The 144,179-nt window shown below is 45.4% G+C and overlaps 1 protein-coding gene across 1 annotated transcript; it reads left to right on the forward strand.

Annotated features, from left to right (window-relative positions):
• Positions 1-137,032: 137,032 nt before the first annotated feature.
• Positions 137,033-140,091, forward strand: LOC123411763 (pentatricopeptide repeat-containing protein At1g71490-like). Its single transcript, XM_045104729.1, has 2 exons — positions 137,033-139,395; positions 139,554-140,091. The coding sequence occupies exon 1, from the start codon at positions 137,048-137,050 to the stop codon at positions 139,124-139,126; it is 2,079 nt and encodes a 692-aa protein (XP_044960664.1). The 5' UTR covers positions 137,033-137,047; the 3' UTR covers positions 139,127-139,395; positions 139,554-140,091.
• The last annotated feature ends 4,088 nt before the right edge of the window (positions 140,092-144,179 follow it).

A 144,179-nucleotide genomic window follows, 5' to 3' on the forward strand; every position in this document is an offset into this window, starting at 1 on the left:
GCTTCAATCACTGAAAACCCATGATTGCCATATCCTCCTCCAAAGACTTATACCAGTGGGTATCCGTGGAATCATGGATAAGGAGATATATGAAGCTATCGCTGATTTGGGAAAATTTTTTAGAGAACTGTGTTGCAAAACTTTGAAGCTAGATGTTCTACAGAGACTTAAGGAAGAAATCCCAGTTATTCTTTGCAAACTAGAGAAGATTTTTCCTCCAGCTTTCTTTGATGTCATGGTGCATCTAGCCGTTCATTTACGAGATGAGGCAATTCTTAGAGGCCCGGTGCAGTACGGATGGATGTACCCAATTGAGAGAAGGATACTTACTTGTAAGCGTTATGTGAGGAACATGGCCAGACCTGAAGGATCAATTGCAGAAGCATATGTTGTTGATGAGTGCCTAACATTTTGCTCCAGGTACTTGGATGATGTGGAAACAAGATTTAATCGGGAGGGCAGAAATAGAGAGTGAAATGTCGGTTTTCAACCACGGTGTGAATTTACTTGGAGGCCCAAGAAAGAAATATGCTGGGGTTGATTATGACAAGATGGCTTGGTATGTTCTCAATAATTGTACCGAGGTTCAGCCATATCTCCAGTATGTGATCTCTTCTAAACATGTAAAATTTATTTTGGATTGATCCATTTGTTTAGGTAGGATTTTTAAACTCGCTCTCTTTTGCATTGCAGACTATGCAAGGAAGAATTGCGACAGGAAGATAGTCAGAATGTTGATGAAAGGCTTGAGAAAGGATTTGCCAGATGGTTACAGAATCATGTGACTTCTTTGCGTGTGGAGAAGAGAGAAGAGGTAAGTGACGATCTCTATGCTTTGGCATGTGGACCAGCTTCTGGAGTCATATCATATTCAACATGTGTTGTTGAGGGTGTTCGGTACCACACAACGGACCGTGAGAAGAATAATAAGGCGCAAAACAGCGGAGTCATGGTTGAGGGAACCAATGATTGTGAAGTCAAGGATGATGGAGAAGAGGAGATCATTGACTTTTATGGTCAACTGAAAGAAATCATCAAGTTACAGTATAACTCTACCATGGGTGTCAATCGTTCGATTGTCTTATTTCGTTGTGATTGGTTTGATCTGGATGCCAAGAAAACAGGACTTAAAGATGATGGACATTTCAAAAGCATCAATATTGGAAAATGCTGGTATAAAAATGATCCTTTTATTTTGGCAACACAGTCAACAAAGGTGTTCTATTTACAAGACACAAAGTACGGTGGAAATTGGAGAGTTGTGCAGATATTTTAGCATAGGCATTTGTGGAGTGTGACTGAAACTTCCATGGAGCAAGGTCCCAATGGTACTGGACTAACTTACCAGGATGATAATTCAGAGGAAGTTCCGGTGAGAGCTAATGAATCTACTGTGCCCAATCTGCTGCGCAAAGACCAAGAACACTCTGTGATTGATCCTGTTGTAGCAGCAAAACTTGTCAAACAACATAATGAATTATTGGATGAAAGCGAGGATGATGATGACGACGATGATACTATGATGCAATATTGCAGTGACAATGAAGATCACACTGGTCACGGTATTTCTTTTGTTGGTGATGATGATGAGTAGTTCCAGGTCTGTGAGTTTTATCTTCTTTGTTCACGTTTCTTTGAATTTTATCTCCTGTGAATTTTATCTCCTGCTATAACTAGTTGTGTTGCCTGAACGCCTGTTTTTTCACTGGTTAGATATTTGCCTCATATCTGTAGTACTACTTGTGTTGCCTGAACGCCTGTTTTTTCACTGGTTAGTTTAGGCATCTATCTAGAGGTTGGTTTCTGTAGAACAAGGAAGTAATTGGCGCATATCTTTCCTCATACTAATCATACCAGCCACCATCTCGAGGAATAATCTGATAGATGGGTTTGCTGTAACTAGTTTGGGCATCTGTCGAGAGGTTGGGTCCTGTAGAACAAGGAACCAATTTGTGATTTTCTCCTGATCTGCCACAAGGGTCCTGTAGAACAAGGAACCAATTTAGCCAATTGTTCTCTCTGCGTCACCAATTTAGTAGAGTTTATTTACATGAGTTTCTTTAACAAGAAAAAGGCAAGTAACATATCCTGCAGTTGTGTTGTCTGAATGGGCAGTGTGTTCCTTTTTATTTGCAGGAAACTCATCGTATGATCTGGGCAAGTAGCAAAAGTAGGGAAGTGCACACCTTGGTTATGGAGCAGCAGCAGCAGCAGATCCAATGCTTTGAGAGAAGAGTGATCAGGATGTGGTCTATCAAAAGAAGAGTAGAGAGGCTGTGGTGTTGATGTAAACTATTTTTTTGTTCCTGTTCTTGTTGCTTTGTTTCCAGCGTCAGACATGGTGATTGCTTTGTTTCCACTTGATGGTTTTGATCAGATTTTTCTGAGAATAGTTCATTGTACTTCATATCATTACAACAATCAGATATTTCTGTGGTTATCTTGGTTCAAAATTGTATTTGTTGGTGCCTAGTTGGTCGGATGAGATCAATATTATGATATTGTCGCAAATGTGATCTTTGGGATTGTTAGACAGGATCAAATGATATATCTCAGTATCATATTCATAAGATATCTTTGAATATTAGTCTCTAAGGAAATTCACCTCATGCCATTTTTTTAGGATCAAATGATATATCTCAGGATCAAATGATATATTTCAGGAGCATTTGTACATTGATTTGCCATGTTTCATAAGATTTCGGGAGCAACTATATTTCAGGAGCATTTGTACATTGATCCTTTTACATTTCTTCTAAAAGGATGGTGAACCCTTGTCACGGCTGTGACCAGGGGTGGCGCCACCACAAGCGGTGCCTGGAGGAGGCTCCACCTCATCGTGATGTCTTGCTCGCCGTCATCTCGCTGGCCCGTTGAGATGCCATGGGCTTGCCGGGACTCGACGACATGGTCCGTTCGACGTGCTGATGGAGGCACGACGTTCGACGAGTCATCATGACCCATCGCAACTATAGAAGCAGACTCGATATCACCGTCGACACTCTGTGTCGGCATTGAACGCCTATCGGTGCACGACACATCTGTCGCCGGTCATGCGCAACCCCCGGCGCGGCCTTCACGCAAGGCGACGATGTACCACCACCATCGAGTTCATCGGTAACACCATCCTGTCGGGACTGGCGACATCGGTCGTTCGCCACGGCGCCACCTAGCGCGAAGCTCCTTATACCTACGCCATGGGCTCGTCGAGACTCGGCGACACGGTCCGCTCGACGTGTAGACGAGCCGCGACGCTCGACGAGTCACGACGACTCATTGTAACTTCAGTGGCAAACACATTATCCGACAACGGCTGGCACACGCTTAGGCCTATCTTCAGGCCTCCCTCTTCTTCGGCACGAACACGTGTCACACGTGTTGGGATTCGCTCTTGTCGAGCGACACCCACTCCGGGCGTGATCCCCGACGCACCCTCCACCGTCGAGTCCTTCGGCAACACCATCATGCTGGGACTCGTGACGTTCGTCGCTCGACCCGGCGCTATCTAGTGCGCCATCTCTTCTACCTCCACCACAAGGGGTGCCTGGACGAGGCTCCACCTCATCGTGATGTCTCACTCGCCGTCATCTCGCTGGCCCGTTGAGACGCCATGGGCTTGCCGGGACTCGACAACAAGGTCCGTTCGACGTGCTGACGGAGGCACGACGTTCGACGAGTCATCATGACCCATCGCAACTATAGAAGCAGACTCGATATCATCGTCGGCACTCTGTGTCGGCATTGAGCGCCTATCGGTGCACGACACATCTGTCGCCGGTCACGCGCAACCCCCGGCACGGCCTTCACGCAAGGCGACGATGTACCACCACCATCGAGTTCGTCGGTAACACCATCCTGTCGGTAGTAGCAGAATCGAAGGACGATTGCAGCAAAATCATCTCGTCGTCGTCACCGGTCTCACCTCCACCATGATGAATGTAGCAAAAAAATTGCCGGTAGTTTTGCTCATTTTTTAGGGATATAGTTTCGCATTTGAATTTTATGAGTTTTGATTGAACGGACTTGTATTTGTAGATTAAAAAAATAGGCCAGTTGGCAGTGTGCAAATAATATGTGCAACGATTTTTAGCTCTCAATTTGTTCCCGCCACATCTAAAATCTTTCCCGCTCACACCTAAAATATTTCCCGCTCCACACATGAGGACATTTTCGTCACCTCAGAACACAGCCACACACATCAACAGTCCACACCACATGATATGAGGGTATTTTTGTAACTAACTCAGCCGCCCCGCGCCATACAGCTGCTCCCGACTAACATTTTCCCCAAAATCCCCTCAAACCCTAGCCTACCCTGCCCTCCCCTCGAACCCTAGCCGCCCCTTCCCTCTCGTGGAGCGCGAGCAGCGGCCGGTCCGGCCACCAACCACCGGCGGGGCGACGCGAGCAGCAACAGACGCGAGCCGCAGCAGACGCGAGCAGCAACCACCAAAGCACCTTCTCACTCCAAACTGCTCACGGTGGTGCCCCAAGTACAAGCAGGAAACAACCAATCCTCTTCATCCTCTCCCAGGTAATTTCATCGTCATCCCACATCCAAGTAGTGAAGAGGGGAGATGGAAGTGAGAGGAATATTGTTCTGCCGTTCTGTGTCTATGTGTGTGTGCGCACATGAGAAAGAGAAAGAGAGGAAATTGCGTATTTATGCAAATATTAGATCTCAAGCCATCATGGACACTGAATTGTTTGAAGGTTACTAGTTCTGCAAATACATTGTATGAATGTGTTCTTTTTCAGCAAATGGACACTGAATTGTTTGAAGGTTACTAGTTCTGCAAATACATTTGTTTGCTTTTTTTAAGATACGATGACAAGGAACTGCTGCTGCTGAGTATTTCTGCAAATATAATTAACTGAACTAAGTATTGATTGACAAGTCACCACATAACTATGATGGTTCAGAGACTGAAATTAATTGTGTTTCTGCAAATATAATTAACTGAATTGAGTATTGCAGGTTGCAGCTATTGTGTTTCTTCTTAGTTTTTAGCGTGTTGCTTGTTATGAATATATATGCACATGGTTTTATATTCCAGTACTATGATTTATTGGTTGATGACAAGTAGTGAAGTGCTTGTGTCTAGATAAGTAGTGAAGTGACAGTGTGACTGATGTTGAGTATTGTAGGCTGCAACTTGTTTGTTTCTGTGTGTGACAGTGTGACTATAGTGAAGTGCTTGTGTCTAGCTACTATTATATGTGCAACTTGAGTTCTTATCTACATTTCAAAGCATCCGCCCCACTTTATTTTTTTAAATCATAACTGCTATGCTGCTCCTAGGCCATCAACTCGTCAAGCAAGCAAGGCAAGTAAACCCGACAACTCAGCATCACCAAGCTGACTAGCACAGATCCAACTCCCTTGAGATCCACTATGACAAATATGACAAAGAGAAAGAAAATCGCAGGTATACAATTTGTTTGTTGAGTGTGTTGTTTGGTTTTCTATGGACGTGACTTGTGGTTTGTATAGTTTCGTGCATGATTTGTACTCTATGCAAAGTAACTAAAATAAAATAAATACATAGTAGGACAACTTGCTTGAATCACATGTAGACAACAAATTAGCTTCATAACTGCTAAGTTAAGCATTGCATGATGCTTTGGTCTACAACTGAATTTCTGTTTGTGCATGCATGGTTTTAAATATGCAGCTCAGTTGTTTGTGTTGTCTTGCTTCTCCTATGCATTTCAACCATTCAATCTTACAGTTATATTTATAAGGATATCTCATGTTTTCCTTTGCTACTGAAGTGTTACATTCATTTGTTTCCTTATTGTACCATTGTTTTGTGAACAATTTCAGAAAGAGGCTCGTAAGGGTGAAGAGTTGACTGCAATTGATCTATTTAAGGAGTGCCACAATGGCAAGAAGACTGGTTTCTCTGAGCCCGTTAAGAAGGCGATAGTAAGTTCTTAGTATTCTTCACTATGTTGATATGGCTTGTTTACCTCATCCTTGTTACACTTGATTGCATTGGTGAACTGCTAGTACTGTAGTCGTGTTGGATTAGTAGTCAGTTTGCTTTTAAATGCTGCTACATGGACAAGTGCTAGTGAGATTAAAATGATGACTCCATCATACTTTATTTTTGCTCGGGTGTAGCACTATTGAATTTATATTTGTTACTGTTACTATTGTTATATTCACTTGAGATCTAACTTCTCAACCTGGTTGTTACATCCTATTGATTTAAGTACTTGCTGTCATGTCTTTGCTAAATATTTAATTGAATATCGATATCCTGGTTGTAGTTGAGTTACTATATTCAATAGTACATAATTATGTAGCGAGTCCCGTGCATGCTTTAAATAAGAGGATGCCCTTCTCTTTTTTATTTTCAAATCTCTTTGGTTGCGTTCTTGACTTCAGTATTGGATGAAATTATGGTAAAAGTATCATGTGCAATTTGTAGGCTTCATTATTAGTAAAATTCATGGCTGAATATATTGATGGGCTTAGTACTCCGCTCATGTGTACATATTTCTTTAAATGTCAGGCTGACATGGAAAGTGCTATGGAACAAGAGGTGCTAGAAAATGAAGAACCAAAGAGTGTTGCTGCTGTTGTTGCTGGCATTCTCACTAAAGAATGTCCCTCCAGCAGATTCCTTCAAAATGTTGGTCTCCAGTCAACCTCCAAGAAGAAATTCAACAGATCCGCGTCTGCTTTGGATGCTCATGTACAAGAACTGGAGTACAGGCTTGAGAAGGAGAGGCAAGCCGCTGAGTTGATGCGGGAGGAGCTTGTTGAGGCCAAGAAGAAATCAGAGGAGGCTGATGCTGCACGCGCCGCAGAATATCAGTTGTTATTGAAACGAGTTGAGGACACCGATGCCAGGGCTAAAGCAAGTGATGCTAAATTTGCTCGCCTCATAGATCTGTTCGAAGGTAAAATAGCTTAGAATGGTATGTTTGATGTTGGCCTGAGGCAAGTGATGCTAGTTAATTTTGATGCTTGGTTGTTTGGACCTGGTATTTCTTTATGTTGGCCTGGCGTTGGATGTGTGGTTTGATGATGTTGGCCTGGGTTGGACCTGGTAATTTTGATGGCCTGGGGTTGGACCTGGTAACTTTGATATTGGCCTGGGGTTGGATGTGTGGTTTGATGATGTTGCACTGGTTGGTACTATTGGGACAAAGTTGATGAAATCCTATGTTTGTGTTATTTTGAGATCCTGTGGTGTAATGACAATGATGTGTTATTTTAGAATTATATTACTGTTATCATTATATTCTCATGTGCTTTTGGCTGATAACGAATAAGGGTGGACTGGAACCTTTTGAGGCCCATTTAGCTTTTGTTAACACAAATAATGGTCTGAATAAAAGGGCTGGCTCAATTAATAATGGAATGAATAATTGGGTTGCACATTGCCTTGGCCCAACAATAATATTAACATGCTGATTTGTTGGGCTTGGCCCATGCTCTGGCCCAAAAGTAGATCATGCTGAATTATTGGGCTGACCCATAGTTGTGGCCCAAAAGAAAATGGGCTAAATTATTGGGCTTGGTCCATTAAAAAACAGATATTGACCGATCCTACGTGGCGTCCACATCATTGATTTTACCACGTCATCAGACATGCCACGTGGATATTGCCACATTGGCTTGGCCACATCAGATCCTATGTGTTTTAGACTCATTAGTATTGACCATAATTTTGGTCATAGATGTTATGACCAAAATTTTGGTCAAGGACAACCTTGACCAAAATTATATAAAAGGTCATCTTTGTTCATTCTTGACGGCCAACTGTTGACGTTGTAAATTTGGTCAAAAAAGGTCAATAAACGATAACAATGACGAATCAATGACCAATATAGGGAGTCATAATTGACCTTATTTCTTGTAGTGGCGGAAGACACTCCTCTCTCCTCTACTACAACAATAGTATCTATGAAATCCTCCAAGTCCCGTGGATGAGGTTCATGAATATCCCCAACATAAGGTAATTTGCAAACATTGCAAAAATCCTGGAGTGACATGCGCTGGGGGATATCATAAAGTTTGAACTCAACCCTAGGAGGATTCTTCCTCGGATAGAAGGTAAAGCTTTGTATGAAGATATTAGTGAGGAGGAGGTATTGCAGACACTTATCTTCAACGAAGGCGGTAAGGCCTGCGTTTTCCACCAAGTGATAAAAGTCCTCATAAATTCCAGCGACGCGTAAGAACACGTCGCTTGGCCACTCGCACGCTTGAACTTCTGCGACTCGAGGGACCAGATACTTGGGCTTCTTCTCACTTCCATCATCCTTGGGGTCACGACTTGAAGAGCCTCTTAAGAACCTCCTCATCTTTTCCCTTTTCTATCTGTGAAAATTTCTGAAATTTTTAGTGACTCTAAGGAAAAGTGAACAAGGCTCAACAAAACTTGTAGCAACTACTCCCACAAGTGCCTAGAGGCCATATTACGCATCAAAACTACTTGGGACCAGCTAAAATTAGCATGCAAAGCTCAAGAACATGGTCACCAAGGCAGCAAAAATACGTGAAGTATAAGGCACTAGAGCAAAAACTAATTGGACCAATGGAGGAGTCACTTACCAAGGAGTAATTTCCCCAAAACAGTTCGGAGAATGGTGATTTGAGCAAAGATATCGAAAATCTCAGCAAGAGGAGCAAGAACACGTGTTTGAGCTGCGAAACGATTTTTTCTGGAGGTAGGAGAACCAGATGAGAGCAAGAATGAGTGGAGGGGGTGCACGTGGGCCCCACAAGCCTGGGTGGCGCGGGTAGGGGGTGCCCGCGCCTCCAGGGCTTGTGGCCCACTGGTGCAGCCCCCAGACAAGCTCTTTGTCTCAGATTTTTTCAAAAATTCCAGAAAAAATCATACTTGATTTTCAGGACGTTCGAAGAACTTTTATTTTCGGGGTACTTTTCCATGGGACGCTAAGACAGAAAATAGGGAAAACTAAACTAAACCTATCATTTTTCTTCTAAGCAACTGAAGGTGAAAGCTTAAAACAGAGGTTTGTGACTCCTTGATCCATCCATCTCATGGTCATCGAAAGAAAATCCGTCAATGAGGTTGATCAAGTCTCCTTGACAAACCTTTTCGAATTGCAAAAGAGAACGAAGAATTTTCGAATAGTCACTAGGTCACCTCAATGGGGATGTGTATCTCCTCAACAAGAAAATCATACTTCATCTTGACAGGAGGAATATGGCATTCAAAGCTCCCAATAAGAATCGATGAAGTCTTTTCGATAGCATTGATGCAATGTCCTCGATATTGTTTCTTTGGAAAGTGCACCGTATGCTCATTACCGTTGACATGGAAAGTGACATTGCCTTTATTGCAATATATAACAACCCCTGTAGTGTTTGAAAAGGGTCTTCTGAGGATGACTGCCATGGCATCGTCCTCAGGAATATCCAAGATAACAAAGTCTGTTAAGATAGTGACATTAGCAGCCACAACATGCACATCCTCGCAAATGCCGATAGGGAAAGCAGTTGATTTGTCGGCCATTTGCAAAGAGATTTCAGTGGGTGTCAACTTATCCAGTTCAAGTCTACGATCAAGAGAGAGAGGCATAACACTAACACCGGCTCCAAGGTCGCATAAAGCAGTTCTCACGTAGTTACCTTTAATGGAGCAAGGTATAGTGGGCACACCGGGATCACCTAGTTTCTTAGGAGTTCCACCCTTGAAGGTATAGCTAGCAAGCATGGTGGAAATCTCAACCTCAGGTATCCTCCTCTTATTAGTCACAATATCCTTCATGTACTTAGCATACAGAGACATTTTGAGCATATCTGTCAAACGCATTTGCAGAAAGACAGGTCTGATCATTTCAACAAAGCGCTCAAAATCCTCATCATCCTTTTTCTTGGATGGTTTGGTAGGAAAGGGCATGGGTTTCTGAACCCATGGTTCCCTTTCTTTACCATGCTTCCTAGCAGCGAAGTCATTCTTATCGTATCTCCTATTCTTAGGCTATGGGTTATCAAGGTCAACAGGTTCAATCTCCACATCCTTATCGTTGCTAGGTTGAGCATCTTCATGAACATAACTATTGATATTATCATTAGGCTCATGTTCGTCACCAGATTGTGTTTCAGCATTAGAGACAGAGACATCGTTTGGACTCTCAGGGGTAGCAGCAACAGGGTTGCTAGCGTGCAGGTTCCTATCATCTTTCTTCTTCTTTCTAGGATGACTAGGTGCATCAGTGCTAACTCCTGAGTCATTCTACTGCCTCTAGTGACGACTCTGACGGAATTGTCATTCAACTCATTGAGCAAGTCATTTTGAGCTTTAAGTACTTGTTCTACCTGAGTAGTAACCATAGAGGCATGTTTACTCAGAAGCTTAAGATCATTGACATTTCTGTCCACACAAGCACTTAAATGACTAAGCATACGAGCATTCTGTTCCAGTTGTCTGCTAACATAATCATTGAAACTCTGTTGTTTGGCAACAAAGTTATCAAATTCATCGAGGCATAGGCTAGCAGGTTTATCAAAAGGAATATCACTCTCATCAAACCTACGCAGAGAATTTACTTCTACTACCTGTATCGGGTTATCGAGACCATGGATCTCTTCGATAGGTGGTAGATTTTTGACATCTTCAGATTTAATGCCTTTCTCTCGCATAGATTTCTTGGCTTCTTGCATATCTTTAGGACCGAGGAATAGAATACCTCTTTTCTTCGGAGTTGGCTTAGGAGGTGGTTCGGGAATAGTCCAAGCATTCTCATTGCACAAGATGTTATTCAGTAGAATCTCAGCTTGTTCTACAGTTCGTTCCCTAAAAACACAACTGACACAACTATCTAGGTGGTCTTTGGAAGCATCGGCAAGTCCATTATAGAAGATATCAAGTATTTCATTCTTCTCAAGAGGGTGATCAGGCAAAGCATTCAGTAGCTGGATGAGCTTCCCCCAAGCTTGTGGGAGACTCTCTTCTTCAGCTTGAGCAAATTTGTATATTTCCTGCAAGGCAGCTTGCTTCTTATGGGCAGGGAAATATTTTTCAGAGAAGTAGTAGACCATATCCTGGGGGCTACGCACACAACCAGGAGCAAGAGAAGTGAACCAAGTCTTAGCATCATCCTTTAGCGAGAAAGGAAACGACTTGAGGATATAGTAGTGGCGGATCTTTTCCTCACTAGTGAATAGGGTGGCTATATCGTGCAATTTGGTAAGATGGGCTACAACCGTTTCAGACTCATAACCGTGAAAAGGATCAGATTCGACCAGAGTGATTAGCTCAGGGTCGACAGAGAATTCATAATCCTTATCGGTCACAAAGATAGGCGAAGTAGCAAACTTCGGGTCGTATTTCATCCTAGCATTCAGAGATTTTTCTTTCCACTTGCGCAGTAAATTCTCAACATCATAGCTATCCTTACACGCAAGAAAGTCCTCAGCTATCTCTCCCTCTATAACATAACGCTCAGGCATAACAAGAAATTCAGGCATAATAGCAGGTTCTACTTCAATAGTATCAGCAGTTTCAGAAGTATCATCACATCTAGCAGCAACTCTAGCAATTCGTGCATCAAGGAATGCACCTAGTGGCAAAGCAGTATCAAGCATAGCATCATCAAGCAAAGCAGTATCAAGCATAGCATCATGAGGCAAAGTAGTATCAAGCATAGCATCATGGGCAGCAGAAGTAGCATCATCAAGCATATGCGACATATCAAGATTTCTAGCAGGAGGTGATGTCGCAAACTTACTCATAACTGAAGGTGAATCAAGTGCAGAGCTAGATGGCAGTTCCTTACTTGTCCTCGTAGTGGAAGGCAAGATTTCAGTTCTTGGATCTTTCAGATTCCTCATAGTGACCAGCACACATAAATCCCAAGTGACTCAGAGAATATAGCTGTGCTTCCCCGGCAACGGCGCCAGAAAAATGTCTTGATAACCCACAAGTATAGGGGATCGTAACAGTTTTCGAGGGTAGAGTATTCAACCCAAATTTATTGATTCGACTCAAGGGGAAGTGAAAGAATATTCTCAAGTATTAGCAGTTGAGTTGTCAATTCAACCACACCTGAAAGATTTAGTGTCTGCAGCAAAGTATCAGTAGCAAGATAGTATGATAGTAGCAGTAGCAACAGTAACCAGTAGCAGCAAAGTAACAACAGTAGCAACAGAGTAACAACAGCAGCAGTGACAGCAGTAGCGGCAAAGTAACGTAGCAAGGACCAGTAGTAGAAGACTCGTAGGCATTGGATCGGTGATGGATGATTATGCCGGATGTGATTCATCATGTAACAGCTATAACATGGAGAGACATGTAACTAGCTCCCGTTCGTCAATCTAATGTAGGCATGTATTCCGTATGTAGTCATACATGCTTAGGGAAAAGAACTTGCATGACATCTATTGTCCATCCCTCCCGTGGCAGCGGGGTCCTCATGGAAACTACGGGATATTAAGGTTCTCCTTTTAATAAAGAACCGGACCAACGCATTAACAATTGGTGAATACATGAACTCCTCATACTATGGTCATCTTCGGGAGTGGTTCCGGATATTGTCACTCCGGGGTTGCCGGATCATAACACATAGTAGGTGACTACAACTTGCGAGATAAGATCTAAAACACACATATATTGGTGACAACATAATATGTTCAGATCTGATATCATGGCACTTGGGCCCTAGTGACAAGCATTAAGCATGGCAAAGTAGTAGCAACATCAATCTCAGAACATAGTGGATACTAGGGAACAATCCCCGTCAAAACAAACTCGATTACATGATAGATCTCATCCAACTCATCACCGTCCAGCAAGCCTACGATGAGATTACTCACGAACGGTGAAGAGCATCATGGAATTGGCGATGGAGGAAGGTTGATGATGACGATGGCGACGATTTCCCCTCTCCGGAGCTCAGAACGGACTCCAGATCTGCCCTTGATACGTCTCAAACGTATCTATAATTTTTGATGGTTTCACGCTGTTATCTTGCCTTCTTTGTATGTTTTATGTACATTTTTATAACTTTTTGGGACTAACTTATTAATTCAGTGCCAAGTGCCAGTTCATGTTTTTTCCGCGTTTTTGACTCTTTTCAGATCGGATTTTGGAATGGAGTCCAAACGGAAGAAAAACCCCGAAATGATTTTTTCCCGGACGGAAGAAGTCCAGGGGGCTTTTGGGCCAAGCCAGGTGGGCTCCAGGGAGCCCACAAGCCCCCACTCCGCCACCAGGGGGGAGGCGGCGATGGGCAGGCTTGTGGCCTCCCTGGCCGCCCCCTTACCTAGGTCTTGCGCCTATGTATTCCCAAATATTCCGCAAAAAATCACGGGAGCCTCGAAAATACTTTTCCGCCGCCGCAAGCTTCCGTTTCCGCGAGATCTCATCTGGAGACCCTTCCCGGCACCCTGCCGGAGGGGACTTTGGAGTTGGAGGGCTTCTTCATCATCATCATCGCCCCTCAAATGACTCGTGAGTAGTTCACTTCAGACCTACGGGTCCGTAGTTAGTAGCTAGATGGCTTCTTCTCTCTCTTGGATCTTCAATACAAATTTCTCCATGATCTTCATGGAGATCTATCCGGTGTAATGTTCTTTGGCGGTGTGTTTGTCGAGATCCGATGAATTGTGGACTTGTGATCAGATTATCTATGATATATATTTGAGTCTTTGCTGATTTCTTATATGCATGATTTGATATCCTTGTAAGTCTCTCCGAGTCTTGGGTTTTGTTTGGCCAACTAGATCTATGATTCTTGCAATGGGAGAAGTGCTTGGTTTTGGGTTCTGCCATGTGGTGACCTTTCCCAGTGACAGTAGGGGCAGCAAGGCACACATCAAGCAGTTGCCATCAAGGGTAAAAAGATGGGGTTTTTATCATTGGTTTGAGATTATCCCTCTACATCATGTCATCTTGCTTAAGGCGTTACTCTATTCTTATGGACTTAATACACTAGATGCATGCTGGATAGCGGTCGATGTGTGGAGTAATAGTAGTAGATGCAGAAAGTATCGGTCTACTTGTTTCAGACGTGATGCCTATAGAAATAATCATTGCATAGATATCGTCACGACTCTGCACAGTTCTGTCAATTGCTCGAGAGTAATTTGTTCACCCACCGTCTACTTGCTTTCATGAGAGAAGCCACTAGTAAACACTACGGCCCCCGGGTCTATTCACATCCATCGTTTACATCTCTGCTTTTACTTTGCTTTGTTATTTTGTTGCTTTCAGTTCTCACTTGGCAAACAATCTATAAGGGATTGACAAACCCTTCATAGCGTTGGGTGCAAGCTTTTGTGTTTGTGCAGGATCTTGAGATACTCTTCTGCCGGATTGATACCTTGGTTCTCAAACTGAGGGAAATACTTACCGTCGTTGTGCTACATCACCCTTTCCGCTTCGAGGGAACACCAACGCAAGGCTCCAAGGCCACGGGGGAAATCCTTTGCATACTTGCCTAGGAAGTCCCTTAAGGCGTAGCCGTAGCTGAAGGATTCCTGGTGCCCTCGACACAACTACTTCTAGCGCCGTTGCAAGGATACACAGCAAAACAATCAGAAGTATTTCTGGCGCCGTTGCCGGGGATCCTTTTGAAACATGAGAAGTATTTCTGGCGCCGTTGCTGGGGAGGAGAAATCAAGATCTATCCAAGTAGGTCTCACAAACTCTTCTCTTGCATTTACTTTTGTTGCCAGTTGCCTCTCGTTTTCCTCTCCCCCACTTCACATTTGACATTTTCATTTGCCTTTCTCGTTTGCCTTTTCGTTCGCCCTTTTCTCTCGCTTGCCTTTTGTTCTCTTGTGTGCCATGTGCCTTCATTATGCTTGCATCTTCGCTTGCTGAAAATCTAGTAATATGGATCCTCATCCACTTGCTAGTCTCTTTAAGAGACCCACTCGTGTGGAACAAATTGCTAGTGAGTTGAGGGCAATTGACTACTTCTTTGGAGTTTTGTGTAAGATGCGTGAATCTGAAAATTGTGAGGAAGAAATTCATGAAGTGATTCACGAGGGCTCCTTGAATGAAAAGCATAATTGCAATGGTTTCAATCCCACTATTAGTGACTATCATGCTAAAAATATGCAAAACCCTAAGCTTGGGGATGCTAGTTTTGCTTTGTGCACTACTTGTTGCAATAATCATGATTGGGGTGATGATCTTTCCTATGATCTTGAAAATTTGTTCAAACCTCGTGATGAATATGATATTTGCAACAATACTGAAAGTGGGATTGGAGAAGTCATGACTTTATTTGATGATAATCCCACTATTTTTGAAGAGCGTCAACTTTGCATGCATGTGGATCATGAAAAGAATATCCAATGGGATAGCTATATTGTTGAATTTGAATATGATCCCACATGTAATTGCTATGAGAGAGGAAAATATTTTGGTAGAAACTTTCATGTTACCAAATCACCTCTCGTGATGTTGAGATTGCTCTTGTCTCTTTCTTCTTCCTTGCATATGGCAACTATTGGTTGTCTTGACAATGTGTTTTCCTATAAAATGCCTATGCATAGGAAGTATGTTAGACTTAGATGTGATTTTCACATGCTTTATGATGCTCTCGTTGTGCTTCAATTCTTGTCTTTTGTGTGAGCATCATTGAATCAATGCCTAGCTAAGGGCGTTAAACAAAAGCGCTTGTTGGGAGGCAACCCAACGAATCTATCCTTTTTCTTTCTGTTTTTTGTTTTCCACACTTTCATAATTCTGTTATGATTGTGTTTTTTGTGTTTCTTTTTGCGTTTGTGCCAAGCAAAACCGTTATGATTAGTCTTGGGGATGATCGTTTGGTCATGCTGGAAAAGACAGAAACTTTCTGCTCACGAAAAGAATTTTCGTTTTTTTTCTGTAAAATATTTTGAGTTGATTCTTTTTGCTGCTGATTTCTATGAAAATTCTTCAGACCGTCGTAAATTGTAAGAATTTTGGAAGTACCAGAGGTATACGAAACATGCAGATGGCTACAGACTGGTCTGCTGTTAACAGATTCTGTTTTTGTTGTGTTGGTTGCTTATTTTGATGAAACTATGGATAGTATCGGGGGGGGGGGGTATTAGCCATGGAAGATTGAAAGTACAGTAACCCAACATCAGCACAAGTAGAATTTAAGTTTGCTACAGTACCTAAGGAAGTGGTAGTTTGCTTTCTTGTACTAATGTTATCACGAGTTTCTGTTTATGTTCCGTGTTGTGAAGTTTTCAAGTTTTGGGTGAAGTTCTTATGGACAAAAAGATAAAGAGTGGCAAGAGCTCAAGCTTGGGGATTCCCAAGGCACCCCAAGAGATTCAAGGATGCCGTAAAAGCCTAAGCTTGGGGATGCCCCGGGAAGGCATCCCCTCTCTCGTCTTCAATCCATCAGTAACGTTACTTGGGGCTATATTTTTATTCACCACATGTTATGTGTTTTTGCTTGGAGCGTCTTGTATCGTAGGAGTCTTTTATTTTTGTTGTGTCACAATCATCCTTGCTGCACACCTAGAGAGATAGACATGCACACACCATGATTTTGTCGAGCTTCACTTATATCTTTTGGTAGACAATTCAGCTCACATGTGCTTCACTTATATCTTTTGAGCTAGATACTTTTGATCTATGTGCTTCACTTATATCTTTTAAAGCGCAGCGGTGCGTGGCTTGGTAGTTGTTCTATGCTTTAAAAGTAGTCTCAAAAGGGGTAGTTATCCAAAGGGATACGAAAACTTCCACCTTCATGTGCATTGAATAGTTAGAGAAGTATGATTCATCTCAATAAGTTTTGAGTTGTGGTTATGGTAATATTGAAGTCATGCTATTAAGGTGTTGTGGATCTAGAAATACTTGTGTTGAAGTTAGTGATTCCCGTAGCATGCACGTATGGTGAACCGCTATGTGATGAAATCTGAGCATGATTAGTATATTGATTGTCATCCTTTGCGTGGCGGTCGGGATCGCGCGATGGTTTATACCTACCAACCCTTCCCCTAGGAGTATGCGTTGAATGCTTTGTTTCGATTACTAATAAAACTATTGCAACAAGTATATGAGTTCTTCATGAGTAATGTTGAGTCCATGGTTTAGATGCACTTTCACCTTCCACCATCACTATCTTCTTAGTGCCGCGCAACTTTCGCCGGTGCACAAAACCCACCATTAGCCTCCCTCAAAACAGCCACCATACCTACCCATTATGGCTTTTTCAAAGTCATTCCGAGATATACTTCCATGCAACTACCACCATGATATGTGCCACCACATCTATATTGCCTTTGCACGATCGTAAGATAGCTAGCATGATGTTTCCATTGATGTCTATGCCATGCTAGATCATTGCCACGGTATACTACCGAAGGCATTCGATATAGAGTCATAATTGCTCTAAGTTTTGAGTTGAAAGTGTGATGATCATCATTATGGGAGCATTGTCCCATGTGAGTAAATAAAAGAGGCCAAAGAAGCCCATAAAAAAAGAGAGGCCAAAGAGCCCACCAAAAAAATGAGAGAAAAAGAGAGAAGGGACAATGCTACCACTTTTTCCACACTTGTGCATATTGAGCACCATGATCTTCATGATTGAGAGTCTCTCGTTTTGTCACCACCATATAGCTAGTGGGAAATCTCATTATATAACTTGGCTTGTATATTCCAATGATAGGCTTCCTCAAAATTGCCTTAGGTCTTCCTGAGCAAGCAAGTTGGATGCACACCCACTAGTTTTCTTTAAGAGCTTTCACATACTTGTAGCTCTAGTGCATCATTTGTATGGCAATCCCTACTCATTCACATTGATATCTATTGATGAGCATCTCCACAGCTCATTGATATGCCTAGTTAATGTGACTATCTTCTCCTTCTTTTGTCTTGCAACCTCCACCACATTCCACACCATCTATAGTGCTATAACCATGGCTCACGCTCATGTATTGCGTGAGAGTTGAAAATGTTTGAGAAAGTAAAGGTGTGAAACAATTACTTGGCCAATACCGGGGTTGTGCATGATTTAAATTCGTTGTGCAATGATGATAGAGCATAGCCAGACTATATGCTTTTGTAGGGATAATTTTCTTTTGGCCTTGTTATTTTGAAAGTTCATGATTACTTTGCTAGTTTGCTTGAATTATTATTGTTTCCACGTCAATAGCAAACTATTGTTTTGAATCTAATGGATCTGAACATTCACGTCACATAAGAGGAATTACAAAGGACACCTATGCTAGGTAGCATGAAAGCATCAAGAATTCATTCTTATCACTTCCCTACTCGAGGACGAGCAGGAGTTAAGCTTGGGGATGCTTGATACGTCTCAAACGTATCTATAATTTTTGATGGTTTCACGCTATTATCTTGCCTTCTTTGTATGTTTTATGTACGTTTTTATATCTTTTTGGGACTAAATTATTAATTCAGTGCCAAGTGCCAGTTCCTATTTTTTCCATGTTTTTGACTCTTTTCAGATCTGATTTTGGAACGGAGTCCAAACGGAAGAAAAACCCCGAAATGATTTTTTCCCGAACGGAAGAAGTCCAGGGGGCTTTTGGGCCAAGCCAGGTGGGCTCCAGGGAGCCCACAAGCCCCCACTCCGCCACCAGGGGGAGGCGGCGGTGGGCAGGCTTGTGGCCTCCCTGGCCGCCCCCCTGACCTAGGTCTTGCGCCTATATATTCCCAAATATTCCGCAAAAAATCAAGGGAGCCTCGAAAATGCTTTTCCGCCGCCGCAAGCTTCCGTTTCCGCGAGATCTCATCTGGAGACCCTTCCCGGCACCCTGCCGGGGGGGGACTTTGGAGTTGGAGGGCTTCTTCATCATCATCATCGCCCCTCCAATGACTCGTGAGTAGTTCACTTCAGACCTACGGGTCCGTAGTTAGTAGCTAGATGGCTTCTTCTCTCTCTTGGATCTTCAATACAAAGTTCTCCATGATCTTCATGGAGATCTATCCGATGTAATCTTCTTTAGCAGTGTGTTTGTCGAGATCCGATGAATTGTGGACTTGTGATCAAATTATCTATGATATATATTTGAGTCTTTGCTGATTTCTTATATGCATGATTTGATATCCTTGTAAGTCTCTCCGAGTCTTAGGTTTTGTTTGGCCAACTAGATCTATGATTCTTGCAATGGGAGAAGTGCTTGGTTTTGGGTTCTGCCATGTGGTGACCTTTCCCAGTGACAGTAGGGGCAACAAGGCACACATCAAGCAGTTGCCACCAAGGGTAAAAAGATGGGTTTTTTTATCATTGGTTTGAGATTATCCCTCTACATCATGTCATCTTGCTTAAGGCGTTACTCTGTTCTTATGGACTTAATACACTAGATGCATGCTGGATAGCGGTCGATGTGTGGAGTCATAGTAGTAGATGCAGAAAGTATCGGTCTACTTGTTTCGGACGTGATGCCTATAGAAATAATCATTGCATAGATATCGCCACGACTCTGCACAGTTTTTTCAATTGCTCGACAGTAATTTGTTCACCCACCGTCTACTTGCTTTCATGAGAGAAGCCACTAGTAAACACTACGGCCCCTGGGTCTATTCACATCCATCGTTTACATCTGTGCTTTTACTTTGCTTTGTTACTTTGTTGCTTTCAGTTCTCACTTGGCAAACAATCTATAAGGGATTGACAACCCCTTCATAGCGTTGGGTGCAAGCTTTTGTGTTTGTGCAGGATCTTGAGATACTCTTCCGCCGGATTGATATCTTGGTTCTCAAACTGCGGGAAATACTTACCGTCGCTGTGCTACATCACCCTATCCGCTTCGAGGGAACACCAACGCAAGGCTCCAAGGCCACGGGGGAAATCCTTTGCGTACTTGCCTAGGAAGTCCCTTAAGGCGTAGCTGTAGCTGAAGGATTCCTGGTGCTGTCGACACAACTACTTCTGGCGCCATTGCAAGGGATACGCAACAAAACAATCAGCCCTCCAGATGAAGAACAGGAGGTGGCGGCGCCTCTGTATCGTAAAACGCGATGAATCCTTCTCCTGATTTTTTTCTGGGCGAAACGGAATATATAGAGCTGAGATTGGAGGCGGTGGTGCCTCGTGGGCCCCACAAGCCTGCCAGGCGCGGCTAGGGGGTGGCCGCGCCTGGTGGGCTTGTGGCCCACTGGCTCACCTCCTCCGGTGGATCTTTGCACAGGTATTTTTCATTAATTTCAGAAAAATTCTCCGTAAATTTTCAGGTCATTCCGAGAACTTTTATTTGTGCACAAAAACAACACCATGGCAATTCTGCTGAAAACAACGTTAATCCGGGTTAGTTCCATTGAAATCATGCAAGTTAGAGTCCAAAACAAGGGCAAAAGAGTTCAGAAAAGTAGATACGACGGAGACGTATCACCCCTCCTGGTGAAACCCTAGACCCCATTTGTCACTCCCGATACTTTACCGGTAATGCCCGCAATCTTTCCGGAAGCCAAATGCAACTTTCCTATGTGTAAATCTTTACCTCCAAACCATTCCGGAGCTCCTCGTGACGTCCAGGATCTCATCCGGGACTCCGAACAACTTTCGGTCACCAACATACATAACTCAACTATACCGAAACGTCATAGAACCTTAAGTGTGCACACTTTGCGGGTTCAAGAACTATGTAGACATGACCGAGACACTCTCCGGTCAATAACCAATAGCGGGACCTGGATGCCCACATTGGCTCCTACATATTCTATGAAGATCTTTATCGGTCGAACCTCTATGTCAAGGATTCAGTTAATCCCGTATACTATTCCCTTTGTCCATCGATATGTTACTTGCCTGAGATTCGATCTTCGGTATCTCCTAATGATGTGATCCCATTATCAAATAATAAATCATGTCTATGGCCAGGAAACCTTGACTATGTTTGATCAACGAGCTAGTCCTTAAAGGCTCACTAGGGACAGTGTGTTGTCTATGTATCCACACATGTATTTGAGTTTCGAATCAATACAATTATAGCATGGATAATAAACGATTATCATGAACAAGGAAATATAATAATAACTTATTTATTATTGCCTCTAGGGCATATTTCCAACAGTCTCCCACTTGCACTAGAGTTAATAATCTAGTTCACATCACTATGTGATTCACACCCAATAAGTTATGGGGTTTAATCATGTTTGCTTGTGAGAGAGGTTTTAGTCAACGGGTCTGAACCTTTCAAATCCGTGTGTGCTTTACAAGTATCTATGTCATCCTATAGATGATGCTACCACATGCCATTTGGAACCATTGCAAATGACTGCTCCACTATACGAATCCGGTTTGCTACAAAGAGTCATCCGGATTGGTTTCAAAGCTAGCATCAACGTAATCCTTTATGGCGAACTCTTTTATCACCTCCATTATCGAGAAACATTTCCTTAGTCTTCAAGTTACTAAGGATAACTGTGATTGCTGTCCAGTAATCCATCCCTGGATCACTCTTGTACCCCTTGACAAATTCATGGTAGGGCACACATCAGGTGTGGTACACATCATAACATACTATGCAGCCTACGGCTAAGGCATAGGGGACGACCATCATCCTTTCTCTTTCTTCTGCCATGGTTGGGCTTTGAGTCTTACTCAAATTCACACCTTACAATACAATCAAGAACTCCTTCTTTGACTGATCCATTTTGATCTCCTTCAAACAATTTGTCAAGGCATGTCTTTATTGAAAGTTCTATCAAGCATCTTGATCTATCTCCATAGATCTTAATGCTAAATGTTCAAGTAGCGTACTCCAGGTTTTCCTTTGAAAAACACCTTTCAAACAACCCTATATGTTTTACAGAAATTCTACATCATTTTTGATAATATGTGAACTACATATACTTATCAGAAATTCTATAGTGCTCCCACTCACTTTCTTGTAAATACAAGTTTCTCATAAACTTTGTATATACCCCAAAACTTTGATCATCTCCTCAAAACGTACATTCCAACTCCGAGATGCTTGCTCTAGTCCATAGAAGGATCGTTGGAGTTGAGGATTGAAAAACCTTCTGGTACAACCTTTCCTCAAGGAAACCGCCGAGGAAACAATGTTTTGACATCCATCTGCAAGATTTCATAATTGAAAAATGCAGCAACTACTAACATAATTCCAACAGACTTTTAGCATCGCTACGAGTGAGAAAGTCGTCATAGTCAGCTCTTTGAACTTCTTTGAAACCTCTTTGCGACGAGTCAAGCTTTCTAAATGGGGACATTCACCATCATCGTCTGTCTTCCTTTTAAAGATCCACTTCTACTTAATAGCCTTACGACCATCAAGTAGTTCCTCCAAAGTCTACACTTTGTTTTCATACATGGATCCTATCTCGGATTTCATGGCGTCCAGCCATTCGTCGAAATGCAGGCCCACCATCGCTTCTTCATAGCTCGTAGGTTCATTGTTGTCCAACAACATGACCTCCAAGACAGGATTACAATACCACTCTCGAGTAGTGCGTGTCCTTGTCGACCTATGAGGTTTTGGATGTAACTTGATCTGAAGCTTCATGATCATCATCATTGGCCTCCTCTTCAATTTGGTGTAGGCGCCACGGGAACAACTTCCCGCGCCCTGCTACACTCTGTTTGAAGTGACGGTTCAACAACCTCATCAAGTTCCACCATCATCCCACTCAATTCTTTCGAGAGAAACTCTTTCTCAAGAAAGGGCTCGTTTCCAGCAACAAACACTTTGCTTTCGGATCTGAGATAGGAGGTGTACCCAACTGTTTTGGGTATCCTATGAAGAAGCATTTATCCGCTTTGGGTTCGAGCTTATCAGGCTAAAGCCTTTTGACATAAGCATCGTAGCCCCAAACTTTAAGAAACGATGACTTAGGTTTCTCCACACCATAGTCCATACGGTGTAATCTCAACGGAACTACCTGGTGCCCTATTAAAGTGAATGCGGTTGTCTTTAATGCCTAACCCAAAACGATAGTGGTAATTTGATAAGAGACATCATAGTATGCACCATATCCAATAGGGCGCGGCTACGATGTTCAGACACACCATCACACTATGGTGTTCTAGGTGGCATGAGTTGTGAAACAATTTCCACATTGTCTAAAATATATACCAAACTTGCAACTCAGATATTCATCTCTACGACCACATCGTAGATATTTCATCCTCTTGTCACGATGATCTTCAACTGCATTCTGAAATTACTTGAATTTTTTAATAGTTCATACTGATGATTCATCAAGTAAATACACGTGTATATACTCAAATTATCTGTGAAGTAAGATCATAACAATATTCACTGCATGCTTTAGCACTCATTGGACTACATACATCAAAATGTATTATTCCCAATAAGTTACTTGCTCGTTCCATTACTGGAAAACGAGGCCTTCAGTCATCTTGCCCATGTGGCATGATTTGCATGTCTAAGTGATTGAAAATCAAGTGAGTCCAAATGATCCATCTGCATGGAGTTTTTTCATGCGTTTACACCAATAGGCATGGTTTGCGTGTCTCCAACGATTCAAAAATGAGTGAGTCCAAAGATCCATCAGCATGGAGCTTCTTCATGCGTTTTATACCATTATGATTCAAGCGGTAGTGCCACAAGTAAGTGGTACTATCATTGCTACTTTGTATCTTTTGGCATCAATATTATGAACATGTGTATCACTACGATCGAGATTGAGTAAACCATTCATATTAGGTGCATGACCATTGAAGGTTTTATTCAAGTAAACAGAGTAACCATTAGTCTCTTTAAATGAATAACCGTATTGAAATAAACATGATCCAATCATGTTCATGCTCAACACAAACACCTAATTTGAAGGTAGAGGGAGTGTGCGATGGTGATCACATCAATCTTGGAAACACTTCCAACACACATCATCACCTTGCCTTTAGCTAGTCTATGTTTATTTCATAGCTTTTATTTCGAGTTACTAGCATTTAGCAACTGAACCGGTATCTAATACACATGTACTACTAGGAGTACTAGTAAAGTACACATCAACAACATGTATATCCAATATACTTTTGTCGACGTTGCCAACCTTCTTATCTACCAAGTGTCTAGGGCACTTCCGCCTGAGTGACCATTCCCCTCATTATAAAGCACTTAGTCTCGGGTTTGGGTTCAACCTTGGGTTTCTTCATTGGAGTGATAACTGACTTGTCATTCTCGAAGTTTCCCTTCATTCCCTTTGCCCTTCTTGAAACTAGTGGTTTTACTAACCATCAACACTTGATGCTCCTGCTTGATTTCTACCTTCACGGTGTCAAACATCGTGAATCTCCCAGGGATCATCATCTCTATCCCTCATATGTTATAGTTCATCACGAAGCTCGGTAGCTTTGTGGCAGTGACTTTGGAGAACTATGTCAATCACTATCTTATCTGGAAAATCAACTCCCACTCGATTCGAGCGATTGTAGCACCTAGACAATCTGAGCACATGATCAACGATTGAGATTTTCTCCCTTACTTTGCAGGCAAAGAATCTTGTCAGAGGTCTCATACCTATCAACACGGGCACGAGCCTGAAATCCTAATTTCACCTCTTGGAGCATCTCATATGTTCTGCGACGTTCAAAACGTCTTGGGCGCCTCAATTCTAAGCCATGACGCACTGAACTATCACGTAGTCATAAAAAACGTGGATGTCAGATGTTCGCAACATCCACAGACGACGCTCGGGGGGTAGCACAGTGAGCGGTGAATTAAGGACATAAGACTTATATGCAGCGATGAGGACAATCCTGAGTTTATGGACCCAGTCCGCATAATTGCTACTATCATCTTTCAACTTAGTTTTCTCTAGGAACATAAAAAAACTAGGGGAGCTGCAACGCAAGCTAATCATCTACAACATAATTTGCAAAGATATTTTGACTATGTTCATGGTAATGAGTTCAGTAAATCATATTACTTCAGAACTCCCACTCAAATTGACATCCCTCTCGTCATTCTAGTGGTACATGATCCAAATCCACCAACCCAAGTCCGATCATCACGTGAGATGAGTTGGCTTCAATGGTGAACATCACTATGTTGATCATATCTACTATAGGACTCATGTTCGACCTTTTGGTCTCTTGTGTTCCGAGGCCATGTCGGTACATGCTAGACTCGTCAAGTTTACCCCGAGTGTTCCGCATGTGCAAAACTGTCTTATACCCGTTGTATGTGAACGTAGAGTCTATCACACCAGATCATCACATGGTTGTCGGTGAATACTAACAACATATGCCATAGGTAGGCTAAAGTCGGTGAGAACCTAAGGGACAAAGGTGGACGCTGGGATGAGGTTGGTACACGCATGGAACGCACGATGTACCCAGGTTCAGGGATCTCCGTAGAGATAACACCCCTAATCCTGCCGGAGTGTTTGATGTAGATGAACATAGTACAATGTTGCTCCTGGAGCTGTGTTGGGAGGAAGAGGGGAGCAGCCGGCTCGTCTCTGCCTCTCTCTCTGAGGTTGGTGAGCGTGCAATGTTGTGTGGCTGTGGAATGATCGGCCCCCTGCATGGAGGGATACCGGGGGGTCTTATAGACGAACCCGCCGGCCTGCAATATGTATAAAGGGTACAAGTGTGGGACCCGGCTGGCAGCCTCGCCGGCTGGCCAGGGGCCCACGAGAGTCTTGTCTTGTCGCTTGAGGGGCCCGCTGGCTGCATGGTCTCGATTGGCAGTGGGACCCACCGGCTAGCCAATGAGGCTCTCGCGTAAGGTTGACGCCGAGCACGCATTGTACATCAAGTGTCGCCCCGCGAGATTCGTCATGGGTAGGTAGTACGGCCGCCTCCAGTGTTCCCCACGCCGAGTGCAGTAATGGAGTGGGAGTGTGACGGTCCGACACTATGCTAGGTGATGGATCAGAGCCGGGGTAGGTCAGCGGCGTGGCCGCCGACGCTCGTACCTGTCGGGCGCCCCGATCCGGTACCTTTGCTGACGCGTAGCTACCTTTAATCGTAAGGTCTTATCCTGACCTACGATCTGATGTGACTTGTGATCTTCGGCCGGCTAGCCTGCTTGGCTAGCCGGCTTGTGTGCGGTCGCCTCCTTCCTAGCCGGGCTGGCGGGACCAGGCCGGCTCAGAAAGAGGTAGCCGCCTCGACTCTAGCCGATGGGGGTTGCCTCGCCGGCCAGAGGGATGGTCGCCTCGTCCTCTAACCGGTAGGTGCTGCCCAGCCGGCCAGAAGACTTGGGCCTTGGGAATCTGTATACGTTCATGTCCTTTGGGCCAGAAATGAAGGAACAGGCTTGATGAGCCTACCACGGGGTTATCCCCCCGACAGTAGTCCGTCTTGACATTTTTGCCGCTACTCGCGACAAAGGGCGCCGACTTCGAAACCGATTGGCTTCGAAGCGACGCCTCGGCCTCGTCGCAATTCGCTCGGAGAACGCCACGTGCCACGCCCCACCTGGCATAATGATGGTGATTACAGATGACGGGACCGGGCCTGGGCCCTGGGTCCCGCCACGACGCCCCCTCGGCCTCCGCGCGAGAGATCCTGTGCGGATTTACTCCGCGGCGGTTGGGCTTAGGGAAGCGTTACTGCCCGTAATACACGGGATTAATGGGGGTCCGGAGCACACCGGATCCCCTCCCCACGACGCTTCGTGGGGGTTTAAATGGGATGCGGGGGTTCCGAGGAGGCCATTCACCCCCTTCTTGCCCCGCATCCGCACTCTCTTCCTCCCTACACCGAGAGAGAAAGAGCTCGCATCCTTCGTCTTCTTCGTCTTCTTCGCCGACCCCTTTGGGTTCCCGTCATCCGCAGTCATGGCCGACAGTTCTTCCTCGAAGAGGCCCTCGGCGCAGAAGGCGTCCTTGCAGGGAGCCTGGCTGGGCAGTGACGTCGGCGAGGGGGCACATCGAAGCTCTCCATCACCACCGACTATTGCCCCCGGCCTCCCAAGTGTTGGTGCGCCTTCCTGGCGCCGAGACCGCTCCTGCACCCGCTGTGGGAGAGGTTTAGTTCTTCATCGAGCATTTCTACCGGGGCTTCGGGCTCCCGGCCAGCGCTTTCTTCACCGAATGGCTCCACTTCTTCGGCCTGCAGCCGCATCACTTGGCGCCGAACGCCATTCTGTAGCTGTCGGCCTTCGTGGTCCTCTGCGAGGGCTTCGTGGGGATCGAGCCCCGTGTCGACCTGTGGCGCAACCTGTTTTTCTTCAAGCAGCAGTCTATCGCCATGGAGAAATCCGAGGTGGAGAAGCTCCAGGGGCCGCGCCCGATGACGCCGTGCGGGGCCACGTTGGTGCACCACCGCTCGAAGTCGGGCTTCCCCCAGATGCCTCTGCAAGAATCCATCAAGCATTGGCAGAAGGGTTTCTTCTATGTGAAGAGCGCCGACCCGACCCATGATGCCCTCAACATGCCCCCGTTCAACATCGCTCCGCCGACGAGGCGGAACTGGGATGCGAAGACCCCCAAGCCGATTCCCGAGGTGGCGCTGATCTGTGCCCACCTTGACATTTTGGAGAAGAGCGGCCTCCTCGGCCGCGACCTTTTCACCACCATGGTGGCCCGCCGGATCCTGCCCTTGCAGAGGCGGTCGCATCTGGTCTGCCAGATGAGCGGTCGGCATGATCCATGCCGGCTATCCACCAAGAGGTTCACCCCCGGCGCTGTGGCGCGAAGGGTGAACCTGATCTCCATCGCCCGCATGGATGAGAGCGGGGAATGGACGTGGGGGATGTCCCCCTTCAACAGGGCCCATATGCCTCCAATGGTAGGTGGCTTCTTTCTTCTTTGTTGTTTACCTTGAAGCCGGTCGTGTTGCTGAGCCGACGATTGAATCCCTTTCTGCAGTTGTTCGACAATCTGCAGGGATCCCTCCGTTCGCCCGCTCCTGATGTGGATGTGTCCGACGCCTCGGAGATTGAGGACGAGGGCATGATTGAATCCTGCTCGGACTCCTCCGCTGGCTCGGAGAATCCCCTGGAGTCGGAAGGGACAGAGCCGTCCAGTGAGTACGCACGGCCCTACATTGCGGACTGGAGGGATGACGACGAGATTCCCTCATTCATTTCTATTGCAGCCTTCGAGGAGGACACTGATGGGGTGGAAGAGGTCACCAGTCCACCACTGACGCGCGGCAGGCGCCAAAGGGGCGGAGAGATCGCAGCTGACGAGGCAGCCGGGAAAAAGGGCAAGGGTGCCACAGCTTCCCGACCGGCTCCTAAGCGGCCGGCGCCGGGTCCTCCAGCCGGACAGTGAGCAGGCGGCACGAAGAGACGACGCGGTGTTGGTCGGAGGCAGGTCCCTGTGGTAGCAGGGTAAGATTTCCTCCCCCTTTCCTTCGTCTATCTTGCGAGGAGCTTTGTTCCTTAGGAGTTTTGCTTGGCAGGGAGGCGGAGGATGTGGATGAAGACACCGCCTCCGCAGCCGAGCGGGCTGGCTGGGCAGCAGCCGATGCTGCCCAGAGGGAGCTTGAGACGGAGTCCAAGCGCCGGTGGGACATGGCTGTGGGGAAGGCCGCCATGGGCCAGCCTCGCCCTAGCCGGGTCGAGAGGCTGGTGGAGAAGTGTGCGAAGGCTAGACATGACCCCTCCGCACATGCTCGTGCGGAGGGGCCAGCTAACGAGGCCGCCTCAAGGCCGGCCCCAAGGGCTGAGGGGGCCCAGCCTTCAGGGCCGGAAGCCTCGGCGCAGGTGGACCTGGAGATGGTCCCTGACTCCCCCAGGGCCGAGGCGGCACCCGACGCGCCGGAGCTGGACCTAGCTGCGCCGGACACGGCCCCTGATGCCCCAGGAGTGACCATGGATGCGCTGGACGCGGCCCATCCGCCTCCCGCGGAGGAGGCAACGTCAGCCGGGATGGCGCGAGAGCCGGCTGCCGAGTCGGCTCCAGGAGCCGGTGCCATCGTCATTCCCTAGCACGGCCCTGTTGCGCCGGGAGCCGGCCTATGAAGACATGGCGGGCAGCAAACCTGACCCGCCTGCGACTGCCTGCTGGCACCGCGCTTTCCAGCGTCCCGGAGCTGGTGACGATGTTTACCAGCAGCCGGTACAAGGTGGCGCAGTCGGCCCGCGTGGTGTGCGGCGACATGGAGCGCCTGGAGGCCCGCACCCAGGTAGGTGTTTCCTCTTTGGCTTTTTGAACCTTTTTCTCTTCCTCTTGCGTTAGTGGGGGCGCGACAGCGCACCCACTGGGTGTAACCCCCGAGAATTGGGCCGGTCGATCGTCGACCGGTCCGAATCTCTTGGAGGCCCTTTTCCCTGTATTGTTTCTTCAGTGGGGGCGCGCTAGCGCACCCACTGGGTGTAGCCCACGAGAATCGGGCTGGTTAGGGCTTTAACCAGGCCAAATCTTAATCCTGTTCCTTTTTCCTTTTTTGGCAGGAGCTTTATGACGCTCAGGCGCAGGCTTATAATGAGCTGCGGACCCAGCACCTGGGGGCTGATAGTCGGATCGCCGAGCTCGAAGTCTGGCTGGGCGAAGCTGCCACGGAGCGGGGCGCCCTGCAAAACGCCGGCAACCAGCTCCAGGAGCAGCTGGTCCTTCTTCAGACGGAGAAGAAGGAGCTCGAGGCGGCCAGCCGGGTCGAGCTAGAGCGACTGCGCGCTACGCTGCAGGAGAAGGAGGCCTCCTACTCCGCCGACGTAGATCGCCTCGCGTCGCTTCATCTCAAGGAGATGGACCTCAAGGACGCCGCCTTAAGGGAGAAGGAGGAGGCCCTTGTCCAGAAGCAAATGCAGCTGGCCAAGGCCTTGGAGTCTGCGGCGACTCTCCAGGAGGAGGTTGCCCGCCTTGCTCATGCTCCCATGAGGCCGATGGCGCCTTCCATCGTGAGTCTCTCTTCCTTGTCTTGTTTTTGGTCTTTTTGGTCGTCTCCTCTTTTTCTGCTGTGTTCTTACGTCCTGGCTGCTGCCATTCCGGGTCTCTTTCCTGAGACCCAGATCACGGCCGACACCGCCGTCAAGGTAAGCCACGAGGAGTGCCGCCTGGCCGGGCAGGAGGTAGACGCTACCTCCAGCTGGAGCGTGGAGGATATCGGGGTGGGCCTTCGGGCCCGCCTGCGCGCCCTAGGCGAGTATGTGGCTCAGCTCCAGATCGTAGGCTCGTCGATGGTGGCGGCCCTGTGGCCGGAAGGCGTGGAGCCGGCGTCAATGAGCCGGCTCGCCCGCTGGCTTGCAGCAGGCGGAGAACGCCTGGATGCCTGGCACGCCTCTGCCGCGCAGGCTGGGGCTTACATGGCCCAACGCTTGGCCAAGTCCTGGTATCGGAACCTGGACTTGGGCAAGCTTGCCGCCCAGCGTGATGGCTCGGAGGCGGAGCTACGAGGCATGGAGGAGGCGCTTCGTGTGAGGTCCAGCGACGTCACCGAGTACGCCGCCTGGGACGACTTCGTTTTGGAGCGGGGTGAAGATGGCGGTGTGATCGCTGAAGATCTGCACGGCCTCCAGCCCTATGACTCTGACGGCAGCTCCGACGAGGCGGCCCGAGCTATGGAATCTGCTGCCGCCTCCAGCGGTGCGGCGTACGCCGACTCCGGTGCGGACGGAGCCGGGAGCCCTTGCGAGGGAGACGGCGCAACCGCCTTGGGAGCAGCCGGAGATGGTGATGCTACCACATCAGGAGCAGCGGCCGGGGCGACCGATGAGGCCGCAGCCCCATAGCCGGTGTCCTTTTGTGTTTTGTTCTACCCCCGGAGGGATGTAATGAACGTGGGCTGTGGGCCAATGCTTTTGTGAATGTATATATTCAACATTATATTCGTATTGCCAAGCGTGTTGTCTTATGGTCCTGTCTTTTGATTCCTGGTTGACTCCTTTTTCTCCAACCCGCGTATTCCTAATCTTCCACCCCGCCAACCTGACAGCCGGGAGCCGGTCTATGGCTGGGTCGAGGTTTCTGATTTTAGAATACGAGACTCAAATCTTTCGATGCCATCAAGACTTAAAGAACAAGACATAAACCAACAGAGGCCGGCTTGAATGAGATCGTATATATGATCGAGCCAGCCCGAGCCGGCGACCCTTTGTAGCTGAACTTTGCATGTATCCGACCTGACATGGCATCACCTTGCAAACCAGGTGGCCGGAATCAGCCCGCAGGCTCGTACGAGGTGACCAGGGATCAGCCGGTTACACTATGTGTTCTTTTACAATAGGGAAGGCGTCTGAGCTGCTAGCGAGCCCCCGAGCTTGTTAAAGCCAGCAAGGGGCGTGCGCTGCGTAGCCTCCGAGCTTGATAAAGCCAGCAAGAGGTGTACGCGGTGTAGCCCCCGAGCTTATTGAAGCCAGTCAGAGGGCGTACACCGAGTAAAAACTCTCAATAAAAAGAAACATGAAGCATGCTCTTTTTATTGCATTTGTTGTTGTTCCCTAAAGAGGGAGAAAGATACATGTGCATACTCTTTCCCTTGCTTGATTCTTGCCTTTTAGCAATAGAACGGGCGAAGCAACGTCGCGTTCCATGGACGTTTCTTGACCGGAGTTGTCCCTCTTGCGCTTCCTTGGCTTTTGGGCGTCGATCAAGTAGTAAGCGTTGTTGTGCAACACCCTACTGATGATGAAGGGTCCCTCCCATGGGGATGAGAGCTTGTGCTGGCCGGCAGTGCGCTGGATTCTTCTGAGGACCAAGTCTCCCTCCCTGAAAGAGAGAGGCTTGATCTTTTTGCTATGGTAGTATCTCAACTTTTGTTGATAGATGGCCGCCCGGCTCAAGGCCAAGTCCCTTGCTTCTTCGAGGAGATCCACACCATCTTCTCTTGCCTCCTTCGCCTCTGTTTCTGTGTATCGGGTGACCCGAGGCGAGTCGAACTCGACATTCGTGGGAATAATAGCCTCGGACCCGTATACCAGAAAGAATGGAGTGAAGCCGGTCGACCGGTTGGGCGTGGTGCGGAGGCTCCATAGCACAACCGGCAATTCTTTGATCCAGCAGCCGGCTGATCTGAACAGTGGTGCCACCAGTCTTGGCTTGATGCCGGCCAGAATCAGGCCATTGGCCCTTTCTGCTTGGCCGTTCGACTGAGGGTGTGCCACTGATGTCAAATCGAGCCGGATGCCTACCTTGGAACAGTAGAGCACTAGAGCGCCCTTGGTGAAATTGGTGCCGTTGTCGGTGATGATGCTGTGGGGAACGCCATATCGGACAGAGATGTCTGTGATGAACTTGACAACGGTGGGGCCGTCAAGATTTTTGATAGGTCTGGGTTCGATCCACTTGGTGAACTTGTCGACGGCCACCAAAAGATGTGTCATCCCACCGCGAGCCGTCTTGAAGGGCCCTACCATGTCCAGTCCCAAGACGGCAAATGGCCATGACAGGGGGATGGTTTTGAGGGCCGAAGGCGGCATGTGGCTCTGTGTGCTGAAGCGTTGGCAACCTTCGCACTTGTCGACCAGATCCACGGCCTCCTCGAGGGCCGTGGGCCAGTAGAATCCATGGCGGAATGCTTTGGCCACCAGGGTTCTGGAGGCGGCGTGATGCCCACACTCCCCCTGGTGGATGTCTCTGAGGATCTCCTGTCCCCTTTCTGATTCGACGCAGCGTTGGAACACGCTGGTCACCCTACATCGTACCAGTTCGTGATTGATGATGGCGTAGGTGGCGGACCTGCGCTGGGTCTGTCTCGCCTCCGCCTTGTTCTGAGGAAGTTCGCCGCGAAGAAGGAAGGCCAGAATAGTTTGAGCCCATGATGGAGCCGACACAAGGGTCGCCTCCGCTTCGTCTTGACTGTTGGGGGCTTCTGCAGCCCCCAAGCTTGATGGTGCCGCGGTTGTAGGCTCGAGACAAGGTGTCTCTGGTGCTGACGTGGCAGCCGGCACACCGTCTACCTCCATGACGTCCAACCACTGGGAGGATTCGAGTCCAGGCAGAGCCGGGGTTGTTGTCGTAGCCGGTGCCGCCATTGGAGTTGGTGGGATCAATAGAGCCGGCGTAGTTGGTGGAGCCGACGGTGCTTGCACCGTGGATTCAGCCGGTGCCGCTTTTGGAGTCGGCGTAGTCAGCGCAGCGGCGTGGGAACCACAGCCGGCGTAGCTGACGAAGCCGACGACGCTTGCACCGTAGAGTCAGCCGGCACAAAGATCGACGCCGACTCGGGAGACGGCTTGATAGACGGATTATGGAGTTGCTCGAGGGAGACGCCGGCTGGAATGGCCTGTCTCGTGGAGCCGATCTTCGCCAGTGTATCGGCTGCCTCATTTTCTGCCCTGGGAATGTGGTGAAACTCATAGCCCTCAAAAGGCCGCTCAACTGCTGAATGAGGAAGCGGTAGCTTTCCATGTTGGCGTCCGTGGCGTCCCATTCGCTAGAGACCTGCTGCACCACTAGGTCTGAATCGCCGAAGCATATGAGCCGCCGGATGCCGATCTCCTTGGCGAGCCGGAGGCCATGAGCCAGTGCTTCATACTCGGCGACGTTGTTGGAGGCGGCGAAATGGATCTGGAGAGCGTACTTGAGCTGGTCCCGTTTCGAAGACGTCAGGACGATGCCGGCTCCCAGTCCTGTCCGCATCTTCGAGCCGTCGAAGTGCATCCGCCAATGCATGGAGTCTGGAGGCGGTGGCTCAAACTGGGTCTCGGCCCAGTCGACTAAGAAGTCGGCCACCACCTGAGATTTGATGGCAGTGCGAGGCTCGTACCGAATATCATGGTCCGCCATGGCGATGGACCATTTGGCAATCCTGCCAGTGGCATCACGGTTGCCCATGATCTCTGAAAGTGGAGCGGTGCTCACCACAGTGATGGCATGCTCTTGGAAGTATTGCTTCAACTTCTTTGCAGCAAGGTAAACACCATAACACATTTTTTGATAATGTGGATAGTTCTGCTTAGAGGCGGACAAGACCTCGCTAAGGTAATAGACAGGGCGCTGCACTGGCAGGGCCTTTCCCTCCTCTTTACGCTGAACTACCAACACTACGCTAACCACGCGAGTGGTCACCGCAATGTATATGAGTATGGGTTCCCTTTCAGACGGCGCTGCCAAGATCGGCAGGCTCGAGATTATCCGCTTGAGGTCACGGAAGGCTTCGTCCGCCTGGTCGTTCCACTGGAACTTCGTTGTCTTCTTCATGAGCTGGTAGAGTGGAAGGGCCTTCTCGCCAAGCCGGCTAACGAACCGGCTAAGGGACGCCAAGCAGCCGACGAACTTCTAGACGTTGAGGATTCGAGCCGGCCGCACCATCCGCTCGATGGTGCCGATCTTCTCGGGGTTCGCCTCGATACCGCGGGCGGACACGAAGAACCCCAAGAGTTTGCCGCCTGGAACCCCCAAGACGCACTTCTCCAGGTTGAGCCGGATCTTGTACTCGCGCAGATTGGCGAACATCTCCCGCAAGTCGTCGAGGAGGCTGAAGTGTTGCTTCGTCTTGACGACAATGTCATCCACATAGACGTGGATGTTTCTGCCAATCTGTGGCAGTAGAGCACTGCTGCATGCAACGTTGGAATGTCGCACCTGCGTTCTTCAGACCGAATGTCATGGTGGTGTAGCAGTTGGCCCCAAAGGGCGTGATGAAGGAGTTCTTCAGGCGATCAGCTGGATCCAGCTTGATTTGATGGTAGCCTGAATAAGCATCCAGAAACGACAACAGTTCGCAGCCTGCAGTGGAGTCGATCACTTGATCTATCCTAGGCAACGCGAAAGGGTCTTTCGGACAGGCCTTATTTAGGCTAGTGTAGTCAATACACATTCGCCATGTGTTGTTCTTCTTCAGCACCATGACTGGATTAGCCAGCCAGTTCGGGTGGAAAACCTCCATGATGAAGCCGGCTGCAAGGAGCCGGGTGATTTCTTCTCCGATCGTGCGCCGCTTCCCCTCGACGAAGCGGCGGAAGGGTTGTTTCACCGGCTTTGCATTCGGTCGTACGTGAAGTTTCTGCTCGGCCTACTTCCTTGGAACACCCGGCATGTCCTTGGGGGACCATGCGAAGATGTCCCGATTCTCTTGGAGGAAGTCGACGAGCTCGCCTTCCTATTTGGGGCTGAGGCCAGCCCCGATGGTGACGCACTGCTTTGGGTTGGCAGGGTCGAGTGGGACCTGCTTGGTCTCTTTAGCCGGCTTGGAAGAGCCATCGCCGGCCGATTGGGACGGAGGAGAAGGAATCACCGGCTGCTCGGTAGCCTGGGCCACGAGCCGGTCGATCTGCCGCTTCTCCTCGGCGATAACCAAGGCGTCAGCAAGGCGGCTGCTATCTTGGGCACACTCGAGCGACTTCTTGTAGTCACCAACAACAGTGATGATGCCCTTGGGACCCGACATCTTTATCTTCGGGTAGGCGTAATGCGGAATAGCCATGAACTTGGCCAGAGCGGTCTTCCCAGCAGTGCGTGGTACGGGCTACTGAGATCCACTACCTCGGACCATATGGACTCTCGGCAGAAGTGGGTTTGTCACCGAAGAGGACGTCCAGCTGGATCTTGCCGATGGGAGAGCAGGACTGCCCAGGCACGATGCCATGGAAGACAGTACTTGTCGGTAGGACGTCCGTCTCCTTGAGTCCGAGCTTGAGGAGAGTGTCGAGGTAGAGGATGTTGATGCTGCTGCCGCCGTCGACCAATACCCGGGAGAATCGGCAGGTGAGCCTCTTGGAGGCGAAGGTGGGGTCGAGGACGAGTGCGTATGATCCCGGGTTGGGCATCACCACAGGATGGTCCACCCGGCTCCATGTGATTGGTTTGTCGGACCAATGCATGTACTCGGGAACCGGGGGGACAGTGGCGTTTACCTCGCGCCGCCTCTGGCGCAGACTGTGCTTGTCGTCGCCTTCATTGGTGAAGACGACGAACGCTCCGTCTTGATGAGGGTAGTCGTCTTGGTGATGGCCGTCATCGCGAGGCGGCGGCGGCGGAGCCGGAGCGTGGTTGGGAGCCGGTGCACGAGGGGCCGCGTGCACACCTGGAGGAGCCGGCAGGCCATCCCCTTGCAACAGCCGGCGCGCAAAGCTGCACTGTCGAATGGTGTGGGAAGACGGCTGCACCCAGAATGTATCTTGCAGGGGACGTCGAGCAGCTGCTCGAAGGACTGCTTGGGCAGCCAGTTGGTGTTGCTTCTGTTGGGATGCTTTCGTGGAGGGCCGGCTTGAGGAGCCGATGTTTCGCCCTCCACGCTGGCCACCAACTTGCTGTTGGAGCGGGGATCCATCTGATCTGCCTTGCGCTTGTAGTTGTTCTGGCTGCCTCGGTTGTCCCCAGCTGGCTTGGGAGTAGCCAGCGTAGGCACAACCTTGTCCGAGGCGGTAACCTTGACGCGCATCGCTGAGTCGGCCGTGGCGTATTTGTCCGCCTTGGCCATGAGCACCGCCAGAGAGGTGTGCTCGGTGCACATGAGCTTGTGCTTGAGGAGGGTGCCATCCCGGCAACCGTCGATGAAGTACTGGATGGCTTGTACCTCATGCACCCCCTCGCAGGAATTACGGAGCTCAGTCCACCGGGTGACGTAGTCGCGAAGGGGTTCGTCGGCCTTCTAGACGCACATGGCCAGCTCGCGGGGCCGGCCAGGGCGCTTGTAGGTGCCAGTGAAGTTGCGGATGAACGCCTCCTCGAAGTCCACCCAGGAGTTGACACTGCCGGCCGAGAGGCTGTTAAGCCAAGTCCGGGCCGAGCCGATCAACATGAGTTGCACGTAGCGGACTGCTATGCGCTTGTTGCCCCTGGCAATGCCGACGGCCGTGGTGTAGTCAATCAGCCAGTATTCCAGCTTGGCCGTGCCATTGTATTTTGGCGTGTCCTGAGGCAAGGTGAAACCTTGGGGGAACGACTCCCCTCGGATCCGGGGGCCGAAGCAGGTCGGACCGACAGGACCGTCTTCCTCTAGCAGGGCTGACTGGGCCAGGACGATGAGACGTCTGCGAGCGTCCCGGTCATCCTGGGTGGCGTGAGCACCAGCCCGAGTGGCGAGAGGGGAGGTGCCTCGTGAACGAGAGACGTGAATTCTATGCGGGGGAAGAATCTCACACTCCGAATCGCCCTCGTCGCCTCCGCAATGCAAGCCCGAAGTGTGCTCGCTCTGGCACTGAGAGCGCCGGTCTTGGCTTCCCTCGCATCTCCGGCCGGAAGGGCGATGCGAGGAAGATCCTTCTGCATGATGCTGACCGCTAGGGTTGCGGCATCCCCCGGAGTTGGGTCCCGGGGACTCCGATTGAGCCTGACTAGGGTCAAGCCGAGCGTGTTGCTGGTTGGCGGCGTCAAGGAGGTCCTTGACCCGCTTCTCCTGGGAAGCGATCTCCTCGCCTTCCAGGCTCGCCATCTCCTCCATGGCTGCCTGCGCTGCTCGCATGTTGGCCGCAGGAGTCTCGTAGGTGGGCAGATCGCCGCCTAGGACTTCGGCGATGAACCGGCCGCGGCTGCGGACCGATCCAAGCCGGCTAGGGGCCTCGGAAATCGGAGTAAGGCCGTATGCGGAGTTATACTCGCGCTGTGTAGCCTCCAACCGACGTTTCGCCGAAGCTACAACGACGCCCTCCTCCAGGATACGCTTGCGAGCCTCCTCCAGCGAGGCCGGAGCATCAGCAGGGTTTGCGGAAGCGGTGACGGGTGTCTTCAGGATGGCGATGGCGTCCCGAAGAGTATCGGCGGTGGCAGTGGCGGGCTCGCCAGCGCCTGCTGAGGCCTTGCCGGGAGCTGTGCTGGTGCCGGCGCCGATAACCATCATTTCCACAGTGTTGGAGACGACAGCAACGTGGCATGGGGTGAAGAACCCCACCGACGGCGGTGGGCCGTCAAAGATGAGGACGTTGCTGGGATATACGTCGTGGACATGCATCTCAGCGATAGAGAGCCTACTGAAGTTGGCACAGAGCGCCTCAACATCGAAGTCCTCGTCGAAGTAGCGCAGACCGTCGTTGAGACGAAGGTCGTTGAAGAGAACGTTGAGGTTCTCCATAGTGGCGATGACGACGCTAGGGAGCGCCTCGTCATCAGAATCTTCGTCCGAATCCGCATGGCGGACGGGGACGTCGATCATCATGGGTGTTGCCTCGTCGAAAACGGGCTCCACGGGCATGCAAACTGATCCGGCGCGATGCATCCGGTGGTGTAGGTGCGGGGCCCCGCCCAGCGCGTAAAGCCAGCCGATGCCGCGATCGGCCCCACGGTGGGCGCCAAATGTCGGTGAATACTCACAACATATGCCATAGGTAGGCTAAAGTCGGTGAGAACCGAAGGGACAAAGGTGGACGCTGGGAACGAGGTTGGTACACGCATGGGACGCACGATGTAACCAGGTTCAGGGCTCTCCGTAGAGATAACACCCCTAATCCTGCCGGAGTGTTTGATGTAGATGAACATAGTACAATGTTGCTCCTGGAGCTGTGTTGGGAGGAAGAGGGGAGCAGCCGGCTCGTCTCTGCCTCTCTCTCTGAGGTTGGTGAGCGTGCAATGTTGTGTGGCTGTGGAATGATCGGCCCCCTGCATGGAGGGATACCGGGGGGTCTTATAGACGAACCCGCCGGCCTGCAATATGTATAAAGGGTACAAGTGTGGGACCCGGCTGGCAGCCTCGCCGGCTGGCCAGGGGCCCACGAGAGTCTTGTCTTGTCGCTTGAGGGGCCCGCTGGCTGCATGGTCTCGATTGGCAGTGGGACCCACCGGCTAGCCAATGAGGCTCTCGCGTAAGGTTGACGCCGAGCACGCATTGTACATCAAGTGTCGCCCCGCGAGATTCGTCATGGGTAGGTAGTACGGCCGCCTCCAGTGTTCCCCACGCCGAGTGCAGTAATGGAGTGGGAGTGTGACGGTCCGACACTATGCTAGGTGATGGATCAGAGCCGGGGTAGGTCAGCGGCGTGGCCGCCGACGCTCGTACCTGCTGGGCGCCCCGATCTGGTACCTTTGCTGACGCGTAGCTACCCTTAATCGTAAGGTCTTATCCTGACCTACGATCTGATGTGACTTGTGATCTTCGGCCGGCTAGCCTGCTTGGCTAGCCGGCTTGTGTGCGGCCGCCTCCTTCCTAGCCGGGCTGGCGGGACCAGGCCGGCTCACAAGAGGTAGCCGCCTCGACTCTAGCTGGTGGGGGTTGCCTGGCCGGCCAGAGGGATGACCGCCTCGTCCTCTAGCCGGTAGGTGCTGCCCAGCCGGCCAGAAGACTTGGGCCTTCGGAATCTGTATACGTTCATGTCCTTTGGGCCGGAAATGAAGGAACAGGCTTGATGAGCCTACCCCGGGGTTATCCCCCCGACAGTGGTGTCTCAAAACGACGAACTTTCGCAATGGTGCACACTCGGGGAGAACACAACTTTATCTTGAAATTTTAGTGAAGGGTCGCCTTATAATGCTACCGTTATCCTAAGCAAAACAAGGTGCATGAAAAGGATTACCATCACATGCAAATCATAAGTGGCATGATATGGCCATGATCTTGTGCTTTTGATCTCGACCTCCAAAGCACCGGTACGATCTCCATCGTCACTGGCACAACACCATGATCTCCATCATCGTGCTGCCATTGAGGTTGTTGTGCCAAATATGCTTGTACTACTATTGCTACCTCTTAGCGATAAAGTAAAGCATCACCAAACGCAAAATAATTAAAGACAACCCTATGGCTCCTGCCGATTGCCGTAGCATCGACACGCAAGTCGATATTTAACTATTACAAGATGATCATCTCATACATCAAATATATAACATGACGTTGTTGGCCACATCACATCACATCATACCCTGCAAAAACAAGTTAGACGTCCTCTAATTTGTTGTTGCATGTTTTACGTGGCTGCTATGGGTATCTAGCAAGAATGATTCTTACCTACGCAAAACCACAACGGTGATACACAAGTTGCTATTTAACCTTCTCAAAGGACCGCCTCTGTCAAATCCGATTCAACTAGAGTAGGCGAAACAGACACCCGCCAGCCATCTTTATGCAACAAGTTGCATGTTAATTGATGGAACTGGTCTCTCGTAAGCGTATGAGTAAGGTTGGTCCGGGCCGCTTCATCCAACAATACCGCCGAATCAAGGAAAAACCAAGGAGGGAAGCAATCTGAATATCAACGCCCACAAACTCCTTTGTGTTCTACTCGAGATGTCATCTACGCATAGACCTAGCTCTGATACCACTTTCGGGGAACATTGCATGGGGAACAAAAAATTTCCTACGCACACACAAGATCTATCCATGGTGATGACCATCTACGAGAGGAGATATTGTATCTACATACCCTTGTAGATCGCTAAGCGGAAGAGTATATAACACGGTTGATTTGTTGAACATCTTCGTGATCCAAATTGCAGTCAGTCCCGCGATCCCATCACGATCCATCCCAATCTAGTGCCAAACGGACGACACCTCCGTGTTCAGCACATGTACGGATCGATTACGATCTCCGCCTTCTTGATCCAGCAAGAGGGCGGAGAGGTAGATGAGTTCTCCGGGAGCACAACAGCATGGTGGTGGTGGTGGTGAACTAATCCAGCAGGGATTTGCCAAGCTATGCCGGACTAATCTAGACAAAGGAGACAATATATGGAGGAGAGGGCAGCACATGGCTTTTCAGGTGTGTGTTGCCCTCAAAACCTCCACTATATATAGGAGGAAGAGGTGGGAAGGATGCCTTGCCTCCTCCTCCAAGGAGGATAGGTTCGGTCGAGCTAGGGAGGAGAGTCCTCCTCCAATTCGGTTTCGTGGAGGACTCCCTTCCTAGTTGGTCTCCTCCTTCCCTTTTTTTCCTTTTTCCTTTTCTTTTTACACTTGGCTGAAATAGGTTTTATTGGTCTGGACGCACCAGCCCACTAGGGGCTGGTGCACCACCTTTAGGCCTACTAGGTCCCCTCCCGGGTGGGTGGCCCCTCCCGGTGAAACCCTAGAACCCATTCGTCACTCCCGGTACTTTACCGGTTATGCCCGAAATCTTTTCGGAAGCCAAATGCAACTTTCCTATATATCAATCTTTAACTTCGGAGCTTCTCGGGACATCCGGGATCTCATCCAGGATTCCGAACAACTTTTGGTCACGAACATAATAACTCAACTATACCGAAACGTCACCAAACCTTAAGTGTGCAGAGCCCGCGGGCTCGAGAATAATGTAAACATGACCAAGACACTCTCGTGTCAATAACCAATAGCGGGACCTAGATGCCCATATTGGCTCCTACGAAGATCTTTATCATTCGAACCTCTATGTCAAGGATTCAGTTAATCCCGTATACTATTCCCTTTGTCCATCGATATGTTACTTGCGTGAGATTCGATCGTCGGTATCTCCATACCTAGTTCAATCTCATTACCGTCAAGTCTCTTTACTCGTTTCGTAATACAAAATCCCGTGACTAACTCTTTAGTCACACTGCTTGCAAGGCTTGTTGTGATGTTGTATTTTGAGTGGGCCCTAGAGATACCTCTCCGTCGTATGAAGTGACAAATCCCATTCTCGATTCATGCCAACCCAACAGACACCTCCGGAGATACCTATAGAGCACCTTTATAGTCACCCAGTTATGGTGTGACGTTTGATACACACAAGGCATTCCTCCGGTGCCTGGGAGTTGCATGATCTCATGGTGATAGAAACAGATACTTGACATAGAGAAAACAATAGCAATATATTGACACGATCATATGCTACATTCATAGTTTGGGTCTTGTCCATCACATCATTCTCCTAATGATGTGATCCCGTTATCAAATGATAACTCATGTCTATGGCCAGGAAACCTTGACCATCTTTGATCAACGAGCTAGTCCTTAAAGGCTCACTAGGGACAGTGTGTTGTCTATGTACCCACACATGTATTTTAGTTTCCAATCAATACAATTATAGCATGGATAATAAACGATTATCATGAATAAGGAAATATAATAATAACTTATTTATTATTGCCTCTAGGGCATATTTCCAACACTTGATATTAGAAAATGAACGAATGTTGCCGATATAGTGCGATAATGATTGAAATTACCTCTAGAGCATTTGCTGCATGTCCGCCCACGTCTCCATGTTTTTTGGTTTCTAGTCCATGACAAGGACACTTCCTACGTCCAACTGAATGACTAGCCGAATAAAGTGGAATCTACGCACGCATAACTCATTAATTACAGTTAACATCGAGTAATTAGCGAAAACAGAATGTGTTCAAGACAGTATAACACTCGCTTGAAGTCGCAAGGAAAAAGTATTTCCCTTTTGGTTTGTTGTTCAATTAACGCCCTTAGCAAGATATTATTTATTTCCTTGGGGTTCAATTATACCGTCACTTCATGAACAGTATTTGGGTTAATGAACCCAGTGTCATAGATTCGTCCTCTTCTGCACTGGAGGATCTTCATTCTGTAGAATATATATAGTGAGGATAATTATACATGCAATGAACGAGCTGAGGTAGAGAATTAATTACAAAAATGGTACTTACAGAAAATAGCAACTAACGATAGCTTTGTCGATGACTTCTTGATTGAATAACTGGAAAAATTCCTCAAATTCAATGTAAATCAACTCGTCACCATTGAAGAAATGCTTGTCTTTAACTCCCGCAATGAGATAGTTGGTCACATCCTTGCAGGCTTTCATGTACCACTCATGCAAGTTGTGCATTCGTATTGGTAGAAGCGGTACATTCTGAGGTTTGATGAGAGGCTTCCCGTAATGGTATGTGTATATTGTTGGAAATATGCCCTAGAGGCAATAATAAAATGGTTATTATCATATTTCCTTGTTCATGATAATCGTCTATTGTTCATGCTATAATTGTATTAACAGGAAACACTAATACATGTGTGAATAAATAGATCACAATGTGTCCCTAGCAAGCCTCTAGGTGGCTAGCTCGTTGATCAATAGATGATCATGGTTTCGTGATCATGGACATTGGATGTCATTGATAACAGGATCACATCATTAGGAGAATGATGTGATGGACAAGACCCAATCCTAAGCATAACACTAGATCGTGTTGTTCGTATGCTAAAGCTTTTCTAATGTCAAGTATCTTTTCCTTCGACCGTGAGATTGTGCAACTCCTGGATACCGTAGGAGTGCTTTGGGTGTATCAAACGTCACAACGTAACTGGGTGACTATAAAGGTGCACTACGGGTATCTCCGAAAGTATCTGTTGGTTGGTACGAATCGAGATCGGGATTTGTCACTCTGTGTGACGGAGAGGTATCTCCGGGCCCACTCGGTAGAACATCATCATAATGAGCTCAGTGTGACTAAGGATTTAGTCATGGGATTATGTGCTACGGAACGAGTAAAGAGACTTGCCGACAACGAGATTGAACAAGGGATGGGGATACCGACGATCGAATCTCGGGCAAGTTCTATACCGGTAGACAAAGGGAATTGTATACGGGATTGATTGAATCCTTGACATCATGGTTCATACGATGAGATCATCGTGGAACATGCGGGAGCCACCATGGGTATCCACACCCCGCTGATGGTTATTGGCCGGATAGGTGTCTCGGTCATGTCTGCATGCCTCCCGAACCCGTAGGGTCTACACGCTTAAGGTTTGATGATGCTAGGGTTATAGGGAATTGTTATACGAGGTTACCGAAGGTTGTTCGGAGTCCCGGATGAGATCCCGGACGTCACGAGGAGCTCTGGAATAGTCCGGAGGTAAAGAATTATATATAGGAAGTGAGGATTTGGTCGCTGGAATTGTTTCGGGCGACACCGGTAATGTACCGGGACCACCGAAAGGGTTTCGGGGGTCCACCGGGAGGGGCCACCAGCCCCAAAGGCTAGTATGGGCCAAAAGGTGGAAGGGAACGAGCCCAGAGTGGGTTGGTGCGCCTCCCACCTAGTCCCAAGGCGCCTCAAGAGATGGAAGGGGGGAAACCCTAGTGCAGATGGGCCTAAGGCCCATTTGGGGTGCGCCACCCCCTCTCTCTTGCCGTGGCCGCCACCAGCAGCCCTAGATGGGACTGCCGCACCCTTTGGGGGTGGGAACCCTAAAGGGGGCACCCCCTCCCTCTCCCCCTATATATAGTGGAGGTTTTGGCTGATATGAGACACACGAAATCTCTCTCTCGGCGCAACCCTGCTTCTCCTCTTTCTCCTCTCCCGCAGTGCTTGGCGAAGCCCTGCCGGGAGACCTCGTAGCTCCACTGCCACCATGCCGTCGTGATGCCGGAGCTCTCCCTCAACCTCTCCCTCCTCCTTGCTGGATCAAGGCGTGGGAGACGTCACCAGACAGTACGTGTGTTGAACACGGAGGTGCCGTGATTCAGCATATAGATCGGAACCGACCGCGATCTGAATCGCTGTGAGTACAACTCCATCGACCGCGTTCATAGTACCGCTTCTGCTTAGTGATCTTCAAAGGTAGGAAGATGCTCTACAACCTCTCTCGTTGATGGTCTCTCCATAGATAGATCCTTGTATTGCGTAGGAAAATTCGAATTTACTACGTTCCCTAACATATACTATCTCAGCCGGGGGGAACTCCCGCTCGCCTAAGTATTGACCAAGAGTGAAACAAATACCATGGCCCGCTGCCTCCGCATCATAATCGGTACCGGTAAATAGAGGGGGGATCGATTGCTTTTTTTGTTCATCGAGCTAGGGAATTGTTTTCCCACTTGCACTATGCTACCTTTTGAGCTTGCGTTGGTTTTTTTCCCTTGAAGAGGAAAGGATGATGCAACACAGTAGCAGTAAGTATTTCCCTCAGTTTGAGAACCAAGGTGTCAATCCAGTAGGAGTATCGAGCCAAGTCTCCAAAGTACCTGTGCAAAAGCAGCAAACTTGCACCCAACGCTACAAAGGGGTTGTCAATCCCTACACGATTGATTGCAAGGTGAGATCTGAAGGTGGAAAGTGCAACAAAGTAAAAGTGTGGAGCTGAAAATATGATGTGAAGTAGACCCCGGGGCCATTGTGTTCACTAGAGGCTTCTCTCATGATAGCAAATATTACGATGGGTGAACGAATTACTGTCAAGCAATTGATAGAACCGCGCAAAGTCATGATGATATCTAAGGCAATGATCATACATATAGGCATCACGTCCGAGACAAGTAGACCGATACTTTCTGCATCTACTACTATTACTCCACACATCGACCGCTATCGAGCATGCATCTAGTGTATTGAGTTCATAACAAACAGAGTAACGCCTTAAACAAGATGACATGATGTAGAGGGATAAATTCATGCAATAGATATAAACCCCATCTTTTTACCCTTGATGGCAACAAGACGATGCGTGCCTCGCTACCCCTTCTGTCACTGGGTGAGGTCACCGCACATTATGAACCCAAAACCAAGCACTTATCCCATTGCAAGAATTATAGATCAAGATGGCCAAACGAAACCCACAACTCGAAGAGAATTACAAGGATATGAAATCATGCATATAAGAGATTAGAGGAAACTCAAATAAGATTCATAGATAATCTGATCATAAATCCACAATTCATCGGATCTTGACAAACACACCGCAAAAGAAGATTACATCGGATAGATCTCCATGAAGATCATGGAGAACTTTTTATTGAAGATCCAAGAGAGAGAAGAAGCCATCTAGATACTAGCTATGGACCCGAAGGTCTGTGGTAACTACTCACGCATCATCGGAGAGGCAATGGTGTTGATGAAGAAGCCCTCCGTGTCTGAATCCCCCCTCCGACAGGGCACCATAACGTGCCCCATATGGGATCTTGAGGAGACAGAAGCTTGCGGCGGCGGAAAAGTATTTTCGTGGCTCCCCTCTGTGGTTTCAGATTTTTCGGGGATTATAGGCGGAAGAAGTAGGGCAAAGGAGCCACGGGGGCCCCACAAGCCTGCTAGGCACGCCCCCAGGCCGCGGCTAGGGGGCTTGTGGCCTCCCCAGGTGCCCTTTGCCTTGGTTCTCAAGCTCCCTGCGTATCTACTGTTCCGGAAAAAAAATTCTTTTCGAAGGTTTTATATTCCGTTTGGACTCTGTTTGATATTCTCCTCTGAAAAAGGTCAAAAACACGGAAAAAACAGGAACTGGCACTTGGCACTGAGCTAATAGGTTAGTCCCAAAAAAGATATAAAAATGAATACAAAGCATCCAAAGTTGATATGATAATAGCATGGAACCATAAAAAATTATAGATACGTTGGAGACTTATCAAGCATCCCCAAGCTTAACTCCTGCTTGTCCTCGAGTAGGGAAGTGATAAAGACTGAATTTTTTATGTGGAATGCTACCTAACATATTTGTCCTTTGCAACTTCTTTCATGTGACATGAATTTTCAGATCCGTAAGATTCAAAACAATAGTTTGCTATTGACAGGAAAACAATAATACTTTAAGCAAACTAGCAAGGTAATCATGAACTTTCGAAATAACAAGGCCAAAGAAAGTTATCCCTACAAAATCATATAGTCTCGCTATGCTCCATCATCCCCACACAACGAATTTTAATCATGCAGAACACCGGTATTGGCCAAGTAATTGTTTTCGCACTCTTAGTTTCTCAAACCTTTTTCAACTCTCACACAATGTATGAGCGTGAGGCATGGATATATCACTATAGGTGGAACAGAGTGTGGTGGAGGTTGTGAGGCAAAAAGGAGGAGATGGTCACATTGACTCGGCGTATCAAAGGGCTATGGAGAGGCCCATTAATAGATATCAATGTGAGTGAGTAGGGATTACCATGCAACAGATGCACTTAGAGCTATAAGTGCGTGAACGCTCAAAAGGAGAACTAGTGGGTGTGCATCCAACTTGCTTGCTCACAAAGACCTAGGGCAATTTTGAGGAAGCCCATCATTGGAATATACAAGCCAGGTTATATAATGAAAATTCCCACTAGTATAAGGAAGTGTCAAAACAAGATACTCTCTATCATGAAGAACATGGTGCTTATTGTTGAAGCACATGTTGGAATTATGCCCTAGAGGCAATAATAATATAGTTATTATTATAATTCCTGTATCAAGATAATCGTTTATTATCCATGCTATAATTGTATTGAATGGAGACTTATATACATGTGTGGATACATAGACAAAACACTGTCCCTAGCAACCCTCTAGTTGGCTAGCCAGTTGATCAAAGATAGTCAGTGTCTTCTGATTATAAACAAGGTGTTCTTGCTTGATAACTCGATCACGTCATTAGGAGAATCACGTGATGGACTAGACCCAAACTAATAGACGTAGCATGTTGATCGTGTCATTTTGTTGCTACTGTTTTCTACGTGTCAAGTATTTGTTCCTATGACCATGAGATCATATAACTCACTGACACCGGAGGAATACTTTGTGTGTATCAAACGTCGCAACGTAACTGGGTGACTATAAAGATGCTCTACAGGTATCTCCTAAGGTGTTCCTTGAGTTAGTATGGATCGAGACTGGGATTTGTCACTCCGTGTGACGGAGAGGTATCTCGGGGCCCACTCGGTAATACAACATCACACACAAGCCTTGCAAGCAATGTGACTTAGTGTAAGTTGCGGGATCTTGTATTACGAAACGAGTAAATAGACTTGCCGGTAAACGAGATTGAAATAGGTATACGGATACTCACGATCGAATCTCGGGCAAGTAACATACCGAAGGACAAAGGGAATGACATACGGGATTATATGAATCCTTGGCACTGAGGTTCAAACGATAAGATCTTCGTAGAATATGTAGGATCCAATATGGGCATCCAGGTCCCGCTATTGGATATTGACCGAGGAGTCTCTCGGGTCATGTCTACATAGTTCTCGAACCCGCAGGGTCTGCACACTTAAGGTTCGACGTTGTTTTATGCGTATTTGAGTTATATGGTTGGTTACCGAATGTTGTTCAGAGTCCCGGATGAGATCACGGACGTCACGAGGGTTTCCGGAATGGTCCGGAAACGAAGATTGATATATAGGATGACCTCATTTGATTACCGGAAGGTTTTCGGAGTTACCGGGAATGTACCGGGAATGACGAATGGGTTCCGAGAGTTCACCGGGGGGGGGGGGGGGGGCAACCCACCCCGGGGAAGCCCATAGGCCTTGGGGGTGGCACACCAGCCCTTAGTGGGCTGGTGGGACAGCCCAAGAAGGCCCTATGCGCCATAGGAAGAAAATCAAAGAGAAAAGAAAAAAAAGAGGAGGTGGGAAAAGGGGGAAGGATTCCTCCTTCCAAACCTAGTTGAACTCGGTTTGGAAGGGGAGGGCTGCCCCCCTTGGCTCGGCCGAAACCCTTAGGGGTCCTTGGACCCCAAGGCAAGGCTCCCCCTCTTCCCCCTATATATACAGAGGTTTTAGGGCTGATTTGAGACGACTTTCCAACGGCAGCCCGACCACATACCTCCACGGTTTTTCCTCTAGATCGCGTTTCTGCGGAGCTCGGGCGGAGCCCTGCTGAGATAAGATCACCACCAACCTCCGGAGCACCGTCACGCTGTCGGAGAACTCTTCTACCTCTTCGTCTCTCTTGCTGGATCAAGAAGGCCGAGATCATCGTCGAGCTGTACGTGTGCTGAACTCGGAGGTGCCGTCCGTTCGGCACTAGATCGTGGGACTGATCGCGGGACGGTTCGCGGGGCGGATCGAGGGACGTGAGGACGTTCCACTATATCAACCGCGTTCACTAACGCTTCTGGTGTACGCTCTACAAGGGTACGCAGATCACACATCCCCTCTTGTAGATGGACATCACCATGATAGGTCTTCGTGCGCGTAGGAAATTTTTTGTTTCCCATGCGACGTTCCCCAACAGTGGCATCATGAGCTAGGTTCATGCGTAGACGTCTTCTCGAGTAGAACACAAAAGTTTTTGTGCGCGGTGATGTGCGTTTTGCTGCCCTCCTTAGTCTTTTCTTGATTCCGCGGTATTGTTGGATCGAAGCGGCTCGGACCGACATTACTCGTACGCTTACGAGAGACTGGTTTCATCGCTACGAGTAACTCCGTTGCTCAAAGATGACTGGCGGGTGTCAGTTTCTCCAACTTTAGTTGAATCGGATTTGACCGAGGAGGTCCTTGGATGAGGTTAAATAGCAACTCAAATATCTCCATTGTGGTGTTTGCGTAAGTAAGATGCGATCCTACTAGATACCCATGGTAACCACGTAAAACATGCAACAACAAAATTAGAGGACGTCTAACTTGTTTTTGCAGGGTATGCTTGTGATGTGATATGGCCAACGATGTGATGTGATATATTGAATGTATCAGATGATCATGTTGTAATAGATAATATCGACTTGCACGTCGATGGTACGGCAACCATCAGGAGCCATAGGGTTGTCTTTATACTAACGTTTGTGCTTGCAGATGCGTTTACTATTTTGCTAGGATGTAGCTTTAGTAGTAATAGCATGAGTAGCACGACAACCCCGATGGCGACACGTTGATGGAGATCATGGTGTGACGCCGGTGACAAGAAGATCGTGCCGGTGCTTGGTGATGGAGATAAAGGAGCACGTGATGATGGCCATATCATGTCACTTATGAATTGCATGTGATGTTAATCCTTTTATGCACCTTATTTTGCCTAGAACGACGGTAGCATTATGAGGTGATCTCTCACTAAAATTTCAAGACGAAATTGTGTTCTCCCCGACTGTGCACCGTTGCTACAGTTCGTCGTTTCGAGACACCACGTGATGATCGGGTGTGATAGACTCAACGTTCACATACAACGGGTGCAAAACAGTTGCGCACGCGGAACACTCAGGTTAAGCTTGACGAGCCTAGCATGTGCAGACATGGCCTCGGAACACATGAGACCGAAAGGTTGATCATGAATCATATAGATGATATGATTAGCATGGGGATGCTTACCACTGAAACTATGCTCAACTCACGTGATGATCGGACTTGAGCTAGTGTAAGTGGATCATGAACCACTCAAATGACTAGAGAGATGTACTTTTTGAGTGGGAGTTTAGCGAGTAATTTGATTAAGTTAAACTCTAATTATCTTGAACATAGTCTAAGTCCACTTTGAATATATTTGTGTTGTAGATCATGGCTCACGCGACAGTCACCCTGAATTTTAATACGTTCCTAGAGAAAGCTAAGTTGAAAGATGATGGAAGCAACTTTGTATACAGGGCTCGTAATCTTAAGCTAATCTTACAAGCTGGGAAGAAGGATTATGTCCTTAATGCTGCGCTAGGAGATGAACCACCCGCTACGGCTGATCAGGATGTTAAGAACGCTTGGTTAGCACGTAAGGAGGACTACTCAGTAGTTCAATGTGCAGTCTTGTATGGCTTAGAACCGGGACTTCAACGTCGCTTTGAGCGTCATGGAGCATTTTAGATGTTCCAAGAGTTGAAGTTTATCTTTCAGAAGAACACCTGGATCGAGAGGTATGAGACCTCCGATAAATTCTATGCTTGCAAGATGGAGGAGAACTCGTCTGTCAGTGAACATGTGCTCAAAATGTCTGGGTACTCAAACCGTCTAGCTGAGCTGGGGATTGAACTCCCGCAAGAGGCTATCGCTGACAGAATCCTTCAATCACTGCCGCCAAGCTATAAAGGCTTTGTGTTGAACTACAACATTCAAGGGATGAACAAGTCACCCGACGAGTTGTTTGCGATGCTGAAAGTCGTAGAGTCTGAACTCCGTAAAGAACATCAAGTGTTGATGGTGAATAAGACCACTAGTTTCAAGAGAAACGGCAAAGGCAAGAAGGGTAAATCAAAGAAGATCGGCAAGCCTGTTGCCAATCCGACGAAGAAACCCAAAGCTGGACCTAAGCCTGAAACAGAGTGTTACTATTGCAAGGGTATGGGTCACTGGAAGCGCAATTGCCCCAAGTATCTGGCTGATAAGAAGGCGGCCAAAGAAAAATCAGGTATATTTGATATACATGTTATTGATGTGTACTTAACCGACTCTCGTAGTAGTGCGTGGGTATTCGATACCGGTTCTGTTTCTCATATTTGCAACTCGAAATAGGAACTGCGGAATAGACGAAGGCTGGCGAAAGATGAAGTGACGATGCATGTAGGAAATGGTTCCAAGGTTGATGCAATCACCGCCGGCACAGTTTTACTTCAGTTACCATCAGGATTAGTTATGAACTTGAATCATTGTTATTTAGTGCCTGCGTTGAGCATGAACATTATATCTGGATCTTGTTTATTGCAAGGCGGTTACTCTTTTAAGTCAAAGAATAATGGTTGTTCTATTTCTATGAGTAACATCTTTTATGGTCATGCACCCAATGTGAGAGGATTGTTCATATTGAATCTTGATAGCGATACACACATACATAACATTGAGACCAAAAGAGTTAGAGTTAACAATGATAGCGCCATATTTTTGTGGCACTGCCGCTTAGGTCATATTGGTGTAAAGCGCATGAAGAAACTCCATGCCGATGGACTTTTGGAGTCACTTGACTTTGATTCACTTGACACGTGCGAACCATGCCTCATGGGCAAGATGACTAAAACTCCGTTCTCCGGAACAATGGAGCGTGCAAGTGACTTGTTGGAAATCATACATACCGATGTGTGTGGTCCGATGAGCGTAGAGGCACGCGGCGGATATCGTTATTTTCTCACCTTCACTAACGATTTGAGTAGATATGCTTATGTCTACTTAATGAAGCACAAGTCTGAAACATTTGAAAAGTTCAAGCAATTTCAGAGTGAAGTTGAAAATCATCGTAACAAGAAGATCAAGTTCCTACGGTCTGATCGTGGGCGTGAATATCTGAGTTTCGAGTTTGGTGCTCACTTAAGACAATGTGGAATTGTTTCACACTTGACACCACCTGGAACACCACAGCGTAATGGTGTGTCCGAACGTCGTAATCGTACTTTATTAGAGATGGTGCGATCTATGATGTCTCTTACCGATTTGCCGTTATCGTTTTGGGGTTATGCATTAGAAACAGCTGCATTCACTTTAAATAGGGCACCATCAAAATCCGTTGAGACGACACCATACGAACTGTGGTATGGCAAAAGGCCAAAGTTGTCGTTTCTTAAAGTTTGGGGATGTGATGCTTATGTCAAAAAGCTTCAGCCTGAAAAGCTGGAACCCAAAGCGGAAAAGTGCATCTTCATAGGTTACCCAAAAGAGACAGTTGGGTACACCTTCTATCTCAAATCTGAGGGCAAAGTGTTTGTTGCTAAAAATGGAGCTTTTCTCGAGAAGGAGTTTCTCTCGAAAGAATTGAGTGGGAGGAAGATAGAACTTGATGAGGTTGTCGAACCTCTCATCCCTCTGGATGGTGGCGCAGGGCAAGGGAAAACCTCTGTCGTTGCGACGCCGGTTGAGGAGGAAGTTAATGATGATGATCATGAAACTCCGGTTCAAGTTTCTGTCGAACCACGCAGGTCGACGAGACCACGTGCTGCTCCAGAGTGGTACGGTAATCCCGTCTTGTCAATCATGTTGTTAGACAACAATGAACCTGCAAATTATGAAGAAGCAATGGTGGGACCAGATTCCAACAAATGGCTAGAAGCCATGAAGTCCGAGATAGGATCCATGTATGAGAACAAAGTGTGGACTTTGGAAGTACCGCCTGAGGGCCGTAAGGCTATTCAGAACAAATGGATCTTTAAGAGGAAGACGGACGCTGACGGCAATGTGACCGTTATAAAGCTCGACTTGTGGCAAAGGGTTTTTCACAAGTTCAAGGAGTTGACTACGATGAGACATTCTCACCCGTAGCGATGCTTAAGTCCGTCAGAATCATGTTAGCAATAGCTGCATTTTTCGATTATGAAATCTGGCAGATGGATGTAAAAATGGCGTTCCTTAACGGTTTCCTTAAGGAAGAGTTGTATATGATGCAACCCGAAGGTTTTGTCGATCCTAAGAATGCTAACAAGGTGTGCAAGCTCCAGCGATCCATTTATGGACTGGTGCAAGCATCTCGGAGTTGGAACAAACGCTTTGATGAGGTGATCAAAGCATTTGGGTTGATACAAGTGGTTGGAGAATCTTGTATTTACAAGAAAGTGAGTGGGAGCTCTGTGGCGTTTCTAATATTATATGTGGATGACATATTGCTGATTGGAAACAACGTAGAGTTTTTGGAGAGCATAAAGGATTACTTGAATAAAAGTTTCTCTATGAAGGACCTAGGAGAAGCTGCTTACATTCTAGTCATTAAGATCTACAGGGATAGATCAAAACGCCTCATAGGACTTTCACAAAGCACATACCTTGATAAAGTTTTTAAGAAGTTCAAAATGGAACAGTCCAAGAAAGGGTTCTTGCCAGTTTTACAAGGTACGAGATTGAGTAAGACTCAGTGCCCAGCAACTGATGAGGATAGAGAGCATATGAGCACCGTCCCCTATGCTTCAGCCATATGTTTTGTCATGTATGCAATGCTGTGCACTAGACCGGACGTTAGCCTGGACATAAGTATGGCAGGTAGGTTCCAGAGTAATCCAGGAGTGGATCACTGGACGGCGGTCAAGAATATCCTGAAGTACCTGAAAAGGACTAAGGAGATGTTTCTCGTGTATGGAGGTAACGAAGAGCTCGCCGTAAAAGGTTACGTCGATGCAAGCTTCGACACAGATCCGGACGACTCTAAGTCGCAGACCGGATACGTATTTATTCTTAATGGGGGTGCGGTAAGCTGGTGCAGTTCCAAGCAAAGCGTCTTAGCAGATTCTACATGTGAAGCGGAGTACATGGCTGCCTCGGAGGCAGCTAAGGAGGGTGTCTGGATGAAGCAGTTCATGACGGGTCTTGGACTGGTGCCAAGTGCACTGAATCCAATAACCTTGTTCTGTGACAACACGGGTGCCATTGCCTTAGCAAAGGAACCACGGTTTCACAAGAAGTCCAGACACATCAAACGACGCTTCAACCTCATCCGCGACTACGTCGAAGGGGAGGACGTGAAGATATGCAAAGTGCACACGGATCTGAATGTAGCAGACCCGCTGACTAAACCTCTTCCACGGGCAAAGCATGATCAACACCAGAACTGTATGGGTGTTAGATTTATTACAATATAATTCACATGATGATGTGAGGGCTAGATTATTGACTCTAGTGCAAGTGGGACACTGTTGGAATTATGCCCTAGAGGCAATAATAATATAGTTATTATTATAATTCCTGTATCAAGATAATCGTTTATTATCCATGCTATAAGTGTATTGAATGAAGACTTATATACATGTGTCGATACATAGACAAAACACTGTCCCTAGCAAGCCTCTAGTTGGCTAGCCAGTTGATCAAAGATAGTCAGTGTCTTCTGACTATAAACAAGGTGTTGTTGCTTGATAACTGGATCATGTCATTAGGAGAATCACGTGATGGACTAGACCCAAACTAATAGACGTAGCATGTTGATCGTGTCATTTTGTTGCTACTGTTTTCTACGTGTCAAGTATTTGTTCCTATGACCATGAGATCATATAACTCACTGACACCGGAGGAATACTTTGTGTGTATCAAACGTCGCAACGTAACTGGGTGACTATAAAGATGCTCTACAGGTATCTCCGAAGGTGTTCGTTGAGTTAGTATGGATCGAGACTGGGATTTGTCACTCCGTGTGACGGAGAGGTATCTCAGGGCCCACTCGGTAATACAACATCACACACAAGCCTTGCAAGCAATGTGACTTAGTGTAAGTTGCGGGATCTTGTATTACGGAACAAGTAAAGAGACTTGCCGGTAAACGAGATTGAAATAGGTATACGGATACTGACGATCGAATCTCGGGCAAGTAACATACCGAAGGACAAAGGGAATGACATACGAGATTATATGAATCCTTGGCACTGAGGTTCAAACGATAAGATCTTCGTAGAATATGTAGGATCCAATCTGGGCATCGAGGTTCCGCTATTGGATATTGACCGAGGAGTCTCTCGGGTCATGTCTACATAGTTCTCGAACCCGCAGGGTCTGCACACTTAAGGTTCGACGTTGCTTTATGCGTATTTGAGTTATATGGTTGGTTACCGAATGTTGTTCGGAGTCCCAGATGAGATCAAGGACGTCACGAGGGTTTCCGGAATGGTCTGGAAATGAAGATTGATATATAGGATGACCTCATTTGATTACCGGAAGGTTTTCGGAGTTACCGGGAATGACGAATGGGTTCCGGGATTTCACCGGGGGGGGGGGGGGGGCAACCCACCCCGGGGAGGCCCATAAGCCTTGGGGTGGCACACCAGCCCTTTGTGGGCTGGTGGGACAGCCCAAGAAGGCCCTATGCGCCATAGGAAGAAAATCAAAGAGAAAAAAAGAGGAGGTGGGAAAAGGGGGAATGACTCCTCCTTCCAAACCTAGTTGAACTCGGTTTGGAAGGGGAGGGCTGCCCCCCTTGGCTCAGCCGAAACCCTTAGGGGTCCTTGGACCCCAAGTCAAGGCTCCCCCTCTTCCCCCTATATATACAGAGGTTTTAGGGCTGATTTGAGACGACTTTCCCACGGCAGCCCGACCACATACCTCCACGGTTTTTCCTCTAGATCACGTTTCTGCGGAGCTCGCGCGGAGCCCTGCTGAGATAAGATCACCACCAACCTCCGGAGCGCTGTCACGCTGTCGGAGAACTCTTCTACCTCTCCGTCTCTCTTGCTGGATCAAGAAGGCCGAGATCATCGTCGAGCTGTACGTGTGCTGAACGAGGAGGTGCCGTCCATTCGGCACTAGATCGTGGGACTGATCGCGGGACGGGACGGTTCGCGGGGCGGATCGAGGGACGTGAGGACGTTCCACTACATCAACCGTGTTCACTAACGCTTCTGCTGTACGGTCTACAAGGGTACGTAGATCACACATCCCCTCTCGTAGATGGACATCACCATGATAGGTCTTCGTGCGCGTAGGAAAATTTTTGTTTCCCATGCGACGTTCCCCAACAGCACAAGTGTGGAAAAGGATAGTAGCATTGTCCCTTCTCTCTTTCTCTCTCTCTCTCTTTTGTTTGGGCTCTTTGGCCTCTTTCCATTTTTTTGTGGGCATCTTTGGCCTCTTTTTTTTATTCCTCACATGGGACAATGCTCTAATAATGATGATCATCACACTTTTAATTACTCACAGCTCAATGCTTTTGAAAAATGATGACTCTTATAGGAAATGCCTCCGGCAGTGTACCGGGATGTGCAACGATCATGAAATGGCAATATGAAAGTGACGGCACAAGTCATGAGACGGAACGGTGGGAGTTGCATGGCAATACATCTCGTAATGGCTATGAAAATGCCATAATAGGTAGGTATGGTGGCTGTTTTGAGGAAGGCATATGGTGGATTTGTGCACCGGTGAAAGTTGCGCGACACTAGAGAGGCTAGCAATGGTGGAAGGTGAAAGTGCATCTATACCATGGACTCACATTAGTCATAAAGAACTCATATACTTATTGTGAAAGTTTTTATTAGTAATCGAAACAAGGTGCTAAACGCATACTCCTAGGGGAAGGGTTGGTAGGTGTTAACCATCACGCGATCCCGACCGCAACACAAAGGATGACAATCAATAAATCAATTATGCTCCGACTTCCTAACATAGCGGTTCACCATACGTGCATGTTACGGGAATCACTCACTTCGACACAAGTATTTCTAGATTCACAACACCCTACTCACATAACTCTAATATTACCATATCCATGTCTCAAAACTAATTGAGAGGAATCAAACTTCTCTTTACTAATCAATGCACGTGAATATGGAAGTTTTTATATCCTCTTTGGATGCCTATCATCTTTAGGACTACTTTCATAGCACAAGCCAACTACCAAGTTACTCAGAGAGAGCACTCTCAAAAAGATATACGTGAAGATTGAGAGTTCTTATTTCTCCAAAATATGACACCGCTGTGCTCTAAACAGATCTAAGTGAAGCACTTAGAGCAAAGTTATCTAGCTTAAAAGATATAAGTGAAGCACATGCGAGCTAAATTGCCTAACTCAAAAGATATAAGCGAAGCTCAATGAGTATTCTAGCAAACCCATGATGAGTGCATGCCTCTCTCAAAAGGGTGTGCAGCAAGGATGATTGTGACACAACAAAAAGAAAAGACTCCTATAATACAAGACGCTCCAAGCAAAACACATATGATGTGATGAATAAAAATATAGCTCCAAGTAACGTTACCGATGGATTGAAGACGAAAGAGGGGATGCCTTCCCGGGGCATCCCCAAGCTTAGGCTTTTTGGTGTCCTTGAATTTGGATTGGATGCCTTGGGCATCCCCAAGCTTGAGCTCTTTCCACTCTTTATCCCATTGTCCATGAGAATATCACCCAAAACTTGAAAACTTCACAACACAAAACTTAAACAGAAACTCGTGATATCATTAGTACAAGAAAACAAACTACCAACTCTTTAGGTACTGTAGAAAACTTGATTTCTATTTATATTGGTGTTATATTACTGTATTCTCACTTTTTCATGTCTAGTACCCCCCGATACTATCCATAGTTTCATCAAAACAAGCAATCAACACAACAAAAACAGAATCTGTCAAAAGCAGACCAGTCTGTAGCAATCTTTATACTAAGTATATTTATGGTGTCTCAAAAATTCTGAACAATTACAACAATTTGATCAATTGGCATGTAAACCATCAGAAAAAAGAATCAACTCAAAATCTATTTCTGGATAAAAATGAAAAATAATTTCGTGAGCGAAAAGTTTCTGTCTTTTTCAGCACGATCAAACAACCATCACCAAAACTAGTCATAAAGGTTTTACTTGGCTCAAACACAAAAAGAAACACAAAAAACACAATCATAACAGAATTATGATGGTGTGGACGCAACAAAACAGAAATCAAAAATCAAAGATAAATTCATTGGGTTGCCTCCCAACAAGCGCTATCGTTTAACGCCCTTAGCTAGGCATTGATAATTCAATGATGCTCACATAAAAGATAGCAATCGGACACGAAGAGAGCATCATAAAGCATGTGAAAATCACATCTAAGTCTAACATACTTCCTATGCATAGGAATTTTATGGGAAAACAAATTATCAAGACAAGCAATAACTACCATATGCAAGGAAGAAGAAAGAGACAATAGCAATCTCAACATAACGAGAGGTAAATTAGTAACATGAAAGTTTCTACCACAATATTTTCCTGTCTCATAACAATTGCATGTGGGGTCATAATCAAATTCAACAATATAGCTATCACATAGGATATTATTTTCATGATCCACATGCATGCAAAGTTGACACTCTTCAAAAATAGTGGGATTATCATCAACTAAAGGCATGACTTCTCCAAACCCACTTTCAATATTATTGCAAATATAATATTCATCATGAGGCTTAAACAAATTTTCAAGATCATAAGGAAAATAATAGCCCCAATCATGATCATTGCAACAAGTAGTGCACATAGAAAAACTAGCATCCCCAAGCTTAGGGTTTTGCATATTTTTAGCATGATTGTCATTAATAGAATTTGTAATGAAATCATTGCAATCATGCTTTTCATTCAAGCAGCCCTCGTGAATCACTTCATAAATTTCTTCATCACGATTTTCAAATTCACGCATCTCAAGCAAAACTCCATAGAAAAAGTCAAGTGCACTCAACTCACTAGCAAATGGTTCAACATAATTGGATCTCTTAAAGGGATTAGCAAGTGGCTCAGGATCCATATCAATTGATTTTCAGCAAGCGAAGATGCAAGCATAATGAAGGCACATAGCACACAAGCAAAGGAAAGGCAAACGAAAAAGGCAAATATTTTTGTAAATTTTTGTTTTTCAGAAGTGGGGCAGAGGAAAACGAGAGGCAAAAAGGTAAATGCAAGAGATGAGTTTGTGACACTTACTTGGATAAGCTTCACTTAGAACAGTCCCCGGTGCCAGAAATTGACACGTTGGAGGAAGACTATTCTTGACTTGATGCTCCCCGGCAACGGCGCCAGAAATTGGCACGTTGACGGGAGACTATTCTTGACTTGATCCTCCTCCCCGGCAAAGGCACTAGAAATTCTTCTTGCTACCTCTTGAGCTTGCGTTGCTTTTCCCTTGAAGAGGAAAGGGTGATGCAGCACAGTAGCAGTAAGTATTTCCCTCAGTTTGAGAACCAATGTATCAATCCAGTAGGAGTATCAAGCCAAGTCTCCAAAGCACCTGCGCAAAAACAGCAAACTTGCACCCAACGCTACAAAGGGGTTGTCAATCCCTTCACGATTGATTGCAAGGTGAGATCTGAAGGTGAAAAGTGCAACAAAGTAAAAGTGTGGAGCTGAAAAAATATGATGTGAAGTAGACCCCGGGGCCATAGTGTTCACTAGAGGCTTCTCTCATGATAGCAAATATTACGGTGGGTGAACGAATTACCATCGAGCAATTGATAGAACCGTGCAAAGTCATGATGATATCTAAGGCAATGATCCTACATATAGGCATCACGTCCGAGACAAGTAGACCGATACTTTCTGCATCTACTACTATTACTCCACACATCGACCGCTATCCAACATGCATCTAGTGTATTGAGTTCATAACAAACAGAGTAACACCTTAAGAAAGATGACATGATGTAGAGGGATAAATTCATGCAATAGATATAAACCCGATCTTTTTACCCTTGATGGCAACAACATGATGCGTGCCTTGCTACCCCTTCTGTCACTGGGTGAGGTCACCACACGGTATGAACCCAAAACCAAGCACTTATCCCATTGCAAGAATTATAGTTCAAGATGGCCAAACAAAACCCACAACTCAAAGAGAATTACAAGGATATGAAATCATGCATATAAGAGATCAGAGGAAACTCAAATAATATTCATAGATAATCTCATCATAAATCCACAATTCATCGGATCTCGACAAACACACCACAAAAGAAGATTAGATCAGATAGATCTCCATGAAGATCATGAAGAACTTTGTATTGAAGATCCTATAGAGAGAAGAAGCCATCTAGCTACTAGCTATGGACCCGAAGGTCTGTGGTGAACTACTCACGCATCATCAGAGAGGCAATGGTGTTGATGAAGAAGCCCTCCGTGTCCGAATCCCCCCTCCGACAGGGCACCAGAACGTGCCCAGATGGGATCTTGCGGAGACAAAAGCTTGCGGCGGCGAAAAAGTATTTTCATGGCTCCCCTCTGTGGTTTCAGATTTTTCGGGGATTTATAGGCGGAAGAAGTAGGGCAAAGGAGCCACGGGGGGCCCACAAGCCTGCTAGGCGCGGCCCCCCAGGCCACGGCTAGGGGGCCTGTGGCCTTCCCTGGTGCCCTTTGCCTTGGTTCTCAAGCTCCTTGCGTATCTTCTGTTCCGGAAAAAAAAAATCTTTCAGAGGTTTTATTGTGTTTGGACTCCGTTTAATATTCTCCTGTGAAAAAGGTCAAAAACACGGAAAAAATAGGAACTGGCACTTGGCACTGAGTTAATAGGTTAGTCCCCAAAAAGATATAAAAATGAATACAAAGCATCCAAAGTTGACAAGATAATAGCATGGAACCATCAAAAATTATAGATACGTTGGAGACGTATCACACTACTACTTCCAGACCGCTTCTGTTCTCTATGTGACTTAAACAATAGAGAGGTCATAGTCTGCTAGGGGCGGAGGCGGCGGTGGTCGCGTAAGGTTTTTTCAGATAGCACTTCGTTTTTTTTCTGATCTATTTTCTCCGGTTCCTCGCGCTATTTCGGTGCAAGTTGGCTTCTCACATCATCCTGCACGACCTTATTGGTTTCCTCATCATTCAACTCGTATGGTAACTTGGCAGGAGCCTTCCTGACGCGTATAACTGCTCTGGGTTTCTTCGCAGTTGTACTACCAACCACCGGAGCGACGCTTCTCTTCCGCGCATGGGGCTGAGGTGGCGGAGGAGGCATAGTCTGCTTATGCGGTGGAGTCAGTTCACGCGGAGGATACTGATAATCCCCAAGTGCAAGGAATCATCATAGCAATTTCCAAAGGTGGAAGTGATAAGTATGGAGTGTCGAACCCAGAAGGAGCTAAAGGTAAGAGCAATATTCTCTCAAGCCCTATGTGCCACTGATACAACTCTACGTACGCTGAACGTTTGCTTCCAACTAGGAACGAGAAATAAAACTATGTTGTGGGTATGAAGAGAATAGCTTTGCATGACATTGCAGAACTAAAATATAAAATAGGTGTTGTTATCATAAAGTTAGAATATGCTACAATATATTACAAATAGTGAGTGTGGAATAATGATGGGTCGGTGTGCGGAATTGTCCTAGGCAATTGTCGGTAATCATTATTGCAATTTTATATGAGGGAGAGACATAATCTAACATATTTTCTCTACTTGGATCATATGCACTTATGATTGGAACTCTAGCAAGCATCCACAATTACTAAAGATCATTAAGGTAAAACCCAACCATAGCATTAAAGCATCAAGTCCCCTTTATCCCATACGCAACAACCCACCTACTCGAGTGTATGCTTCTGTCACTCAAGCAACCCACTATAAGTGAATCATGAACGTATTGCAACACCCTACAATGGGAATCCCTCACGCTTGCGCGACATGGAGAGCAACACAGGACAACACCAATAATAAAGCATGCAACTCAAACCAATCTAGATCATCAATCAACCCATAAGACAAAGGGAATCTACTCAAAACATCATAGGATGGCAACACATCATTGGATCATAATATGTGGCATAAAACACCATGTTCAGGTAGGGGATTACAGCGGGGTGCGGGAGACTGGACCGCTAAAAGAAGATGAGGATGGTGAAGAAGAAGGTGATGTTGACGAAGACGATCACCGCGGTGATGGTTCCCCCGATGGCACTCCGGCACCACCAGGAGAGAGGGGAGAGGGTCTCCCCCTTGTGCCTCCTCCTCCATGGTCTCCCCCTAAGGTGGGGAGAGCTTCTCCCTCTGGTACTTGGCCTCCATGGTGATGATGGCCCCTCCGTCTTCCTCCTCCGTGGTCTCCGATGATGGTGACCCCCTCCGGCAGGGTGCCAGAGAGGGCCAAGATTGGTTTTTCGTGGCTCTGGAGGCTTGCGGCGGTGGATATCTAGTTCTAGTTTTCTTTTCGGGGGTTTCTGTATTTATAAGAATATTTGGCGTTGGAATCACGTCAGGGGAGTTCTCGAGGGGACCACAAGCCAGGGGGCGCGCCCTGGTGGCTTGTGGCTGCCTCGGAACTCCTCTCTGGTATCTTTTAGCTCCATTATTTTCATATTTTCTAAAAATATTCTCCGTAAATTTCCAGCCCATTCCAAGAACTTTTATTTCTGCGCAAAAACAACACCACGGCAGCTCTGCTGAAAACAACGTCAAACCGGGTTATTCTAATAAAATCATACCAAAATCATATAGAATTATTGTAAACATGGCATGAATACTTCATAAACTATAGATACGTTGGAGACGTATGATACGTCTCAAACGTATCTATAATTTTTGATGGTTTCACACTGTTATCTTGTCAGCTTTGGATGTTTTATATACCTTTTATATCTTTTTTGGGACTAACTTATTAATTCAGTGCCAAGTGCCAGTTCGTGTTTTTCTGTGTTTTTGACTCTTTTCCGATATGATTTTGGAACGGAGTCCAAACGGAATAAAATCCACGAAATAAATTTTTTCCAGAACAGAAGAAGATCGGGGGACGTGAGGGCCAAGGCAGGGGGCCATAGGGAGTCCACAAGCCCTGTTGCCGCGGCCAGGGGGGCCCGCGGCAAACAGGCTTGTGGCCTCCCTGGCGCTCCCCTGCCCTAGCTCTTTGGCCTATAAATTCCCTAAAATCGCAGAAAAAATCAGGGCATCCACGAAAACACTTTTCTGCCGCCGCAAGCTTCCGTTTCCGCGAGATCTCATCTGGAGACCCTTCCCAGTGCCCTGCCGGAGGGGACTTTCGAGTTTGAGGGCTTCTACATCAACATCATCGCCTCTCCAATGACTCGTGAGTAGTCCACTTCAGACCTACAGGTCCGTAGTTAGTAGCTAGATGGCTTATTCTCTCTCTTGGATCTTCAATACAAAGTTCTCCATGATCTTCATGGAGATCTATCCGATGTAATCCTCTTTGGCCGTGTGTTTGTCGAGATCCGATGAATTGTGGATTTGTGATCAGATTATCTATGAATTATATTTGAGTCTTTGCTGATTTCTTATATGCATGATTTGATATCCTTGTAAGTCTCTCCGAGTCTTGGGTTTTGTTTGGCCAACTAGATCTACGATTCTTGCAATGGGAGAAGTGCTTGGTTTTGGGTTCATACCGTGTGGTGATCTTTCCTAGTGACAGAAGGGGCAGCAAGGCACGCATCATGTTGTTGCCATCAAGGGTTATAAGATGGGATTTCATCATAGATTTGAGATTGTCCATCTACATCATGTCATCTTGCTTAAGGCGTTACTCTGTTCTTTTGAACTTAATACAGTAGATGCATGCTGGATAGTAGATGCAGAAAGTATCGTTCTACTTGTTTTGGACGTGATGCCTATAGATATAATCATTGCCTTAGATAACGTCACGACTTTCCGCGGTTCTATCAATTGCTCGACAGTAATTCGTTCGCCCACCGTCTACTTGCTTTCATGAGAGAAGCCACTAGTGAACACTACGGCCCCCGGGTGTATTCACAACTATCGTTTCCACTTTCACTTTTACTTTGCTTTGTTTACTCTTTGCTTTCAGTTCTCACTTTGCAAACAATCTATAAGTGATTGACAACCCCTTCATAGTGTTGGGTGCAAGCTCTTTGTGTCTGCGCAAGTACTTGTGACTTGAACGCTCCTCCTACTGGATAGATACCTTGGTTCTCAAACTGAGGGAAATACTTACCGCCGCTGTGCTACATCACCCTTTCCTCTTCAAGGGAACACCAAAGCAAGGCTCCAAGGATACGGGGAAATCCTTTGCATATTTGCCAAGGAAGTCCCTATAGGTGTAGCTGTAGCAGCAGGATTCCTGCTGCCGTTGCCAGGGAAGGTCTGTTGTCGCAGTAGCAGAAGGATTTCTGGCACCGTTGCCGGGGAGGAGAGATCAAGTCAAGATCTATCCAAGTAGGTGTCACAAACTCATCTCTTGCATTTACCTTTTTTCCAGTTGCCTCTCGTTTTCCTCTCCCCCACTTCACATTTGCCGTTTTCATTTGCCTTTCTCCCTTGCCGTTTTCATTTGCCCTTTTTGCCTTTCTCCTTTGCCGTTTTCTTTTGCCTTTTTGTCGTTCTCTTCTGCCCGTTTCACTCGCTTACCTCCTGCTCGTTTGTGTGTGGGATAGTCCATCAATGGCTAGACCCACCACTCCAAACGATACCCCTGAGAACGAAGTTCTCAATTTCAAGCAGATTGAGGAAGAAAATTTAAAGGACGCTTGGTACAGGATTTGCAATGCTCAAAGTAGATCTACTCGTAAGCAATCCACTACCGTTCTTCTTCGCGGTTTTTATGTTGGAATCTCTCCTTGGAATAGGTATATTCTTGATACCATCGTAGGCGGGAATTTTTTGGGGAGCCATACTGTTGACTCCTATGGAGCTATCATGAATTTGGTAGGCTCACCCCCGCTCATGGTTAATGGAACTACCTTGACCTTGGAACACGTGATGCAAAAGCTTGACGCTATTGAAAACAAAATTGCCACAATTGAACTTATTGAGGGTTTGGATAGAAAGATCCACAATCAAATTACTCAGTACGGATCCAAAATGGGAATGGTTTTGAAAAATTTAAGGGAGAAGGAACCTATAGTTAATGATTCCTCTAGAATTGGCAAACTAGAAGATGTCATAACAAACTTGGGTTCCGCCTTTGCCGCTGTGCAAAATACTCCGAATCTGACTCTCAAAAAGACCGTCAAGTCTTTTTTGTTCCTAAAGCTAGTGGTGAGTCATCCAATAAAGAAGAAAAATCTTAAGATGATAAATGATCACGCTACTTATGGTTCGAGCACCAAGGATGACTATACGTGATTCGATCACCTTATGCCTAGCTAAGGGCGTTAAACAATAGCGCTTGTTGGGAGGCAACCCAACGTATCTATCCTTTTTCTTTCTGTTTTGTGTTTTCCACACTTTCATAATTCTGTTATGAATGTTTTTTTGTGTTTCTTTTTGCGTTTGTGCCAAGCAAAACCGTTATGATTAGTCTTGGGGATGATCGTTTGGTCATGCTGGAAAAGACAGAAACTTTCTGCTCACGAAAATAATTTTCATTTTTTTTCTGTAAGATATTTTGAGTTGATTCTTTTTTCTGCTGATTTCTACACAAATTCTTCAGACTTCCGTAATTGTTCAGAATTTTTGAAGTACCAGAAGTATAGGAAGTATACAGATTTCTACAGACTGGTCAGCTGTTATCAGATTCTATTTTTGTTGAGTTGGTTGCTTATTTTGATGAAACTATGGATAGTATCGGGGGGGGGGGTATTAGCCATGGAAGATTGAAAATACAGTAACCCAACATCAACATAAGTAGAATTTAAGTTTGCTACAGTACCTATGGAAGTGGTGGTTTGCTTTCTTATACTAATGTTATCACAAGTTTCTGTTTAAGTTTCGTGTTGTGAAGTTTTCAAGTTTTGGGTGAAGTTCTTATGGACAAAGAGATAAAGAGTGGCAAGAGCTCAAGCTTGGGGATTCCCAAGGCACCCCAAGTTGATTCATGGATGCCGTAAAAGCCTAAGCTTGGGGATGCCCCGGGAAGGCATCCCCTCTTTCGTCTTCAATCCATCGGTAACGTTACTTGGGGCTATATTTTTATTCACCACATGTTATGTGTGTTGCTTGGAGCGTCTTGTATCATAGGAGTCTTTTATTTTTTTTGTCACAATCTTCCTTGCTGCACGCCTAGAGAGAGAGAGACATGCACTCACCGTGATTTTGTCGAGCTTCACTTATATCCTTTGGTTAGACAGTTCAGCTCACATGTGCTTCACTTATATCTTTTGAGCTAGTTGATTTGGCTCTATGTGCTTCACTTATATCTTTTAGAGCACGGAAGCGCGTGGCTTGGTAGTTGATCTATGCCATGAAAGTAGTCTCAAAAGGGGTAGTTATCCAAAGGGATATGAAAACTTCCACCTTCACGTGCATTGAATAGTTAGAGAAGTTTGATTCATCTCAATTAGTTTTGAGTTGTGGTTGTGGTAATATTGAAGTTATATTAGTAAGGTGTTGTGGATCTAGAAATACTTGTGTTGAAGTTAGTGATTCCCGTAGCATGCACGTATGGTGAATCGCTATGTGATGAAGTCTGAGCATGATTAGTATATTGATTGTCATCCTTTGTGTGGCGGTCGGGATCGCGCGATGGTTTATACCTACCGACCCTTCCCCTAGGAGTATGCGTTGAATGCTTTGTTTCGATTACTACTAAAACTTTTGCAACAAGTATATGAGTTCTTCATGACTAATGATGAGTCCATGGTTTAGATGCACTTTCACCTTCCACCATCACTATCTTCTTTAGTGCCGTGCAAATTTCGCTGGTGCACAAAACCCACCATTAGCCTCCCTCAAAATAGCCACCATACCTACCTACTATGGCTTTTTCAAAGCCATTCGGAGATATATTGCCATGCAACTACCACCATGACATGTGCCACCACTTCTACATTTCCATTGCATGATCATAAGATAGCTAGCATGATGTTCCCATTAATGTCTATGCCATGCTAGATCATTGTCACGGTACACTACCGAAGGCATTCCATATAGAGTCATCATTGCTCTAAGTTTTGAGTTGTAAGTTTGATGATCATCATTGATGGAGCATTGTCCCATGTGAGGAAATAAAAGAGGCCAAAGATGCCCACCAAAAAAATAAAATAAAAAAGATAGGCCAAAGAGCCCACAAAAAAAATGAGAGAAAAAGAGAGAAGGGATAATGCTACCACCTTTCCACACTTGTGCATATTAAGCACCATGATCTTCATGATTGAGAGTCTCTCGTTTTGTCACCACCATATAGCTAGTGGGAAATTTTCATTATATAACTTGGCTTGTATATTCCAATGATAGGCTTCCTCAAAATTGCCTTAGGTCTTCGTGAGCAAGCAAGTTGGATGCGCACCCACTAGTTTTCTTTAAGAGATTTCACATACTCTTAGCTCTAGTGCATCATTTGTATGGCAATCCCTACTCATTCACGTTGATATATATTGATGAGCATCTCCATAGCTCATTGATATGCATAGTCAATGTAACCATCTTCTCCTTGTTTGTCTTGCAACCTCCACCACACTCCACACCACTTATAGTGCTAAAACCATGGCTCATGTATTGCGTGAGAGTTGAAAAGGTTTGAGAAAGTAAAGGTGTGAAAACAATTACTTGGCCAATACCGGGGTTGTGCATGATTTAAATTCGTTGTGCAAGGATGATAGAGCATAGCCAGACTATATGATTTTGTAGGGATAACTTCCTTTTGGCCTTGTTATTTTGAAAGTTCATGATTACCTTGCTAGTTTGCTTGAAGTATTATTGTCTCCACGTCAATAGCAAACTATTGTTTTGAATCTAATGGATCTGAACATTCACGTCACATAAGAGGAGTTACAAAGGACATCTATGCTAGGTAGCATGAAAGCATCAAAAATTAATTCTTTATCACTTCCCTACTCGAGGACGAGTAGGAGTTAAGCTTGGGGATGCTTGATACGTCTCAAACGTATCTATATTTTTGATGGTTTCACGCTGTTATCATGTCAACTTTGGATGTTTTATATACCTTTTATATCTTTTCTGGGACTAACTCATTAATTCAGTGCCAAGTGCCAGTTCCTGTTTTTTCTGTGTTTTTGACTCTTTTCAGATCTGATTTTGGAACGTATTCCAAATGGAATAAAATCCCCGAAATAAATTTTTCCAGAACAGAAGAAGATCGGGGGACGTGAGGGCCAAGGCAGGGGGCCCACAGGGAGCCCACAAGCCCCGTAGCCGCGGCCAGGGGGCCCGCGGCAACCAGGCTTGTGGCCTCGCTGGCGCTCCCCTGCCCTAGCTATTTGGCCTATAAATTCCCTAAAATCGCAGAAAAAAATCAGGGCATCCACGAAAACACTTTTCCGCCGCCGCAAGCTTCTGTTTCTGCGGGAACATCTGGAGACCCTTCTCGGTGCCCTGCTGGAGGGGACTTTGGAGTTGGAGGGCTTCTACATCAACATCATCGCCTCTCCAATGACTCATGAGTAGTCCACTTCAGACCTACGGGTCCGTAGTTAGTAGCTAGATGGCTTCTTCTCTCTCTTGGATCTTCAATACAAAGTTCTCCATGATCTTCATGGAGATCTATCCGATGTAATCATCTTTGGCGGTGTGTTTGTCGAGATCCGATGAATTGTGGATTTGTGATCAGATTATCTATGAATTATATTTGAGTCTTGCTGATTTCTTATATGCATGATTTGATATCCTTGTAAGTCTCTCCGAGTCTTGGGTTTTGTTTGGCCAACTAGATCTATGATTCTTGCAATGGGAGAAGTGCTTGGTTTTGGGTTCATACCGTGTGGTGACCTTTCCCAGTGACAGAAGGGGCAGCAATGCACGCATCGTGTTGTTGCCATCATGGGTAACAAGATGGGCTTTCATCATAGATTTGAGATTGTCCATCTACATCATGTCATCTTGCTTAAGGCGTTACTCTGTTCTTTTGAACTTAATACACTAGATGCATGCTGGATAGCGGTCGACGTGTGGAGTAATAGTAGTAGATGCAGAAAGTATCGGTCTACTTGTTTTGGGCGTGGTGCCTATAGATATAATCATTGCCTTAGATAACGCCATGACTTTGCGCGGTTCTATCAATTGGTTGACAGTAATTCGTTCACCCACCGTCTACTTGCTTTCATGAGAGAAGCCACTAGTGAACACTACGGCCCTGGGTCTATTCACAACTATCGTTTCCACTTTCACTTTTACTTTGCGTTGTTTACTCTTTGCTTTCAGTTCTCACTTTGCAAACAATCTATAAGGGATTGACAACCCCTTCATAGCGTTGGGTGCAAGCACTTTGTGTTTGTGCAGGTACTTCTGACTTGAACGCTCCTCCTACTGGATTGATACCTTGGTTCTCAAACTGAGGGAAATACTTACCGCCGCTGTGCTACATCACCCTTTCCTCTTCAAGGGAACACCAACGCAAGGCTCCAAGGTCGCGGGGAAATCCTTTGCATATTTGCCAAGGAAGTCCCTATAGGCGTAGCCGTAGCAGCAAGGTTCCTGGCGCCGTTGCCAGGGAAGGTCTGTTGTCGCAGTAGCAACGTATCAGCATCCCCAAGCTTAATTCCTGCTCGTCCTCAAGTGCACAAGTTTTTATGAAGTGTGAATGATAAAATAAATATTTTATGAAGTGTGAATGCTAGCAAGTGCACAAGTTTGATCAATGATACTTCCAAACTATTTTTCTAGCATCATTATATATCATAAATAGTAGCTCATCTCATAAAACTTCTCATGATGAAGTAACAAGCTATTCATGTGTTAAAGTGTAGACCATAAAGTTTCTTGAAAACTAACAAACTATGCTTTCAGTCAACAAACAATTGCAATTCATCTTATTTTCAGGAAGGGTCTATGTAAGAGCTTTGATTTAGCAAATTCCACATACTCAACTATCATATAGTCTTACATGATTATTGACACCCAAAGCATATTTTTAGAACAAATAGCATCCATCAAACACAGAGAAAGATAAGGGCTTAAAGTTTTGCCTCCCAACTTCTTTATCATATAGATAATTGTCAACAATAATAATTCATGATCAAATATATTTGTATCGAGATCTTGGTATCTTCCATGCTAGATACATTATAGGCGGTTCCCAAACAGAATGGTAAAGTTTTTACTCCCCCTCGACCAATCAATCACACTCCACGGTGAGCCGATTCCACGAGTACCATCCATACAAACAACAATCTTGGGGGAGTTTTGTTTCATTATATTTTGATTCGATTTTTGAGCATGGAACTGGGCATACCGAATACCAACCACTTTCTCGTGAATGATAGTGAATCAACACATATCGTGAGACTAACCCACCTAGCATGGAAGATACTGACAGCCCATAGTCACTACATGAGCGATTCAGGCATACAAAATAGAATATTATTTGAAGGTTTAGAGTTTGGCACATGCAAATTTACTTGGAACGACAGGTAAATACCGCATATAGGTAGATATAGTGGACTCTCATGGAAAGAAACTGGGTTTAAGGGTTTTTGGATGCACAAGTAGTATCTCTACTTAGTATGAAGTGTTGGCTAGCAAAAGGTTCTAAACAAGCACCACATGTTGGAGGATCCATAACAATATAACTTCTCTGCAAATATACCCAAACATAACTCATTAAGTTGTCTTCCTTGTCCAACTTCAACTAATTTGCTCAAGTTTGAAAATAATTAATGGGGCTCACAATCATATAAGATGTCCAAGATAGTATATTTGTATGTGGAATCTCTCTTCCTTCAATATTCTTTCATGAATTGTTCAAGTGACCAATGCGGTGTTTGCTAACTTTCAATAAATTTTAGCACCTATACTTCTTATATGTGAAGTCATTACTCCCGATGGGATAAGCTTTAAAACATATATAATTTCAGATTTATGATATTCAATTCATTCAACTATTTACTCATAGGATATAAGTGAAGCACGACAGTAAATGACAAAACTACTCCAAAACATATAAGTGAAGATCAATGAGTAGTCAAACAATTAAGTAGCTATTGAGGACTTTCTCCCTATCTTGCAATAAAGATTTTCAAATCTGAGTATTTTATTTAAACAACAAGCAAAAGAAAATAGCACTCCAAAAATAGGACGCGTCATGTGAACGAATAAAAATTTAGGCTCAACATAGGCTAACCGATAGTTGACGAAGAGAGGTGGGATGCGTAGCTTCCCCAAGCTTAGATGCTTGAGAGTTCTTGAAATATTTACTTGGGGTGACTTGGGCATCCCCAAGCTTGAGATTGTGTATCTAGTTCAATCCTCTCATATCATGGTTTCACCTATTCTCAAAAACTTCATCCACAGAACTCGAAAAGAACTCGTGAGATAGTTTAGTACACACAATAATAAATCAACTCTTCATGTACTGCCAAGACAAGTTCTATAATAATTTTCAAACATCATATACTGTTTACTATCGTTTCCACAATTTATATCTACCAATATAGGCTATGGAAACTATAGGATAAGTAGATAACAAAATTATGACAACAATCTGTCCAAATAGAACACTTTGTAGCAATTTACGAAAACAGTGTACTTTTGTAACTCAAAAAATTATGAAAATTTAGGACATGCTATAAAATTTATATGACAACACTGTGTAAAACTTTCATAAACTTTCCACGTTAAAATAAAATATGAAAATTCAAACACTACAACAAGAGTTTCTGTTTTTACACAACACACATCAAACCATGCAATGCAAGCATCATAATGCAATTCTTGGAACTTTTTTATTGAAAAAAATTTTATAAATAACACCTAAAAGAAAACAAAATAAAATTATGCTTCAACAAAAACTCATATTATGTGACGAATAAAAATATAGCTCTAAGTAAGATTACCGATATTGTTTGAGACGAAAGAGGGGATGCCTCCGGGGCATCCTCAGGCTTAGGCACTTGAGTCTTCCATGAATATTACCTTGGGGGTGCCTTGTGAATCCCCAAGCTTATGTTCTTGTCACTCCTTGTTCTCCTCATATCGGTGTCTCACCCAAAACTGGAAAACTTCAATCACACAAAACTTAACGGAACTTCGTGAGAAGGGTTAGTGTAATAAAGATAGAGCATTCACTTAGGTACTGTCAAGACAAGATTCATAATTATTCCCACATGATACCTACTGTATTCTATCATTCCCATAATTTATATTACTGAATATAAGCTATGGGAACTCTAAAATAAGAAAACTATGCATGCAAAACAGAATCTGTCAAAAACAGAAAGTGTGTGAAGATCTGTAGTATAGCCATACTTCCCTGTCTCTAAAAATTCTGAAACATTAGGAAAACGAGAATAATTTGTATATCAACACTGTGTAAAAATTTCAGATCATTATCAGGCTCCAATAAAAAAATGAAAATTCATGTACTAGTGTCGGGACCCCGATCCTAAGCCATAGGAATCCAGCCTGTAACACATCGCATCCCTTTGCGGTCTCACGCACGGTTAACTCCACGGCTGCAGCCTTACCTTAGCCGGGACCGTTTGCGTCTTTTGACTCGCGTATGCAATAGTGTCGCTAGCATTCCAATGTCAAAGAACCCGGATCGACATGTCTAGTCATAAACCAAAGTGGCAGTACCGCACAAGGACAGGCATACATGACCCAACAAAGCAGGTGTTGGTCACCAGCGAGTGTAGACGAGTCATAGCAAGCTACAAGGACTCCATTACATCGCGTGACATTTCCCCAAAGAGGACAGACACAGCAGCTAAGAAGGACACATCCCGGTCAACCAATGTGCCCGGAGCAGTAGCGAACTACCAAGGCTCGTTGGATCACAAAGGGGCATTTCCTTGTAAGGAATGCTACTAAAGCTCACGACTAGGTAATCGAACCCCATACATATCAAGTACGACACACGTACGCATGGCATACCTATATGTATAGATACATCGATGGCATCACAACATAACCATAAACATACAACCTTTATTCAAGAGGCTCGGAAGAGCCACACACATAATATTACACATTAAGGGTCTCACGACCCATAATAGCAGTCATTCAGTTACAAGCCAGCGGAAGAGTTTAAAACTGTCTGAGTACAGACAGGGCAACTAGACGGCACATGGCCTGACTATACTACAGATCCAACGTAGGGCCAGATCGTAGCTGGGACACCAGCTACTCGTCGTCGTCGATGTCTACGAAGAACCCTCCATTAGGGTCATTAGCAACCTCTGCAACATTTATTAAGCAAACATGAGTACGAAGGTACTCACCAAGACTTTAGGATAACTAACTACTCATGCAAGGTATCAAAAGGGTAATGTGGGGTTTCATGCGGAAAGCCAGCATTTGACTCGTGGCTAGGCAACTTGCATTTTTAAATAATTTTGACAACTTGATTTCTCGCACACGAGTCCACTAACACCACAACAATACACTATCGTGGAATCATTCCGTCTCCATACGGAAATGCCGTCCACGACACTCACGCTTATCTTCACAATTTTTATGAGTAGCCATTGAAGTTATCTATGAACAACATATGTCTCCAAGTAGTCCATATCCGCGGACGCGGCTATTCGAATAGATCATAACCCTGCAGGGGTGTACTTCGTCACACACGCTCTCGCCACTTATCGCCATGTGCACGTCATGCACCTCAGCAACCTTCAAGCGGAAGCCCAACGAGGGAGTCGGCCACGACCGTTAACCACACTAGTAACCCGTACGGAAGTCCGGCCGAGGTTTCCTCCACGGCCTCAAACGATGTGCGCAGGGTTCCCAAGCCCACCATCCGGGTGCCACTTGGTACACCGTGCCACTGCCTACCGCATCACGGCCCAACTCTCAGGTCAGCACCATGCACGGCCTCCAGCATTACTATAAACACCAGAAACTACTTGCAACTCCTGGACCGAGTACTAAGCGATTAATAAGTCGAGAGGGTCAATTACGTATCCCAATGTGTGGTAGTATCTAGTCTTGGATTACATACACAGAACTCAGTTCCTAAGGACGGTTCCAATGAAACAACCCGCCATGTACTCCTACACAGCCTTTCACCGGTACCTTTACCAAATCAGGTTCACACACAACCTTTGCTTACCGAGAACATTCTCACAATTCTGTTCATCTCCCAGATGACAGACCATATACAACTCTAAGCATAGCATGCATAGCAGGATAAGGCACATCAAGGATCAAGCAACTACCAGGTATGCTAGGTTGCAAGGTTCGGCTATTTACTGTGACAAGGTTAGGTCATACAAAGGAAGTGGCTTCAACTAATCGTGGCAAAAGCAGTTGAAGCATTTGATCCTAATGCAATAAATAAGTGCAGGAGCAAGAACATGGGATTTATCAGGATGATCAAAAATGGTTGCTTGCCTTGTTGCTCAGAGGAGGGACAATATCCGTCACACGGATATTCGGTGGAATCCGGGGGTGCGGAGCCTACCGAAATGAATGGCAACAATCAATAACAATCATATGGAAACAAGATGATGCATGAGCATGGCATGAGAATGCAAGGTGACAAACTATTATAATCAACATGTGTTAGGTTTGAAGTTGATTTGAATCACATTCAAATATCAATTCAAACGAGGTATTCTCGAATACCGATTTAATTGATTCGACCTGATGCTCAGATCAACTTGATGTTAACATGCATGAGATGTCATGTTACGGTACTGATTTGTAATTAGGACAGTGTGTGATCATGTCATTCATAATGAAATTTGAATATTTTTCCAAATTCCATTTGAAAAGTATTTATAACAATTGGCTTATTCATTAATCTACATGTTTGGGTTCTGTAACTTTTTCAAACATGAATTAAAATAGCATATTCATATTCCTTGAATTTTTCTGATACTTTTTCATATATAAATTATTTTCATTGGATTTACAGATTAATTTCTATGAATTTTTGAAGTTTTAAACATTTCTGGAATTATTTTTATACTGGAAAATACTTTTATTGCATCAGCATGACATCAGCAGGTCCATCTGGCCGTTGAAAGTCAAACCTGACCAGTGGGACCCACTGGTCAGTCTCTCTGGTTAATTTTAGATTAAGTTTAAACTTAATTAACTGATTAACCTTACTGGACCCACATGTCAGTGACTGATTAACTTATTTGAGTTATTTTTATTAACTTTAAACTTGCCAGAGGCTGGCCCCACCAGTTAGTGGCTCAGGCCAGCCGAGATCCACCGGCGGCGAGGTTGTCCTCGCCGGCGGGGAGCCTCCGGCGAGCACCAGAACCTCGGGGGGGCTCGGAAATGGCGCACAGAGGGCCAATCGCACGGCTGAGACCATGGAAGGAACGACCACTCGATGGCGCGCATGATGGGACAAGCCCCAGGGGCTGGGGTGGCCGGGATCAACGCCGGCGACGAGCTTGGCGGAGACCAAGTTCGGCCATCGTCAAAGCCATCGGATACGGGGTCAAAACGCTCGGGGCTGGGCACCTAACGCATCTACACGACGTCCTGAGGCTGTTGGTAGCCTCAGACGGACCAGCACTTCACCGGAGGGCTACCGTCGACGAGTTGCAGCGGCGGTCCTCGTCGGGCTCCAGTGAAACTAGGGCTAGAGGAGGGGATCGACGGGGAAAACTTAGGGGAAGTGACCGCATGCTCACGGGGAGTGCAGAGCAGGGCTTAGACGGCTCGGGGAAGGCCTGGGGGCGACGAATCGAGCAGAGCTCGCCGGCGGCCGAAGGTTGAAGACGACGGTGCCGTGGGCGTTGCACGGCTCGGGGTGGCTTCGGCTTCTGCAAGGAGGACCAGACCGACGAGGCGGAGCTAACGGCGCGCTCTGAGAGGGGATCCTATGGCTAGGGGCATGGGCTGCTCGAGCTTTGCTCGGCTCCAATGGCGGCAGAAGGGGGAGGAGAGATTCGAGAGGAGGGGGAAGAACCGACGCTGGGAATGGATAGGGGTGGCCTCGGGGAGCTTATCCCCGGCCTTGCCAGCGCGAGGCGGCGGCCAGGAAGGCGCACAGGTGCGTGGCCGCGCCGGAGAAGGCGGCGGCCACCTCCTGCTCCTACTGGCGCGAGGGAGGAGACGACTGAGGGAGATGGGCCGGGCCAGGCTAGGCGACAGGTAAGAGTTTCCCATTTTTTTCTGTTTTTGTTTCTGTTTTAGCTACTTCAATATTTTGCTATTTATTTTAGCTCCAAAATGGTTGTAAAAACTATTTTAAACACACCTGAATATTTGTTGTAATATTCCCCACCATTTCCAAACTTTTCAACATTTTTGAAAATTTAAAGTTTCTGATTTCAAATTTAAAACTTGAAACCAGTAGTTTTTTTCATTTATTTAAAATGCTTAAAGTGTCAAGAAAATAGTTTTCTCCAATGCTCATTTACTTTCATGATTTATCAGAAAGTTTGAACTTTTCTTGAGGCCATTTTGGATTCATTGATTTTGACTAGTTTGAGATTTCCTTTATTTAAAGTAATGGCTAGGGTTTTGAGTTTTTTCCTTTGCCACTTTCTTGTTCTTGTTGACAATTTCTTAGATACAATGCAAAGAAGATATGAGCACAAGACTAACTTTCTTAAGGGGTCAGGGATGTGACAACTCACCCCCGCTCAAAAGGAATCTCGTCCCGAGATTTAGAAGTCGTCGGGAATAACGCAGGATATTCAAGTCGGAGACAATCCTCTCTTTCCCAAGTTGCCTCCTTTTCAGAATGATTTGACCATTGAACTTTAAGAAACTTGAGGTTTCGACGTCGAGTGGTACCCTCAGCTTGATCAAGAATACGCACGGGGTATTCTCGGTATGAAAGGTTATCTTGGAGATCAAGCGTTTCGTGGTCCACTTCACGGATAGGATCCGAAAAGCAACGCCTGAGTTGCGAGACGTGGAAAACAACATGAACCTTGGAAAGATGCGGAGGAAGTTCCAACTGGTAGGCAACTTCTCCTCGTTTGGCAAGAATGCGAAAAGGACCAATGTAACGAGGAGCCAATTTGCCCTTGATACCGAAACGATGGGTACCCTTCAAAGGTGTAACCCGAAGGTAAGCCTTCTCGTCAACTTCAAAGGTCACAGCCTTATGATGACGATCATATTGGCTCTTTTGACGAGACTGGGCTGTTTTCAACTTTTCACGAATGATGCGAACCTGCTCTTCTGCATCCTGGATCATATCCGGGCCAAAGAGTTGCCTCTCTCCGGTTTCTGACCAATTAAGAGGTGTTCGACATCTTCGTCCATAGAGAACTTCAAAACGAGCTTTGCCCAAGCTTGATTGATAACTATTGTTATAAGCGAATTCGGCGAATGGAAGGCACTTCTCCCAATTCATACCGAACGAAATAACACAAGCTCGGAGCATATCTTCTAGGATTTGATTCACTCTTTCTACTTGACCACTTGATTGGGGATGGAAAGCAGTGCTAAAAGATAAGTGAGTCCCCATGGCATTCTGAAAACTTTCCCAGAAGCGAGAAGTAAAGATACTCCCACGGTCCGAGTTAATCTCCAGGGGAACACCATGAAGAGACACTATTCGGGAGATATATAACTCTGCTAGCTGGCTAGTTGTTATACTCTCACGAACAGGAAGAAAATGAGCCACTTTGGAAAGACGGTCAATGACCACAAAGATAGCATTATTTCCTTTCTTGGTCTTGGGAAATCCGGTAATAAAATCCATGCTAACTTTATCCCATTTCCATTCAGGAATAGCTAGAGGTTGAAGGGTGCCAGCAGGCCTTTGATGTTCTGCCTTAACTCGACGACAAACGTCGCAGTTTGCAACGAACTCAGCAATTTCTCTCTTCATCCTAGTCCACCAGAACCTCTGGCGTAGATCCTGATACATCTTAGTACTATCGGGATGAATGGTGAGAGGAGAATCATGAGCCTCCTTAAGGATCAATTGCCGCAGACGTTTGCTCTTGGGAACCACTAAACGGTTCTGAAAGAACACAACACCTTTCTCATTGATGGAGAAATCCCTAGCGTTACCGCTAGCAATATTCTCCTTGATCCGGGATATACCCTTATCATAGGCCTGCACGGCTATGATTTGATCCCTAAGAGTAGGCTTCGCCACCAGGGTAGAAAGGAATCCTTGAGGAACAATATGAAGATTCAACTTCCGAAAGTCCTCATAGAGATGTGGTTGACCTTGTTGTAGCATCAAATTGTTACAATAAGATTTACGACTCAGTGCATCGGCCATAACATTGGCCTTCCCCGGGGTGTAAGTTATCCCTAAGTCGTAATCCGAGATCAACTCAACCCACCGTCTTTGCCTGAGATTCAAATCCGGTTGGGTGAAGATATATTTCAGACTTTGGTGATCAGTGAATATTTCGCAACGATTACCCAGAAGGTAATGTCGCCAGGTTTTTAGTGCATGGACCACAGCTGCAAGCTCAAGGTCATGTGTGGGATAATTATCCTCATGTGGACGCAACTGACGAGATGCGTATGCGATCACATGACGATCTTGCATGAGAATGCAACCTAATCCTTGTCGCGAGGCGTCGCAATAGATAACAAAGTCCTTAGAAAAATCTGGTGGTAGCAACACAGGTGCGGAAGTGAGGCGTCTTTTCAGTTCCTGAAAACTATGCTCACGCTGTGGTGTCCACTCGAACTTTTTATCTTTCTTGAGGAGTTCAGTTAGAGGCTTTGCAACCTTGGAGAAATTCTCGACAAAGCGGCGACAATAGCTCGCTACACCAAGAAAACTCCTAACTTGCTTAACCGATTCAGGTTGAGTCCAATCAAGGACAGCTTGAACTCTCTCGGGATTGACAGCAATACCCTTACCAGAGATTACGTGACCCAGATAGGTCACTTCTGGTAACCAAAATTCACATTTTAAAAACTTGGCATAAAGGCGATGCTCTCGAAGTTTCATCAATACCAGCCTTAGATGCTCGGATGTTCTTGTTCGTTCTTCGAGTAGATGAGAATATCATCGAGGTATACCACGACGAATTTATCCAAATACTCCATGAAGATTGAATTCATCAGCCGAGAGAAGGTGCCTGGGGCATTCATTAAACCGAAGGACATGACGGTGTACTCATATTGGCCATAACGAGTAACAAAAGCCGTTTTTGGAATGTCCCCGTTCTTGATCTTGATTTGATGGTATCCCAACCTCAAATCCATTTTGGAGAAGATCGAGGATCCAGCGAGCTGATCGTACAGATCGTTGATCCTGGGGAGCGGATACTTGTTCTTTATGGTGACCAGATTAACTGGTCGGTAATCTACAACCATCCGATCCGTTCCGTCTTTCTTCTTGACGAAGAGGACGGGACAAGCCCAAGGAGAAGAGCTAGTACGAATGAAACCTTTGTTTAAGGCCTCATCTAGTTGCTTCTTAAGTTCGGCTAGCTCCAGGGGTGCCATCTTATATGGTCTTCTTGCTATTGGGACAGTTCCCGGAACAAGATCTATCACAAACTCTACATCTCTGTCAGGTGGAATTCCTAGCAGTTCCTCTGGAAAAACATCCGGGAAGTCACGGACTACTGGAATGTCTTCAAGTTCCGGAAGAGGGTTGGCATTCAAGGAATAGAGTTGGCATTTGGCAACTCGAGTAGAGACATTTACTATCTCACCCGAGGGATGGGTAAGCTGGACATATCTAGAATGAGTATCAATCTTGGCATAGTGAGCTGACATCCAGTCCATGCCCAAGATGATATTAATATCCGAAGATTTCAATGCTATCAATGAGGCTAGAAAAACTAGCCTGTCTACTAGAATTTCATTGTCATAGGTTATCCTAGAAGTTTGCCATTTACTACCAGGGGTTTGGACAACCAATGGAATTGGCATATCACAAAAAGACATGTTATGCAACTGTGCATAACTTTCTGAAATGAAGGAATGAGAGGACCTAGTGTCAAAGAGAACGGACGCTGGGTGATGATTGACAAGAAGCGTACCCAGCATGACGTCGGGATCCTCTGCAGCTTCTTCTGCTGACACATAGTTCACACGGCCACGTGCAGGAGTTGGCTTCACATAGTAAGCTTTGCCCGACTTGGCTTGCCCGACGGACTTTCCGGGTTGCTTGGCACCCACATTCTGAGGACACTCACGGGAATAGTGCCCTGGTTCTCCACACTTATAGCATATCACTTGGTTGGCACGTGGTGTAGCATTGCTAGCTGGACCACCATAAGCTTTTGCTGGAGGGTTGGCCTGATTCGTCTGAGGCGCCACGTAGGATGGCCTCGGAGTGTATCTTGGCGGTAGAGAACTGTTTGGAATCCACAGCCTGCGTTTTGGAAACGCGGAACCAGAAGACGAGCCGAAGTCACGGGGGTGCTTCCTTGTGGCTTCGAAGTCAGTATGACCAGTCTCAGCACTGATCGCCTTGTTGACTAGGGCTTGAAAGCTTGCACACTCATGGAGGCGCAGATCACGACGGAGCTCAGTGCTCAGGCCCTTACGGAATCTTGCTTGCTTCTTGGCGTCAGTAGACACCTCCTCTGTTGCATAGCGGGCGAGGTTACCAAACTCGCGACTATAGGCATCCACAGACAACTTGCCCTGTGTGAAGGCACATAACTCCTTTCTCTTTCTGTCCATCAGGCCCTCTGGAATATGGTGCAGACGAAAAGCTGCACTGAAGTCTGCCCATGTGGCTACTGGTTCAGCGGGACGCATAGCTTCAAAGTTCTCCCACCATAGATTGGCGGGTCCCTCCAGGAAATATGCCGCAAAGGTCACCTTGTCGGCCTCAGACACATTCGCAGAGCGAATCTTGCGTGAGATGCTGCACAGCCAGTCATCAGCATCGAGGGGATCGACGGAATGATGAAACTTTGGAGGATTCAACTTCACAAAGTCATTAAGGGACACTGCAGCATTCCTAGGCTGACGAGCCGTATTCTGCTCAATACGCTCTAGCAGTCGGTTGGTCTCCCTTTTATTTCTCTCTGCCTCAAGCATCACTTCCACCACAGAAGGCGGGTGAGGCAGGTCTTCCTGCGACGCTTGACTACCCTCGCCTTGCTCATGAGCAGGGGCACGGTTCAACCTGGTGAACACCATCCTGACAAACAAACTCATAGCTTAGACCAATATCATATCAATACTAGCTATGGATTAAGAATGTACTGAACACAAGGAATGCGGAAATGAATATCCGAACAGCATGGTAACAAGCAACTGCTATATATACACCATGGTTCATACACACCCTTACATAGTTCAGTACAAACTTACTCGAAGAGCAAACTACTGAAATTGTGAAACTACTCATCAGAGGCTTACAAGCTTCCTATACATTATTTATCTAGGCCTCCGGAATTCATTTCACATCACCGGCATACTTCACAAGTCACGCAGGACTGTGAACGTACGGCTACTACCATCCTATCCTTCCGCTCACAGCTCAGGCATCCGCATAAAACATCTCATGGAGATTACCTCCATGACCTGGAAGCTCAACCTGCGGATCAGGAAACACTCTAGCCTGAGATCCCTGGGATCCATAAGGACACGGATGTGGCCTTGGTCCTCTGACTGGTGGTAAGAGGGGTCCTCGAAGAGATGTGACTCCTCCTATAGCTGGCCAGTTAACGTGAGCCGGAAGATGGGTCCTAACAGGGTTCAGCATCTCCATCTCTCCATACCCTGTCTGGACTACCGGTGCCAGCTGCGTCAAAGCCGTCCACAGACGGGCACGGGTAGCATAAAGCTCCATGCGGAGAGCACGAGCATCCCTATCTCTGTTCTCTAGCATCTCAACAGTGGACTGCAGTAGTGGATCCTCCATAGAAGAATCAAAATAGACTCCACTGAGGTATCCCTCTTCACCAGGCTGAGAGGCCGAAACATAGCAGAACTCTGAATTCTGCAGCAGTGCATGTCTCGCTCTCATAATGGTCAGCATTGAATAGGCAGCATCCTGTACTGCCATGTCAACGGTGACCCCCAACCCATAGGACCAATGGATTGGCTTCTCAGCTCCAGGGTAGTCTGGAAATACCCTAACAGTGCTGATGTACTGGCTCTGGTTGAAGTCTCGGTACTGTTCCTCCACTGTGTACTTGGGGTACCAGCGGTAACCGCACACCGACATCACCCTGACCAGCATGGCCGTATGACCCGGTACATCAATGCACCAGGTTAGACGTACCACCTGACGAGAAGGACGGCCAGGCATCTGTAAATAGAGAGTAATGCACAAGCATTAGAGCTCTAAATGCAATATTGGGCAGCATAATGGCTGTAAATGCTCAAAACAAATTTTGAGACAACCCAAAATGGAATAGCGTAACCACTCAACTATCAAGTTCAACTCTCTGATCATCGAACTTACTTCCTTTTTCCTAGGAATGACAGAAACCCAATATCTCGTGACCCGTAATCCTATAATCTACCGATCAGAAACACGAGCCTAGAAGAAGATGAGTAACCTAGTCCTTAATTCCCGCAGAAAAGACGAGGATGTCCATAATAGAGTAACTTGAGAAGAGAACAACAGTCTTACCTTCCCTTCCACAAAAAATTCCATTACATATAACTAAAGCAATTCTAGACTCAACTTCGACCAGTTTGGCTTAGTAATCCTACAGTCAGTCAGGCTCTGATACCAACGCTGTCGGGACCCCGATCCTAAGCCATAGGAATCCAGCCTGTAACACATCGCATCCCTTTGCGGTCTCACGCACGGTTAACTCCACGGCTGCAGCCTTACCTTAGCCGGGACCGTTTGCGTCTTTTGACTCGCGTATGCAATAGTGTCGCTAGCATTCCAATGTCAAAGAACCCGGATCGACATGTCTAGTCATAAACCAAAGTGGCAGTACCGCACAAGGACAGGCATACATGACCCAACAAAGCAGGTGTTGGTCACCAGCGAGTGTAGATGAGTCGTAGCAAGCTACAAGGACTCCATTACATCGCGTGCCATTTCCCCAAAGAGGACAGACACATCAGCTAAGAAGGACACATGCCGGTCAACCAATGTGTCCGGAGCAGTAGCGAACTACCAAGGCTCGTTGGATCACAAAGGGGCATTTCCTCGTAAGGAATGCTATTAAAGCTCATGACTAGGTAATCGAACCCCATACATATCAAGTATGACACACGTACGCATGGCATACCGATATGTATAGATACATCGATGGCATCACAACATAACCATAAACATACAACCTTTATTCAAGAGGCTCGGAAGAGCCACACACATAATATTACACATTAAGGGTCTCACGACCCATAATAGCAGTCATTCATTTACAAGCCAGCGGAAGAGTTTAAAACTGTCTGAGTACAGACAGGGCAACTAGACGGCACATGGCCTGACTATACTACAGATCCAACGTAGGGCCAGATCGTAGCTGGGACACCAGCTACTCGTCGTCGTCGATGTCTACGAAGAACCCTCCATTAGGGTCATTAGCAACCTCTGCAACATTTATTAAGCAAACATGAGTACGAAGGTACTCAGCAAGACTTTAGGATAACTAACTACTCATGCAAGGTATCAAAAGGGTATTGTGGGGTTTCATGCGGAAAGCCAGCATTTGACTCGTGGCTAGGCAACTTGCATTTTTAAATAATTTTGGCAACTTGATTTCTCGCACACGAGTCCACTGACACCACAACAATACACTATCGTGGAATCATTTCGTCTCCATACGGAAATGCCGTCCACGACACTCACGCTTATCTTGACAATTTTTATGAGTAGCCATTGAAGTTATCTATGAAAAACATATGTCTCCAAGTAGTCCATATCCGCGGACGCGGCTATTCGAATAGATCATAACCCTGCAGGGGTGTACTTCGTCACACACGCTCTCGCCACTTATCACCATGTGCACGTCATGCACCTCGGCAACCTTCAAGCGGAAGCCCAGCGAGGGAGTCGGCCACGACCGTTAACCACACTAGTACCTAGTCCAGGTTTATCGCATATCTGAGAGTAACCCGTACGGAAGTCCGGCCGAGGTTTCCGCCACGGCCTCAAACGATGTGCGCAGGGTTCCCAAGCCCACCATCCGGGTGCCACTTGGTACACCGTGCCACTGCCTACCGCATCACGGCCCACCTCTCAGGTCAGCACCATGCACGGCCTCCAGCATTACTATAAACACCAGAAACTACTTGCAACTCCTGGACCGAGTACTAAGCGATTAATAAGTCGAGAGGGTCAATTAAGTATCCCAACGTGTGGTAGTATCTAGTCTTGGATTACATACACGGAACTCAGTTCCTAAGGACGGTTCCAATGAAACAACCCGCCATGTACTCCTACACAGCCTTTCACCGGTACCTTTACCAAATCAGGTTCACACACAACCTTTGCTTACCGAAGACATTCTCACAATTCTGGTCATCTCCCAGATGACAGACCATACACAACTCTAAGCATAGCATGCATAGCAGGATAAGGCACATCAAGGATCAAGCAACTACCAGGTATACTAGGTTGCAAGGTTCGGCTATTAACTGTGACAAGGTTAGGTCATGCAAAGGAAGTGGGTTCAACTAATCATGGCAAAAGCAGTTGAAGCATTTGATCCTAATGCAATAAATAAGTGCAGGAGCAAGAACATGGGATTTATCGAGATGATCAAAAATGGATGCTTGCCTTATTCCTCAGAGGAGGGACAATATCCGTCACACGGATATTCGGTGGAATCCGGGGGTGCGGAGCCTACCGAAATGAATGGCAACAATCAATAACAATCATATGGAAACAAGATGATGCATGAGCATGGCATGAGAATGCAAGGTGACAAACTATTATAATCAACATGTGTTAGGTTTGAAGTTGATTTGAATCACATTCAAATATCAATTCAAACGAGGTATTCTCGAATACCGATTTAATTGATTCGACCTGATGCTCAGATCAACTTGATGTTAACATGCATGAGATGTCATGTTAGGGTACTGATTTTTAATTAGGACAGTGTGTGATCATGTCATTCATAATGAAATTTGAATATTTTTCCAAATTCCATTTGAAAAGTATTTATAACAATTGGCTTATTCATTAATCTACATGTTTGGGTTCTGTAACTTTTTCAAACTTGAATGAAAATAGCATATTCAGATTCCTTGAATTTTTCTCATACTTTTACATACATAAATTATTTTCATTGGAGTTACAGATTAATTTCTATGAATTTTTGAAGTTTTAAACATTTCTGGAATTATTTTTATACTGGAAAATACTTTTATTGCATCAGCATGACATCAGCAGGTCCATCTGGCCGTTGAAAGTCAAACCTGACCAGTGGGACCCACTGGTCAGTCTCTCTGGTTAATTTTAGATTAAGTTTAAACTTAATTAACTGATTAACCTTACTGGACCCACATGTCAGTGACTGATTAACTTATTTGATTTATTTTTATTAACTTTAAACTTGCCAGAGGCTGGCCCCACCAGTCAGTGGCTCAGGCCAGCCGAGATCCACCGGCAGCGAGGTCGTCCTCGCCGGCGGGGAGCCTCCGGCGAGCACCAGAACCTCGGGGGGGCTCGGAAATGGCGCACAGAGGGACAATCGCACGGCTGAGACCATGGAAGGAACGGCCACTCGATGGCGCGCACGATGGGACAAGCCCTAGGGGCTGGGGTGGCCGGGATCAACGCCGGCGACGCGCTTGGCGGCGACCAAGTTCGGCCATCGTCGAAGCCATCGGATACGGGGTCAAAACGCTCGGGGCTGGGCACCTAACGCATCTACATGACGTCCTGAGGCTGTTGGTAGCCTCAGACGGACCAGCACTTGACCGGAGGGCTACCGGCGACGAGTTGCAGCGGCGGTCCTCGTCGGGCTCCGGTGAAACTAGGGCTAGAGGAGGGGATCGACGGGGAAAACTTAGGGGAAATGACCGCATGCTCACGGGGAGTGCAGAGCAGGGCTTAGACGGCTCGGGGAAGGCCTGGGGGCGACGAATCGAGCAGAGCTCGCCGGCGGCCGAAGGTTGAAGACGACGGTGCCGTGGGCGTTGCACGGCTCGGGGTGGCTTCGGCTTCTGCAGGGAGGACCAGACCGACGAGGCGGAGCTAACGGCGCGCTCTGAGAGGGGATCCTATGGCTAGGGGCACGGGCAGCTCGAGCTTTGCTCGGCTCCAATGGCGGCAGAAGGGGGAGGAGAGATTAGAGAGGAGGGGGAACAACCGACGCTGGGAATGGATAGGGGTGGCCTCGGGGAGCTTATCCCCGGCCTTGCCAGTGCGAGGCGGCGGCCAGGCAGGCGCACAGGTGCGTGGCCGCGCCGGAGAAGGCGGCGGCCACCTCCTGCTCCTAGTGGCGCGAGGGAGGAGACGACTGAGGGAGATGGGCCGGGCCAGGCTAGGCGACAGGTAAGAGTTTCCCATTTTTTTCTGTTTTTGTTTCTGTTTTAGCTACTTCAATATTTTGCTATTTATTTCAGCTCCAAAATGGTTGTAAAAACTATTTTAAACACACCTGAATATTTGTTGTAATATTCTCCACCATTTCCAAACTTTTCAACATTTTTGAAAATTTTAAGTTTCTCATTTCAAATTTAAAACTTGAAACCAGTAGTTTTTTCATTTATTTAAAATGCTTAAAGTGTCAAGAAAATAGTTTTCTCCAATGCTCATTTACTTTCATGATTTATCAGAAAGTTTGAACTTTTCTTGAGGCCATTTTGGATTCATTGATTTTGACTAGTTTGAGATTTCCTTTATTTAAAGTAATGGCTAGGGTTTTGAGTTTTTTCCTTTGCCACTTTCTTGTTCATGTTGACAATTTCTTAGATACAATGCAAAGAAGATATGAGCACAAGACTAACTTGCTTAAGGGGTCAGGGATGTGACAACTAGAGTCAAAAGTTTCTGTTTTGGTTCAGCATCAATTCTACTCATCTTGGGAGTCATCCCAAAGGCTTTACTTGGCACTTTATTTAAATAAAAGACACAAAACATGATTAATACAATAGCTTAATCATGTGAACTTATAAAAACAGAAGGTAAAAGTGTTGGGTTGTCTCCCAACAAGCGGTTTTCTTTAATGCCTTTTAGCTAGGCATGGTTATTTCAATGATGCTCTTCCAAGCCTAATTCTGATGATGATTTTGTTCATAGTCTAAAAGATATAAGTGAAGTTCGTAGATCATTATACAATTTATATAGATCAACCAATATCCAAGCTCAAAATATATAAGTGAAGCACACGGAACATTCTATAAGGCCATACTCAGAAGATTTAAGTGAAGCACAAAGAGCATTCTACAAAGCCATACTCAAAAGATTTAAGTGAAGCACATGAAGCATTCTATAAATCAATGAAGGACAATATCATACTAGAAGGGTGCAGAAAAGGAGAATAAAAACATTAAAGACGCATATCATGTGAACAAAACAAAAACCGAGGTATACCGATAATTGTTGAAGAATAAAGATGGGATGCCCCGGATGCTTAGATGCTTGAGCCTCCTTGAAATATTTACCGAGGGTGCCTTGGGCATCCCCAAGTTTGAAGACTTTTCTCTTTGTATTCTTCTTTTATCGACACCTCCTCGATCTTTGAACACTTCATTCACACAAAAACTTAACAAAACCCTCGTGAGATCCGTTAGTATAATAAAGCAAAATAGTACTCTAAGTATTGTTGTGAACTCATTCCAAATTCATATTAGCATTATATCTACTGTAGTACAACTTTACCATGGTTCATACCCCCCCCCCCCAGTACTACCCATAGATTCATCAAAATAAGAGAACAATGCATAGAAAACATAATATGTCAAAATCAGGACAGTCTGTAGCAATCTGGAAACTTCGTATACTTCTGTAACTCCAAAAATTCTGATAAATTAGGACGAAATAAAAAATTTGCATATCAGTATTGTGTTAAAATTTATGAAACTTTTGACATTCGAGTAAAAAACGTAAATTCACGCACTACAGCCAAATTTCTGTTTTTGCACTGCACACACCAAACAAGCAATCTAATCATCCTAAAGGCAAATCTTGGCGCATTATTTTTATAATACAATGGATATATACAAGGGGATAATTATTTTTGAGAAATTTACATGAAAAATTCTACATTGCTTCAATGAGCATGAACACAAGTGTTCAAGGTCGACCCTCACTTCTCCAATGCACAACCTTCTAATCACTTCTCTTTTTGAAAACTTCTTAGGCATAAGAGGCAAGATTTTTTTTTTGTATTTTTCATTATTATTTTTGTTTAACCCGCAACTAAATAAAGCAAAAAGGGAAAAATCAATTTAGTGAAGAAAGCAAACAAGCACACACGAGAATATCAACCCCACACTATTGCTCCCCGGCAACGTCGCCAGAAAGGAGCTTGATAATCCCCAAGTGCAAGGAATTATCGTAGCAATTTCCAAAGGTGGAAGTGATAAGTATGGAGTGTTGAACCCAGAAGGACCTAAAGGTAAGACCAATACTCTCTCAAGTCCTATCTGTTGGGGGAACGTTGCATGGGAAACAAAAAATTTCCTACGCACACGAAGACCTATCATGCTGATTGTCATCTACGAGAGGGAGATCGGATCTACATACCCTTCTAGATCGCTTAGCGGGAAGCGTTAAGAAACGCGGTTGATGTAGTGGAACGTCTTCGCGATCCAAATCGCTGCCGTCCCACAACCCGTTCTGATCCAGCACCAAACGGACGACACATCCGCGTTCAGCACACGTACAACTCGATGACGATCTCCGCCTTCTTGATGCAGCAAGAGAGACGAAGAGGTAGCTGAATTCTCCGGCAGCACGACAGTGTGGTGGTGATGATGGTGGGGCTACTCCGGCAGGGCTTCGCCGTGTCGTATCGATCTAGCTATGATGTGTCACGACGTAGTGGAGGGATAGAGGTTTGCACAAGGGCTTGAGGTGCAAAACCCTCTCAAACCTCCACTATATATAGGAGAAACAAGAGGGAGGCTGCCTTGCCTCCTACTCCAAGTAGGAGGGCTCGGCCGAGCCAAGGAGGAAGGTCTCCTCCTCCAATTCGGTTTGGTGGAGGAGTCCTTTCCTTCTTGTCCACCTCCTTCCTTTATTTTTGCTTTGGCCAAAATAGGCTTATTGGGCTGGCCCCACCAGCCCATTAAGGGCTGATGCACCACCCATGGGCCTATTAGGTCCTCTCCCGGGTGGGTGGCCCCTCCCGGTAAAACCCCTGAACCCATTCGTCATTCCCGGTACTTTACCAGTAATGCCCGAAATCTTTCCGGAAGCCAAATGCAACAATCCTATATATCAATCTTTGTTTTCGGACCATTTCGGAGACACTCATGATGTCAGGGATCTCATACGGGACTCCGAACAACATTCGGTTACTAACATCAATAATTCAACTATACCGAAAACGTCACCGAACCTTAAGTGTGCAGACCGTGCGGGTTCGAGAACTATGTAGACATGACCAAGACACTCTCCGGCCAATATCCAATAGCGGGACCTGGACGTCCATATTGGATCCTACATATTCTACGAAGATGTTATCGGTTGAACCTGTATGTCAAGGATTCACACAATCCCGTATATCATTCCCTTTGTCCTTCGGTATGTTACTTGCCCGAGATTCGATCATCGGTATCTCCATACCTATTTCAATCTCGTTACTGGCAAGTCTCTTTACTCGTTCCGTAATAGAAGATCTCGCCGCTAACTCTTTAGTCACATTGCTTGCAAGGCTTGTTTGTGATGTATTACCGAGTGGGACCCGAGATACCTCTCCTTCACACGGAGTGACAAATCCCAGTCTCGATCCATGTTAACTCAACGGACACCTTCAGAGATACCTGTAGACCATCTTTATAGTCACCCAGTAACGTTGCGACGTTTTATATACACAAGGCATTCCTCCGGTGTGAGTGAGTTACATGATCTCATGGTCATAGGAATGTATACTTGACATGCAGAAAACAATAGCAACAAAATGACACAATCAAATGCTACGTTTATAGTTTGGGTCTTGTCCATCACATCACTCCTAATGATGTGATCCCGTCATCAAGTGACAACACTTGTCTATGGCTAGGAAACCTTAACCATCATTGACCAACAAGCTAGTCAACTAGAGGCCCACTAGGGACATTGTTTTGTCTATATATCCACACATGCATTTATGTTTCCATTCAATACAGTTATAGCATGGATAATAAATGATTATCTTGAAATACAAAATATAATAATAACTATTTTATTATTGCCTCTAGGGCATATTTCCAACAATATCCCACTTGCACTAGAGTCAATAATCTAGCCTCACATCTCTGTGTGATTTACAATGTAATGAATCTAACACCCATACCGTTCTGGTGTTGATCACGCTTTGCTCGTGGAAGAGGTTTAGTGAGCGGATCTGCAACATTCAGATCCATGTGCAATTTGCAAATATTTATGTCCTCCTCCTTGATGTAATCGCGGATGGCATTGAAGCGTCGCTTTATGTGTCTGGTCCTCTTGTGAAACCTTGGTTCCTTGGCTAGAGGAATGGCACCAGTGTTGTCACAGAACATATTGATTGGATCCAATGCACTAGGCACTAATCCAAGATCTGACATGAATTGCTTCGTCCAGACACCCTCCTTAGCCGCCTCTGAGGCAGCTATGTACTCCGCTTCGCATGTAGAATCAGCTACGACGCTTTGCTTGGAACTGCACCAGCTTACCGCACCCCCATTAAGAATAAATATGTATCTGGTTTGAGACTTAGAGTCATCCGGATAAGTGTCAAAGCTTGCATCGACGTAACCCTTTACGACAAGCTCTTCGTCACCTCCATAAACGATAAACATTTCCTTAGTCCTTTTCAGGTACTTCAAAATATTCTTGACCGCCGCCAAGTGTTCCACTCCTCGATCTCTTTGAAACCTGTCTGCCATACTTATGGCCAGGCTGACATCTGGTCTTGTGCACAACATTGCATACATGATAGACCCTATGGCTGAAGCATAGAGGACGACACTCATCTTTTCTCTATCTTTTGGAGTTACTGGACATTGAGTCTTACTCAACTTTATACCTTGTAACGCAGCCGAGAACCCCTTCTTGGATTGTTCCATTTTGAACTTCTTCAAAACTTTATCAAGGTATGTGCTTTGTGAAAGAGATATTAAGAGCCTTGACCTATCTCTATAGATCTTTATGCCCAATATGTAAGTAGCTTCTCCTAGGTCTTTCATTGAAAAACTTTTATTCAAGTAATCCTTTACGCTTTCCAAAAACTCTACATTGTTTCCAATGAGCAATATGTCGTCCACATATAATATTAGAAACGCTATATAGCTCCCAGTCACTTTCTTGTAAATACAAGCTTCTCCAAAAACTTGTATAAACTCAAATGCCTTGATCACCTCATCAAAGCGCCAATTCCAACTCCGAGATGCTTGCACCAGTCCATAAATGGAACGCTGGAGCTTGCACACTTTGTCAACATTCTCTGGATCAACAAAACCTTCGGGTTGCATCATATACAACTCTTCCTTAAGAAACCCGTTAAGGAACGCCGTTTTGACATCCATCTGCCATATTTCATAATCGAAAAATACAGCTATTGCTAACATGATTCGTATGGACTTAAGCATCGCTACGGGTAAGAATGTCTCATCGTAGTCAACTCCATGAACTTGTGAAAAACCCTTTGACACAAGTCGAGCTTTGTAAACGGTCACATTACCGTCTGCGTCCGTCTTCTTCTTAAAGATCCATTTGTTCTGAATAGCCTTGCGACCTTCAGGTAATACTTCCAAAGTCCATACTTTGTTCTCATACATAGAACCTATCTTGAATTTTAGGGCTTCTAACCATCTGTTGGAATCTGGGCCCACCATTGCTTCTCCATAACTCACAGGCTCATTGTTGTCCAACAACATGATTGACAAGACATGATCCCGTACCACTCTGGAGCAGTATGTGCTCTTGTCGACCCGCAGGTCCGACAACAACTTGATCTGAAGCTTCATGATCATTATCATTAGCTTCCTCTTCAACTTGTGTTGCCTCGACATAAATTTCTTTCTGCCCTGCGCCACCATCTTCTTGAAGCAGAGGTTCCGCAACCTCATCAACTTCTATCTTCCTCCCACTCAATTCTTTTGAGAGAAACTCTTTATCAAGAAATGCTTCATTCTTAGCGACAAACACTTTGCCCTCGGAACTGAGGTAGAAGGTATACCCAACTGTCTCTTTTGGGTAACCTATGAAGACGCACTTTTCCTCTTTGGGTTCCAGCTTTTCAGGTTGAAGCTTTTTGACATAAGCATCACATCCCCAAACTTTAAGAAACGACAACTTTGGCTTCTTGCCATACCATAGCTCATATGGTGTCGTCTCAACGGATTTCGATGGTGCCCTATTTAAAGTGAATGCAGTTGTCTCCAATGCATATCCCCAAAATGATAATGGCAAATCGGTAAGAGACATCATAGAACACACCATATCTAATAAAGTACGATTACGACGTTCGGACACACCATTACGCTGTGGTGTTCCAGGCGGTGTCAACTATGAAACAATTCCACATTGTCTTAAGTGTGCACCAAACTCGTAACTCAGATATTCACCTCCTCGATCAGATCATAGGAACTTGATCTTCTTGCTATGATGATTTTCAACTTCACTCTGAAATTATTTGAACTTTTCAAACGTTTCAGACTTGTGCTTCATCAAGTAGATATAGCCACACCTACTCAAATCATTAGTGAAGTTGAGAAAATAACGATATCCGCCGTGTGCCTCTATGCTCATTGGTCCGCACACATCAGTATGTATGATCTCCAACAAGTCACTTGCATGCTCCATTGTTCCAGAGAACGGAGTCTTAGTCATCTTGCCCATAAGACATGGTTCACATGTATCAAGTGATTCAAAATCAAGTGACTCCAAAAGTCCATCATCATGGAGTTTCTTCATGCGCTTAAGACCAATATGACCTAAGCGGCAGTGCCACAAGATAGTGGCGCTATCATTGTTAACTCTACATCTTTTGGTTGCAATGTTATGGATATATGAGTGTCATCACAATCAAGATTCAATATGAACAAACCCCTCACATTGGGTGCATGATACGTCTCCAAGGTATCTATAATTTTTTATGGTTTCCTGCTATTATCTTGTCAAACTTTGGATGTTTTGCATGCCTTTTATATATTTTTTGGGACTAACTTATTAACTCAGTGCCAAGTGCCAGTTCCTGTTTTTCCATGTTTTGACCCCTTTCAGAGGAGATTTTGAAACGGAGTCCAAACGGAATAAAATCCCCGAAAAGATATTTTCCAAAACGGAAGAAGATCAGGAGACTTGAGAGCCAAGGCAAGGGTCCCTAGGGGCCCCACAAGCCCCCACCCCGTGGCCAGGGGGAGGCCGCGTCCCACAGGCTTGTGGGCCCCCTGGACATCCTCTGCCCTAGAGGTTGCGCCTATATATTCCCTAAAAATCCCAAAAAAATTAGGAGATCATCGAAAGTACTTTTCCGCCGCAAGCTTTTGTCTCCGCAAGATCCCATCTGGGGCACGTTCTGGTGCCCTGCCAGAGGGGGATTCGGATACGGAGGGCTTCTTCATCAACACCATGACCTCTCCGATGATGCGTGAGCAGTTCACCATAGACCTATGGGTCCATAGCTAGAAACTAGATGGCTTCTTCTCTCTCTTCGATCTTCAATACAAAGTTCTCCATGATCTTCATGGAGATCTATCCGATGTAATCTTCTTTTGCAGTGTCTTTGTCGAGATCTGATGAATTGTGGATTTATGATGAGATTATCTATGAATCTTATTTGAGTTTCTTTTGATCTCTCTTATGCATAATTTCATATCCTTGTAATTCTCTTCGAGTTGTGGGTTTTGTTTGGCCAACTAGATCTATGATTCTTGCAATGGGAGAAGTGCTTGGTTTTGGGTTCATACCGTGCGGTGACCTCACCCAGTGACAGAAGGGGTAGCGAGGCACGCATCGTGTTGTTGCCATCAAGGGTAAAAAGATGTGGTTTTCATCATTGGTTTGAGATTATCCCTTTACATCATGTCATCTTGCTTAAGGCGTTAGTCTGTTCGTCATGAACTCAATACACTAGATGCATGCTGGATAGCGGTCGATGTGTGGAGTAATAGTAGTAGATACAGAAAGTATCGGTCTACTTGTCTCGTACGTGATGCCTATATGTATGATCATTGCCTTAGATATCGTCATGACTTTGCGCGGTTCTATCAATTGCTTGACAGTAATTTGTTCACCCACCGTGATATTTGCTATTTTGAGAGAAGCCTCTAGTGAACACTATGGCCCCCGGGTCTACTCCACACCATATTTTTAGCCTTACACTTTTTACTTCGTTGCACTTTCCGCCTTCAGATCTCAATTTGCAAACAATCTTGAAGGGATTGACAACCCCTTTGAAGCGTTGGGTGCAAGCTTGTTTGTGTTTGCGCAGGTACTCTGGACTTGACGAGACCCTCCTACTGGATCGATACCTTGGTTCTCAAACTGAGGGAAATACTTACTGCTCCTGTGCTGCATCACCCTTTCCTCTTCAAGGGAAAAACCGACGCAAAACAAGAGAAGTAGCAAGAAGAATTCCTGGCATTGCTAGGGAAGGACTTTTGTTGCCATAGCAGTGCATGACCATACAAGATATTACTCATATAAATAGAACAACCATTATTCTATGACTTAAATGAGTAACCATCTCGCAATAAACAAGATCCAGATATAATGTTCATGCTCAACGCAGACACTAAATAACAATTATTTAAGTTCATCACTAATCCTGATGGTAACTGAAGTGAGCCCGTGCTGACGACGATCGCATCAACCTTGGAACCATTTCCCATGTGCAACGTCACTTCATCCTTCGTCAGCCTTCGTTTATTCCGCAGTTCCTGTTTCGAGTTGCAAATGTGAGCAACAGAACCGGTATCTTTTGAGTTGATTTTTTTGCTGCTGGTTGATATGCCTTTTGCCCAGGCCGTCGGAAATTTTCAGATTTTTGAGGTACCAGAAGTATACGAAGTATACAGATTGCTACACACTAGTCTGTTTTTAACAGATTCTGTTTTTGTTGAGTTGGTTGCTTGTTTTGATGAAACTATGGTTAGTATCGGGGGTTACTAACCATGGAAAAGTGAGAATACAGTAGCCCAACACCAATATAGATGGAATTCAAGTTTTCTACAGTACCAAAAGAAGTGGTAGTTTGTTTTCTTGTGCTAATGTTATCACGAGTTTGTGTTTAAGTTTTGTGTTGTGAAGTTTTCAAGTTTTGGGTGATGTTCTCATGGACGATGAGATAAGGAGTGGAAAGAGCTCAAGCTTGGGGATGCCCAAGGCATCCCAAGCCAAATTCAAGGACAACAAAAAGCCTAAGCTTGGGGATGCCCCGAGAAGGCATCGCCTCTTTCGTCTTCAATCCGTCGGTAACATTACTTGGAGCTATATTTTTATTTACCACATGATATGTGTTTTGCTTGGAGCGTCTTGTATCGTAGGAGTCTTTTCTTTTTGTTGTGTCACAATCATCCTTGCTGCACACCTTTTTGAGAGAGAGAGAGACATGCACTCATCGTGATTTTGCTAGAATGCTCATAGTGCTTCACTTATATCTTTTGAGCTAGATACTTTTGCTCATAGTGCTTCACTTATATCTTTTGAGCTAGATACTTTTGCTCAATGTGCTTCACTTATATATTTTAGAGCACGGTGGTGCGTGACTTGGTAGTTGGCTTATGCTATGAAAGTAGTCCCAAATATGATAGGTACCCAAAGAGGATGCAAAAACCTCCATCTGCATGTGCATTGAGTAGAAAGAGAAGTTTTGATTCCTCTCAGTTAGTTTTGAGACATGGATTCGGTAATATTAAGGGCTATGTTAGTAGGGTGTTGTGAATCTAGAAATACTTGTGTTGAAGTTAGTGATTCCCGTAGCATGCACGTGTGGTGAACCGCTATGTTAGGAAGTCGGAGCATAATTGATCTATTGATTGTCATCCTTTGTGTTGAGGTCGGGATCGCGCGATGGTTAACACCTACCAACCCTTCCCCTCGGAGTATGCGTTTAGCACTTTGTTTCAGTTACTAATAAAAACTTTCGCAACAAGTATGTGAGTTCTTCATGACTCATGTGAGTCCATGGTATAGATGCACTTTCACCTTCCACCATTTCTAGCCTCTCTAGTGCCGCGCAATTCTCGCCGGTACACAAATCCACCATATGCCTTCCACAAAACAGCCACCATACCTACCTACTATGGCATTTTCATAGCCATTTCGAGATATCTTGCCATGCGACTCCCACCGTTCCGTCTCATGACTTGTGCCGTCACTTTCATATTGCCATTTCATGATCGTAAGATAGGTAGCGAGATGTTTCTGTTGGGGAACGTCGCATGGCAAACAAAAAATTTCCTACGCGCACGAAGACCTATCATGGTGATGTCCATCTACGAGAGGGGATGTGTGATCTACGTACCCTTGTAGACCGTACAGAAGAAGCATTAGTGAACGCGGTTGATGTAGTGGAACGTCCTCACGTCCCTCGATACGCCCCGCGAACCGTCCCGCGATCAGTCCCACGATCTAGTGTCGAACGGACGGCACCTCCGCGTTCAGCACACGTACAGCTCGTCGATGATCTCGGCCTTCTTGATCCAGCAAGAGAGATGGAGAGGTAGAAGAGTTCTCCGGCAGCGTGACGGCGCTCCGGAGGTTGGTGATGATCTTGTCTCAGCAGGGCTCCGCCCGAGCTCCGCAGAAACGCGATCTAGAGGAAAAACCGTGGAGGTATGTGGTTGGGCTGCCGTGAAAAAGTCGTCTCAAATAAGCCCTAAAACCTCCGTATATATAGGTGGGAGAGGGGGAGCCTTGCCTTGGGGCTCAAGGAGCCCCAAGGGGGTCGGCCGAGCCAAGGGGGGAAGGTCTCCCCCCCAAACCGAGTCCTACTTGGTTTGGTGGGTGGAGTCCTTCTTTCCTTTCCGACCTCCTCCTTTTTTTTCTTTTCTCTTTGATTTTCTTCCTATGGCGTATAGGGCCTTCTTGGGCTGTCCCACCAGCCCACTAAGGGCTGGTGTGCCACCCCCAAGGCCTATGGGCTTCCCCGGGATGGGTTGTCCCCCCCGGTGAACTCCCGGAACCCATTCGTCATTCCTGGTACATTCCCGGTAACTCCGAAAACCTTCCGGTAATCAAATGAGGTCATCCTATATATCAATCTTCGTTTCCGGACCATTCCGGAAACCCTCGTGACGTCCGTGATCTCATCCGGGACTCCGAACAACATTCGGTAACCAACCATATAACTCAAATACGCATAAAACAACATCGAACCTTAAGTGTGCAGACCCTGCGGGTTCGAGAACTATGTAGACATGACCTGAGAGACTCCTCGGTCAATATCCAATAGCGGGACCTGGATGCCCATATTGGATCCTACATATTCTACGAAGATCTTATCGTTTGAACCTCAGTGCCAAGGATTCATATAATCCCGTATGTCATTCCCTTTGTCCTTCGGTATGTTACTTGCCCGAGATTCGATCGTCAGTATCCGCATACCTATTTCAATCTCGTTTACCGGCAAGTCTCTTTACTCGTTCCGTAGTACAAGATCCCGCAACTTACACTAAGTCACATTGCTTGCAAGGCTTGTGTGTGATGTTGTATTACCGAGTGGGCCCCGAGATACCTCTCCGTCACACGGAGTGACAAATCCCAGTCTTGATCCATACTAACTCAACGAACACCTTCGGAGATACCTGTAGAGCATATTTATAGTCACCCAGTTACGTTGCGACGTTTGATACACACAAAGTATTCCTCCGGTGTTAGTGAGTTATATGATCTCATGGTCATAGGAACAAATACTTGACACGCAGAAAACAGTAGCAACAAAATGACACGATCAACATGCTACGTCTATTAGTTTGGGTCTAGTCCATCACGTGATTCTCCTAATGACGTGATCCAGTTATCAAGCAACAACACCTTGTTCATAATCAGAAGACACTGACTATCTTTGATCAACTGGCTAGCCAACTAGAGGCTTGCTAGGGACAGTGTTTTCTCTATGTATCCACACATGTAAATGAGTCTTCATTCAATACAGTTATAGCATGGATAATAAACGATTATCTTGATACATGAATTATAATAATAACTATATTTATCATTGCCTCTAGGGCATAATTCCAACAGTCTCCCACTTGCACTAGAGTCAATAATCTAGTCCTCACATCATCATGCGAATTACATTGTAATAAATCTAACACCCATACAGTTCTGGTGTTGATCATGCTTTGCCCGTGGAAGAGGTTTAGTCAGCGGGTCTGCTACATTCAGATCCGTGTGCACTTTGCATATATTTACGTCCTCCCCTTCGACGTAGTCGCGGATGAGGTTGAAGCGTCGTTTGATGTGCCTGGACTTCTTGTGAAACCGTGGTTCCTTTGCTAAGGCAATGGCACCCGTGTTGTCACAGAACAAGGTTATTGGATTCAGTGCGCTTGGCACCACTCCAAGATCCGTCATGAATTGCTTCATCCAGACACTCCAAGATCCGTCATGAATTGCTCCACTCCGAGATGCTTGCACCAGTCCATAAATGGATCGCTGGAGCTTGCACACCTTGTTAGCATTCTTAGGATCGACAAAACCTTCGGGTTGCATCATATACAACTCTTCCTTAAGGAAACCATTAAGGAACGCCGTTTTGACATCCATCTGCCAGATTTCATAATCGAAAAATGCACCTATTGCTAACATGATTCTGACGGACTTAAGCATCGCTACGGGTGAGAATGTCTCATTGTAGTCAGCTCCTTGAACTTGTGAAAAACCCTTTGCCACAAGTCGAGCTTTATAAACGGTCACATTGCCGTCAGCGTCCGTCTTACTCTTAAAGATCCATTTGTTCTGAATAGCCTTACGGCCCTCAGGCAGTACCTCCAAAGTCCACACTTTGTTCTCATACATGGATCCTATCTCGGACTTCATGGCTTCTAGCCATTTGTTGGAATCTGGGCCCACCATTGCTTCTTCATAATTTGCAGGTTCATTGTTGTCCAACAACATGATTGATCGTCGACCTGCGTGGTTCGACAGAAACTTGAACCGGAGTTTCACGATCATCATCATTAACTTCCTCCTCAACCGGCGTCGCAACGACAGAGGTTTCCCCTTGCCCTGCGCCACCATCCAGAGGGATGAGAGGTTCGACAACCTCGTCAAGTTCTATCTTCCTCCCACTCAATTCTCTCGAGAGAAACTCCTTCTCGAGAAAATCTCCGTTTTTAGCAAGAAACACTTTGCCCTCGGATTTGAGATAGAAGGTGTACCCAACTGTCTCTTTTGGGTAACCTATGAAGATGCACTTTTCCGCTTTGGGTTCCAGCTTTTCAGGCTGAAGCTTTTGGACATAAGCATCACATCCCCAAACTTTAAGAAACGACAACTTTGGCCTTTTTCCATACCACAGTTCGTATGGTGTCGTCTCAACGGATTTTGACGGTGCCCTATTTAAAGTGAATGCAGTTGTTTCTAATGCATAACCCCAAAACGATAACGGCAAATCGGTAAGAAACATCATAGATCGCACCATCTCTAATAAAGTACGATTATGACGTTCGGACACACCATTACGTTGTGGTGTTCCAGGCGGTGTCAACTGTGAAACAATTCCACGTTGTCTTAAGTGAGCACCAAACTCGAAACTCAGATATTCACCCCCACGATCAGACCGTAGGAACTTGATCTTCTTGTTACGATGATTTTCAACTTCACTCTGAAATTGCTTGAACTTTTCAAATGTTTCAGACTTGTGCTTCATTAAGTAGACATAACCATATCTACTCAAATCGTCAGTGAAGGTGAGAAAATAACGATATCCGCCGCGTGCCTCTACGCTCATCGGACCACACACATCGGTATGTATGATTTCCAACAAGTCACTTGCACGCTCCATTGTTCCGGAGAACGGAGTTTTAGTCATCTTGCCCATGAGGCATGGTTCGCACGTGTCAAGTGAATCAAAGTCAAGTGACTCCAAAAGTCCATCGGCATGGAGTTTCTTCATGCGCTTTACACCAATATGACCTAAGCGGCAGTGCCACAAAAATATGGCGCTATCATTGTTAACTCTAACTCTTTTGGTCTCAATGTTATGTATGTGTGTATCCCTATCAAGATTCAATATGAACAATCCTCTCACATTGGGTGCATGACCATAAAAGATGTTACTCATAGAAATAGAACAACCATTATTCTCTGACTTAAAAGAGTAACCGTCTCGCAATAAACAAGATCCAGATATAATGTTCATGCTCAACGCAGGCACTAAATAACAATGATTCAAGTTCATAACTAATCCTGATGGTAACTGAAGTGAAACTGTGCCGACGGCGATTGCATCACCCTTGGAACCATTTCCTACGCGCATCGTCACTTCATCTTTCGCCACCCTTCGTCTATTCCGCAGTTCCTGTTTCGAGTTACAAATATGAGCAACAGAACCGGTATCGAATACCCAGGCACTACTACGAGAGCCGGTTAAGTACACATAAATAACATGTATATCAAATATACCTGATTTTTCTTTGGCCGCCTTCTTATCTGCCAGATACTTGGGGCAATTGCGCTTCCAGTGACCCATACCCTTGCAATAGTGACACTCTGTTTCAGGCTTAGGTCCAGCTTTGGGTTTCTTCGTCGGATTGGCAACAGGCTTGCCGCTCTTCTTTGAATTAACCTTCTTGCCTTTGTCGTTTCTCTTGAAACTAGTGGTCCTATTCACCATCAACACTTGATGTTCTTTACGGAGTTCAGACTCTGCGACTTTCAGCATCGCAAACAACTCGCCGGGTGACTTGTTCATCCCTTGCATGTTGTAGTTCAACACAAAGCCTTTATAGCTTGGCGGCAGTGATTGAAGGATTCTGTCAGTGATAGCCTCTTGCGGGAGTTCAATCCCCAGCTCAGCTAGACGGTTTGAGTACCCAGACATTTTGAGCACATGTTCGCTGACAGACGAGTTCTCCTCCATCTTGCAAGCATAGAATTTATCGGAGGTCTCATACGTCTTGATCCGGGCTTTCTTCTGAAAGATAAACTTCAACTCTTGGAACATCTCAAATGCTCCATGACGCTCAAAGCGACGTTGAAGTCCTGGTTCTAAGCCATACAAGACTGCACATTGAACTACTGAGTAGACCTCCTTACGTGCTAACCAAGCGTTTTTAACATCCTGATCAGCCGTAGCGGGTGGTTCATCTTCTAGCGCAGCATTAAGGACATAATCCTTCTTCCCAGCTTGAAAGATTAGCTTAAGATTACGAGCCCAGTCTACAAACTTGCTTCCATCATCTTTCAACTTAGCTTTCTCTATTAACGTATTAAAATTCAGGGTGACTGTCGCGTGAGCCATGATCTACAACACAAATATATTCAAAGTGGTCTTAGACTATGTTCAAGATAATTAGAGTTTAACTTAATCAAATTACTCGCTAAACTCCCACTCAAAAGGTACATCTCTCTAGTCATTTGAGTGGTTCATGATCCACTTACACTAGCTCAAGTCCGATCATCACGTGAGTTGAGCATAGTTTCAGTGGTAAGCATCCCCATGCTAATCATATCATCTATATGATTCATGATCGACCTTTCGGTCTCATGTGTTCCGAGGCCATGTCTGCACATGCTAGGCTCGTCAAGCTTAACCCGAGTGTTCCGCGTGCGCAACTGTTTTGCACCCGTTGTATGTGAACGTTGAGTCTATCACACCCGATCATCACGTGGTGTCTCAAAACGACGAACTGTAGCAACGGTGCACACTCGGGGAGAACACAATTTCGTCTTGAAATTTTAGTGAGAGATCACCTCATAATGCTACCGTCGTTCTAGGCAAAATAAGGTGCATAAAAGGATTAACATCACATGCAATTCATAAGTGACATGATATGGCCATCATCACGTGCTCCTTGATCTCCATCACCAAGCACCTACACGATCTTCTTGTCACCGGCGCCACACCATGATCTCCATCAACGTGTCGCCATCGGGGTTGTCGTGCTACTCATGCTATTACTACTAAAGCTACATCCTAGCAAATAGTAAACGCATCTGCAAGCACAAACGTTAGTATAAAGACAACCCTATGGCTCCTGCCGGTTGCCGTACCATCGACGTGCAAGTCGATATTATCTATTACAACATGATCATCTCATACATCCAATATATCACATCACATCATTGGTCATATCACATCACAAGCATACCCTGCAAAAACAAGTTAGACGTCCTCTAATTTTGTTGTCGCATGTTTTACGTGGTGACCATGGGTATCTAGTAGGATCGCATCTTACTTACGCAACCACCACAACGGAGATATATGAGTTGCTATTTAACCTCATCCAAGGACCTCCTCGGTCAAAACCGATTCAACTAAAGTTGGAGAAACTGACACTCGCCAGTCATCTTTGAGCAATGGAGTTACTCGTAGCGATGAAACCAGTCTCTCGTAAGCGTACGAGTAATGTCGGTCCGAGCCGCTTCGATCCAACAATATCGCGGAATCAAGAAAAGACTAAGGAGGGCAACAAAACGCACATCACCGTCCACAAAAACTTTTGTGTTCTACTTGGGAAGACATCTACGCATGAACCTAGCTCTTGATGCCACTGTTGGGGAACGTCACATGGGAAACAAAAATTTTCCTACGCGCACGAAGACCTATCATGGTGATGTCCATCTACGAGAGGGGATGTGTGATCTACGTACCCTTGTAGACCGTACAACAGAAGCGTTAGTGAACGCGGTTGATGTAGTGGAACGTCCTCACGTCCCTCGATCCGCCCCGCGAACCATCCCGCGATCAGTCCCACGATCTAGTGCCGAACGGACGGCACCTCCGCGTTCAGCACACGTACAGCTCGACGATGATCTCGGCCTTCTTGATCCAGCAAGCGAGACGGAGAGCTAGAAGAGTTCTCCGGAAGCGTGACGGTGCTCCAGAGGTTGGTGGTGATCTTATCTCAGCAGGGCTCCTCCCGAGCTCCGCAGAAATACGATCTAGAGGAAAAACCATGGAGGTATGTGGTCGGGCTGCCGTGGAAAAGTCGTCTCAAATCAGCCCTAAAACCTCTGTATATATGGGGGGAAGAGGGGGAGCCTTGCCTTGGGGTCCAAGGACCCCTAAGGGTTTCGGTCGAACCAAGGGGGGCAGCCCTCCCCTTCCAAACCGAGTCCAACTAGGTTTGGAAGGAGGAGTCCTTCCCCCTTTTCCCACCTCCTCTTTTTTTTCTTTTCCCTTTGATTTTTCTTCCTATGGCGCATAGGGCTCTTTTGGGCTGTCCCACCAGCCCAGTAAGGGCAGGTGCGCCACCCCCAATGCCTATGGGCTTCCCCGGGGTGGGTTTCCCCCCCCCCCCCCCCGGTGAACTCCCAGAACCCATTCGTCATTCCCGGTACATTCCCGGTAACTCCGAAAACCTTCCGGTAATCAAATGAGGTCATCCTATATATCAATCTTCGTTTCCGGACCATTCTGGAAACCCTCGTGACGTCCGTGATCTCATCCGAGACTCCGAACAACATTCGGTAACCAACCATATAACTCAATTCGCATAAAACAACGTCGAACCTTAAGTGTGCACACCCTGCGGGTTCGAGAACTATGTAGACATGACCCGAGAGACTCCTCGGTCAATATCCAATAGCGGGACCTAGATGCCCATATTGGATCCTACATATTCTACGAAGATCTTATCGTTTGAACCTCAGTGCCAAGGATTCATATAATCCCGTATATCATTCCCTTCGTCCTTCGGTATGTTACTTGTCCGAGATTCGATCGTCAGTATCCGCATACCTATTTCAATCTCGTTTACCGGCAAGTCTCTTTACTCGTTCCGTAATAAAAGATCCCGCAACTTACACTGAGTCACATTGCTTGCAAGGCTTGTGTGTGATGTTATATTACCGAGTGGGCCCCGAGATACCTCTCCGTCACACGGAGTGACAAATCCCAGTCTCGATCCATACTAACTCAACGAACACCTTCGGAGATACCTATAGAGCATCTTTATAGTCACCCAGTTACGTTGCGACGTTTGATACACACAAAGTATTCCTCCGGTGTTAGTGAGTTATATGATCTCATGGTCGTAGGAACAAATACTTGACACGCAGAAAACAGTAGCAACAAAATGACACGATCAACATGCTACGTCTATTAGTTTGGGTCTAGTCCATCACGTGATTCTCCTAATGACGTGATCCAGTTATCAAGCAACAACACCTTGTTTATAATCAGAAGACACTGACTATCTTTGATCAACTGGCTAGCCAACTAGAGGCTTGCTAGGGACAGTGTTTTGTCTATGTATCCACACATGTATATAAGTCTTCATTCAATACAATTATAGCATGGATAATAAACGATTATCTTGATACAGGAATTATAATAAGAACTATATTATTATTGCCTCTAGGGAATAATTCGAACAACTAGATCTATGATTCTTGCAATGGGAGAAGTGCTTGGGTTTCGGTTCATACCGTGCGGTGACCTCACCCAGTGACAGAAGGGGTAGCGAGGCACGCATCATGTTGTTGCCATCAAGGGTAAAAAGATGGGGTTTTCATCATTGGTTTGAGATATCCCTCTACATCATGTCATGTTGCTTAAGGCATTACTCTGTTCGTCATGAACTCAATACACTAGATGGATGCTGCATAGCGGTCGATGTGTGGAGTAATAGTAGTAGATGCAGAAAGTATCGGTCTACTTGTCTCGGACGTGATGCCTATATGTATGATCATTGCCTTAGATATCGTCATGACTTTGCGCGGTTCTATCAATTGCTCGACAGTAATTTGTTCACCCACCGTGATATTTGCTATTTTGAGAGAAGCCTCTAGTGAACACTATGGCCCCCAGGTCTACTCCACACCATATTTTCAGCCTTACACTTTTTACTTCGTTGCACTTTCCGCCTTCAGATCTCACTTTGCAAACAATCTTGAAGGGATTGACAACCCCTTTGAAGCGTTGGGTGCAAGCTTGTTTGTGTTTGCGCAGGTACTCTGGACTTGACGAGACCCTCCTAATGGATCAATACCTTGGTTCTCAAACTGAGGGAAATACTTACTACTCCTCTGCTGCATCACCCTTTCCTATTCAAGGGAAAAACCGACGCAAAACAAGAGAAGTAGCAAGAAGAATTCCTGGCGTTGCTAGGGAAAGACTTTTGTTGCCATAGCACTGCATGACCATAAAAGATATTACTCATATAAATAGAACAACCATTATTCTCTGACTTAAATGAGTAACTGTCTCGCAATAAACAAGATCCAGATATAATGTTCATGCTCAATGCAGGCACTAAATAACAATTATTTAAGTTCATCACTAATCCCGATGGTAACTGAAGTGAGACCGTGCCGACGACGACCACATCAACCTTGGAACCATTTCCCATGCGCATCGTCACTTCATCCTTCGCTAGCCTTCGTTTATTCCGCAGTTCCTGTTTCAAGTTGCAAATGTGAGCAACAGAACCGGTATCAAAGACCCAGGCACTACTACAAGAGCTGGTGAGGTACACATCAATAACATGTATATCATATATACCTTGTTTGTCGTTGGCCGCCTTCTTATCGGCCAGATACTTGGGGCAGTTGTGCTTCCAATGACCAGTCCCCTTGCAATAATAGCACTCAGTTTCCGGATTAGGCCCAACCTTTGGTTTCTTCGTCGGAGGGGCAATAGCTTTGCCACTCTTCTTGGAGTTACCCTTCTTGCCTTTGCCGTTCTTCGTGAAACTAGTGGTCTTATTGACCATCAACACTTTATGTTCTTTCTGGATTTCTGACTCAGCGACTTTCAGCATCGCAACTAACTCGTCGAGTAACTTATTCATTCCTTGCATGTTATAGTTCAACACGAAGGTCTTATAGCTAGGTGGCAGTGACTGGAGAATTCTGTCAGTGATAGCTTCTTGCGGGAGTGCAATTCCCAGCTCAGCTAGACGGTTAGAGTACCCAAACATTTTGAGCACGTGTTTATTGACAGACGAATTCTCCTCCATTTTGCAAGCATAGAACTTATCGTAGGTCTCATACCTCTCGATCCAGGAATTCTTCTCAAAGATAAACTTCAACTCCTCGAACATCTCATATGCTCCATGACTTTCAAAACTCTTTGAAGTCCCGGTTCTAAGCCATCCAAAACTGCACATTGAACTAGTGAGTAGTCATCCTTACGTGCTTCCCAAGCGTTCAAAACATCTTGGTCTGCCGTAGCGGGTGGTGCATTGCCTAGCGGAGCATCAAGCACATATTGCTTTTGGCTAGCTATGAGGATAAGCCTCATATTTCGAGCCTAGTCAACAAAGTTGCTTCCATCATCTTTTAGCCTAGCCTTCTCTAGGAACATATTAAAATTCAGAGTTGCTACTGCGCGAGCCATTGATCTACAACATAAAATTTTGCAAAGATTACTTAGACTATGTTCAAGACAATTGAGTTTAGCGAATCATATTACTAATGAACTCCCACTCAAATAGACATCCCTCTAGTAATTCGAGTGTCGCATGATCCAAATTCACTAACTCAAGTCTGATCATCACGTGAGTTGAGTATAGTTTTAGTGGTGAACATCTCCATGTTGATCATATCAACTATATGATTCATGCTCGACCTTTCGGTGTCTTGTGTTTCAAGGCCATGTTTGTACATGCTAAGCCGCAAAGCTCCGTCGTTGACCCCGTCATGGTCGCGTTTCCTGTTGTCCATGCGGGAGAACGGGGATGCGTCGTGGCCTCGTTCGGCTACCCTGTCCCGTGGGGCGTCGTGCGTCCCGTGGGCCAGATCGGCCAACTTCGCCTTCGCGTGAGCCGGCCCAGCGACCAGCCAGATCCGGCCCAGTTGGCCCGAGGTAAGCAGATCACTTATTCCTCGCCCTGAGGGGCGTTTAACTAAGTTGCGCCGCTCTGTTCAGCCCATAGTGCCACATTAGGCCCGTAGTTGTTTTTATTTAAGTCCTGCGATTTAATTCTTTTTCAAAAAACAAGCATATTTTCAAACGTCCGTAGTTTTTAAACCATGCGTCGGATCGGAATAAGTTAGATATGTAAAACGTGTAGAATTTCGCGTAGAATAATATTTTCCAACTCTCATACATAATTAAAGTTGATTAGCCTGATGTTTGCATTCGTTTGCATGTTGACGTGATAGAAACGGTTTAATTCATAGCTAGTGATTCGTAGCTCTCTTGGAGATGATCCATATATATAAATGGACTAGAACAATGAGTAGAATCACGTGAACCACTTTGTTTTGCCATTTAATAAGCATAAAATGTGATTAGGACAAATCTGGACAGATTTAAAATTTAACGTGTGGGGTCAGTTCGGATATGCTATATGTCGTTTCCGGCCTCATTTAAAATGTCTAGATAGGTAGATTATTTGTGCTTCACCCCTTGCCATGTTTACTAAAATTTAATATTGTCGTGTACCTAAACAGGAGTGAACTTAATGTGTAGTGTTTGATTATTGTGAATTGTCGTGCCGTGCCTTGCATATTTTAAAACCGATCATGCATCATATTAGGGTGTGCATCATGTAGTGCATGTGCCGTGGTGAATATCGTGTGTTGATTCTTGTTCCTCGTTTGCTTCATCTCAATAGAGTTCTGCAAGCGTGTCGGAATGTGAGGATCCATTCGAGTACGCCGGTTCGTCTGCTTCACGTAGTAATTCAGCTTCGAAGCGGGATCACGGGCAAGATGAACATTTCCCTAAATACCATTACTATCAATGGCATGCTAGTTGTCTTGTTTCTTTCGTTATGTCTCGTTGCCTACCACCTGTTATATGTCAGCCTCTCAACATTGTCATGAAACCTTCAACATGTTCACAACCTAGCAAACCACTGATTAGCTATGTTACCACCTGTTTTTTTATTTCTTGATCCTCCGAAGGCCATCATTTCAGAAGATTTCTTCGTTCTTAGCTTTCAACTTTCAGTCTCAAATTCTTCTCATTTGTTGTCTCTTCGTTCGTCTCTCAATTATTCCGGTGCCTTGTTGAAGTTTTCTGTTAGGAGGATTATTATCTCTTCATTCTCAAGGTGTTCTTCAAGATTCTTGTGGTAATACATCAACTATTCTATCTCTTGCATTCCAAGTGCAATTCTTCTCCCTTATTCATTGAGGTGGTGTAATAGCATTCTTCTTAGTGGAGGAGTCTCGAAGAGAAGTTGTTTCAAGAATTAAATATGTAAACCCACCAACTCCTTTGATCATGAGATATTTTGACCCATGGTTTCTTCATTGAGTTATCTTGGATTAGATTTCACCTTAAGCTTTCCTAAGGATTGTTGCTATTATGGTGATTATCGTTGATCCAAGTTCTCGATGTATATATCCTCTTAGTGTAAGAATTTTTTCCTTCCTTGTTGCATCCAATCAATCCTTGTTTCTCTTAGTGGCTGGTTGTCACCTCATTATTTTGGGATGGTTTCCATAAGTCCACTACAAGCTTGTTCTTTTCGTTGTTGGTTTTCCAACAACTCTGTTCGGTTCTTCTTGCAAGGATGCTTGCCAAATTCTATTATGGTAGTAGTTGTCATTTCTTATCCGTCTTTTCTTCCCAATGATCTAGTTTCTATTCTCTTGTTCCGGAGTTGTTGTGATGTTGCTCTCTTCAATCTATCATCTTGTTATTAGTTGGTTTGTTGTGAATCTTGTCAAGATCTTTCCATCTTATCAAAAAATTCCCTCTTTCCTACCGAAGTGCTGCCAAAATTTTGTGTGAATTCTTGCTTGTTTCTCATGTCATTCTTCATCTCTTTGCAACATTCTAGGATCGTTGGTGTAACGACCAAGATGCGGTCCTTTCTGATCTGGGGGTCGAGGCCCCCGAATAGGGAAGAAGCGCATCTAAGCGTTTCGCAAGCAAGTAACATAGCACCAATAATAATAAAAGTAGACAATTCAGGATTCAACTATCTTCTTATTAATAACTCAGAGTACATCACAGATACAATCAAGCTAGTTCCGCTACGGACTACAAAACATGGAAATGCTATGCTACCCTGCCTGCAGGCCCACGATCACGACCACGCCTCAGTCCTCTGGATAGTTCACGTAGAGGTGGTCTGTCTCCTCGTCGTACTGCCACGCCAGCTGGGTGCCATCGGGATCATCTGTCTCTGTGGTACCTGTACCTGCTGGGAGTTTCGGAGGAATCCGTGAGCCACGGGGACTCAGCAATCTAAGACTTGGTGCCAGAACTAGTCATGTTATTAGGTAGGGTAAGGGTGAAGTGTATAAGGCTGCGACATCCTAAGCTTTATTAAGTGGCTAACTTACGCAAAGTAAATGTGAAGGTGGTCTACTCTAGCGGTAGGAATTACTTGATCACTAAGTGATCCTGAACACCTACCTACGACATTCATAACCCCACCGTGTTCCCGATCGAAGAGAGATCTTCGAAGGGACAGTCACGGTTACACACACAGTTGGCAATTTATTAGCTTATGTTTAAGTTCTCTAATACCGGATGTTAACAAAATATTCCAAGTTGCCACATAACCGCGGGCACGGCTTTCCGAAAGATTAAACCCTGCATGGGTGCTCCAACTAGTCCATCACAAACGAACACAGGCCGCAAAGGCATCCTCTATCACGAATCTCGTGATCTCGTCGGATTCCTTAGAGGAAAACCTCAACTCTGGGGAGAACCAAAGATTCACTGGGATTCCTATACGCAAGATATACTGCTAAGGTAAGACAAGGCTAGCAGGACCTCCCGGTGTGTCGACGACCCGATAAGAGCCGCGTATCTCAGTCTCAGGACAACATCGTCTATGCAAAGTGGACAAGGACCAAACCTCAAGTTTCCCCGGGGTGGTCTTGCCAACTGCTAGGTGGTTGGACCAACACTCATGAGCAGCACTGGCTCGGGTTGTTGATTAAAATCCTCGGGGTAGCTATTCCCTATGCAGGTTATTAGGTGATTAGCAGATTAAAACCAAAGTTGGATCCTGCCGGACAAGTCTTAGCACTACGCGATTTATCAAGGGGGTCCCCATAACAACCCCGAACGTGTTAGGAGCGATCATTATGGAATCAAACACTGGTAACCGGTAACTAAGGCGGCAATAACGGAACAAAGCACCCGGCAAAAGGCTAGGCCTCCCGTCATTCACCAAGTATATAGGTGCATTAATTAAATAACAGAATTTAAGATAATGATATCAAGCTCATGTTATCACATGAGACAAAGCACCTGCATCTAGCAACGCTAATATTAGTAGCTGAGCAAAGCCTACTTAGCCATACAAGTTATGCTGGGAAGGGATCAGTGTAATGGGCTCATGGCATTTGAAGAGGCAATTTAATTCGGTGGTAGGCAGCGAGCAATATGACATGGAAACGGAACTAGCATAACAAGTCTAGAGATGGAATCAAGGTCATATCATCTTGCCTGTGATATCCTCAGCTTGGAATGGTTCTGGTTCGTCCTGCACGTACTCTCCTAACTCCACGTATTCGTTCTCCGATCCCGGTGCTACCCAACATGAGAATAACAGCCAATGAACAGCAGCACCACAAGATGCAACAATCACATGATGCATGAGATGAAAGATGAGCATGCACCACTATTTCTATCACTAGCACAAGCAAAATAAACTACTGCAAGTTTCTGGACAGAACTGTACACTAAGCTATTTTGACATGCATGAGGATGGCATGAACAGATGCGGCTCGTGAAAACGATGCAAAACCATATAAAGAACATTGCAAACGGAGCTACGGATCAACAGGAATCAACGAAACAAGATATGAAGCTCTACGTGGAAGAATCAACACCACACCCACAATTGGCACAAATCTGGTATTCCCAGGTTGCCAAGACATATAACAACCCAACATGAATGGATTGGAGCAAGGAAGATCGCCACAACATCAACTAAGCACACACATTGATCAAAAAGACTATACTACATGATCTGCCATGATCTGCATCTTAGCTCTTTGGGAGCTACATGCAACATAGCTACAGACCTCCAAACATGACAAATAATATATGTGGCTGTTGCCAACCAATAACACTACCAACACCAGCAAGAATCACAGCAAAAGGAATTAAACTCTAGAAGATACAAGGCCACAAACTTTCCCAAAACCATCAGATCTCAGGGACTTAGTGAAAATTCCTGCACCTGAGTTTCTCTCTTTGTTCTGAAGCTTTTTGACAGCAATTAAAACACGACCAACTGGACTCCAAATGATTTGAAACTTGACAGGGAGCTTCCAAAAAATATTTCAGGTTCAAAATCCTAGCACTGAACTAAGGCTAGTTCTCAACACAATGACCAGCACATCCTCATCTATAAGAGAAGAAAATGTTTCCAGAATCCCAGACTTAGTGAAATTCCAGATTTCACTAAACTGGAATTTCCAGTCACATGCCCACTTTGTCTAGGCATAGTTTGCACACACATAACACCAAGTGATAAATGACACCACTATGGTGTAGAGCAAAACCCCTACTACTATCACACAAAAACTCACGCCCTTGGGCTCCACCTATTCCATGGAAACCAAGATCAAACTTGCAACAAATCTGAATATGTCAACTCCATAAAGTATCCTAATGGCAAAACAAACTTCACCACTGGATTCCTTGGGAGATTCTACCCCAAAATCATATATAATATGTGGGCACTTACTTGGAACAAGTGACCACAAATTAAGGGAGAGTAAACTACTCCAAATCATGCCTAGGGAATGGGCATCATTTCATGTAGTTCCTACTAAGACAAAAACTACAAAGGTTGAGCTCATGTGCACAATGATAAAGTGACATGGGGGTTTGAACCCCATGTTTGTGTCATGCACATCAACAACACAAATACTTCTCACTAAGTCACCCCCCCCCCCACACACACATCATGCTCTCTCTCATATTAAACATGAGGAGGTGCACAACTTGCACATGGGGCTGGTTTACCACCTACAAATCACACCACAATCTCATCATAAGCTCTAAGACTCCAAGATCAATATAAGGGAAGCTATCAAGCAAATGATAGTAAGGCTACACTAACCTGCACACCTACACAAGCAACACCTCATGTGTGTGCAACACACACACACATGCACATCATCTACTGCCATCCAACTAGTCACACAAGAAAAGAACATAAGCCACCTACATATCATCATATACTAGGGTAGCATCTCCACACACACACACACACATGATCATCACCATGTGTATGCACACACACCTAAGCTCACATAGATCACCTACATACACTAACAATCTGCAGGAAGACATACATGGTGCACAAAAGGAAAAAAATGCTAAGATGCTGCCAAGACATGTGCACAGGAAAAATAAATAGCAAGATCTTGCAACAGTAAAAAAATAAAAGAAATAAAAAGGGGCAGGGTGTGGAATCGAACTCCACACCTGCTGCCGGTTCTACTACAACGAAACCACTCTACTACGGCCCATGCACTCGACAGAACAGGGGCACCTATCAGGTTAAGGTGTCCTGTTGCTACGACTACTGTGCCGAAGAAATCAACAAAAAAGGGGAGGTTTTCTCCCTAGGATCGAACCCACGACCTGCTGAGAGCAAGCCCAAGGTTCCGACCACTGCGCTACGAATTGGTAACTGCTAGAACACAGGGGTACCGCAGACTAAGCTAACACGAGCACCTGAACCTGTGCTCTGCACGCCGGTGACAGGGAGGACATCGGGCAGAACCGCTGCTGCTGCTGCCCACGAAGGGAGCCACCACTACATCCAGCGATGCACTATAAGGGGGAGGAACCTCTGCTACACAACACACACACACACATCATCCAACTACTGCACCACACACAACGAGCACGAACTACTGCTCTCCTGCTGACTACTACGAACAGAGAGGCATGAGGAGAGTTACGGCGGATCTAGGCCGAGGGAAGGAGGAAGAAGGAAGGGGAAGACGTTCCTCACCTTGGGGAAGGAAGGAGAGGACCCAACGGCGACGAGGCAATGGAGAGGAAGAAGGACAGCGACGGGGATCTCCTGGAAGCAGTACGAGGCAGCAGGAAGAAGGGCTTCGGGTCCGCGGCGAAGACGTCGTCCTTGCCGTCGGTGAGGAGGCTCCTCGACCTCACCGAGGGCAAAAATGGAGCGTGGGGGAGTCCCCCATGCTCCTGGACATGGTCGCGGCACCGGAGGGCGACGAGGGGACGGCGATCGACGGCGGAGACTGCTCTGGCTATCTACTGTACTTACCAGAGGAGAAGGAAGAAGAAGAGATGGGGATGGGGAGAGGTGGCGGCGGCGGCTGAGGAGGAAGAGGAACCCTAGGAGAGGGAGGCACGGACACCGAGATTAGATAGGGGGTCCCCTCGACGTTGGTGCACACGGCGGCAACTCTCTCTCTCTCTCTCTCAGCTACTGACGGAAAGGAGCAGAGGATGCGGACGGCGTTAAGAAGGAGAAGGAGGCGCGGGGTGGGCTGCTGTTGCGAGGGAGAGGAGGAGCTGGGCCTCTCTGAGTGGGAGGAAGCCCACCAGAGCAACAAATAGAGAAAACAAACCCTAGTGCTATTATCTAATTAGAATATTTACAGAGAAAGGAAAAGGCCCACAGGACTAACTACTGAATATTAAATCAAAACAAAAATGCCCCTGGACCTGAAAATACATAAGCTATTTAAATAAAATGCAAAAGGAATTTTATGGGGCAATTAAATAAATTCAAAACAGCAATTATAATAACTGTTTTGTAATTTATTGCACCTTTAGAACACCTAACAAAACACCAAATCTTGCACAACATAATACCCACAATATTCAGTAAACAGAGGACATTTTAAAACCAGGTAAAGAGCAAGTGAAATTTTGAGCTTAGGAATAAAAGAGAGAAAAAGTTTAAAACTAACAAGGGGGTTTGAAAATAATGCCAAGCACCACACCCCACTACTTCACACCACATCATCAGATGTGCATCAACACATGAAATCACAAAATCACAAAATCACACCTAGCAAGATCACATGCAATCATAACATGACATAGAATCATAAGGTATGGCAAGGATGGCATGGCATGGATGCATGCATGCAAAAGAACAATACAAGGTGACACATGAAATCATACATGCATAGATAGCTCTCATGACAATGCCAAGGTGGTCCCACATGGAAGGGTGCTCTTGAGAAGATTCCCCTTTTATTCCATTGCCGCCGTCTGAATATTTGCTTGTCGCATTAATCATCGCATCATTCACATCATCTGCATTGCATCAGCACTCTGTTGCCGCCAGTTTTCAAAACTTGCATCCATTAGTAGTTGCTGGTTCTCTCCGTTTTCGTCGTTGACCGTTTCGAGACCAACCACACACGCACGTGCCCGCATCATCAATAAAATATTGTTTTTAAAGGTGTCTGGAAAATGTTCTCGGATTGGGTTGAAACTTGGCGAGTGGTCTTGTTTCAGTGTAGGTAGGCTTCCTGCCAAATTTCATCACAATCAGAGTTTGTTTGATACCCGAACGGTCTACCGTAGCGGCACTGTCATCGGTTTATCGTCGGACGTTTTTCACTGTTTAAAACTTTGTTACCATGCTGAAAACCTCCCTATCTTCCCCACTTATTCTATTCTACACAGCCGAGTAGCCTATCCAATCCTAGGGCGCAACTGGAGCCATCCGATCGAGATCGGAGGGTCCGAAAACGCCCAAAACTGCTAACCCTAACCCCTTTCCCTATATATACACCTCCCCTGCCTAATTAGGCAGACCCTAGTCTTCCCCCACCTTGAAATCCGTGCGAGACGCCACCTGGTCGCCTCTCCTCCCACCTCCAACCGACCAGGGCCCGCCAAGCCCGAAGCCGGTCGACCTGGGCCCGAGCCACCGTCCGAAGCCTCGCTGCCCCAACCAGCCCCGCTGCCGGATGCCCCGCCTTCGGCCGAGCCCAGCCACCGGTGCCCCGCTGCCACCACCGGCCACCGGGTCTGAGGCCGAACCGCTGAAGCTCCCCTAGGCCGGATCCCGCACCCTCGAGCTGCCTCCTCTCCATGGTTCTCAGGTTGTTCATGCCCGAGACCAGTGCCCCGGTTCGATCTCGCCTTGCCGCTCGCTGGTGCGCCGTTTGAGGTTGCCAACCTCCAGATCGGGCCAGTCCGCGTCCGATCCGGACCTCCCTGTGCTCGGATCCGCCCCAAGATCTCCCCATGGCCGCCAAGCTCCGCCGTTGACCCCGCCATGGTCGCGTTTCCTGCTGTCAGTGCGGGAGAACGGGGATGTGCCCCGTTGCCCGTGCCGTGGGCCACCAGCCGACTCGCCCAGCGCCCTGGCGTAGTTCGGCTATCCTGTCCCGTGGGCCGTCGTGCGTCCCGTGGCCCAGATCGGCCAGCTTCGCCTCCGCGTGAGCCGGCCCAGCGACCAGCCAGATCTGACCCAGTTGGCCCGAGGTAAGCAGTTCGCTTATCCCTCACCCTAAGCGGCGTTTAACTAAGTTGCGCCGCTCTGTTCAGCCCATAGTGCCAGATTAGGCCTGCAGTTGTTTTTATTTAAGTCATGCGATTTAAGCCCATAGTTTTTAAACTATGCGTCGGATCGGAATAAGTTACATATGTAAAATATGTAGAATTTCACGTAGAATAATATTTTTCAACTCTCATGCATAACTAAAGACGTTTAGCATGCTGTTTGCATTAGTTTGCGTATCGACGTGATAGAAACGGTTTAATTCGTAGCTCCTTTGGAGATGATCAATATATGTAAATGGACTAAAACAACGAGTAGAATCACGTGAACCACTTTGTTTTGCTGTTTAACAAGCATAAAATGTGATTAGGAAAAATCTGGACAGATTTAGAATTTAACGTGTGGGTTCAGTTCGGAGATGTTATATGTCGTTTCCGGCCTCATTTAAAATGCCTAGATAGGTATATTATTTGTGCTTCACCCCTTGTAATGTTTAACAATATTTAATAGTGTCGTGTACCTAAACGGGAGTGAACTAAATAATTCATATGTGGAGTTTCGTCAATATGCAACGAGCATATTGAGCTTCACTCAATGTGTAGTATTTGATTGTTGTGAATTGTCGTGCCATACCTTGCATATTTTAAAACCGATCATGCATCATATTAGGGTGTGCATCATGTCGTGCATGTGCCGTGGTGAATATCGTGTGTTGATTCTTGTTTTCGGTTTGCTTCGTCTCGATAGAGTTCCGCAAACGAGTCAGAATGTGAGGATCCGTTCGACTACGTCAATTCGTCTGCTTCACGGAGTCATTCTTCTTCCTAGCGGGATCACACGCAAGATGAAAATTTCCTTAGATACCATTACTATCAATGTCATGCTAGTTGTCTCGTTTCTTTCGTTATGTATCGTTGCCTACCACATGTTATATGTCAGCCTCTCAATATTGTCATGAAACATTCAACCTGTTCACAACCTAGCAAACCACTGATTGGCTATGTTACCACTTGCTTAACCATGTGTTAGCGTTGCTAGTTGCAGGTGCAGTTGCTTCCATGTGATAACACAGGTTCCTTGTTATATCACCATATAATTGCTACTTAATTTCACCCATATACTTGGTAAAAGGTGGAAGGCTTGGCCTTCGAGCCTGTGTTCTGTTCCACCTTTGTCGCCTTAGCTTCGGCTACCAGTGTTATGTTCCATAAATGAGCGCTCCTAACATGCTTGGGGTTGTTATGCCCCCCCCCTAGATTTTCGTTTTGGGATAAAACTCGTCTGGCAAGGCCCAACATTGGTTCAATATTTGCCCAACATAATAATCCAGATAATACTAGAAAACATAGGGCGTCATGAACCCGAGGAGTAATTCAACATAATACACGGGGCCACTGCTAGTGGTGCTGGTCCAAACTAGAGCCATTTGCGGGGCCAACCTCGGGCAACTCGGGAGATTTCTACGAGTCCACCGTACGTTATGCTTATCCGTCGTGTCCTGACAACGAGATACGCGGTTCCTATCGGGATCGTCGACACGCCGGGTGGCCTTGCTGGACTTGTTTTACCTTTCTCAAGTGTTTTTTGCGAGGGATTCCTAGGATACTTTGGGCTATCTCGAGGTTGAGGTTTTCCAATAGGAACCCGAGGAGATCATGGATTTTCCCTGATCGAGGTTATTCCATCGCAGCGTGTGGTAGTTTGTGATGGACTAGTTGGAGCACCCTACAGGGTTAAATCTTTCAGAAAGTCGTGCTCGCGGTTATGTGGGAACATCCGGTTCTAGATAACTTGAAGTTAAATTAATTAAAACTTGCCAACTGAGTGCGTAACCGTGACTGTCTCTTTCGTGAGCTCCTTCTCTGATCGAGGACGCGGTGGGATTATGTCTGACATAAGTAGGTGTTCACGATCATTATTTTGATCACCAGCAGTTCATGTCCGCTATGCGTATATCACCCCCTCTTTTATTCTTGTAGTCGTAAGTTAGGCACCTCAAATAAATGCTTAGTCGCTTGTTGCAGCCTCACCACTTAACCATACCTCACCCATTAAGCTTTACTAGTCTTGATACCTTTGGAAATGAGATTGTCGAGTCTCCTGTGGCTCACAGATTACTACAACACCAGTTGCAGGTACAGGTAAAGAGTTACTTTGACGTGAGCGCGATGATTGTGCTTTGGAGTTTCTTCTTCTTCTTCATCGATCTAGGATGGGCTCCACGCCGGCAGCCTGGGATAGCAAGGATGGACGTCGTTCTTTTATCATTTGTTTTCGTCCGTAGTCGGACCCTCCTCTTCTTCATGATGACTGATTATGTTGTTGTATTGATGTGACTTTGATGTAGCTTGTGGCGAGTGTAAGCCAATTCCATATACTCATCTTTCAGTACATGTACTTGTAACGATATCCGTTCTTGCAAAACGACGAGATGCGTTTCTATCCCTGTCGAGGCCCTCGCGTCAAAATAAAGATATGATCGCATCTTGGGCGTTACAAGTTGATATCAGAGCAGTACCGACCTAGGAGCCCCTTGATTGATCGAACTTGGTCGAGTCGAGTCTAGTGAAGAACTACTTTCTGTCTAGTTATATATCGGAGAGTAGGATTCTTTTTTCTCCTCTTCTATGCTCTGGTGAGGAATCTTGACGTAATAATTTTAATTATACTCCTCCTCTCACTCAATTTTTTTAGGATCACGCAGATATTTTTGGAATCTATATGATGTCGATGTGACAGAGTTCTGACTTGGTGCCTCCCGCTGTGTTGATTTTATTCCAGGGAGGTGAGCTCCAGGGAATTCTTGAGCACATCGCTATCATTCAGATTTCTTAGTATCTCAGGATGGAGGATGTTCGAAATTGCTTCAATACTAGTAGTGGCGAGATAAGCCCAACATTCCCAGTACTGGTGTAGAGAGTGAGGGGGTACCGCCTTACTTAGTATCGTTGTTATTACTAGGATCTGAGATAGATGAGTTTTCGAGATCTCTGGTTATGTGTTGACGGATGTGATACATTGGACGAGAAGTGTTATTGCTAGGAGTTGAGTGATGGATTTTACTCCTTGTATCCATGGACCCGGTTGCATGACCAGAAAATTTCGGGAGTTCTTAGGTGGGAATTCAAGTAGTTACTTATAGGACAATCTTCCAACAGATGCATGATGTGAGGTTGGGGTTCGACATCTAGTGGTTCTCGTTGTGTCTTAAAGAGTTCTTGTAGCTTGCTACGACTCAGGGATGCCTTGTATGTCGTGTGCACTGGCTTGTACATGATGGCTACTGTAGGATAGAGCCCGTGCGATCCTATCCACGAAAATATCGGATGAAATCTCTGTCATGAATTTGTTCCGGCTTGTTTCGTAAGTCTCATCCTTGTTTTGTTGGAGTACGGTTCGAGTTGCTTCGATGTCAGGTGGTGAATTCATAACTTTCCAAGAGGTTTCTCATATTTTTATGGGAATGCAAATTCTTTTGCTCAATCAAGTTGTGTTTTCAATTCTTTTCAACCGAAGTCATCATGTCAGTTCTTTTCAACCGGTGTGCTTCTCTTCAAGTGAATTCTATCCTCTCCAATTTTTGCAAGATCAATCTCTCATTTCATTCCGGAGTTTGTCTCATCTGTCCCAAGTTGTCATTGTTTTTCCCCGTCCTCCCGCCCTTTTTATTCGATGATTTAGTTATCATCCAAGTGCCTTTCTTTTCATTGTTGCTTCCATTATCTTCTCTTCTGTCTCGTATCCGGTGATTCAATGTGAAGATTCTCAGGAGTTTCAAGTTCATCATTTCTTCATTCTTGTTCTCTTTTCCGGAGAATTCAATTCAAGCTATCCTTGTTCATCATAGCCTTTTCATCCTTTAAATTCTTTCCCATGTTGGAAATTCTTATTCAAGCCTCTCTTGTTATTCATCCATCTCTGTCCTAGCCAGAGTGTTGAAGATATCTCAGAAGTTTCTGTTTTCAATCCTTTCAATTATTTTGAGCTTCCCAACCTCATCAAGTTTTCAGTTATGCTGGTGCAATCTCTCTCTTCCTGAGCAATCTTTTCAACCGTGTTTCTTTGAGGTGTTGCAAATAAAATTGTACACTAAATGCAAAAAGGAAATAAAGAAAGCTACTTGACAATTGTATTTCTTTCGGATGATATGATCTTTGTGTTCTTTTGCTTTTTCACTATATACAATCATGAGCCATCGCTAGGGTTTCTGTTCACATACAACAATTGTGATAATTATTACTCTCTCCGTAAAGAAATATAAAAACTTACTGCCGTGGAAGTCCTTTGCATGTGTCTACAAATAAAATTAAATAGATCATAGGGTTTTGAGTCATGTGGTGCTGCAAATAAATTTTTATAGTAGGTGCTACTTTGTATTCGTCACCTTTTCTTTTGGATGAGACGATTTGGGTCATGGAGTTTCTGGACTAAGATGCATATGTAACATAAAAAAAATAGGAAAAATGTTTAAAAAAACTAAATATTTTTCGGAAAAAACATTGTTGAATACCACCGTGCAAGTTTCTCTAGTGAAAAAACATTTGTGGATGTCTAATAAGAAAACGTTGTTCTCAGAAGAGGAGTTTTTGAAAGTATTTTGGAACATCGATTTTATTATTTTGTCCAGACCTCCATGAATGGTTTTTCATCATGATTTTCTATGTTGGTAAAACATTCAACAATGTTTGTCACAAAATAAAATAGTTTTATTCGAAATTGTTTTCTATGTTTCATAATTTTCTCTTCATATGCACCCGTGAGGAGAACAACAGCTGTGTCTTCTTTTGCTTTTCATTCTATATATAAGCATTGGAATTGAATTCCATGTTTTAATTTCAAGTTATCTAACTTATCCACCTTGGATAAAGAAGCATGAACTTAAAATGAAAACAGGCTCAGAGACGTTAGGACTACTCCTAGGCCATATATGGAAATAAGATTTTTGAGAGATCAATGAAGTATTAAGTCAAGTGAAGATGAAAATACCCCATTAAAAGAACTGAAGAAAAAAAGGGAAGTGTACTGGCTTGTTGCTGCGGTAGGTACGCGTACTGCAGCGATCCATCCAACAAGGTGGGCGAGCTGCCGTGATGAATGCAGTACGCATATATCTTGGGTCATTGTACTACTACTCCTAGTAACGGAACAGGTCAGCGTTTGTGTACTCCACTTGCTAGTACTACTCCTGTACTTGTGTACTGCCACTTCAGTGAAGAGGAGAAAACCTTTTCTCTGCACATATATACATCTTCCCTGTGATGGTTGTGGCACAGGCGTCGGGAGCAATCAGCATCAGGTGAGGTGGTGAACGAACAAGTGATAGAGATTGGATTTTGTGACTGGGGAGGGGAGAGGAGACAGGGATGGAGCAGAGCAAGGGATGGGGCAAGCAACAAACTATCACCCCCTTATCATGAGAAGATCGAGAGAGTTGTGAGAGACCAGGGATCCCTGTCGTCGTTGTTGTTCCTCCCTCCCTGCACTGCCTCTTCCCTGGCTCCCCTCCCATCCCTCTCCATCTCCCTCTCTTGCTATTTTCTGTCCCTGGCTCCCATTGTTCTTCTTGCCTATTCTTAAGTTTTGCAGGCTCCTTTGTTTGTTCCTCCTTATTAAGTTCTCTTTTGCCTGCTCTGGCGCCACTACACTTGCATTGCTTCCAGAAGCCGTCAAAAGCTGGTAACTACTTGTACCAATTTCCTCCCCTGTTTTCTTGTTTCTCATCCATCATTGTTCATAATCTTACACGCCTACTGCTCTAATTTCGTTCAGTCAAATACTTCAAACCTGTTCATTGCTCAGATACAGGGAGGAGGAAAGCCACCATGGGTATTGCAACCTTTCTCGTTGCGCTTCCACTCCAGCGTCCTCTTCCTCCACCACGCTCGATGACACGCGCCTCTTCCGCGGCGACGATAAGCTACGGTGGCGGCATCTTTGGAGGAGTCCCCATGTGTGCCATATAACCCATATCGGAAGGAGTGTAATCGTCAGAGTTTGTTTTCCATCGGACCTCCCTGGACACTTGTAGATGTCGCTTTTGAAGAGTGCATAAGTCGGTGACTGCTAGTAGAACACCCATCCATGCACGGTTTTTTCACTCTGTTTCTCTTGTACATAAACTCTGTTTCTCAATCTGCTGTTCCGAAAACAAAAACCAAAAGTTGGGGACAAGTTCATCAGAAACAAACAATAAGATGCTGCTGTGGAGGTACGTGCCGGGCTGAGATGATCAGGTCGAGTACGATGCATCTAATGAAGTTGTGCGACAACGTGCGGCGGTGGCCGATCCTGGAAGAATGATGATGCTTCACTCTGTTGATGTTGTTGGAGTTCACTATTTCGAATTTGGTTTGTTGCACAAGCTGTTGCCTTTATGTTAGCCTGTAGTAAGTAATCAGTACTTCTTCACATGTACCTTCTTTGTGTGGTAATATATTCAGGTGAGGAAACTCTCCCCCCGGTGACCGTTCAAAAAAAAAGTAATCGCTGTAGATTTGGTTAAAGTGTTGTCAGGTTTTCGTCTCACAATGTTCGTCACGATGTCGGACGAACATGATGGATTTTCTGGCAGTGCTCGAACTCGCTTCCCCTCTCCCCTTTTAATGTTTCTGAAACAGTGTATTTTCGTTTATTTGCAATGGAAAGAGGCGGAGCACAGTTCAAAAAAAAGAATGAAAGAAACAATGAGCTTGCATTCATGAAATTTACTTGAGCAATGCGAAATGAACAGCTGAAATCAGACGTCTATTCTACCGTGACATTCTTATTGAGGGTGTTTCATATCATTTCAGGAATACCAAAAATAAAATAAAAATATGCATACGCATATCTGACATTTGAATGATGAATCACTGAGACAAGGGGAAACCCATGACACCGGCTGGTCCCTTCATCAATCTTGACAGTAAAAAAAGAAATTCATTAACACTATATATATCAGGGAATTCTTTTATCCTGCATTGGGAATATTGATTTTGATTACTATAGATTTTCAACTTAGTTTGTTTGTTAAAACCAAAATGATTGTTTGTTAAACCCAAAATAATTGTTTGTTGTGACGGCTATTTTGCTCCACAAATTTGATTTAGTCATGGCAATAAGAACATCGAAGAAATTCCTACAATCATACGTGCATTGCATGTGCACACTTAATAGTATATATAGGAGGAGAAGGGAGAGAGGGCGCGCACCAGCAGGAGGAGTCCTCCCCTGATTCGGCCAAACCAAGGAGAGAAGGACACCCCTCCTTGCCCGATTCGACCCCCTACCATATATTGGGGCGCCCTACTTTGGGTCTATTTTGTGCACTAGGGGTGTCTTCTTTGGTCGGACCAAGAGGGACTTCTCTACAAAATGAAATACTTGTTTTTTCTGAAAGTTTTAAGAACCTTTAAAAAAATCATATATAGATCTAAATCTTTTTGAAATTTCTGAAACCACTCCAGGACCAACCGAAACACTTTTGGATTCATCCAAAGCACTTTCGGTGCTCACTAATTTCGACTTTAATTAGTTCTCATCTTAATTACTAACCCTTACATGTGTGACCCTATAAGTTCAGAAATAAGCACACATTACCCGAAACATATTCTGGTCAATAGTTAACAACGGTATCGGGACAACCTTGATAACTCTTGCATATCATGAATTTTTGTGCGATGAAATGCGAGGTGAGATATAATCAGTATCCTTGCGATCAACACTTTGACCACTATACCGGTTATACTTTTTACTAATTCTGTTCTCTTTACTTTCTGTGTTCTCGTATCATGTGATCTTAATCACATGTGTCTCGTCAGGCAATGATAGCACAATACCCTCTCTATCATTACAGAAGGCAATCCTAGCTTTGAACTATTGATACTGAGACGTATGTCTTTGGTATATTCGTAAGTTACTTTTATTCACATCCATTTACGGAGTGACATTCGCTAACCACAAAGTAACCATACGGTATGTTAAGTATACGATATTCGCATGGTCTAAGGAACTAAGTAATTGTTAACACTTTATATAATAACGATGTGATCTTCTAGCAATTTATAAGTTGGGTCTATCCAACCCATTGTTCTCATAACAAGGTGTTCTCATTATTGATAGCATCCCAACAGTGCTCATGATCAGCAAGACAAGATTACCATTAATACATGAGCTAGTCTTAGAGACATGACTTGGGATCATATTGGTGTTTATGTTTCCACACATGCAATTGAGTTTTCCTCCGAATCTCATATTCAAGAATCAATTGAACTATGGCACATAAATAGAAACTTAATTATGAACATGAAAATATAATAATACATTGATTGTTGCCTCGAGGGCACAGTTTCAAAAGCCCACCACTTGCACTAGAGTCGGTAATCTAGTTACATAAGTTCTCTAACATCAATAGCATCCTGGCGTTGCTCATGCTTTGCTCACGATAAAAGCTTCATCGGCGGATCTGATACACTCCGTATAAATCTTCATGTCTCCAGGTTCCACAAAATCTTGAATTATGTGGAATCGGCGTTCAATATGTTTGGACTTCTAGTGACGCCTTGGTTCCTTAGCATGAGCCATGACGGTGCTATTGTCGCAATAGATCTTCATTGGGTCCATCACACTTGGAACCACACCAAGCTCGATGACGAACTTCTTGATCCAATATTCCTCCTTTGACACTTCTGATGCGGCCATATATTCAGCCTCCCTTGCATAATTTGGCACAATACTTTGCTTAGAATGTTTCTAGCTGGCTACACCACCATTTAGCATAAACACAAAACCTGATTGAGACCTAAAGTCATTTGGATCACTCATAAAGTTTGCATCAACATAAACGTTTACAATAAGCTCTTCACCAGCTCCGTACACTAAGAACATTTCCTTAGTCCCTCTTAAGGTACTTTAGAGCATTTTAATTTTTTTTCTCTAATGATCCATTCCTGGACCACTCTGGTAGCTGCTCGCAACACTTAGAGCATAGGACATGTATGATATTGTATAAACCATGGCATACATGATAAATAGAATTGCAAAAGAATATGGAATCTTAGTCATTTTGTTTGACTCATTAGTGTTGTTAAGACACTAAGTCCCGCTCAATGTAGTGCCATGTGATATTGGCAAGCAACCTTTCTTGGCATTTTCCATACTAATCATTTTAAGTATTTTTTTTAATGTACGTGCTTTGGCTAAGACCAATTAGGGGTCTATTTTTATCTCTAGAGATTTTAATGCCTAATATATGTGCTACTTCGCCAAAGTCTTTCATTGAAAAGCTTTTATTCTGTGATTTTTTCACTCGGTTAAAAAATTCCTTGTCATTTCCAATTAATAATATGGCATCCACATATAGTATTCAAAATGCTATTGCACTCTCACTTACTTTATTGTAAAAACAAGCCTCTTCATCGTTCTTGATGAAACCAAACCCTTTAACTACTTTACGGAAATGAAGATTCCAACTCCCCGATGCTTGCTTCAGTCCATATATAGATCTCTAAAGTTTATACACCTTACCAGCATCCTCGTGATAGTAAAACCTTTGGGTTGTATCATGTATACATCCTCGGTTAGATTTCTATTAAGGAATGTTGTTTTGACATCCTTCTGTCATATTTCATAATTGAAATATGCACCAATGGCTAGTAAACTCCGAATAGACTTAAGCATCACTACGGGGAGAAGGTCGTGTCATAGTCAACTCCTTGAATTTGTCGAAAACCTTGTGCGACAAGTCGAGCTTTGTAGATGTCAATATTTCCACCGGTGTATATCTTTTCCTTATAGATTCATTTATATTCGGTAGTTTGACACCTTCTGGAGGTTCCACCAAGTCCCAAACTTGATTTTCGTACATGCATGCTATCTCAGATTTCATGGCGTTATGCCATTTCCTGAAGTGGGGCCCAACATGGCCCCTTTGTAGTTCACAAGTTCATCTTGATATAGGAAAAAAAATATTTATCCTCATACCTCGGTGGTCAAGCACAGATTCTTCCTGTCCTTTGTGGTTTAGTTACACTCTTGACCGAAGTATCTTCATTATATGTAGATACTCCTGGTTCAGGCGGATGAGTGGGTTTTGGAAAAATTTGATGAACATTTCTTATGCACCGAAAAGTTTTCGTTATAGTCACCTTGTTACACGTAATGTTTGACGGACCCCAAAGTACACCCTCCCTACATGAAATTACTCGATATTCTCATGGTCTAAGGAACTTAGCATGTGTGAACACTTGCATGATTATACTTATAACATTATCACGATATGATCTCGAAGTATATCATTTAGTTTATCACGATATGATCTCGAAGTATATCATTTAGTTTGGTGTGTCCAACACCATTGTTCCGCCAACAATGTGCTCCCATTGTCATCGCCATCCTTGTTACTCTAATAATGCCTTATGATCATAAAGACAAGATCATCATACATCACATGAGATAGTCTTAGAGGCGAGACTAGGGAATCACTTGGTGTTTATGTTTTCACACGTACAACTGGGTTTTTCTCCAAATCTCATATTCAAGAACCAATGCAGTTATAGCATAGAAGCATAGAATTAATTATGAACATGGAAACAAAAAATAACATTTATTGTTGCCTCTAGGGTATATTTCCTTCATAGGTCGCCTCGTTCTAATCTGGACAAGTGTGTGCTGCCTAGTTCGGGGTGTTGTCCTCTTTGGCTGCCGTCTACCTCACCTCCCATCGACTTTTTGGACGCAGGCATGGTTGTGTGTTTAGTGTACTTTGTATGGTTGGTGGTTAGTATCCCGAATGAAAGCTCTACCCAACGGTGTCTATGGCAATGACGACGGCGTTCTCTAGTGTTGTTTTCCCTCCTTGAATGTGTCATGGTGGGTTGCGCTCATCGAACTTTGGCTCTGTGTGAAAGCCCTTGGTTTGACATGTTGGACCAGAAGATGTCGACGATATGGCGTCGTTTCCTGCTTGGAAGCTCTGTCTTGTGAGCATGGCCCCTATCTGGGTTTGTGAAGGGCACCTTCTTCTCGGCGTGTTGATGACTTCGAGGCTACATTGGCGATGCTCTCTAGGGGAGATATGTTTAGCAAGGTAGTCATGCTTGATGGCATCCCTTTGGGTCCGAGGGGCAGTTCTATTCCACGATCTACGTGAGCATCTCCATCATCCATGGTGTGGCATTCTTTGATCCAAGGCGAGGGAGAAGGGTCATTTTATGGCATGCCTTGCCCAGGGAGAGAAGAGAAATGCGGCTAGCATTATCTACGACTTCAACCATAAGTTTTATTACATCACGTCTAGTTAAAAAACAATAGCATGAACTATCAAGAATGGATTTTTGGAGCACGTGTGCATTGGAGGACCTTACTTTAAATAGTTAAAAAATAATATTTGTGTCAAATAATTTCAAATAGAATTCTAGATGATCATATGGATGACTATTACACATGTGTAAAGTTTCATGATGAAATAAGTAAATATGTGAGATATAAAAAATGACAAAATAATGATTTCAAAATAGTGAATAATACATGCACTATTCACCTGTCCAAAGTCCCGATTTTGTTATTACATGGTTAGAGCATCTATAACCGGAGTTGGTAAATCCGCCCCCATACACCCGCGGACGCGCTCGGGCACACTCACAGGCGCATCCGGATTGTAACGCCCAAGATGTGGTCATATGCTTATTTTGACTCGAGGGCCTCAATAGGGATAGAAGCGCATCTCGTTGTTTCGCAAGAATGGATATCGTTACAAGTATATGTAAAGACGAGATGAGTATATGTAATTGTCTTACACTCGTCACAATCTAAATCATGATCAACTCAATACAATCATTCATAACAATGATCATACATAAAGTAGGGTCCGACTACATATGAAATCAAACGATAAAAGCAACATCAATCCTTGCTAATCCCAGGCCGCCGGCCCGAAACCTATCATATGATCGATGAAGATGAAGAAGAAGAACTCCAAAGCAAACAAGCACCATTCTCACGTGAAAGCACCGCATTACCTGTATCTGCAACTGTTGTTGTACTACTTTCTAAGCCACAAGGACTCAGCAATCTTATTTCCAAGGGTATCAAGACTAGCAAAGCTTAATGGATGAGGTATGGTTAATTGGTGAGGCTCCAGCAAGCACTAAGTATTTATTTGAATGGTTACTTATGAGTACAAGAATAAGAAGAGTGATCTACGCATAAATGAAGGTGAACTAGTGATGATCAAGAAGTGATCCTAAACATATACTTACGAATCAATCATAACCCCACTGTGTTCTCTTTCTGAAGTTGCTCGAAAAGAGATGGTCACGGTTACACACACGGTTGGTGCATTTTTAGTTGACTTTACTTTAAGTTTGCTATAACCAGGTGTTAAACAAATTTCCAAGTTGCCACATAACCACGGGCACGGCTCTCAGAAAGATTTAACCCTGCACGGGTGCTCCAACTCATCCATCACAAACTAGCCACAAGCTGCGTGGAAAACCTCAACCTTGAGATAGCCCAAAGTATCCTTGGATTACCGGTGCACAAGCCGTTAGTGAAAAGGTAAAACAAATCCAACAAGGCCGCCCCGCATGCCTAAAATCCTGATAGGAGCTGCATATCTCATTCTCATGGCACAACGGAATGTGCAAGACGTCGGGTTGGATGAGACCCTGGGTGACCAGGGGGTGGCAGACATCGTTTAGTTCGGACCAACACTCATGAGCAGCACTGGCCCGGGTTGTCGATTAGTTATCCGCGGGGTGCCGACGGATCCCTATGCAATTTTATTAGTTATTAGGCAAATATAGTACCAATGTTGGGCCTTGCCGAAAGAGTTTTATCGCAAAACGAATAATCAAGGGGGTCCCCATAACAACCCAAGCGTGTTAGGATATAAGTAGTTTCCGGCCTCATTTAAAATACCTAGATAGTATAGTTTCATTATGCTTCACCTCTTGCCATGTTTAACAACATTTAAACTTGTCATGTAATTAAGTGGGAGTGAACTAAATAATTCGAATATGGAGTCTCGTCAATATGCAACTCGTTACATATTGAACTTCACTTAATGTCAACACATTGATTTTTGTGCTTTATCATGTCTTGCATAATCGTATGGACATGCATCATATTTGTTTTCGCATCATGACATGCATATGTTGTGATGTTTACCATGTCATTTGTTTGTTTCTGGATTTCCTTCTCCTCGATAGAGTTTCAAAAGCATTCAGAGTGTGAGGATTCGTTCGACTATGTCTCATTCGTAGACTTCACGAATTCATCCTTCTTCTAAGCGGGATCTGAGGCAAGATGACCATTTTCATGGATACCATGACTATCATTGTTATGCTAGTTGTATCACTTCTATCGTTATGACTCATTACTTACCACTTGAATGTCAAACCTCCAAACATTGCCATGAAAAGCCTCTAATCCCTCCACCTCCTAGCAAACCATTGTTTGGCTAAGTGTTAGAGCATATCGCTCCATATGTGGTTTTGGTAATTGATGACAATTTCTATGGACTAATGGTTTCCTTCAGTTATATTCATAGGATTTGTCCATAGGCACTTCTTGAAGTCCATTTGTTGGGTTCAAGTAGTTCATATGATGACCAAGGTGGTATTCAAGGTATTATCCAAAGAATGGTCATAGAGACACAAGGTTGATCAAGATCGTCAGACAAAGAGTAAATCAAGATGATCAACACACAAAGCGTACAAGATGTACCTAGAGGGATCAAGTGATCCCATGGTATGGGAAGCATTGTCCATTACGTATTTGTGTACTAACTCATGGTCTTTATGAGAGTTCTATGTGGGGTTAGGTGTGTTTCCATGGGCTTGCGTCAAGATGAAGATCTCATACAACCCATGGAGGATGACGTCAAGTGGTGGAGGATGGTGGCAATGGACTTGTGAAGATATGCTGAAGAGCGGCTCACCCATAGTGTGTATGGGGGAGCAATCAACTAGTCTTCATCAAGCCAACACAATCAAGAAAGGTGGTCCATCTTGAGGAAGCCAAGATCATCGTTATCTAGCTCAAGAGGACGAGGTGCAAGGTATAGGTTTTCCCTTGATAGATTTTCTGTTTTAGGATAGATTCCCGTACTGTCAAGGGGGGCTCTCAAGTGAGTAGCTTGATCGCATCGTTCGTTGAGAGCTCAAACCATTTCCATCCTTGCATCATAATTCTTGGTTCTTATTTGGTGTTTCTCTTTGTGAGTTTTAGAGCTTATGGTCATCTTCATGACAAGCTCGAGTTCATCGAAAACAGAGTCCATATGCATCTACTATGATGTTTTCGATGTTGGAGTTTTTGCCGGTTCTTCATTCATAGAGGTCTCACATCACTATATCATTGGCATTTTCATATCTGCATGGTCTTAAGATGTTCCTTTCACCGTTGGATAGCTCTTGTCATCCTCAATCTAACAAGCTTGAGTTTTCTCAATTTGGGGCTCATATGCGAAAGTTATGGTTGTTTCAGTGGCGAGCGGTAGTACTGCTTGTGCCAAGAGGTAGTACCGCTGTGGGTGGGCGGTGGTACTGCTTCCTAGCGGTAGTACCGCTCCGGGTGGGCGGTAGTACCGCTTCAGGACGGTAGTACCTCTTTCTGAGTGGTTGTACTTCATCGGACTTTATGCGAATACTTTTCCAAGCGGTGGTAGGCCCGACGGTAAGATCTTTACTACCATGGCCTAGTGGTAGTACTGCTCCTCGCCAGCAGTAGTACCTCTAGGGGCAGCGGTAGTACCGCTCCTCGCCAGCGGTAGTACCACTAGGGGCAGCGGTAGTACCGCTCCTCGCTAGTGGTAGTACCGGTGTGCACGGGCTGTAAGTGGGGGTAACGGTCTGATTCCTTCCCCCACTATATAAAGGGGGTCTTCTTCCCCCTTGGCCTCATCTATCTGTTGAGCTCGTGTTCTTCCCTCATTGTTGACCTTCTTAGAGCTTGCTAACTCTCAATCCCTCCAATGATTCTTGCCAGTTCTTGAGGGAAAAGAGAGAGGAGATCTAGATCCACATCTCCACCAATCACTTTCTCCTCTATGTGAGGGGAACCCCTTGGATCTAGATCTTGGAGGTCTTTGTGAGCTCCTTGTTCTTCCTCTCATATTTCTCCATAGCTTTTGTTGTTGTGGAGGGATTTGAGTGTGAGGGACTTGACCACTTCGTGTGTTCTTGCAATTGCATTGGTTTGAGTTCTCCACGGTGATACGTGGAAGTGAGAAGTTGAGAAGCTTATTTCCCTTTGGTACTTAGTACCATAGAGATTGTTCTTCGTGGATGCTTTGGCGTCCTAGAAGCTTGGTGGTGTCTCGAAACTCAGTCATTTTGGTGTAAAGCTCCGGGCAAGCGCCGGGGTCTCCAATTAGGTTGTGGAGATTGCCCCGAGCAATTTGTACGGGTACCGGTGACCGCCCCCAAGGGTTGCCATTTGTACGGGTTCGGTAACCGCCCCAAAGGGTTGCCATTTGTACGGGTTCGGTGACCGCCCTCAAGGGTCTCTTAGTGGAATCATGGCATCTTGCATTGTGTGAGGGCGTGAGGAGATTACGGTGGCCTTAGTGGCATCTTGGGGAGCATTGTGCCTCCACACCGCTCCAGCGGAGATTAGCATCCGCAAGGGTGTGAACTTCGGGATACATCATCGTCTCCACATGCCTCGGTTATCTCTTACCCGAACCCTTTACTTATGCACTTTACTTTGTGATAGCCATATTGTTTCTTATCATATATCTTGCTATCACTTAGTTGTTTATCTCGCTTAGCATAAGTTGTTGGTGCACATAGTTGAGCCTAGTTGTTTTAGGTTTTGTCCTTGACAAATTAAAACGTTAGTTTTATTCCGCATTTGTTCAAGCCTAAACTGTAATTATTTTAAAGTGCCTATTCACCCCCCCCCCCTCTAGGCGACATCCACGCCCTTTCACTAAGTTATCGCTTGCTCAACCCTTCTTATAGCATTTCTAGTTGTAGGTGTTGGTTGTTCCATGTGACAACATGGGTATCTTGGGCTATCAAAATGTTATTTCTATTTAATTTAATGTACATATATACTTGGTAAAAGGTGGAAGGTTTGGTCTTTTGCTCGGTGTTTTATTCCACCTTTGTCGTCCTAGTTACTTATGTACCGGTGTTATGTTCCATATTGAGAGCTCCTAACATGCTTGGGGTTGTTAAGGGGACCCCCTTGATTATTCGTTTTGGGATAAAACTCTTTCGGCAAGGCTCAACATTGGTGCTACATTTTCCTAATAACTAATAAAATTGCATAAGGACCCGCCGGCACCCTGCGGATAATTAATCAACAACCCGGGCCAGTGCTCCTCATGAGTGTTGGTCCAAATTGGGCGATGTCCGGCACCCCCTGGTCACCCGGGGTCTCAGCCAAACCGACGCCTTGCCCATCCGGTCGTGCCGTGAGAACGAGATACGCGTCTCCTATCAGGATTGTCCTCATGCCATGCGGCCTTGTTGGATTTGTTATACCTTTGTCAAACGTCTCGTGCACCGGGACTCAGAGGATACTTTGGGCTATCCCGAGGTTGAGGTTTTCCACGCAGCTTGTGGCTAGTTTGTGATGGATGAGTTGAAGCACCCTTGCAAGGTTAAATCTTTCTGAGAGCCGTGCCCGCAGTTATGTGGCAACTTGGAAATTTGTTTAACATCCGGCTATAGGAAACTTAAAGTAAACTCAATTAAAATACCCCAACCGTGTGCGTAACCGTGACCGTCTCTTTTCGAGTGAGTTCGAAAAGAGAGCATGGTGGGGTTATGATTGACTCATAAGTAGGTGTTCACGATCACTTCTTGACATCACTAGTTCACGCTCGTTTATGCGTAGATCACTCTTCCTATTCTTGTACTCCTAAGTTAGCCACTCAAATAAATGCTTACTGCTTAACCATATCTCACCAATTAAGCTTTGCTAGTCTTGATACCCTTGGAAATGAGATTGCTGAGTCCGTGTGACCGAAAAATTACTACAACAACATTTGCAGGTACATGTAATGTGATGCTTTGACGTGAGACTAATGCTTGTTTGCTTTGGAGTTCTTCTTCTTCGATCGTAGGATGGGTGGGATTAGCAAGGATGGATGTCGCTTTTCTCGTTTTATTTCATCCATAGTTGGACCTTGCTTTATGTATGATGATTGCTATGGATGAATGTATTGAGTTGATCATGATTTAGCTTGTGGCGAGTGTAAGACAATTCCATATACTCATCTCCTCTTTACATGTACTTGTAACGATATCCATTCTTACAAAACATTGAGATGCGCTTCTATCCCTATCGAGGCCCTCGAGCCAAAATAAGGATAGGACCGTATTTTGGGCGTTACATGGATGCCCCCTCAAATGTTGTGCCTGATATCCACATATCATAAATTCAGATTCTCAAATACAAGGAAATCCATGCACGTCTATCATACACGCCGATGCCGCACGTAAATATCAAATGTTTGGTAGCGGAAATACATAGTTCTTACATAAATTTTATTTAAAGTGCACAACTCAATCATCAACTCTTTGATTTCCATTGTGAGTCCACATATGCTCCACAAGGTCATTGAGTAGTTGTGCATGCACCTGATGATCTCGAAGATTCTGATGCATCTGCAGAAAGTTCATAAGTTGGTTTGCATCTTGATCTTCTGGAATTTGAACTTGTTCTCCACGCGCTTCAAAATCATTTGTTTTGGAAGCACCATCACCCTCATCCTCGACAATCATGTTATGCAAAATAATACAACATGTCATCAGCTCCCACAAAGTTTTTGATTCCCACATCAATGCAACTCCACGAACAATACTCCAACGAGCTTGAAGCACTCCAAATGCCCTCTCCGCATCCTTTTGACCTGCTTCCTGCATGGTTGCGAACTACTTTTGTTTGTTGCCGTGTGGTTCAGAAATGGTCTTCACAAACGCTGCCCACTGAGCATAGATGCCATCCGCAATATAGTATCCCATGTTTTAGTCATGGTCGTTGACACTGTAGTTGCACGACAATGGTTCCTCTTTATAGAGCCTCCTGAACATCGGGGACCATTGAGACACGTTGATGTCATTGTGAGAACCCGACATTCCAAAGAAAGGATGCCAAATCCATAAATCATGTGATGCTACTGCTTCTAGTATGGTGTTGGTCTCTTTGGTGTGATCCTGATAATTCCTTGCAAACCTTTTGGGGCAATTCTTCCATTGCCAATGCATACACTCAATTAATCTAAGCAAGCCTCAAAACTCTCTCGCATCTCTAATACCCAACAACTTTCTTTTGTCCCGCACATTGTTCTCTCTCAGATACTCCACTCCAAATACTTGCACGACGATGTGGGCAAACTTGATAGTTATCTTCAAGCATGTGCTCTCCCCCATTCAGACCATCTCACCAACAACATCTGTGGCAGTACCGAGTGCAAGCATCCTCAGAGCAGCTGTGCATTTCTACTCAACAGAGAAAGAAAGTTGGTCGCAATAATCCCTTGTGAGGTTGAAATAGTCATCGCAAGCCTCCATTCCATCCATAATGCGGAAAATAATGGTTTCTGCATGCGAAAACGAAGACGAAACAATGGATCATCCGAAAAAGTTGGGTGCGGAGCAAAGTAGTCCTTCTGCAGTAGTCGTGCGTTAGATACCCTATCTTGGTTGATCTCTCTTCTTCCTTTGATTGAGCCCTTGAAGTTGAGAATATGCTCCACCTGTTGATCTATTTCCTCTTGCATGCTCATGAGTATGATTATGTCCACTTCTTCGTCTGAATCCGACGAATCGAAGAACTCATCTTGAATCATTTGATCAAGCTCCGTCGGTTCATGCTCCTTGTTCGATGAAGCATTGGAATTCATCGCTTTCCCTAAAAATCGCAAGAAACCGGGTCGGACAATGTGTCAAACACATAGAATGCAAGGGGTAGCCCGAGAGTTGTCGGACGTACATCAGTGGCGTCCAAGCCGGCGACGACATCTCTGGCAACGAGTACATGAGGAGGAGTGTTGTGACAGTGCTGTAGGCGTAGATGCTCGGGACGGGTGCGGAGCACGCGCGACAACTGAGCAGCGAGACATATGTAGTGGAGGAGCAAAAAATGAAAGAGCAGATCAGGTGGATGGGGTGAATTTGGTGTGATTTTTGGTGGGATAGGACTATCGGGCAGATGCGTCCGAACGCCCTATATCCGCTCTAGATTTGAAATAGATATGAATGGTGATGGTTAGCCAGAGAGTTTGATGCATGTTTAAGGCGCCCATCTGAATCGCATTTTCGTGATCGGACAATCATAGGGTCGTTTGTCCGGACGTTTGAGGCAGGTTTCGGGCGCCCAGCTGTGGATGCTCTTACTGATTTCATCATCAGAGTTTGCACATATGTAATATACATCCATATGAACATGTATCCATATGAACATGTTAATATCTTTTTTGTATTATTTCAAACTTCAAAAAATACTCCCTCTATCAACTAATATAAGAGTGTTTAGATTAAGAGTGACCTAAATGCTCTTATAATAGTTGAAATCTAAATGCTCTTATATTATCTAATTTTTTTTTATAGGGTAATGCTATTTTCACGCATACTGGTTTTTGCAGCTTCGCTTCTGCTCTCGCGCCTAAAAAGAGCTTAGAAAAAATAGCCGCTACTAGGATTCAAACACACAACCTGTTGGTTGTGGCCATGGCACGCTATCAGCTGAGATGAGTAACTATTATGTTTCATGTGGAGATTAACTGGTACTTATACCTTAGAAAGTGACAACGAGAAAGGAAGACCATAGCGTCTTTGACGAGAGGATAAAACCATTTGCTCCAAGTTTTTTAAAGGACCGATGCAACATGTTTTGTACTCCACCTGTATATTTTTTGTAGTGATGAATATTTTTCTACAGAAATAAATGTTTTGCTCCTATAGAATTCGATCACCGGTCTTTTTCTCGTGTGTCATCCCTCGGTAAATTCTCTTTAACGAGCCCGATAATTATACGCACCATAAACATGATAGTTTATGTACAAATATCGTGGTAGCATTTTTTACCCTAAAACAAAACTAATGTAAACGTACCCTCGATATCTTTTTGTATGAATAACATGGTAACTCACACATCACATACGTGATAACTTATGCACCCATGTCCTCGTAAGTTTAGCGACCGGGGGCGCGGGTGGGGGGATTAATGAAATATACCCCGGTAACTTTTGTGTGTGAATATCATGATAACTCACGAATTACAGACTTGATAATTTATGTAACCCATTCATGGTAACTTTCACAATGAAAGGAGAGGGGAGTTTATGAACTTTTGTGTGAATAGCATGGTATCTCACACATCTCAAACCTAATAACTTATGTACCCCATCCTGGTAACTTTGGCAACGAGGGTGCGGGCAAAGTTGTCAGAATAGTGATTCTGAATCGGATCGGAGATCCGTTGCTAGGATCGTGAATCATAGAATCTTAACTATCAAGATCATAGAAACTTAGATTCTATGAGCAAAATCCTAGAATCGGAGCGGCTATTTTGGATCATAGGATCGTAAGTTTCTAAGACTTGAGTCACGATTCTGACAACTTTGGGTGTGGGGGTGCGGGGTAGTTGATTAAATATCTCCTCCGTAACTTTTGTCTAAATAGCATGGTAACTAACACATTGTAGACCTGATAATTTATGTACCCCAATCCTGGTAACTTTGGTGACGGGGATGGTTGATGAAATATCTCCGTAGGTTTTGTGTTAATAGCATGGTAACTCACACATTGTAGACCCAATAACTTATGTACCCCGATCCTGGTAACTTTGGCGACGGAGAGTGCAGGGGGAGTTGATGAATTATCTCCTCGGTAACTTTTGTATGAATAACATGGTAACTCGTAATTCGCAGAATTGATAACTTATGTATCTTGGTCCTGGTAACTTTGGCGACGGGGGTGGGGGTTGTGAGTTGATGAAATGTCCCCTCGTTAACTTTTATGTGAATAGCATGATCACTCACACATCGAGACCTGATAACTTATGTACCCCGGTCCAGGTAACATACCTCAGTTTTTTTTACTTCTATGCAAATAGCACGGTAATATATGCATCTTCGATCGGACCTGATAACTTAGGTGCAAAAACCATGATAATATACCCGGTTTCCGAAATATACCCCGATAACTTCTGCTTAAATAACATGTTAATATATGTATCGTAAACATGATAGTCAACGTATAAACACCGTGGTAACTTTTGACCGAGGGAAAAAAGTTGTTAAAAAATTACACCGATAACTTGCGTGCAGAAAGAGTGGTATTTTTACGCATCACATAGCTAATAACTTACCCTCAAACACGATGGTAAATTTTCACCAGGGGAAAAATTGTTGAAATATTGGCCGATAATTTCTATGTAAAGTTATCATGCTGCCCATGATAAACTTATCACACGCTTCTCACGCTCTATTTATCAGCCTTCTAACGATATAGTTTTCACCATTTTTTATCTTGTTTAATTTTTATCGGGGCGCTAATGTTGAAGTTATCAGGATGATCATGTCATAGTTATCACGTTGCTTATGCAAAAGTTATCAAGACTATTGTTTAGCTAATATGGTAGAAAGAAGAAGGGTTCAAATACCCCGATTTTGTATTATGGAAAGAGAAGAAAGATGGGTTTTTATTGAAAGGAATGCCTCATGACTCTCTTATTTAAATAGTAGAAATAGTTACATCAGCAATTACGAAGAAATATGGGTTAGTTGTTTAGTAAGTTTAGCACTTCATCTGTTCCTAAATATAAGCCTTTTAAGAGATTTCATTAGGTGACTACATACAAAGTAAAATGAGTAAATCTACACTGTAAAATATGTCTATATACATCCGTATGTAGTCTTGTAGTAGAATCTTCAGAAAGACTTATATTTAGGAACGGAGGGAGTAGCTTCTTAGGAGACATGAGTTTGATTCTTGTTATAAGCAGTTCATTTCTTTTTATCTCATGTCTAGACTAACTGATATGAAACCGGTTTAGTAAAAGAAATCAGTGAACCGAGATGAGAATAAAAATTGGTGGGAAGAAAATCAGGGAGAAAGAATCTTTTTTTATGTTAGTTGACAGAGGGAGGAAGTACTGTTTGATGAACTGAGTTGAGTTTAGACGGTGATGGGGGCACCAAGACATGTCACCGCATCGTCGACGGCCGTTGGATCTTGCAAGTAGCGGCGATGCTGAACCGTACCGGTAGTCCCCGCAACATCGAGAGCCAGCTAGGCAACGCGCTGCATCAGCTCCCATGTCCGCCGCGGCGGCGCACTCGCCATCGCCATGGCCGCCGCCACCTCCGCCGGCGCCGACTAGACCCGACTCCCTCACCTCCCTTCTCGGCTCCCTCTCCACCCCCTCCGCCGCCCGCCTCCTCCCCTCCCCCGTCCTCGCCTTCTCCCAGCTCCGCCGCCTCCTCCCCGCTTCCCACTTCCTCCTCCGCCCCATCATCTCCATCCTCCACCTCCACGGCTCCAACCCCCGTCTGGGCCTCCAGCTGCACGCGCTGTCCCTCTCCCTCGGCCTCTCCCGGGACCCGCTCCTCCTCCGCCGCCTCGTCTCCCTCTACTGCTCCCACCCCTCCCTGCTACCGGGCGCCTCCTCCCTCGCCGCCGGCTCCACCTGCCCCGTCCCCTACAACATCCTCATGTCCTCATGCCTCGGCCACGGCCTCCCGCGCCAGGCCCTCGCCGCCTACCAGCAAATGGTCAGCAGTGCCGCGGTCACTCCGGACGCCTTCACCTACCCTTCCGTCCTCCGCGCCTGCGCCGAGGCCCGGGACCTCGCGATGGGCCGGGCGGTGCACGTGCATGCCGCGGGCGCCGGGATGGACGGACACTTGTTCTTCCAGAACGCGCTGGTGTCCATGTACGCCAAGTGCGGGGACCTGGTTGCTGCACGGAGGGTGTTCGACGGAATGGGGCACAAGGATGTCGTGTCCTGGAACTCGATGATTTCAGCGTACGCCACCGCCGGGCAATTGGAAGAGGCGGTGGAGCTGTTTCAGAAGATGCGAGCCGAGGAGGCAGAGGTGAACTCGGTCACGTGGAACACGATCGCTGGGGTGTACATCAAGATACGCGACCATAAGGCAGCGGTTGGGCTGATCCGGGAGATGGTAAGGGGTGGAGCAGAGGTTGATTTCGTGACAGTGGTGATTGGGTTGAACGCGTGCTCGCGGGTTGGCTGGCTGAGGCTCGGGAAGGAGATCCATGGGTTGGCAGTACGCATGTGCTGTGACGGGGAACAGAGTGTAAGCAATGCGTTGATCACCATGTATGCCAGGTGCAAAGATATGGATTGCGCTCACAGGCTGTTTACAATGCTGGGGAGCCCTGGTGTGGTGACATGGAATACGATGATAGCTAGTTTTGCATTGTCAGATGGGGCAGAAGAGGCTTCCAGATTTCTTCGTGAAATGGTATCTAGTGGCGTACAGCCTAATTATGTCACGGTTGTCACCTATCTTGCCCTCTGCGCCCGTGTTGCAAATCTGCAACATGGGCGGGAGCTTCACACCCACATTGTTAAGCATGGGTTTAAAGGATATCGCTTGTTGTGGAACTCTCTTATTGACATGTACTCCAAGTCTGGCAGGCTCTCCGTAGCGCAAAATGTCTTTGATACCATGGAAGACCGTGATATGATATCCTACACTTCAATGATAGCAGGATATGGAATGCAAGGGAAAGGTTCAGTTGCTCTACGGCTTTTCAACCAGATGATTGATAGTGGGATCGAGCCAGACAACATTATCATGGTCACTGTCCTGTCTGCTTGCAGCCACTCTGGACTTGTGACTCAAGGAGAAGAGCTTTTTGACAAGATGACCAGTTCATATGGTATAAAACCACAGACAGAGCATTATACTTGCATGGTTGATCTATATGCACGTGCTGGCCAATTAGAAAAGGCAGAAGGAATGCTCAATCAGAGCTCTTTCATTCCAACATCCGCGATGTGGGCAGCATTAGTCGGGGCTTGTCATGACAGGGGTAACATCATAATTGGTGAAAGGGCAGCAAGGAGACTCTTGGAGATGAGGACAGAGAATGCTGGGCACTATGTTCTAATTGCCAACATGTATGCAGCTGCAGGTTGCTGGGATGAGCTAGCAGTAGTAAGGAAGCTGATGCGAGACTTAGGTGTCACCAAAGCACCCGGGTTGGCATGGGCTGATCTCGGTAATGGGTTTACCCCCTTTTTGGTTGGAGATAGGTCAAACCCTCTAGCACCAGAGATCTATGAAGTTTTAGATGAATTGTCGGAGCAAATGAAAAATATAAATAGGTGCAGTGATCTAGAAATGGTAGAGGGACTCGTAGAGTAAACCCGGCAGTGAAGGTCCTGATCTTTCGTGTAAAATAGAGTTCATTAATTAACTCTGTAATGATATTTAACAGTGAAGCATGGAGGTTATAGCATAAAGAAACATGGAAGCAACAGATATATTTATTGATAATCTTCTGGCGGAAGGTACTCCTCAATGTTTGCTGAACAAGACATGCTCATAACTGATACATCTTCTCTGCGTCTGCCTTTACAGAGCAGTGTAGCTCACCTGAGTGCTACTTCCTCTTGACAAGTGCTGCTTGTTAGGTAATGTTCTCGCAGCACTCTTGATTTTGCATCCATGGCCTCATTGTCAGATTGAATACTTTCAGGCAAGTTGGGCTGCTCCAACCTTCTATTCCCAGAAAAGAAGAGGCTTCATAAAGATGATAATGAATTTCGGTTTGGAATCTGTGCTTGTGTAGGTCATATTGATGTGATTCGGCTAAATTCTTGTCAAGCCTGCTGCAAGGGAAATTTAAGCTAGCAATTGGGGAAGACATAAATTAGCTGGTGCTTTAGCAAGAGCTGCTCCTCTTACAGCCCGTTTTGATATTTGCTGGTCCAAAGGCGAACTGTTGTGCCTACTGAAATCTGTGGTGGCGTCAGGGCAACATTAGCATGGATGACATGCTTCCTTCCGTGTGTATCCTATGCATAAGAAAAATCTCTCACATTCAGAAATAAATTATAGGTCTCCCTCTCTCTAGCAAGTCCAAGATGCTGGGAGTCCAAATACAATTTGATTTGGGCAAAGTGACGAGGCTGGCCCAAACTGAGAGCGCACGCACTGCGGTTGTGGCTTCTGGTGCAGGTGGAAGTATTTCTCTGAATCAGAGTGCTTCTGCAAAACCCTGGGCTCAGTTGGACACCTTTTGACTTCTTTCGGAGAATTCTCATACTTCCAACCAACATCTTTGAGGCGTTAATATCATTATATATGTGCCTTTTATCTTACTGTGATTCCAAGGCTTATTCTACCCATGCATTTGTTGTAGTCTACCTTGTGTTACGCAAACACACTGAACGGAAAAAAAAAACCCAACTCATTTGGTCACTTTGGTGGGAGACTCCATTGGTACAAGGATGCATGGAGACGTCCATATAATAGTCAAGAGGAATCATTATACAATAGTTCCACTACTTAGCTTCAAACAAACTACAATACAAATATTACAACCTAGAAGAACTAGCACAAGATAAGTCAACTAGAACGGAAGAGACATCGATCCTAGCACAAGCAAACTAAACTCATGTCTCAAGTAGATTTGATGTAGAGTTTCGCGCCGATGAGAAGCGTGCTGATTGTGACGTCATCTCTACACCTGCAGACACACACATGGATTGTGTTAACAATGGACAGTCACAGGCATATAGATTAACGTACAGAGAAACATGCAAATGTGACGGGTTTTCCAATTGGTAATACCTCGACCTCGACATGAGTCGTCGCTGGTGTTGGGTGATCTCCTAGCCTTGGCAGATGGGCTAAAAAGCTTAGAGCATGGTTAATAGTATAGCCAACTGCTGGTTATAAGCCATCTTATAGCCCATCATATAGTTAGCTTCTACAATAGTTAGCTATAGAAGAGTGATGTTTTTATCATATATGGTCCACCTTTCATTCTCACAAAGTACCTAGGAGCACGTGCTAGAGCTGACTCTTTACGAAGAGCCCGCTTCCCTTCTCTCTCATCTTCTCTCTCATCCAGCTCAGCAAAAATATAGTATTTTAATCCTTACAGCCTGCTGACTGTACCTTATTGTACTTGCTCTTATAGTAGAGGCAAGCTCCTACACATCCAATAGCCACTAACACTCCAATTACTATCCCAATGATGGCCGGCGTGCTTATCTTTCTCCCCTTGTTGGTTTTCTCAGCAGCAGGTGCAGCCTCGTTGTCATCCAAGTAACAAGGTACTGGGAAAAAAAGTATAGAAAGCCAGCATCAGATATTTAGATACACATGGATGCAAAATTGGATAATAATTAGCCCCCCACTCCCTATTTTGGCATATTGCACACTCACCCTTGCATGTCAATGGCACCGGTGGAGATGAAAAGAAAGCCTCAACTTTGGATGCGTCTTTTCCTCGACATGCACGATATGTGTAGGCAAGATCGAAAGAAAGAGTTCGTGCAACCATGTATTCGCACAAGCAGCATATGCCTCTATCCAGCTCGAAATCCGGACTGCTGTCTATCGCGTATATCAGAGGCTCGCAGCATGAAGCTGTTGGCGAGGAAGGAGACTCGCTACACGATACAGCCGCAAGAGTTGTTACTTGAAACTTGCATGAATGTTTCGGATTCGGAGGCAGGGCAAGCACATGAGTTGAGCAAACTGATAGCTCGACCAGGAAAAGCAATAGTAGCAGCGTCGTTCCTGAGTTCACCAAGGAGAAACAAGATGAGTGAGATTGTACAAAGAAATACTACTTCCTTCATTTTTGTACTGTATGAAAGACCACTATCAAAATTACAATTTACAGCTATATAAGACCACTTACACTAATCAAGGTAAAATTAATGGAATGCCTCGTCCTAGCAACCGAGGACATTAATATCCCTTGCATGCATGCGGGATCAAGAAGGTTAATCAACCAACTAGGTGTAAGAGAGTAGATTTGTTGGGCGTTGAAAAAAAATTACACATTAATTAACATGTTAAACAAGGAGGAAAACTACGGCCCTGTTTCTTTAAAAAGTCCTACGACTTTTTTTAGTCCCAGCTAAAAAGTCTCTAGTCCCTACCCGTTTCTTTTCAATGACTAAACATGGACTAGAGGTCATTAAATGACATGCAAAAAGACCATGTTATCCCTAGTAATATACTAGAAGTTATTAAATGACATGCTAAAAGTAGGGGCACTGTTGAAAAAAGTGCAAAAAAAGTCTCTTCCATAGGGACTTCTTCCTTTAGTCCCAAATACCCCATTTTAGTTCCTAAAAGTCCCTCCTGTTTCTTTCACATAAGACTAAAAGGGACTTTTTTTAGTCCTTACACCAAAAAGTCCCTGGAAAAAAACACCCCCTACTTCCTCCATCTATAAATATAGGGGCTAAAACAATAAGCATAATAAATACGATAAGTAGTAGTAAGTAGGCAAGGCAAGGCAATGAAGCACAGTAAATCCGACAAGTTAGTAGAGTGGTGAGTGGCATGATTAAATTATTAATATGGTAAGAAAGCACAATAAACCTGACAAGTAAGTAGTTCAAAGTGACACATTTGAACTATTAATATGGCCAGCAAGTACAGAAAATTTGACAAATAAATATAACGGCAAGTGTCACAATTAAACTGTAATTTGGTAAGTAGGCACAACAAATCTGACAAGTAAGTATAGTAACAAATGACATAGTTAAACTGTCAATATGGCAATCAAATACTACAAAAAATTCCACAAGTAAAAGAAATATATGAAGCATGTCTGAAAATGCTAGTATACTAATTACGGGCCATGCATCACTAGCATTGGCATGACAACTTGTGGGTGGTGCGGGCAAGTCCCACAATGCCCAACAACCTGTCCATTTACATGGTCATTGACAAGCCATGCATCTGCTAGTATACTTGATCATGCAGTGGCTGTTCATGGATCGAGCATTAACATGACTGGTCAGACATGAGCGCCATCATCCTTGTACGTCTTAAAAATCGACTTCTTTATTTTCATAGCAACGCTTTGCTTTTTGAGTGGGATTGGAAGATTTCCTCCAAAGCTGAAGAAGGCTATTCTAACGTAGAAATTTTACCAAGAAAGAAGACTATTCTAACATAGAAATTTTACCAAGAAAGAAGGCTATTCTAACGTAGAAATTTTACCAAAATCCTAGTTCGATCTGAAGGTGGTTATTTTCATGCTTTGCTCTAGGTGGTCATGATTGTTTTGTAAAAGGAGCACGTGGGAATAGGATTTCCGGAGAAAAAACAAGTGGAAGTTCTTTTCAAGATGAACAAGAATGAAACACACACCGTGGCGAGGGAGAGGCCTGGAACCAGAGTGAGCATCTCTAACAGGCGCCCAAAAACTGTTCCGCGCGTTAAAATATTCGTTTTTTGGGCGCCGGACTGCTCCAGCAGAAGCTGCAAAACGCTGCGGGCGCTAAAAACTTCTGGGCGCGCGCTTAAAAACGCTATCGCGCGCAGCAAACTCTGAGCGGCTGCAGATGGGACCGCTGGATCGGAGTGGATTGGACGCCGCACTAGCGCGCGTCTGTTGGAGATGCTCCGGTCCCCGCGCATCAAAACTGCTACGGTGACGCGCTAAAAAATTTATTGGACGCAGATTTTTTGCGCTGCCGTTGGAGATGCTCTAACCACGAGCAGGACCCGCTCCACGGCCCCACGAGCACAGCGGCGGCAGCTCCACCGCGCCGTGTCTCGACTCCCACGAGCACAGCGGCAGCAGCTCGACCTCTCCGTGACCCGACCCCCATGACGATGGGGGCGGCGGCCGTAGCGATAGCTCCGCCTCGCTGAGTACCCGGTGGCCGCGCCCTCGTCTCCGCCACGAAGGCGGCAGCTCCACATCGCCGTGTCCCGTCCCCCACGACGACAGCGGCAGCTCCACCTGGTGGTCGAGTAACCTGCGGCGCCTCAGCCTTCACGACAACGGCAGCAGGTCCAGCTCGCCCGGCACCCCCCAGCGCCTCAGCAGCCCGGACTGCAGCAGCAGCTCCACCTCGCCGTGCCTCGGCACCCAGGACCACAGCGGCAGCAGCTCCACCTCGCCGTGTTTCGTCTCCCACGACATCGCAGGGCAGCTCCACCTCGCCGTGACCTGACCGCCGCGACGACGGCGGCGGCAGAAGCTCCAGCTCGCCGAGCACCGCGCAGCGCCGTAGCAGCCTCGACTGCGCCGGTAGCTCCATCTCGCTGGGTCCCGGCCCCCACGGCGATAGCGCCACCAGCAGCAGCTCCGCCTGGTGGTCGAGTGACCTGCGGAGCCTCAACCTCCACGACGACCACAGGTCCAGCTCGCCCAGCACCCCGCAGCGACTCAGCAGCAGCTCTTGCCACCCGGGTACTCGACCACGCCACGGCA

This window comes from Hordeum vulgare, chromosome 7H, assembly GCF_904849725.1.
Source record: "Hordeum vulgare subsp. vulgare chromosome 7H, MorexV3_pseudomolecules_assembly, whole genome shotgun sequence".
Taxonomy (NCBI): Eukaryota; Viridiplantae; Streptophyta; class Magnoliopsida; order Poales; family Poaceae; genus Hordeum; species Hordeum vulgare.

Bases quoted from the DNA above. Each gene is read 5' to 3' on its own strand.
- LOC123411763 (XM_045104729.1), top strand. From the start codon at position 137,048: ATGTCCGCCGCGGCGGCGCACTCGCCATCGCCATGGCCGCCGCCACCT.